General features: G+C 42.9%; 1 protein-coding gene across 1 annotated transcript; it reads left to right on the top strand.

The window, feature by feature from the left end:
- Positions 1 to 48,569: 48,569 nt before the first annotated feature.
- On the top strand, positions 48,570 to 120,473 carry TRPC6 (transient receptor potential cation channel subfamily C member 6). Its single transcript, XM_081001907.1, has 12 exons — positions 48,570 to 49,381; positions 94,939 to 95,713; positions 96,753 to 96,932; positions 98,140 to 98,304; positions 105,430 to 105,643; positions 109,035 to 109,262; positions 111,820 to 112,084; positions 113,638 to 113,833; positions 114,462 to 114,665; positions 117,916 to 117,999; positions 118,535 to 118,610; positions 119,025 to 120,473. Exons 1-12 carry the CDS (start codon positions 49,236 to 49,238, stop codon positions 119,177 to 119,179), a joined length of 2,688 nt encoding a protein of 895 aa, XP_080858033.1. The 5' UTR covers positions 48,570 to 49,235; the 3' UTR covers positions 119,180 to 120,473.
- Positions 120,474 to 144,179: the final 23,706 nt, after the last annotated feature.

Here is a 144,179-nt window from a genome sequence, read left to right as displayed (position 1 = left end):
CGGTGTGGACAATACTGAGTTGGATGAACCAACTGTCTGACTCAATATGAAGTGAAGTGTATGACTAAAGAAACACAAATTTTTGTATGCAATTTTGTTTAATATACACATTTTGCAAACAATTTCTCCTAATATGTGCATCTTTGTATGACATTCTCACTAAGAACTCTCATTTGTTTTGTTTTGTTGCTTTTTTCACATTTTGTCCCAGAATATTCATTTTGGGGCACATTTTTTTTGTTTGTTTGTTAGAGAACCACATTGCAAAATTCAGCGAAGGGCGAACTTCTAGGGATAGCTGCACTTTGCTTTGTTTTGGGAAGTCTGAATTGCATAGGCTCGTGTTAAAATGTGAGCTAAACTGAACTTCTCCTCCCATCCCTCGCCTTGTAACCTTGTAGATTAGACATTAACGGCAGCAAATAGATATTGTTCCGTAAGGAACTTCAAAAAGCTGTCATGGTTATGTGATAAGCTGGCGGATTTTCACTCCCATCAGAAATCATGCTGCTGTATTCTGTATTCTGCTATGTTGTGTGGGCTGTGGAAAATTCAACGTCAGATAAAACAGCCTGCTTAGTTCTAGTTAATGCATGAAGGGGTCTTTTCCCTAGACTTAGCTAGGTCACATTCCCTCACCTCCTGTGACAAATTGTAAGGAAAGTTCTTTATTTGCTTTCCCCCCACTGTTTGTCCTCTTCCACCATGTGAATCCGACCAGAGAGTTGTTCACGTGTGAGCTGTTCAGGCCGCGTGGTTAGAAATGTTTTTACCAAGTTCTGTAACTTAAGTTTTTCTGCCTGCATTTTTCTTGCTGCTGCATGGAAAAGCACATGAATCTGGCCTTCAAAAGGTTGTAAGGAAACCATTTTCATAACTGTGTGTTCTTTTCTATGCTAAAGGGAGAGAAAGGGGAAGCTCTTAAAGCAACTTATAAAGGGGATCTTTTAAAGCTCTCACGGCCTACATCCCCACACTTTATTTTGCTGCATGCATTGTGGTTTTTAAATCTCTGCTGGGGTTCTCTTACCAGGAAAGTACTGGCCCACATCTGAATCTAGAGATCCAGGGAAATTCTTCTTTTACTAACCAAAACCACTCATATTGAAACCAACATGGAGGTCTCAAATTTAAGCCTGTCCCCTGCTTTAAGAGTCACTATATATTTTCAGTTGGTCAAGCAGGCTGATTTCCCCCTCCCCCCATTCTACCCCCCCCCCACAACTAGTTCCATATATTTCAGAGGTGCACCAATTTTTGTCTAACTCTTTGTGTTTTTTAATAATGTTATCTTTTAATTTACAAGCATCTATACTCCTGTGTGATTATGGATTTGTATTAAACAGAATTGAGCCACAAAAGAAGAAGAAGAAGAGTTTGGATTTGATATCCCGCTTTATCACTACCCGAAGGAGTCTCAAAGCGGCTAACATTCTCCTTTTCCCTTCCTCCCCCACAACAAACACTCTGTGAGGTGAGTGGGGCTGAGAGACTTCAAAGAAGTGTGACTGGCCCAAGGTCACCCAGCAGCTGCATGTGGAGGAGCGGGGAAGCGAACCCAGTTCCCCAGATTACGAGACTACCGCTCTGAACCACTACACCACACTGGCTCTCCTGTCTTCTTAATGTTCTCAAACATCTAGAAAATGATTTTTTTTTAAATTTAAAAAATCCTTCCTAAAGTGGAGAACTGGTAATAGCTTTATTCTTTTTCTTCTTCTTGATCAAACAGCACCATATGCTCTACATCATTTTTATCGATGGCAAGGAATAAGTCACTGGAGCCGCATCTGTATTCCATTATGATTAGTGTTAGAGAGTTGATTAAAGACATCATGTTCCAGATTAGCCATAAAGATTCTGGCACATTGTAACAGACACTCTCCTAGCATCTTTGACTAGCACACACAGACTTTGCACAGATAAATGAGCAAAGAACTGGTGCACAGGAAATGTTTGAGAAATTTCAGTTGGTCCGCATAATTTCAGCAGTCAGTTGTGCAAGGAGAAAAATCCTTGCATACAGCCCAGTGCTCTTATTTTAAACAGCCAGAAATGCCATTTCAACATGTTTTTCACTTCCAGTGGAGAAGGAGTGCAGAGCATATGTAGCAAAGCCAGGAAATCACAGCTCAAACTATAAAGCAAGTTAATTGTTTTAAAGAGAAATTGGGGGATATTAAACAGGAAGGACAAGAGTTATCATGCTGTGGAGGGCAGGCAAGGGAAACAATTAGTACTTTAAAAAAATATATGTAATAGATAAATGCTTAATTTTATTTGTATGTAGCCTTTCCATAGTTCAAACCATGCTCAAGGTCGCTTACAACATGAAAAAGTCCATAATTACAACATAACCAAAGTAGTCAGATACTGTACAAACTCATGCTGGTAGCTTTGAGAACACTGTCCAACCATCTTGTCCTCTGTCGTCCCCTTCTCCTTGTGCCCTCCATCTTTCCCAACATCACGGTCTTTTCCAGGGAGTCTTCTCTTCTCATGAGGTGGCCAAAGTATTGGAGCCTCAGCTTCACGATCTGTCCTTCCAGTGAGCGCTCAGGGCTGATTTCCTTCAGAATGGAGAGGTTTGATCTTCTTGCAATCCATGGGACTCTCAAGAGTCTCCTCCAGCACCATAATTCAAAAGCATCAATTCTTCGGCGATCAGCCTTCTTTATGGTCCAGCTCTCACTTCCATACTGGGAAAGCCATAGCTTGAACTATATGGACCTTTGTGGGTAAGGTGATGTCTCTGCTTTTTAAGATGGTGTCTAGGTTTGTCATTGCTTTTCTCCCAAGAAGCAGGCGTCTTTTAATTTCGTGGCTGCTGTCACCATCTGCAGTGATCATGGAGCCCAGGAAAGTAAAATCTCTCACTGCCTCCATTTCTTCCCCTTCTATTTGCCAGGAGGTGATGGGCCCAGTGGCCATGATCTTAGTTTTTTTGATGTTGAGCTTCAGACCATATTTTGCACTCTCCTCTTTCACCCTCATTAAGAGGTTCTTTAATTCCTCCTCACTTTCTGCCATCAAGGTTGTGTCTTAAAAGGTGGTTCTCACTTAAAGGGAGAATACCACTGGAGGTTTGTCTTGTCCCTTTACGAACTGATTCAACCAGAAGTTGTCAGGAATTATTTCATCCACTGAATTTCATTAAGCTCATCGTTCCCTTGTGTACCTTGGAGAAGTTCTCTGGTCATTTGCAATCGGTGCCAACTACTTTGCTTATTGTCAAGTTTCATCCGTAGGACGACAAAGCAGTCACTTTGTTAAATTCGTCCTGCAAATATATGGCAAGCGTTTTCTTAAGCTTTAATATTCCGGCGCTCGCAGGTACCATTTGAATTCCCTTTCCTGCGCTACAGCACCACTCTTCCTTTCCCATTTAATAGGCTTCAGAGTGAATCATTTTGCCGGACATGTGATTTCTCCTCTTTCAATTGCTTTGAGAGGGAAGTTGTGCATTTTCAGGGCTGCTTCTGCTCAGCTAACAGGCTTGGAAGACGTATCTTGTCTTAACTGCTGGGCCCTTAGCGCCATTAATTCATCTTGTATACCATTCTTAGTTATAAAGTGGCATAGAGATAAGAGCTCAGAAGACAGTGAGTTGAATTTATAGCAGCGTCTGGTTTCAACCCAGAACTAATAGGAGATATATGCGCATATCTCGTTGGGAGAAACTGGATGAATAGTTCTTTTTTAAAAAAATAATATTTATTATTTTTCCAAAAACACTAAAAGAAAGAAGAGGGAAAAAAAAGAAAAAAAGGAAAAGAAAAACAATGCAATACAACACATCAAATTAACACAACAAGACTAAGACAATAAAATAAATCAACCAATTTCATTATCCCATCTTTCATTCACTTATTTCCACGACCTCCTCACACCTCCCTTTTTGTATTCCACTTCTGTTAATTATTTCAGCAATTCCTTTCCATCCTCCTCTGTTTTCTATCCTATAATTATCTTAACTCATTCTAACCTTATTTTTTTCCTTTAATACTCTATTAACCTATCTGTACTTAATTCCTTATAATATTTCTACTAAAGCCAAATAACTTCGTTTCAACTTTTTTCTAACATTCATTAATTTTACAATATTTCTGTAGATAATCTTTAAACTTTTTCCAGTCTTCTTCCACCAACTCCTCTCCCTGGTCTCGGATTCTGCCAGTCATTTCCGCCAGTTCCATGTAGTCCATCAACTTCATCTGCCATTCTTCCCGGGTGGGCAAATCTTCTGTCTTCCAATACTTCGCGATAAGTATTCTTGCTGCTGTTGTTGCGTACATAAAAAAGGTTCTATCCTTCTTTGGCACCATTTGGCCGACCATGCCTGGGAGAAAGGCCCCTGGTTTCTTCAAGAAGGTATATTTAAATACCTTTTTCATTTCATTATAAATCATCTCCCAGAATGTCTTAATCCTTGGGCACGTCCACCAAAGGTGAAAGAATGTGCCTTCAGTCTCATTACATTTCCAACATTTATTGTCAGGCATATGGTAAATTTTTGCAAGCTTGACTGGTGTCATGTACCACCTATAAATCATTTTCAGACTTCCGGGGGCGGCGCGAACGGCAATGGCGGTCCTCTTCTAATTGTGAGGAGGAGGCTCCGCAGAAACTGGGTCGTCCGCTACGGCGAAGCGGAGACCCATTCCGGAAACCCACAGGCGGCAAGAGCCTGTGGTCTCGAGGCTCGGTGGGCGCCAGAAGCGACCTCCCAAACGTCAAAGGAACCCCGTAAGGGGCTCCGGAGCGTGGAGGGGGGTGGCGGCGCTGTGAGCCGTTTCGCAATCTGCGGAGCGAAGCCGCACTGCTGCTGCCGGTGAGCGCTGATCCCTTTTCCTGCAAATTCTGGATCCGGAACCAAAATCAACCTATTCGTGAGTAAAGACTGAAACACTTTAAATTTGAGACTAAAAGCTGAATTAAAAGATTTGAACTTGGCTGAGAGCGGAGAGACGTGGAAACAGGAAGTCCGTCTTCCGCTGCCATTGAACTTTAAAAAGCAAAGAGCTGGAGGAGTGGAGGCTGAAAAAAGAACTTTTAACTTTATTGATCTAAGCACCCACTGAACCTGCAATTTAAAGTAAAGACTTTAAGTTTATGACTTGGAATTATTATTTGCATTTGACTTATCCTTCTTACATTGGATTACAATTAAAAGGTGAAACCCAGGGTCCGGAACTGCCTGAGCTCTGAGAGACTGAGCTGTCAGTATTGCAGATTTGGCTACTGTGTATTGGAACTTGCAACAATCTGAGGGTACTTAGACCTCCTAATTTGAAACATCTTTTGGAGACCAGTAAGCACTGTTTGAAACAAAGTGACTATTAATATCAACTCTGCCAAATATTTGTATTTGAAGGTTCTTGGACATTAAATTAGACTCTGAAAGACATTTTAAGCTCCCTCTAGAGGATTGGAGATTTAAAACAGTGACTTTACATTTACTTTCGATTCCCCGGCTGCTTGCTTTCTCTGGGCCTCTCTATTCCCATGGGAATAACTCAGTGTGACCTTGACTGATAGATAACGTTGGAATGAGTGGCACAAGAAGAAGAGGAAGAGTTAGACAAACAACTTTGACAACTCTAACCTCAGCCTCACAGACACGTAGATCATCTGTACCTACTCTGCCCTCAGAAGTAGAAGAAGTTGCCTTGTCACAGGCAAAAGAGGGAGAAATAGAGCAGTTACAATTGGAAGATATGGCCTCAGGAGCATCTGCTTCTATTTTAGAGAAAATTTTTGAAAAATTGGAAGCTTTGGACAAGAAAGCAGATGAGCAAACAGCTAAGATTGACCAAAATACAGAATGCCTAAATAAATTAACTGGACAAGTGACACAGAACACACAGGCAATTGGACAGTTGACGGAGGCCACAGCAGAAAATCGGAAATTGGCTGAGGATACCAGACAAAAATTAGAAAATTTAGAACAAGAGGTAAGACCACTCACTAAACAAGTAGGGGAACATCAGATTTATCTTTCTATGATAGAACTGCGAAATCGTGAGAATAATTTGAGGATTAGGTCGCTACAAGAAGCAGAAGAAGGAAACATAGCTGAGTTTTTAACCAAAGAATTCTCCAAGTTTTGGAATTTAGAGGAAAAGGATTTTAAAATTGTGTCAGCTTTCAGGCTTGGAAGATTTATAAAAAAGGAGAGGCCCAGAGACTGCCTGATAACATTGAGATCAAAGGAGGAAAGGGACAAGATTTTGGGCCTACACTACGGAAAGTCACTGGACATTTTGGACAGAAGAATTGAAATTTACAAAGATATTCCTAGACAACTGTTGGACCTTAGAGCCGCCTATTCTGAACTTGCCAAATTACTAAGGAGCAACGCAATTGCCTTTAGGTGGGAATTCCCCCAAGGAATATCCTTTACCTTTAGAGGGAAAAAGGTCAAAATTAGAACACCGGAAGAGAGAGACAAATTTCTGTCTACACACGGAGAGGACCTTCAAAAAGGAATTGAACTACCTCCTGGGCCTGGAGCAACGGCAGTACCAGCACCTGTGGAACCTGAAGATCCTGTGAACAAGATACCACCCCTTGAAAAATAATCAGATTAATTCAGGATGTCTCTGCAACTGTTGAGCTGGAATATAAATGGTTGTAACATTCCGGAAAAAAGGAAGAAAATATTTCATATATTAAAAAAAGAACAATTGGACATTATTTGCCTACAGGAAACACATGTGACAAGGCTCCATAGAAAAGTGTTAATAAATAAAAGATTGGGCCAGGAATTTATATCTTCGGACAAAGTGAAGAAGAGAGGTGTGGTGATATATGCGAAAGAGAGCCTGTCACCCAAATTCTTATTTAAAGATGAACATGGAAGAATTTTGGCAATTGAGATACAACACCAAGGAGAGAAACTTTTGATATTAGGAATTTATGCACCTAACGAAGGGAAATCGGAATTTTACAAGAAGCTGCATGAGACTATGCTGGATTATCTGGACTACAACAACATCATAATGATGGGAGATATGAATGGGGTCGTATCAACTAACATGGACAAGTCACAAAGTCAAAATGTCACAAAAGACGGCAGACTACCTAAAACTTTTTTTGAAATGACAGACAATATGGACTTGATTGACATTTGGAGGACAAAGAACCCACTAGGAAGAGAGGGAACATTCTTTTCTGAAGCCCAACTGACCTGGACAAGAATCGACCAAATATGGATATCTAGAGGCCTGGCACCTAAGGCCAGAAAAGTGGAAATCTGCCCAAAGACCTGTTCCGACCATAATGCAGTAAAGATGGATATGATACTACTACCAACCGGCTCTTTTAGATGGAAGATGAATGACAATTTGTTCAGAGATCAGGAAATTACCAAGAAGGCCCAAAAAGTTTTGAAGGACTATTTTGAGATAAACATGAATACTACGGTGGAAAAAAGAATCGTCTGGGATGCAAGTAAAGCTGTAATGAGGGGATTCTTGATACAACAGAATGCCGTAAAGAAAAGGACACAAAATGAGAAAAAAGACAAGATCCTGGATAAAATAAAAGAATTAGAGAAGAAGTTAAGATTAAACCCGAAGTCACAGCCAACTCTGAGAGAAATTAAACTTTATCAAACACAATATTCTAAATTGATAAATCAGGAAATAGAATGGAAGGTCAAATTAATGAAACAAAAAACGTTTGAGTCGGCGAATAAATGTGGAAAACTGCTAGCTTGGCAGTTGAAGAGAAGACAAAGATTAAATACGGTTACAAATTTAGAGATTGAAGGAAAAAACATTCAGAATCCTGTGGACATTAGAAAGTGTTTCCAGAGATACTTTAAAAAACTATACACCCAAGGGCCGCAAGACGAGGCCGAGATTAAACAATTTTTGGCAAAAAATGGACTATCAAAATTGTCACAAGAAAATAGGACAATCCTGAATTGCAAAATAACACGACAAGAGATTGAACAAGCCATTCAGAACATGCAATTGGGCAAATCTCCAGGACCAGATGGGCTGACCTCCAAGTACTATAAGACATTAAAAGACTACTTGATACAACCTTTGATGGAGGTCAGCAATGAAATTTTGGAGGGGAAGAGGGCACCGGAGTCGTGGAAGGAAGCGTTTATCACATTAATACCAAAGACGGAAGCTGAAAAGACACAACTTAAGAACTATCGTCCCATCTCTCTTTTAAACGTGGATTACAAAATATTTGCAGACATTTTGGCAAGTAGACTTAAAAAAGTTTTAAATGAAGTAATCCATAAGGACCAGGCAGGCTTTCTCCCAGGTAGACATTTGTTTGCTAATACAAGGAACATTATTGACATTTTGGAACTTTTGCAAACAGATATAAACACAAAAGCAGTTTTAATTTTTATAGATGCGGAGAAGGCCTTTGACAACATCTCCTGGAAATTTATGATGGGAAACTTAAAAGAAATGGGAGTGGGACGGGGTTTTGAGAATGGGATTGAGGCGATATATTCAGAGCAGAAAGCTAAACTGATAGTTAACAATGTGGTTACAGAGGAGTTTAAAATTGAAAAAGGAACACGACAAGGTTGCCCTATTTCCCCTTTGTTATTTATCTCGGTTCTGGAAGTGCTATTGAATATGATCAGAGGGGACCGGTTGGTGGAAGGAATCCAGGTCGGACAGAAACAATACAAATTAAAAGCTTTTGCAGATGACCTGGTTTTGACCTTGCAGGAGCCAGAGTCTAGTACGAAAAGAGTACTACAATTGATTAATGATTTTGGTCGGGTGGCTGGATTTAAATTGAATAAACAGAAAACTAAAGTTTTGGGGAAAAACTTAACAGATACAGAGTCAGAACGGTTTCAGAAAGAGACAGAACTTAATGTGGTTAAAAAAGTAAAATACCTAGGGGTAAACATAACATCAAAAAACCTAAGTCTATTTAAGGATAACTATGAAAAATGCTGGGCAGAAATTAAGAGAGACTTAGATAGTTGGTCAAAATTGAAACTTTCTTTGCTAGGCCGAATTGCTGCTATTAAGATGAATGTATTGCCAAAGATGTTGTTTTTGTTTCAAACACTTCAGGTTCTGGACAAGACGGAGTGCTTTCAGAAGTGGCAAAGAGATATTTCTAAGTTTGTCTGGCAGGGCAAAAAGCCCAGAATTAAGTTTAAGATATTAACCGATGCGAAAGAAAGAGGGGGCTTTGCCCTGCCAGATCTAAAGTTGTATTATGAGGCCGCAGCGTTCTGCTGGCTAAAAGACTGGCTACTTCTTGAAGACACTGACGTGTTGGATTTGGAAGGGTTTAACAATGCTTTTGGATGGCATGCATACTTATGGTATGACAAGGTTAAAGCAAATAAGGCCTTTAAGAACCATATTGTCAGAAAATCACTGTTTAATGTCTGGACAAAATATAAAGACTTGCTGGAAAATAAAACTCCAAGGTGGCTTTCACCTTTGGAAGCTAAGGCCCGAAAAAGACCCAATATGGAGGCTAAATGGCCTAAATATTGGGAAATATTAGAAAAAGATGGAGACAATTGGAAATTGCAGAGTTTGGAGAAAATGAAGGATAAAGTGCGAGACTGGTTACACTACGCTCAGATTAAAGAAGTTTTTAAAAATGACAAGAAACTAGGGTTCCAGGTGGAGAAATCAAAACTAGAAACAGAATTGTTAGAACCAAAGACTAAGGTACTTTCAAGGATGTATAACTTGCTGTTAAAATGGAATACACAAGATGAAATGGTTAAATCGGCTATGATAAGGTGGGCACAGGACATTGGGTATAATATCATGTTTGAGGACTGGGAAAGGTTGTGGAGTACTGGGTTGAACTTTACTGCATGTAATGCTTTGAAAGAAAATGTTATGAAAATGATATATAGATGGTATATGACCCCAGTCAAACTTGCAAAAATTTACCACCTGTCTGATAATAAGTGTTGGAAATGTAAAGAGAGTGAAGGAACATTCTTCCACCTCTGGTGGACCTGCCCTAGAGTGAAGGCGTTCTGGGAAATGATTTATAATGAATTGAAAAAGGTATTTAAGTATACCTTCACAAAGAAACCAGAGGCCTTTCTTTTGGGTATTGTCGGCCAAGGGGTGGTAAAGAAGGATCGGACATTTTTTATGTATGCAACAACAGCAGCAAGGATACTACTTGCAAAGTACTGGAAAGCTCAAGATCTACCCACACTGGAAGAATGGCAGATGCAACTGATAGACTACATGGAACTGGCTGAGATGACCGGCAGAATTCGTGACCTGGGAGAAGAGAAGATGGAGGAGGATTGGAAGAAATTTAAGAATTATTTACAAAAATATTGCAATTTGAGTGAACGCTAAGCAGGATGCTAGATCATAAATAATTGAGCACCACTAACTTAGATGATTTAAGATAATAAGTGAGATTGAGAAAATATAACTCTTTCTGAGAATTGTAAGATTATAAATATATAGATGGGATACAAGAATGTAAACAAGATAATAAATTGCTGGTAAAAAGTTATAACGATGAAAGTGGGAGCGGGAGATGTGAGGAAGTCCAAAAAAAAAATGTGAAAGTATGTTAAGATATTTGTTATACTGTCTGTTACATTTATTCTTATTGTAAACTCCAATAAATTAAAAAAAATAAAATAAATAAATCATTTTCATTAAGTTTTCTCTTAAGGCATTACATGCTGTAAATTTCATATCTGTGGTCCATAACTGTTCCCAGTCAGCCGTCATTATATTATGTCCAACATCTTGTGCCCATTTAATCATAGCTGATTTCACCGTTTCATCCTGAGTGTTCCAATTCAACAGCAAGTTATACATTTTTGACAAATTCTTGATTTTGGAATCTAACAATTCTGTTTCCAATTTTGATTTTTCCACCTGGAAACCAACTTTTTTGTCCAAATTATATGCCTCCATTATTTGGTAATAATGGAGCCAATCTCGCACTTTATTCTTCAATTTTTCAAAGCTCTGCAATTTTAGTCTGTCTCCCTCTTGTTCCAGAATTTTCCAATATTTCGGCCATTTGGCCTCCATATTGAGTTTTTTCTGTGCCTTCGCTTCCATTGGTGACAACCATCTTGGGGTTTTCTTTTCTAACAAATCTTTATATCTTATCCATACATTAAACAATGCTTTTCTGACAATATGATTTTTAAACGCTTTATGTACTTTTACCTTATCGTACCACAAATATGCATGCCAACTGTCAGGGAACTGCCATCAGAGCCAGGGGGAGAGGGAGGGCTCCAGAGGGATTCCGGAGAGCGTCCCGGGAGGGAGAGAAGCAGCACATCTTCTGGGAAAGGAAATCAGCCTAGCACCAGTGGAGAAGGGGGGCAGATGGGGGAATCGGCGAGGTGGCTCCATGACTCTTCGCCGGGGACCAGCGGGGAGATCACGGGTCCTCCGCTGCCCACACCCTCCCTGCGCAGAAGGCTTCCGCACAGGGAGACTAGGCGGAGACTAGGTGTCAAAGAACTTCTTTGCTGGAAGAAGTTCAAGAAATGCCCACTGACGGATTCTGCCAGCGATTGAGACAGCCACGAGCGAGTGGCTGTCCGGACAGAAAAGGTTCACTCAGGCAACCTAGCCAGGTGTGCCCTAGCACAAGCAACCCCTAGAACCATTACACCAACCAAATACATTATTAAAACCTTCTAGGTCCAACACATCAGTGTTTTCAAGTAGCAGCCATTCTCTCAGCCAACAAAAAGCAGCTGATTCATAATAGAGTTTTAGGTCTGGCAGGGCAAATCCACCTCTTTCTTTAGCATCAGTTAATATATTAAATTTTATTCGAGGCTTCTTGCCCTGCCAAACAAATCTGGAAATATCTTTCCGCCACTTCTTGAAACAATCCATCTTATCCAAAATTTGTAATGTTTGAAACAAGAACAACATCCTTGGCAGCACATTCATTTTTATCACAGCAATTCGGCCTAACAATGATAACTTCAAATTTGACCATATTTCTAAATCTTTTTTCACTTCAATCCAACATTTTTCATAATTATCCTTAAATAAATTTACATTTTTAGCAGTCATATTAACCCCTAAATATTTCACTTTCTTAACCAGTGTTAGTCCTGTCTCTTCCTGAAATTTCTCTCTCTCATTTACAGTTAAATTTTTCTCTAAAACCTTAGTTTTCATCTTATTCAGCTTAAAACCTGCTACTTGCCCAAATTCTTGAATCAGTTCCAATACCCTTTTTGTACTAGATTCTGGTTCCTGTAGGGTCAATACTAGATCATCAGCAAATGCTTTCAATTTATACTGTTTAACTCCCACTTGTATACCTTTGATCTCTTGGTCCTTTCTTATCATGTTTAACAAAACCTCAAGGACCGATATAAAAAGCAGTGGAGAAATTGGGCAACCTTGTCGTGTCCCTTTCTCAATCTTAAACTCTTCTGTCACTACATTATTCACAATTAATTTTGCCTTTTGTTCTGAATAAATTGCACCTACACCATTTTCAAAACCTTGGCCTACCCCCATCCCCTGTAGATTCTTCTTCATAAAACTCCAAGAAATGTTGTCAAAGGCTTTCTCCGAGTCCACAAATATCAAGACAGCCTTAGTATTAATATTCACTTGAAGTTTTTCTAAGATATTAATTATATTCCTCATATTGTCAGACAAATGTCTGCCCGGGAGAAAGCCCGGCCCGCTTGATCTTTATGAATTTCTTCTACTAACACCTTTTTAAATCTTTTGGCCAAAATGTCTGCAAAAAAATTATAATCCACATTTAGCAGCGATATGAGGCGGTAGTTTTTGAGCTGTGTCTTTTCAGTCTCTGTTTTCGGTATAAGTGTAATGTAAGCTTCCTTCCATGACTCTGGTGCCTTTCTTCCTTCCAATATTTCATTACAGACTTCCTTCAATGGTTGTATTAACCAATCTTTCAAAGATCTGTAATATCTTGAAGTCAAACCATCTGGTCCTGGAGATTTACCTAATTGCATGTTCTGGATAGACCCTTCCACCTCCTGGTCTGTTATTTTGTAGTTCAACATTAGTTGTTTTTCCTGTGAAATTTTATGTAGTCCATTTATTTTCAAGAATAGATCAATATCCATTTCTTTCTGCTTCTCCTGTGTATAGAGTTGTTTGAAATACCTCTGGAAACACTTCCTAATTTCCACTGGGTTCTGTATATTTTTTCCTTCCACTTCCAAATTCGTGATAGTATTAAGTTTTTGTCTTTTTTTAATTTGCCAGGCCAACAATTTCCCACATTTATTTGCCGATTCAAATGTCTTTTGCCTCATCTGTTTAATCTTCTATTCTATTTCCTGATTCAGCAGCTTCACATATTGTACCTGGTATAACTTTATCTCTTTCAAAATCTCCTGTGACTTTGGTTTTGCTCTCAGTTTCTTCTCTCCTTCCCCTATCTTTCCCAGGATTTTATCCTTTTTTTCATTCTGAGTTCTCTTCTTATTGCATTCTGTTGTATTAGGAATCCTCTCATAACCGCTTTGCTTGCATCCCAAATTACTCTTTTCCCACTGTAGTGTTCATGTTTATCTCAAAATAATCTCTTAGAGTTTTTTGGGCCTTCTTGGTCACCTCTTCATTCCTAAACAAGGTGTCATTCATCCTCCATCTGAAGGAGCCACTTGGCATTAATTTCATTTCCATCTTTACCGCATTATGGTCCAAACAAGTTTTGGGGCAGATCTCCACTTTGCTAGTCTTTGGAGCCAGTCCCCTGGTTACCCAGATTTGGTCAATTCTTATCCATGTCATTTTAGCCTCAGAGAAGAAAGTTCCCTCTCTTCCCAGAGGGTTCTTCATTCTCCAAATATCAACTAAATCCATATTTTCAGTCATGTCAAAAAAGGTTTTTGGTAGTCTACCATCTTTGGTGACTACCTGTCTCTGTGCCTTATCCATATTTGTAGACACCACTCCATTCATATCTCCCATCAAAATCATATTATAATCCATATAGTCCATCAGGATCTCATGTAACTTCTTAAAGAATTCTGATTTTCCTTCATTTGGTGCATATATACCTAAAATCAAAAATTTCTCTCCTTGTGATTGAATTTCAATTGCTACAAATCTTCCTTGGTCGTCTTTAAATAAGAATTTCGGTGATAGGCTCTCCTTTGCATAGAGGACTACTCTTTTTTTAACTTTGTCTGATGAAATGAATTCTTGGCCCAGTCTTTTATTGCTCAATATTTTCCTGTGTAGCCTTATCACATGTGTTTCTTGTAAACAAATTAAGTCCAAATGTTCTTTTTTCAATAAATGAAAGCTTTTCCGTCTCTTTTCAGGGGAATTTAGTCCATTTACATTCCAGCTCAAAACCTTCAATGCCATCATGTAATTACGCTAATGTTCCTCCAACTGCACTGGATGAATAGTTCTCTGTCATGGGTATCATTTTAAAATTTATCATCTGTTATTATATGTCTTATTTCCAACTGTCTTTCAACTTTTTTTTTACTGCATCTTGTACATTGCCTTGAGACATACGGTATGTGTGGAATGTGAAAATGATGATGATGATGATGATATCAATTATATCCTGCCTTTCCTCTTTTGCCCAGGGTGGCAAAAACATCCACATTTTTTTAAAAAAAGCATTCTAGATGCAGTTTCAATTGAAAACGTCTAAAAACAGTTTCAGTTAAAAACATTCTAAAAACAATTATATTTCTCCAGATGCCCCCATGGTAAACAAGTCATGATGGTGCCAAACAGCAAATCATATTCACCTATGTGCTGACATAGGGCAAACATAGCCAGTTCAGAGCAAGGGCAACAGGCTAATAAAACACTTTTGCAGCAACCAGATAAAAATCAACAAAGGGAGTCATCTTTCAACACTGCTGTAAATATTCACCAGTCAGTGCTTCTTACCCAAACTGCAATAACAAGCATTCTCCTTCAGATATACATAGAAGGAAGGAACCAATCTGTTTTAAACACAATATGACAACATCGGTAGCCTTGCCCAAACTGTGAAGTAAACTGTCTCACACATCATGACATGAGAACATTTCAGCCCCTTTGACATTCCGGGCTGTCAGCAGTTGTTACATACAGGAACTCAGTAATAACACAGTGTATTTTGCTCAGCCTGGCTTGGCTCCCTAGTTATGCAAAGTTGAGTCAAGGCTGAGAAATAACACCCTTGCGGAGTTTTTCTGGGTAACCTGGAGGATATATGAAACGGGACTAAACACACATCGTAAATAAGCTGTAAACTTGGACCAGCTCTCCCAGATTGCAGAGGATCACTTACTAGAAATGTCACAAAGGGTCGATATGATCACATCTGGAATCAGGAGAGTGAGTAGAAGTAGTTAGCAGATTTAAACAATACAAGCCCCATGAGCTTTCAGTGAAATCTATATGTCTGTACTGTTATTTTCATTATTGCGTAGGAATGCATCACACTTTATCATCCCTGGCACCCCATATTGATTCTGTTCTACACCTGTGCAAGCCAGTTTGGCCCTAGATGAACATTCAGTTGGGTAGGAGTGCACAGCAACCACAAGAATAGGATCAGACCTGCCTCATCCTAAAGCCCTTGGTGGCTTGCCTGATTTGGCTTGAGTCTGATTCATTTATCTTCCCGTCTGCACTTTTGTAAAATTAAGCAGCAGCAGCAGCAGCAACAACAGCAGCAGCAGCAGCTGTAATTCCCCTCCTTGATGGAAAAGGATGGAGTCAGGCTTCTAGAATTTATCTCTTGATCTCCCTACATTGCAGGGGGTTCAACTTGATGACCCTCAGAGTCCCTCCCAAATCTACAATTCTATGGTTCTATGAAATGGCTGGAACAAAGCAACTCTTTCACCTTTAAACTGCACTGGACTTCTTTGTCATAGAGCTTTCTTTGGGCTGCGTCTGCACATTCAGGTTCATTCACGGGTTTGAACTTTTGTGTCTAGAGTTGCAGATCCTCTCTCTCTCTCTCTGGCAAGCAATTTCTCTTCTTCCCTATTCTGTATTTAGAGCTGCTATTGCAACCATTATGTTCCCACTTTTCATTCCTTAGATTACTGCTTGTGAATTATTGTTATGTTGAAAAAGTACTTCAAATAGGCAAAATGGGATTTTGCACATCTTATTTGAAATTCTGATTTTTGAACTGGTTTAAAATCGTACTTTGCAAAAAGAAAGAAAAAGTTCTATGCCTTGAGTGTGAGCATCCTGAATTTATGTAATTTGGCTATACGGAAAAATATATAATAGCTCAGATCCAGGGAACTGGGAGTGAGGCAGGAATAATCATTCCCTTTGCTGAATATTGTAGACTCTTCCTCCCTTCCCCTTTACTTCCAAAGCCATGGCAGTGCAGAGGACAGCATGTCAGACGTCCCCAAGAAATATATGGGTTCCCATCCCTGGTCAAGCCATGAAGTCCATCAGGTCACTGGTCTTCAACTGGTGGGTGAGGACCCAGTACAGGGTTGCAGCCTGGTCCAAGATGGGTCACAACAGGAACATTACCACTGGGAAGATATATGGTGAAAGATTAAGAAATCAGTCCCCAAATGCATGTCTGGGTTAAAAGTATGCCCTGTGTCTGAAAGATTGAAGATGCATCCATTAGGTGACCTCCTGCAAGTCAGTATGATGTGGTTTGTACATGGCTTCCAATTTTGGTTAGGAGACAAAATACAGTTTGTCCAAAGCGAACACAAAGCGAACATTGCCCGTTGAAGATTCAATGGCAAACTATGCTTTGATTAACCAGGAAGGGAGGGAACTGGATTCTGCAAGAGAGGGGAAGGGGAGTGAATGGGAGCCTGATGCCTGGCTGAAAATGGCCAAACAATAGTTTGCAGCATGGCCATCTGTCATCGATGCTTTAGCTGAGATTCCTGCATTGCAAGAGGTTGTTCCTTGGCTCCCTTCCAACTCTGAGATTCTATGATTCTATATGAGACAAGTGTGGTCCTCAGCCTAAATTGCCCTTATAGCTGCACTGTAGTGAGAATAAAATGCAGAGGTGAAAGCCAGGCCTGCCATCAGGAGACGGAAGAAAGGACATCCTGAGGGATGTTACTGAGGATGTGGCTCTCATCTAGCCAGTTTCCCTACACCCTATTGATTGCAACAACTCATTCCTTAGCACCGCATTATTATTTTTTAAAAAGTAAGGGTGGTACAGTAACTCTATTTGGGGACTTGCTAGAGCCTTTGTATTAAGGAACCTGGACTTGTAACTGGTGAAATAACAAAAAATTGTGCTAAGATCATTCTCTTAGCAACCTGTTTTTCAAAAAGTCTGAATCCCCCCAAATAGTTTCTTTACGTTTACAGAATTGAAAGACCTTAAAGGAACCCTCCTGTTAAACATTGCTGCTACGTTTGTTAATGACTCTGTAATACTGAGGAAACAGCTAGTTTTACAAGGGAAATTATAACGAAGGGAAAAAGCAATCTGTTCAGAGACAGCTCTTCATAAGAAACACCAAAGGAACCAGTATTGAGCTTGTAAGAATTCTAGTTGAAGAGTCACAGCACAATCACACACACACACACACACACACACACACACTCTGTAATCACACTTGCACCAATACAGAACAGCAAAGGAGAACCTGTGACTTCCCAGATTTGGGCTACATCTGCCATCTTCCCTGACCGTTGCCCATGCTGGCAAGGACTGATGGGAGTTGGAGTCCAGCAATACCTGAAGGGTCATGGGGGTATAGAGCAGGGGTAGGCAACCTAAGACCCATGGGCCGGATGCGGCCCAATCACCTTCTCAATCCGGCCCATGGACGGTCTGGGAATCAATGTGTTTTTACATGAGTAAAATGTGTCCTTTTATTTAAAATGCATCTCTGGGTTATTTGTGGGGCCTGTCTGGTGTTTTTACATGAGTAGAATGTGCACCTTTATTTAAAATGCATCTCTGGGTTATTTGTGGGGCATAGGAATTCGTTCATTCCCCCCCCCCAAAAAAAATATATAATCTGGCACACCACATGGTCTGAGGGACTGTGGACTGGCCCACGGCTGAAAAAGTTTGCTGACCCCTGATATAGAGATTACTCCCAGGTATGTCTGTATAGGGTTGCAGCATTAAGAATGAATGTTCTGATGGCGCAGAGGGGAGAAAGACTTTCTCCTCTTTCTGCCCCTCTCCTCTGCGAATGGCAGCAGCAGCAACAGAATTTTAGGATTGAGGTAAGCTGTGAGCAGATGGGGGAGTTTGGGGCAAACTGTGGGTCTTGATGACAGTAAAAGGGGGGCACATGAAGACCTGCTGGGGCCACCCATATGGTTGCCTGCTCGCTTGTTCGATCGAACCACCACCCACCCACCCAGGTGAACATGCAGTGCAGCCCTAATAAAACTGCTTCACATATTCCCCTACAGTGAACATGCTTAATAATGCACTCTCTTGTGGACCTTTGGATCACTGACTTTCTCAAAGCCAGAGGGGAGGTGTACAGCTGTCCTGTAAAGTTTCAAGTCAGTATAAATGAGCGGTATGTCATTACCATCCCTTAAAAATCAAACACACACACACACTTTCTATGAGCAAGCAAAGGTCCCTCTTGATCAATAAGAAAATATCCCAGACCAGAAAGAGAGTAGAATCATAGGGTCATCCAGTCCAGTCTCCTGCAATGCCGGAATCTCAACATGCAGTCCCCCATCCAATTTGAAACCATACCGGACCCTGCTTAGCTTTGCAAATGTGCAAATATGCTAGCACTTTTTTTTTTTAATTGCCACACCAAATTCTGGGAAGCAGCTACTTGTGCATTTTATGGCATTTGCAAGAGATGGTAAACAACAATCTTCCCACCCTCTTCTCACATACAAATTGGATGCCAAGGAATGGGATGAGCTTATAAGCTGTCAGAAAAACAACAACAACAACTGAAGGTCAAGGAAACAAAAGACCAAACTATCCAGAGGTAGGAGAACGCATCAGCATGCATCAAAGTCAGTCGATGTTTGGAATCAGGTCAGTGGGACTTGTTGGCATTGCACGCTTCAGCTGCTCAAAGCTGCAGGTTTCCTTATGGGGGACCCCGCCCCCAACAACTTGAAGAAAGGGATCTTTTTAGACAGCAGCTTAGCTTATTGACTTGAGGAAGAGGTACTCTCTTTGTAGGAAGCAAATGCTTAATGGAGAAAAACCCACATTAAAGTTTGATGTGTGGAGGTTTATTTCTCTACTCCAAGCTGTGATTACATTAGATTTCCACTTCACTGCTGTATGAGTTCTCAACCTCTGCGGTTTCTTACTAGGAAGTCAATTGTTGCCTTTATTTTTAATGTTGAATCTGAAGAAGCATAAGCACTGGAACATACAATAATAGAATCACATACCAATAATACAGCCAGGACCAGCTCTGTCATTAGGCAGAGTGAGGCAACCGCCTACTGTTCCTCCTGAGTCCTCACACCCTCTGGGTAGATCTTTCCCATAACTACCCTGCTGCTCCTCTCAGGTAACTAGCTGCTGCTAGTTGTGAAATAACTGCCAGTCCAGCTCCCTTTGGAAAGGAGGAGGGATACCATTTTGTCCTTCACCTCAGGCAGCTGAATGCCTTAAGTCAAGTCCTAAATATAGAATGCCATTATCTTCATTCTGATTATATGATGGCCCAAGCCACACCCCACACCCCATTCAATAGGTTCAGACCTTTCACTTCAAGTAAAGGTAAAGGTAAAGGGACCCCTGACAGTTATGTCCAGTCGCAGACGACTCTGGGGTTGCGGCGCTCATCTCGCTTTACTGGCTGAGGGAGCCGGCGTTTGTCTGCAGACAGTTTTTCTGGGTCATGTGGCCAGCATGACGAAGCTGCTTCTGTTAACCACAGCAGTGCAAGGAAACGCTGTTTACCCTTCCGTCAGAGCGGTACCTATTTATCTACTTGCACTTTTTTGGCATGCTTTTTAACTGCTAGGTTGGCAGGAGCTGGGACTGAGCAATGGGAGCTCACCCCGTTGTGGGGATTCGAACCGCTGACCTTCTGATCGGCAAGCCCAAGAGGCTCTGTGGTTTAGACCACAGCGCCACCCGTGTCCCTCACTTCAAGTACCAGACCTCTAAACAACATTTCTTATTTTGTCATTTCATGGATTGGATTGGGCAAAGTGTCCATGTGACAGACGCCTAGAGAAGTTACCGTAAGGGGAGAAAGCCAGCGTTAAAACGGAGCTCATTCTGATAATGATGTCATAATTTTTTCTGACCTTTTGTAAACCCATGCCAGCTGGTGTTTGTGTACAACCTCAATGCAGTGTGAATGTGCAAACCACAGTATAATCTCTGCTTGAGTTTGACAGGAGAAGATTCCTTTCCCATCTCTAGTTATAACCAGAAAAGAACTGAATGTATCCAGAAGGCACCAGGTGTAGATCTACACACGGGGCCTATAAAAAGGCGGAAATTAAATTGGTTATAACAAAAGGGGGGGAAATGCTATGGAAAACCACATAGAATTTTTTTTTTGTTCTCCAGCGCCATCTGGTGTTGCATATTTATAATACATTCAAAACACTGTTTTTTTTTTGACTAATGTAGCTGAGTCCCAGGTTGGGGAAGCCTGGCATAGGTGTGTGTGAGGTCATGGCATTGGTGCAAAATGAATGTATAGGTTTGGAATACTGTTGATGTAGGTTGTGAGACGATAGTTGTCATGGGCATGGGATCTTGCTTTGAAATAGATCCACACACATTGCAGGCTGTGCAAATTCACATTGCGAGCCAGAAATTATTGAACTTTACAGCATCACTATTCTTATACTTATTTCTCTTCCCGCTCACGGCTAGATGAAAGCAAAATAGCTTTCTTTTTGCTGTGATTCATCAGCTAGTGCTTGGGGACTGGACAAGCTTTCTGTAAAATAAAAGCTAATTGTTGTGGTCTGTGGTTATCTGTTGCACTGGCAACGCGAAGGTCTGGTAATTCTACTTATTGGCAGAATGCATTTCTTTTTTGTGCTGTTTGCAAGACCTTGAAGTGTTGATTTACTGTCTCAGACAAATCTCGTCTGGTGGCAGAATTCTTTGGAACTGGACGCTTAAATCAGAGAAATAACTTGGTGAGGTGCATTTTGCAAGGCAGTCGGCTATGATGAACATTGCCACAGGGATGAGAAATGACCGCAAGACTGTAAATGTAAGAAACCATAATGTCAAGAGCTGCTCCTGGCAGGGAGGCAGGGAGAATATTATACTGCCCTGGATTATGGATGACCTTAATTTAAAGTTCTTTGTAGGTAATCTAGAACACTGGTTCCCAATCTTATTGGCATGGAAAACCCCCAAGGCCAAAGTTACATGGTATGGTGACTAGGGCTGCCATATGTCCAGAGATTCCTGGGCGTATCCTGGATTCTGCCCTTAAAAATGGCGTCCGGGGGAAATTTTTGGAATTGGCAAAACGTCTGGGAAAAACAGGACATATGGCAAAGGGGGCAGAATACATTGCTGGCACCTGTGGCAGCCCCCACAGCGATGCTGAGGCTGAGGCTGGCCGCATGCTGTCACCCAGAGGCCTGGGCATCCGCCTGAGGACCAAGGTGCCCCCCCCATGGACTGGTAAGCCTGCGTTAAGGAAGTGAAAAGGTGGTGGTGGCAGTTTGTGGGCAAGAGCGGGGTGGGCATGGAAAACACAGGCTCTCTCTCACAAACTAGGCCCAAAGCCGCTTCATGAGGTGGGAGGAAGCAGGGGACAGGCCGGGTAGCCTGGAGGGAGAGAGGGAGGGTACAGGGAAGGTTTTGTGAGGTGGGCAGGTGAGGTGGAGGAACGGCAGAGGCAACGAGGGCAAACACAGCGAGGGAACAAGCAGGTTTCAGAGGAGGGAAGCACCCTACTCTTCTGCAGCCCCAAGCAGAAGCAGGCTGCATCTTGATGCTGGAGGTGGAGCAAGCAAGCGGCAGCTGTTTCCGGATCGCTTGTGGAAGAAGAAGAAGAGTTTGGATTTGATATCCTGCTTTATCACTACCCGAAGGAGTCTCAAAGTGGCTAAGATTCTTCTTTCCCTTCCTCCCTCAGTGAGGCTGAGAGAGTTCAGAGAAATGTGATTAGCCTAAGGTCACCCAGAAGCTGCATGTGGAGGAACGGGGTAGCGAACCCAGTTCACCAGATTACGAGTCCACCGCTCTTAACCACTACACCACACTGGCTCTCCCACCGTCTTTTCGCTCTCTTCCTTCCCCATCATCGAGAGTCGTCCTTTCCTCCCTCCTGGGTCCTTGGCTTGCCTCTCCATCCCTGGCTTCCCTCCTCCCATGTGTGTACCAAAAAACAAAACACACACACAAACAAACAAAAAGCACAACAACTCTATCCAGATTTTCATTTTTGGAAATATGGCAACCTTAATGGTGACCATTGATTTATTGTCACAGCATCATAATAATATGCCAACAAAAACAAAATGTATCGGTTGTTCCAGCTAAGGAATTACAAGCAATAATTATTTTGGGTTTGCATATAAAGCCAATGATCTATTGGCATAGGTTTTGTGACCTACTTGCAGGTTGTGTCCTGCAGCTTGGGAAGCTTCTGATCTAGAAGATGGAATTAGGGTGCAATCCTGATACTAGCCACCGCCTTACAGAGCTTAAGAGAGCAGTGTATGCTAGCCAGCCAGGGCTAAAGGTGGCTAGGCAGATCACTGCAGCAGCCTGGAGCTGGGGTTGTTCTGAGAGCTGGGTTGGATCCAGCGCCATTATGGGGCTGTTAAGAAAGCCACGGGTCCACTAAGAACCCTAGATCCTTTTCACATATACTGCTTGTACCCCATCTGATATTTGAAGAAATCACCATCAAATAATTGCATGAGATACTGCAGTTAGCCGACTCCTTGAGTGAATAAATGTAAATGAATATAGATTCATTTTCTCTTGGAAGACGTAACAGTTTGGAAACGAAAAGAACGCCTGCTTTGTTTTTCAGTGAAACGTGTGTTTGTGTCACAGCAGGCATAATTTCAGAAGAGGCTTCTGCGTGAAAGAAAAGTAGAGCGGGCGACACATACTTCTTCAAGATGGCATTTGCCATCTGCTGGTTTTATAAGTAATTGTGCTAAATATAGTTTTTACAAACATGGTGACCAGGTTTAGTGGGGAAGATGTTTATAGTCAGTCAAGAGGGGTTGTATATGATTAATCCACCTGGCTAACTGATTGAGTCTTTTAGCACTGCATATTAGGATATATGACACCATGTTTTAGAGGACCCAGGGGCAAAATACCCTCTAAGATCTCCCCGACTTCAGTGAGTCTGCCTGTGCTACTCCCATCCGACATTCACAGACAGAGGCTCTTACCTGTGTGTAACAAAGAGATTTTATTTAGGCAAATAGTGGTACAGTGGTATCTCGGGTTACATACGCTTCAGGTTACAGACTCCACTAACCCAGAAATAGTACCTCGGGTTAAGAACTGTGCTTCAGGATGAGAACAGAAATCGTGCTCTGGCAGTGCGGTAGCAGCGGGAGGCCCCATTAGCTAAAGTGGTGCTTCAGGTTAAGAATGGTTTCAGGTTAAGAACAGACCTCCGGAACGAATTAAGTACTTAACCCGAGGTACCACTGTATGAGCTTGGCATAGTACCGCTTAGGAGCTCAAGCACAGAGCTCAGGAGACATGATCCAGGAGCTCAGGAACAAGGTGGGTGCCACTACTGAGAAGGCCCTCTGCCTGGTTCCTTGTAATCTCACTTCTCACAGAATTACAATGAGAAGTAGCAATTGTTGTAGAAGTATGCACACTAGTCATTTAACAGAAAACTTATGCCATAATCCATTTGCTAGTCTTTAAATTGCCACAAGTCTCTTTGCTGTTTCACCTGAAGCTGAATAACAGGATGATTCCTCTGGAATTTTATTTCTATATAACTCAACACAAACACACCCCTACAGCAATGGGCATTTGTCCAATAAATGCGGTGACCTTCCTCATTTTGTTTTTCTAGTTCTCTGAGACTCTCGTGACAAGGGCTATTTATATCAAAACATAAAATCTAGCACTCCCCCAAGGTATCTCATGAGAAGAGTTTTCAGCATCCCGCATTATGTTTAGTAATTTTGTGAACCTGGAGAAATACTGATATTTTTCACATAGGAGTGCAGTCTACGACAGTCATGAGCCCTATTCATGTGTTCAGGTAAATGGATGTGGGTTCAAAGTAGGGAGGGTGTGAGCTGAGCATGCAAGCCTATCCCATAATGTCCAAGCGCATGCCAGCTCCAATGCAGACGTCACTGAGTTCAATGTGGAAGTCTGAAGGGAGATTTCAAGTGCATTAGAGCAAACTTGAAGCGATGTGAGTTATTATCATATTATTATATATTTATTAAAAGGGATGCGGGTGGCGCTGTGGGTTAAACCACAGAGCCTAGGACTTGCCAATCAGAAGGTTGGCGGTTTGAATCTCCGCGACGGGGTGAGCTCCCGTTGCTCGGTCCCTGCTCCTGCCAACCTAGCAGTTTGAAAGCACGTCAAAGTGCAAGTAGATAAATAGGCACGTCAAAGTGCAAGTAGATAAATAGGTACCACTCCGGCGGGAAGGTAAACGGGGTTTCCGTGTGCTGCTCTGGTTTGCCAGAAGAGGCTTAGTCATGCTGGCCACATGACCCGGAAGCTGTACTCCGGCTCCCTTGGCCAATAAAGCGAAATGAGCGCAGCAACCCCAGAGTTGGCCACGACTGGACCTAATGGTCAGGGGTCCCTTTACCTTTTATATATTTATTTATAACCCACCTTTTCCCCTGACAGGGACTCAAGGAAGCTTACAGATAAAACAGGAACAGCTAAAACATTAAAAAAAACAATTATTTGTTAATAGAATTAAATCTCCCTCTCTTTCTGATCTGTTAAAAACATAAAGATAATTACATTAAAAACGGCACAGCAGCAGCCCTTCCATTAAAAGTAGTCAGTTCCTGTAAGCCTGTTAGAATAAGGAAGTCTTCACCTGCCCGTGGAAAGATAACAAGGAGGGAGCCAGTCTAACTTCCCTAGGAAAGGAGTTCCAAAGTCTGGGAGCAACCACCAAGAAGGCCCTCTCCTGCAGGTGAGGAATGAGAGAAGGGCCTCCCTTGAAGATCTCAAAACTTGGGCAGGTTTGTATGAGGGAATACAGTCTTTCAGATAGCCTGGACCTAAGCTGCACGGGGCTTTCTAGGACTTTATAAGTGCTTTATAGTACTTTGAATTGTGCCTGGAAATAGACCGGTAGCTAGTGGAGCTGCTTTAACAAGAGGGTCATATTCTTTCTATAACCAGCCCTGGTCAACAGTCTGGCTGCAGCTCTTTGAGACACTTGATGTTTCTGAGCACTTTTCAACACAAAACTTTGCCAGAACAGCCTCAGAGTGCCATTGGCTCAGCTGTTAAGACAGGGGTCCCAGAAAGCCAGTGGTTGTAAGGTAAAGGTAAAGGGACCCCTGACCATTAGGTCCAGTCGTGGCTGACTCTGGGGTTGTGGCGCTCATCTTCCTTTACTGGCAGAGGGAGCCAACGTACAGCTTCCGGGTCATGTGGCCAGCATGACTAAGCCGCTTCTGGCAAACCAGAGCAGCGCACGGAAACACCATTTACCTTCCCGCCGGAGCGGTACCTATTTATCTACTTGCACTTTGACATGATTGATGTCTTGGGGCCAAATAGAAAACCTTGTATCTGTCGTGTAATTATGAAGACACATTATCCCAAGCTGGGAAAGGGGCAGGGGGCTATTATTATTTCTTATTATTTCCTTTCCTTCATGTTTACTTCCATGACTCACCTCTGCCAAGGGATGGTTGAATCCATTGATTTTGGTTTAAGAAAAAACAGACAGAAGTTTAAGTAAATAACATTCGAGAAACTTGAAGAAACATATAAAAAGATAGCACATCTGAGATCTCTGTTTTTATTATGAGTTTCACCTAGGATAGTGATTGGGTCCAACTTATGGCTGTTGGGCATTACAGTGAACATTTAATAAGAAGTTTAAAGTTTTGCTCTTTTTACAGAAAGTTGTTAAGGGCTTCTGGCAGCGCTGACAAATCCTGCAAAAAGCTTTTCGAAGTTGCGTTTGAGCAAGCTGTTGAAAAGTAGCTCAAGGCAGACTGAACACCTCCAGTTCTTGGGTCGATGTGGGAAGCAGTATACTGAGATACGCCTTATAAACTATCATGGCGCATAAAGCAAAGTTCTGCAGTGAAACCTGTGAAGACAGTTTTGCTTACGGGTTGCGAGAGCCTTCATAAACATCTCTGAGCCATTTAGCAGATGCATTAAAAATTGCCTTCATTTCACGCAGCTGATGTGACGAGACATGTTCTTTAGAAAGAAGAAAGGAAAAAAGTACATGCGTGGCAGTAAACGGATAGTATAAGAAAGGGGATTTAATGTTTTGAAACTGCAATGCCAGGACACTACAAATCCAGACTATGAGTCATAACCAAAAGCAAAACACTACTAAACCTTAGGTTACGTAAATACAATCCTAGTAACAACACACACAACGTAAAAGGCCGTTTTTGACTATGTAACTTCTATTTCGAAGTTACATAGACCAACACATCATGCCACACCTTCAATTTTTCCATCTGATCCGATATCTTCATACAAGGAACATTAGAATCCTCAATCAGCGACACGTGGAACACCACAAGATAAGCATACCATATTGTGGTTATTGCCAATATGCCAATTTAGGAACTGAATGGATTTTATCTCCTGACCATCCATTGGACTTTAATTTCTCAGGATATGTTCTGTTTACATGATGTGTTGGTCTATGGAATTACACTATATGTTGAATTGTGTTCGAAATACAAGTTACATAGTCAAAAACAGCCTGTTACGTTGTGTGTGTTGTTACTATGTTTTTTTTTGTTTTTTTTTAAGATATTTATTAAAAGTTTAACAATTACAAAAAAAGAGAAAAAAAAGAAAACAGTTAAAAATTACAATACATTACATCAAAAGAAAATAAAAACCAAATTAAAAAGGAAACAATGCAGCACAACAATAAAAACAAAAAAGCAAAAACATTTTAAAACAAAAAACATTCAAAAACACATCCAATATTCCTTATCTTTACCTTTCATTTACCTGTTTCATCGACCTCCTCACACCTCCCTTTTTGTATTCTAGTTCAGTTAACTATTTCAGCAAATTCTTTCCATCTTTCTCAATTTTTGTTCTATAATTTATCTTAGCAGTCTAACCTTTAATTTTTCCATTTTTACCCATTATCAATCAACTTTTACTTAACTCTTTATTAGATTTCTGTTAAAACCATATAGCTTCATTCCAACATCTTTCTAACATTCATTAATTTTGCAATGTTTTTGTAAATATACTTTAAATTTTTTCCAATCTTCTTCCACCAACTCTTCTCCCTGGTCTCGGATTCTGCCAGTCATTTCCGCCAGTTCCATGTAGTCCATCAGCTTCATCTGCCATTCTTCCCTGGTAGGTAGATCTTGTGTCTTCCAGTGCTTTGCAATGAGTATTCTTGCTGCTGTTGTGGCATACATAAAGAAAGTTCTATCCTTCTTTGACACCAATTGGCCGACCATGCCCAGGAGAAAGGCCTCTGGTTTCTTCAGGAAGGTATATTTAAATACCTTTTTAATTTCATTATAGATCATCTCCCAGAATGCCTTAATCTTTGGGCATGTCCACCTAAGGTGAAAGAATGTACCTTCAGTTTCATTACATTTCCAACATTTGTTATCGGGCAAATGATAATTTTTTGCAAGCTTGACTGGTGTTATGTACCACCTATAAATCATTTTCATTAAATTCTCTTTTAAGGCATTACATGCCGTAAACTTCATGCCAGTGGTCCATAACTGTTCCCAGGAAGCCATCATGATATTATGTCCAACATCTTGTGCCCATTTAATCATAGCAGATTTCACCATTTCATCTTGTGTATTCCATTTCAACAGCAAGTTATACATTCTTGACAAATTCTTAACTTTAGGGTCTAACAATTCTGTTTCCAGTTTTGATTTTTCCACCTGGAAGCCTAATTTTTTATCCAAATTATATGCCTCCATTATTTGATAATAGTGGAGCCAGTCTCGTACTCTATTTTTTAGTTTTTCAAAACTCTGCAATTTTAATCTGTCTCCCTCTTGTTCCAGGATTTCCCAATACTTCGGCCATTTGGCCTCCATATTAAGTTTTTTCTGTGCCTTTGCTTCCATTGGTGACAACCATCTTGGGGTTTTATTTTCTAACAAATCCTTGTATCTTATCCAGACATTAAACAATGCTTTTCTGACAATATGGTTTTTAAACGCTTTGTGTGCTTTAACCTTATCATACCACAGGTATGCATGCCAACCAAATACATTGTTGAAACCTTCCAAGTACAGCACATCCGTGTTTTCAAGAAGCATCCATTCTCTCAGCCAGCAAAATGCGGCTGATTCATAATAAAGTTCAAGGTCTGGCAGGGCAAATCCACATCTTTCTTTGACATCTGTTAATATCTTAAATTTTATTCGAGGTTTCTTGCCCTGCCAGATAAATCTAGAGATATCTCTCTGCCACTTCTTGAAACAGTCCATTTTATCCAAAATTTGCAAAGTTTGAAACAAAAACAGCATTCTTGGCAATACGTTCATTTTTATCGCAGCAATTCGGCCTAACAATGATAACTTCAAATTTGACCATATTTCTAGATCCTTTTTCACTTCAACCCAGCATTTTTCATAATTATCCTTAAATAAATTCACATTCTTAGCAGTCATGTTAACCCCTAGGTATTTTACTTTCTTTACCAGTGTTAATCCTGTCTCTTTCTGAAACTTATCTCTCTCCATTTCAGTTAAGTTTTTCTCTAAAACTTTAGTTTTCATCTTGTTCAACTTAAATCCTGCTACCTGACCAAATTCTTGAATCAGTTCTAATACTCTTTTAGTACTTGATTCTGGTTCCTGTAAAGTCAATACCAAGTCATCAGCAAATGCTTTCAATTTGTACTGTTTGGCTCCCACTTGTATACCTTTTACCAGTTGGTCCCTTCTAATCATGTTTAGCAAAACCTCCAGGACCGAGATAAAAAGCAATGGAGAGATTGGGCAACCTTGTCGTGTTCCTTTCTCAATCTTAAATTCTTCCGTCACTACGTTGTTCACAATTAATTTAGCCTTTTGTTCTGAATAAATTGCACCTATACCGTTTCCAAAACCTTGACCAACCCCCATCCCCAGTAAATTCTTTTTCATATCAAACTGCTTTAGTATTGATCTTCACTTGTAATTTTTCTAGGATATTAATTATATTCCTCATATTATCAGACAAGTGTCTGCCCGGGAGAAAGCCCGCTTGATCTTTATGAATTACTTCTGTTAGCACCTTTTTTAATCTTTTAGCCAAAATGTCTGCAAAGATTTTATAATCCACATTAAGCAATGATATGGGGCGGTAGTTCTTAAGCTGCATCTTTTCATTCTCTGTTTTCGGTATAAGTGTGATGTACGCTTCCTTCCACGACTCTGGTGCCCTTTTCCCTTCCAATATTTCATTACAGACTTCCTTTAAAGGTTGTATTAACCATTCTTTCAAAGATCTATAATATCTAGAAGTCAGTCCATCCGGTCCTGGAGATTTACCCAATTGCATATTCTGAATGGCCCCTTCTACTTCCTGTTCTGTTATTTTATAATTCAACATTAATTTATTTTCTAGGGAAATTTTTTGTAGTCCATTGATTTTCAGAAATTTTTCAATGTCCATTTCTTTCTGCTTCTCCTGTGTATAAAGTTGTTTAAAATACCTCTGGAAGCACTTTCTTATTTCCACTGGGTTCTGCACATTCTTTCCTTCCACTTCCATTAAGTTTTTGTCTTTTTTTCATTTGCCAAGCCAACAATTTTCCACACTTATTTGCTGATTCAAATGTCTTTTGTCTCATCTGTTTAATCTTCCATTCTATTTCCTGGTTCATCATTTTCATGTATTGTACTTGATATAACTTTATCTCTTTCAAGATCTCCTGAGACTTTGGTTTCACCCTCAATTTCTTCTCTCCTTCCTTTATTTTTTCCAGGATTTTATCTTTTTTCTCATTTTGCATTCTCTTCTTAATTGCATTCTGTTGTATCAGAAATCCTCTCATAACAGCTTTACTTGCATCCCAGATTACTCTTTTTTTCCACAGTAGTATTCATATTTATCTCAAAATAGTCTCTCAAAGTTTTTTGGGCCTTCTTAATAAATTCTTCATTCCTAAACAAAGAGTCATAACCAACATTTATTTATTAAATTTATATCCCGACCTTCCTCGCAAAGGAGCCCAGGGCAGCAAACTCAAATGATAGAATAGTTTAAACATCATTAAAAACGTCTTTAATACAATTCCGATGCAAATGCAGAATGAGAAAGATCTCAACTTGAAAGACTTGTTGGGAGAGGAAGATCTTCAGCAGGCAAAAAAAGACAAGAGAAACAGTCCTGCACAGGGAAGTTTATAATGTTTGATGTTTGATTGTGTTTTTGGATGTGCTGGAAGCTGCCCAGAGTGGCTGCTGAAACCCAGCTAGATGGGCAGGGTATAAATAAAATAATAATAATAATAATAATAATAATAATAATAATAATAATAATAAATCAAGGGAATTCCAAAGAGTAGGTGCCACAACGCCTAAAACCCAGTCTCTATATTTTCTTGGGACAAAAGCAATGACAAACCTAGACAGCATCTTAAAAAGCAGAGACATCACCTTGCCGACAAAGGTCCGTATAGTTAAAGCTATGGTTTTCCCAATAGTGATGTATGAAAGTGAGAGCTGGACCATAAAGAAGGCTGATCGCTGAAGAATTGATGCTTTTGAATTATGGTGCTGGAGGAGACTCTTGAGAGTCCCATGGGTTGCAGGAAGATCAAACCTATCTTCTGAAGGAAATCAGCCCTGAGTGCTCACTGGAAGGACAGATCGTGAAGCTGAGGCTCCAATACTTTGGCCACCTCATGAGAAGAGAAGACTCCCTGGAAAAGACCCTGATGTTGGGAAAGATGGAGGGCACAAGGAGAAGGGGACGACAGAGGACGAGATGGTTGGACAGTGTTCTCGAAGCTAACAGCATGAATTTGACCAAACTGCGGGAGGCAGTGGCAGACGGAGTGCTTGGCGTGCTCTGGTCCATGGGGTCACAAAGAGTCGGACACGACTAAACAACAAACAATAAGATGGTAATTGTAGGAATTTGTTGAGAGGCCAGCAACACCTTGAGGGTCACTGGCTTCCCACCCTTTCAAGATTCAGAAGGTGGCTACATACTGTCTCAGACTTATCATCAAATTGGAAACCTACAGACAGCAAACTGCAGCTTTTGCAGGAATTTTTCATAATGGCATCTCCACACATCGAAAAAACACCTCTTTTTTTTTCAGAGACAAAGTTACAGAGTTCTGTACTTACACCCCATAGTCTTGATATCTATTTGCACTGAGGTCATTTTGTAGCACTATAGATTAGGTGTTAGTTACATTTACACTCCCTAAAAATTGCCTTTGCTGCAGCGTTGAAAACAGGATGGGAGAGGGAACTTCATTTTGACGTTTTTGGTTGTTTTTTTTAAAAAACCAACAAATTATTCAGCTTGGCAATATTCATAATGCCACAGAATAACAGCTTGCAATGTTAGGTGATGTTGCACTGGTAACAAACAAAATTGGAATGAACAGTTCATGGGGGGCGGGTTCTTTTTCCCACAAAAGAAAAGAAGTTTGAGATATTCATCCATGAGATAGAAAAGAAAAGTATTTAAAAAGTCCACTTGTAAGAAAAGAGAATATTTAGGAATAGCTCACCAATATCACATTGCTTCCTGTCACATGGTTTCATTAGCATGTGTTGTTGTTGATTGTATTGTTGTGGTGGTAGAAATAGAATATAATAGCCACATTATATAAGGGTTGTTGTTGTTGTTAATTTATTCATCATCTATACAATTCTATCAGAGCAATCTACAATTAAAAAAAGGTTTAAAAGGTTAGAAACATACAAGGGTAACGGTAAAAGGTAAAGGACCCCTGGATGGTTAAGTCCAGTCAAAGGCGACTATGGGGTTGTGGCGCTCATCTCGCTTTCAGGCCAAGGGAGCCGGCGTTTGTCCAGACAGCTTTCCGGGTCACGTGGCCAGCATGACTAAACCGCTTCTGGCACAACGGAACACGGTGATGGAAGCCAGAGCGCATGGAAACGCTGTTTACCTTCCTGCCACAGTGGTACCTATTTATCTACTTGCACTGACCTGCTTTTGAACTGCTAGGTTGGCAGGAGCTGGGACTGAGCAACGGGAGCTCACCCCGTCGCAGGGATTTGAACCGCCAACCTTCTGATTGGCAAGTCTAAGAGGCTCAGTGGTTTAGATCACAGTGCCACCCACGTCCCTAGAAACATACAGAACCTCCTCCTGCCACCCCTGCCGCCCAGAAATGGCCATTTATGAGAGGTTATGAATCAACACATTGGAAAAAACCAATGCTAAGACTTTGACCATCAACCTTTGGGTAAAAATCATACAGTCCACCTCATCCCACTCATTCCTGTCTTGTCTTAGGGCAGGAGTCCAAAATGGCCTTCTGGTCTCTCTGTCTGGCTTAGATTATGGACTAGTTAGAAAGCCCCAGGGAACTTGGTACAACCAGATAAACAGGCCAGAGAGCCAAGATGCTTGATAATGTGGGGGAGCATAATATTTTGTGGGTAGGTGCTGACAAGAGGTCGATGATTATTTTTTGAAGAGCATTATTTGTTTTAAGATACCCAAACCTGTTCCAGAATCCCAGCAAAGATAGCAAACAATGCCAGAAAGGGCATTTCAATTGTAATGCACGCAGTGTGGAACTCTGCTCATAGACAAAAGTCAGGTCACATCAGTGTCAATCTTACATTGACAGATGCTTTTTTTTTTTAAAAAAAAATAAATCTAAATGCTTATCCCTTTTTGTGATATCCTGTACTCTTTCAGTGACCTTTTAAAACATTGGTGCTTATTTCAATGCTTGTACTTTTCAATGTATGCACAATTATATACAGCTGTGAGTCAGAGGCATTTGCTATAGTGGGATTCCTGAATAAACATTCAAGGGCTCAGACCGCATGGCTTTTGCAGTTTTATTTCCTGTGTCTCGGAGTGTGGCCTGACAGTTGTGTGCTGCAAAACATTTGCTAAATAGGCCGGGACCTGGTCTGCATTTTGGACGGGAGACGATTTGGAAACCCTGTGTTTGGAAGGGTGGTGCAATGTAACTATAATAAGCAAAAATGATATTCTGTTGTGTACACTGGGAAGCCTCGCTGAGTATTCCCATAGAGAGGCAGCTCAGAAATGCACGCAAGCATAAATAAAACATATTAGAAAGCAATATAAAATGTTTTCAAATATAAATGTTAAAAACTCAGTGAACATTGCCCACAGGGTCTAATATTTCTGCAAAAGTGGTAACCTTTTCATAGTTATTGCAGTATTTTCCCTGCACAGGAATTCTAAATTATATATTATCATTCAGCTCTTAATTCCTCACGCTTAAAATGGATATCCATCTTATTTCCAAATTCCATATCCTTCAGAAATGTTTTATCTGATTCACTTCGACACTTGTTATTAAAATAGCCCTATTTGGATTGAGTGAAAGGGAATGGAAGAAAGGAGGAAGCAAGGCAGAATTTAGATAAGAAAACAACTCGGTGGGGGGTGGTGCAGTATCAATATTTATAAATCCTCATCTTTGGTTGAAATCTCTAGGTGAATTCATGCCGTCAAAATGTTACGAATAACTTTTAAAATGTTTTCGCCACCGTATGCAGCAGTGCTCTTACACAATGGCCTGCAGCTGACTTATTGCGTATGAAGAAACCCAGGAGCTACCCCATAAATAATTACACAGAATTTAGTTTTAGGTTATTGGAATAATTTTGGCCGCAACTTTATTGATTACAGATAGTGAGTGGTTTGTTTAGGCATTGGTTCCTGACTAGCTGCACCTGACCTCAGCAGGACAGCACTGACGACTGGGCCCCACCATATCGTCAGTACAGTGGTACCTCGGGTTACATACGCTTCAGGTTACATACGCTTCAGGTTACAGACTCCGCTAACCCAGAAATAGTGCTTCAGGTTAAGAACTTTGCTTCAGGATGAGAACAGAAATTGTGCTCCGGCGGCGCGGCGGCAGCATGAGGCCCCATTAGCTAAAGTGGTGCTTCAGGTTAAGAACAGTCTCAGGTTAAGTACGGACCTCCAGAACGAATTAAGTACTTAACCCGAGGTACCACTGTACAAGTAAACACGGTGGGGGAGCATTGGTACGGTCACGTGACTCAAGCTCACCCCAAAATGCTCCCAGGGACTCTTGTGTGGTCCTACCCCCCGAAAGGGGTCGACAAAAGCATGTCAAGTCCCTGGATTCCTTTAACGGAATACCTTTTGCCATTGGAGGGGCCAGATTCTTCAACCTCCCCTCCACATCACCATTTAACCAATGCCTAACCGCCGAACCTTACAAAGTTGTGACAATTTGCTGCCCCAACAGCAGATGACCCACGTCGGCATAGCAAGGTCATAGCAAGACCCTAAATATAGGGAGGGTGGGAGGGGAATCGGTGCACAAAGTGAAAAGAGGAAGCTCTACGCAACGTGCTGCGGTATATAAAGATCCCTCAGTTAATACACAAAATTCCCTTGGCTAGATTTGCCCAACAACCGAGGGACCTCCAATCGAGTTGTTGTGGCTATCCAATCTCTCCCACCCACACAACAATGAGGTCAATCCCAATGATCTCACCGCAACACGTGCCCTCTGTGAGGAGGACCCGATTTAGCAAAAACCTGCCAGTGGAAAATAGCACATGGAGACACTATTTTTCATCCAGTCCTTATACTCACCCAAGAAGGTGTTGATCTGATAGACAGCTAGGTCTTCTATACCTAGGACTATTTCCAGTACAGTGGTACCTCGGGTTAAGTACTTAATTCGTTCCGGAGGTCCGTTCTTAACCTGAAACTGTTCTTAACCTGAAGCACCACTTTAGCTAATGGGGCCTCCTGCTGCAGCTGCGCCGCCGGAGCACGATTTCTGTTCTCATCCTGAAGCAAAGTTCTTAACCTGAAGCACCATATCTGGGTTAGCGGAGTCTGTAACCTGAAGCATATGTAACCTGAAGCGTATGTAACCCGAGGTACCACTGTATGCTAGTGCTACTCAGAGTAGACCCACTGAAAGTGCAATGGGTAACATACTTTTTGGTGGATGGATGGCAGTGGAATGAAAACAGTGGTGTACACGAACAATGAGCAATTATGCCTTCTTACACCCCTAGCCTCGAGTTCAGGAGAAGCAGTGTCTTTTCCCCCCCAGCAAGAGCATGCCAGAGTGCAGTTTCAGCACCTTGTTTTGTTTTTTTCTAGAAAGAAAGCGCTGGTTAAAAGCGTGGCACTTACTGTAACAACTTCGTGGTGAGTTCTGGCACCTTTTTTTCTAGATAAAAAGCACTGAGAAGTAACCTTGCATAAGCATCTTCAGTGTGCTCCACATCTCAGGCCCTCAATAGTCCCCCCCCCACCTTTCAGCCCATGGTACCCCACTCTCAGGCTCTTAGACATGCCAAGACATGAGCACACACCACACTGAACAATTTGTGTTTCATCCAGGAGGGATGAACTGTTTGATAAAGATCTTCTTCAGTGACCCAAGGACGCAGATCAAAAAATCAAAGATAAAAAATGCTTGGATTTTTATATGGATTATTCTGAGTAATAATAGTAATAGTATTATTTATATGTCATCCACCTGACTGGATTGACCCAGCCACTCTGGGCAGCTAAAAAAAGGTAAAGGACCCCTGACAGTTAAGTCCAGTCGCAAACGACTCTGGGGTTGCGGTGCTCATCTTGCTTTACAAGCCGAAGGAGCCAACGTTTGTCTGCAGACAGTTTTTCCAGGTCATGCGGCCAGCATGACTAAGCCGCTTCTGGTGAAACCAGAGAAGCGCACGGAAATGCCATTTACCTTCACGCCGGAGTGGTACCTATTTATCTACTTGCACTTTGACATGCTTTCGAACTGCTAGGTTGGCAGGAGCAGGGACCGAGCAACGGGAGCTCACCCCGTCGCGGGGATTCGAACTGCCGACCTTCTGATTGGCAAGCCCACGAGGCTCAGTGGTTTAGACCACAGCACTACCCGCGTCCCAACAGCTACGAGCAAATTAATAAAACCCAATATTTCCTACTAGAAATTAATACTTAGTTGTGGCTTCAGTTGTCACAGAAATGTTTTTTTAAAGTACATTTCTATATGCAGTATATGTGTTTTTCTCCTTCCATATATTGTTTGTCACCCCTAATAGGAAACGTCCGTATCATGCTACTGTCAGACTTTCATACAGAGTGAAAATGTTATTGTTCATCTCTTAATGGCATATAAACAGAGATTTTTCAATCTTCCTGGAAACGATTTAAGCTATACGACAGATGATGGAATGATGCGGGATTAAAACCACACTTTATATATCTACATATGTATATCATCAGGTCCTATAATATTATCCATATCACTGAGTGCAAAAAAAGATGTCATATTCAGTACGTAAGTAAACAGCTGACCTGTGCACACATTTTAGAAACTACAAATCTTCAATTTTGACCAAAAACGTGGAGCTACCAGTTGCGAAATATTTCAGGTTCTGAGAAACACTGTCTGCGAGACTTATCAATCATATTTCCTGAGATCCAGCAATGATAACTGGATACACTCTCCGTTGAACACAAGCTTGTTTTGTGTGATAAAAGGCCGGGTGTCCTCACAAGCACATCCTTTGCTCAACTGGCAGCTACAATTGGATGAGTCGACAATAGAGATCACATTATAAAGTGCTTTTAAAGAAATGGCGTAAGCATTGTGTTTATATTTTCTTGAAGATTCCTGTATCTTGCCAGCTTGAAATGAACAGGTGACTCATATACGATTGATGATACATCCTACATCTTGTGAATAAGTAAATGTGTGTTTATATGTGTGCATGAGTGTGTATGCGCATATATATATATATATATATATATATATATATATATACAGGTGTAGCATGAGGGGGCGATGGCCCCGGGCACATTTTTTTAGAGGGTGGGGAGGGGTGGTAGGCTGTCTGCCTGAGCCCCTTCCTGGATCCAGTTAGCCAGGCTAGCTTCCTGGTAATTGCTCTCTTAAGTATGGGCCATTAAGGTAACAAAGGAAATAATTCTGCGCCAGATGAAAAAGGTATGGGCCTCCTACCCTCAACTTGCTGGTAGTTAGAAAGACAAAGGCCAAAGTGGAGAGTTGCGTCTGCAAGCTAGAAGCAAGGCTGGGGGTGAGCAGCTGGGAGAGGGAACCATGCCTGATTTCTGATGGAATCCAAGGCTGCAGCTATGGAAGAAGCAAGACCCCCTTGGGGTGTTAATGGTGTTGGTCTCTCCACATAGTCTCAGGTTCTATATAGATGTAAACAAACCACATATCCAAACACACCACAGCCTCTGCTGTCCCTCATTCCGAGGATACCGAACCCTGGATAAGCTTGGAACCCCTGGAATCTTGCACCACTCAGAGGTTGAGGTGGTGTATAACAATAGAAACACATTGTTTGAGGAGCTATTCCCCATTGAAGTGTTAAATGTGTATATTTCTATTCTCTTTGTGCGCAGTAAACATCTCTGTGTGCGTGTGAAATACATGTCTATTGAAGATGCTCACTGGAAAAGTTCCTAAGCCTTTTAAGCACCCAGGGAAAAATATGTGGGATGGGTAAACGCATGAGAGAATGTTTTCCATTCCAGTGCCAATCCCATCATCACGAACAATCTCTTTTTAAAAAAGAGTTCTGTGCACAAAGATGGAAATCGGACCTCAGTTTGCTTTCAACTTGTATGTAAAGGTAAAGGGACCCCTGACCATTCGGTCCGGTCGCGGACGATTCTGGGGTTGCGGCGCTCATCTCGCTTTATTGGCCAAGGGAGCCGACGTACAGCTTCCAGGTCATGTGGCCAGCATGACTAAGCCGCTTCTGGTGAACCAGAGCAGCGCACGGAAACGCCGTTTACCTTCCCGCCGGAGCGGTACCTATTTATCTACTTGCACTTTGATGTGCTTTTGAACTGCTAGGTTGGCAGGAGCAGGGACTGAGCAACGGGAGCTCACCCCGTCGCGGGGATTTGAACCACCAACCTTCTGATCGGCAAGTTCTAGGCTCTGTGGTTTATCGACAAGTTAATTTTCATGATGGCATTTTTTTTTTTTTTTTTGCAGCTGCCAGCTTTTAAAACTGCTTTTAATGATGCAGTTTAAACTGTTGAAACCCACCCTAGTTACAAGAACATTATTATTGTTATTGTTACTAATGCTTTATGTCTCACCCGGCAAGATGTGTACCTCTGTAGGTGCCCAGTGATCTTGCCTCTCCCTCTCCCTCTCTCTCTCACACAGCACTTTAGGCCACAATCCTAACACTACTTACCTGGGAGCAAACATCATTCAACTTCTCCCTGAGTAGACACAGTTAGAATTTCAGCCTAAATCTCGATACTCCAGGAATGGGGAAATGGTTTGCCCCCAAAAGTTGTCGAACTACAACTCCCATCACCCCAACCATTGGCTATGGGGCTGATGGGAGTTGTAGTCCAGCAGCATTTGGATGACCGCAGGTCCCCCACTCTTATGACTTGTTCCTAAAGTACGAGGAGGCTTTCTTACTCACCCCAAAATCCCCTGTAAAACTTGAGCCATTAAGTTAGCCGTTGTCAGAATTTACAGCAGTTGCTCAGTTGCCATTTCACAGTTGTGAGATGCCGCAAAAACATAAATCTGCTACGAGGGAAAACATGCTGTTGATTAAACCTTCTCAATTTATTGGAGCCATAAAAACGTTGGCTACAGAGAATTAAGTGTTCCTTCCCACTTCCTCCAAGCTTTGATTTTTTTTTTTGAGATGTTGAGAGTTCCCACACCCTGTCTCTGCTCTGCTGGTCATCTTGAACCTTTTCAGTTCCTTGGCCACTTAGGACTTGGGGCTACATCCATTTGGCTGGTCTTGTCTTTGTCCTGCCATTCCCCCTGCAGCGAAGCAGCACCACTGTCTCAAAACACGGCTCAGATTTACCCAGGCAATCCTAGGAACACTCGGTGACTCCCTTAAACCACTCTGATATCCCCCTTTCCATGGTGTTTTCTACCCTTTCTCTTCTCTTTTATTCCAGGTGAGTTTTCGCTTCTCCTCCGTTTCACTGAAAGGGCATGCGCCACTTTAATGCGATTCTGTCTCTTTCTAGATGCTTCACTCTGTCAGTTGCTCTTCCTAAGGGCTTGCTTCTGCAGTGTGACCACCCATACGATTGCAATCACGACTGAAAGCTGAAACCTTCATCATACAGTTCCCAGCATTACGTAGTTTCTTTATCTTGGCCTTTGGCATCTGAGATACACATCATCAGGTCCCACTCTATCCCTGTTACTGCGATTTGTTTTATTATGACTATTTTGTGTGCGTGTGTGTTGCATCCGATTGTTATAAGGTGTGTGATCTTTGTCATTTCTTCAACTTATGTATAGTAATATAGAAAGGCAGTATGCAAATTAAAAGTGAAATGGAAAAAAAAGAAGAAATGAAAATGTCAGGGGGCGATCCTGCAAGGGATGGGTGATTCCCTGGATCCCTACCTCCACTCAACAGCTGTGGATCAGGGGGCGCGATCCTGCAAAGTACAGGTGATGCTCTGCTAGCAGCTTTACTTTAGGAAACCCTCAGGATTGCCCCTCTGTTCAACAGGAGGGAGGAGAAGGATACACGAGAGTACCCTCTCCTGACTGTGTGTTTAAAACACTAATTAACCCCTGGTCCATCCCTGAACATATGCATACCGTACAAGTGTCTCATTTTGAGCAGGATATCCCAGATTGACAGAAGCTGCCTCGGCTTCTGGTCCCAATCCTGGGTGTCCTGCTTTGGCTCCTGTGCTCTGGCCGGTTTTTGTCCCACCCTGTGGCCCAAGTCAGTTGGCTCATGCCAAAGTGCAGGACCAAAAAATGGAAGTAAAACTTACTTTGTTCCCGCGTGCCACCACCCTCCTTCCTCCTTCTCCTGCCAGCTTCTGGAAGTACGGTATGTCTGTTGTGTTGTTGGAGAAGGAGGCGGCGGCTGTGGCGAAGTTGCGAAGGAGTGGGTGGGTGACAGCAGTGGTGAGTGAGTGGGCAGGGTGTGTATCCAGATTTTCCCTCCTGAAATGTGGAAGGGTATGCTTAGGTGGGAAAAGATCTGCTACTGGGCAGGGTTCCACCTTCTACCTTCAAACAACCCTTCCAATGCTGCAGTAGGGAAGGAAATCCCTTCCACTCTAAAAGCAGTGGAAATGCTCACTGGGAGTAATGGAGGAAGGGAAGAGCTTTGCAAACAAAAATGGACATGGCTCCTTTTTAATCCCACTGACCTGCAGACAGTGGTGGAGGAAGCCGCTTGGGAGCCTGGGGTGGCACCCCATGGATGGGGCGAGCCGCGAGCTGGGGGGAGGCAGCGGGTGGACCATTTGTGAGCCAGTGTGGTGTAGTGGTTAAGAGCGGTAGTCTCGTAATCTGGTGAACCAGGTTCGCTTCCCCGCTCTTCCACATGCAGCTGCTGGGTGAGCTTGGGCTAGTCACACTTCTCTGAAGTCTCTCAGCCCCACTCACCTCACAGAGTGTTTATTGTGGGGGAGGAAGGGAAAGGAGAATGTTAGCCGCTTTGAGACTCCTTCGGGTAGTGATAAAGTGGGATATCAAATCCAAACTCTTCTTCTGCGTGCGCCCAAGCCCCCACGTCTCTCCCAGGAGAGACGTGGGGCTCGGGCGTGCTGCAGGCCCCACGGTGAGTGCTGCCCGGCATTTTGTCACCCCCCTCAGTGGTGACACCCGGGGCGGCCTGCACCCACCGCACCCCCCTTCCTGCGCCCCTGCCTGCAGCCAAATGAATTGACATTCGGCATTTTCATGCATTCATCTAGCTGAGTTTTGAAACCAAAGAGATTGCCTTCGCAGCTCATGCAGAGGTAAGGCCCTCTCATTTCAGTGGGATTTATATTCCCAAGCAAATGAGCGTAGGGTTGTGGCCTTATAGGGACATCCTTAAATGCCAGTGCTGTCATGTTTAGAGATCTTAAGTTGATTTTATATGGCTAGATAAACAAGACATCTGAATGTTATTTGTCTCTTACCGTGCAAACTGCCCCAGCCGTTTCTTCCAGGCTTCAGATGACCCCTGTCAGATTATTGTTGCAGTCATTGTGTGTGTGTGCGCGCTATGGCAATATGAATCCAATCTTATCCTGGATTCCAGCCTGAATTTATTAATTGATGTTTTGCATACTTTTGGACTTATGCAAGCCTCTCTCTCCTTTTACATAAATAGATCTCCTCACTTTATTGTAGTATAGTACCATCAAGGCATTGCAATAGCAGCATGCATGGGTAGCTGCAAACATTGGGGTTCCTCCAACTCTGCCAGTGCCAATCCCTTGCACATGGTCCATGCTGTTTCAGCCCCATAGGGCTGTCACTCAGAGAATGAATTAACTGTTAGTACATAGGAGGAGGGTTGTAAAATATTTTCTTCTAGGCATGTTGTGAAACAGTTAATGCTTCTCACTTTGACACAGGTCTGGCTCCAGTTCGCTATTCCAGGCATGCCCCATGGCTTTTGGCTTAGAACAGGAGTTAAGAAATTAATGCATCCTCGATTTCAAAGGAGGGTTGTCATATTGCGCAGGGGCTGCAATTTGAGAATCACAAACTTGCTTGTGTACAGAAGTAGTTATACAGTTATTTGAATCCTGAACTTACTAATCCCATAGAATCATCGAATTGTAGTGTTGGAAGGGACCCAAAGGGAGATCTAGTTCAACCCCCTGCAATGCAGGGATCCATTTACAGCAGGGGTCAGCAAACTTTTTCAGCAGGGGGCCAGTCCACTGTCCCTCAGACCATGTGGGGGGCTGGACTATATTTTGGGGGGGTTACGAATTCCTGTGCCCCACAAATAACCCAGAGATGCATTTTAAATAAAAGCACACATTCTACTCATGTAAAAACACCAGGCAGGCCCCACAAATAACCCAGAGATGCATTTTAAATAAAAGCACACATTCTACTCATGTAAAAACACGCTGATTCCCAGGCTGTCCGCAGGACGAATTTAGAAGGCGATTTGGCCAGATCCAGCCCCTGGGCCTTAGTTTGCCTACCCATGATTTACAGGGTATATATGGATGGCAAGCAAGTTGTTCTCCAGATCCTGATGGACTCCATCTCCCACCAGCCCCAGCTAACAGCCATAGCTAACAGTTAGGGGTGATGGGACCTAAGAAGAGAGCTTCTGGATCAGACCAAAGGTCTGTGTCACCTGGCATTTTGTTCTCACAGTGGCCAGCCAGATACTCGTGGGAAGCAGGATTATGAGCATGATAGCACACACTTGCTCACAATACTCTAGGTCTTAGCCCAAAGGCTGAGAAGAGATGCCAGACTCCTCGCCCTTGCTATGTAACCAGCGACAAAAATATCAGATGGAGAAAAGCCCTTATAGCTTCATGACTCCAGTGCATGCACTCTGCCATCGTTGAAGGATGCTATCGCTGGAACCCCTATGAAGAGAAAGTTTGCCCAATGAGGTGATAAGTAATATGCCTAAAGATTTAGCCCACTACTTATTGGTTTGTTGAATCTATGAAGACTTTATGGAATCGTAGAGTTGGAAGGGACCACAACGGCCATCTAGTTCAACTGCCTGCAATGCAGGCATCTCAACATGCAGTCCAGTGTCTTCTCCCCCTATCTCCCCTTCACCATCCCCCTTCACTTGGCCAAGGAATGTGAGCTCCAAGTTTCTCATTCCTTGACCTAGTAAAGGAGGGGAAGGATTACAGCTTCCCATTATGCATACCAGACAGATGTGTGGATGTATCATGGAGTGGGGAGGACAGAACACCAGAGATGTGTCATATAAAAGCTTGAAGGGTCCCTCCCCCCTTTTAAGTGTCAATAAATAGTGTTTTGAAATGCTGGCTGGGGGAAAAGGCAACACAATCTCCTCCTCGAAACATTGCACTTCATATTCTGCTGCCATTGTATCTCAAAACCTAATTCTACATTTTCTGATTCCTGCAAGACGTTATAAAGATTCATTAACAGGCTTCTGGTTTCCTTCAAACCACAGAGTAATATCTCACATGTAGTCAAATTCTGGGGAATATTATGACCTTTTACACAATGTCTGATATGAAATAAACCTTATACAACAAAATTCTCAGAGCTTTCGTTTTCATACAAATCTAATTGTATTTATCATGGTTCCATTAAAAGAGAAACCCATCATTTTAATAAAACCACAGTCCTCCCATAAGACAAAGCTTCCAAGTATATTTACCTTATTAGATCTTCCATTATGAAATATGAGTGCTAATGGAGAAACTTTTAGCATTCAAACTGGGTAAATTATGAGACCACTAAGAGTTCCTTTTTTAGCAGCCCCTGGCCTTTATATTTCATTATAAAATTTAAAATCTTAGTGGATCCCAGGATTTTAGCATGCTGCCACAGGGAGCAACCCTATTTACAGAAAGTTGGCATAAAGCAAACCAGTGTGAATTAAGCTGGTGTAAAGTTACACATTAAATCTGAATCCCCTCATCTATTCCAGATTTGGCGACACCTTGACATCTTTCTTAACATTCTGATTACAAGCTGCCTAAATTTCTCAAATACCGTAGTTTGAAAATGAAAAATAATAATAATCATGGTCTGTGTCAGTTTAAAATAATGGTTTTACTTACAAACGTCAAAGGCCAGATTCATGTGCTTTCCCATGCAGCAGCAAGAAAAACACAGTTATAGAACTTGGTAAGAACATTTCTAAGCACATGGTTAGGACTTGGACTGATCAGCTCATGCATCCTGCCTGGTTGGATTCACATGGTTGAAGAGGGGAGTTAACAAAGAGATTTCTTGACCCTTCATCTTTTTTGCTAAATTTGGCTGCGGTGACTTTGATGTATGGTATCACATATACAGTATAACACAAGGAAAGCTTGCTGGAGCATGTCAGTGGTCCATCTCCTTCCTCTTCTCAGTTGACTAAGCCTATATGCTGAACATAAAGAGGGCAGGGCTCATATAGCATTAACATTCCAACAGATCTTACTCCCCACTTAGATTTCTATGGGAGTTCCCAAAGTCATCACATTGGGTTCCAGCATAGTCAAGTCAAGTCTCTGGGTCTTCCCAGCTTCAGATTAAACTAGCTCTAATTAGTCCCTGGTCTAATATTCTTCTACTCCTAGGACAGTGGTTTTCAACCAGTGTACCATGGCACCCTGGGGTGCCTTGAATGATGGGGTGCCGCGGGCAACCCTGTCCCTCTTTCCTTTCCTCCCTCCTCTGATGCCCTCTCGCGTCTCTGCTTCCAAAAGGCTTGTGCAGCTGTTTATTGCAGAAGCCGTAGCTATTAAGAGATGGGAGGCTGAGCAAAAAAGGCTGAGGGAACACTCCACAAAAGAGGGTGTTCAAAAAAGGGTGAGAGGCTGCCAGCTCTGCAGGCCAGGGGTGACATAACTGGGCTCCTGAGTCCCACAGGGGTGCCGCAGAAAGAATGTAGTTGGTTAAGGGAGCCATCTCTAGGATGGTGTGGCATTCAGCCAGGTTGGGGGTGGAGAATGCCTTGTCCTTCTGGAAGCATCACTTTGTGGTGGCAACATGGTCAACTCTTTAGTCATGTTGAAAAGGATTCTTTAACAGCCGTTCAGCAGTTCCTTTATTCTAGAATACTGTTTTACAGTATTTAAAGCCACAGATTTAGATTGGACCCAATGATATTCATACCATACTAATTTTATTGTTTGCTATTATTATTATTGTTATTGTTATTATTATTGTTTAATATTTAATAAAAATTATTATATTTAACAAAATGTGTATGCCTCTTAAATTTAAATAAAACCTCCAAATGGTTTGCAAAGGATATACAATATATATTAACACTGTAAATAAAAATCAAGGTTAAAAACAAGTTTATAAAAAACAAAGTGAGTAAACTTAATAGTTAAAAGTATACTGTACATTCAAAGCGAAAATTATTTTATATTTGGTATTTAATTTTGTTAGGACACTTTGAGCTTTTATTGTACAAAATGACTAACCAAATTCATAATTAATATTACAGATTAATAATTTTACCACAACTGAGCCTGGGTTACAATGTCATTTTGCAACAGAAACCAAATGCGCTTCTTTCGTTCCTCCATTCTCTTCAATGAGTTGTTTATAAATTTTGGAGGGCAACGAAGCAGCAAAAATCTGCTGAAGCTTGTTTATAAGTACTGTGTCAGTAGGCTGAATAATATTTTGATTACCCCTTTCTTTAAGCAATAAAGGGACAACCACAATGTTTTGAATTGTGGGGAGAATTAAAAATAATCATCACACACAAAACTGTGATCAGTCCATAGCAGCATTTTCAACATGTTCAATAGCTATAATTCAGGGAGAAGCAATTACAGGGTATTTCAGTTGGGTTTTTTAATCCTATGTTTCTGTCTTTCTTGAGCACCAAAGCAAGTAAACACAACCACTAAGTACTCCTAGCCTTTGATATTCAGCACAATATCCTTAACTCGGTGCACTGATATCAGCTAGTAAAAGAAACTGAAATCCCTACAAAATTGAGCATACTTGCCTAAAAATCTTATGAAAGGTGGGAATTTTACAATAAGGAATGCAAGCCTAAATGGAATAAATTCAATCCAATTAGTATTTCTTTGCAATAGCGAGTGAATTTGGAAAATGTTGTATCGTTTTCAAGTATGATTGCAATTACTTGTGAACCTTAAATGTGGTGTCTAATGAACTGGACGTGACGTAGAGATAACTTTTCCCTTTTCACCCATGTCACGTTACAGCAGTGAGTTAAAGCTAGTGTGGTGGTTGTTGTTGTTTAGTTGTTTAGCCGTGTCCAACTCTTCGTGACCCCATGGACCAGAGCACGCCAGGCACTCCTGTCTTCCACTGCCTCCCATAGTTTGGTCAGACTCATGCTGGTGGCTTCGAGAACACTGTCCAACCATCTCGTCCTCTGTCGTCCCCTTCTCCTTGTGCCCTCCATCTTTCCCAGCATCAGGGTCTTTTCCAGGGAGTCTTCTCTTCTCATGAGGTGGCCAGAGTATTGGAGCCTCAGCTTCAGGATCTGTCCTTCCAGTGAGCACTCAGGGCTGATTTTCTTAAGAATCCATGGGACTCTCAAGAGTCTCCTCCAGCACCATAATTCAAAAGCATCAATTCTTCGGCGATCAGCCTTCTTTATGGTCCAGCTCTGACTTTTCCCTTTTCCTCAATGTTATGTTACAGCAGTGAGTTAAAGCTAGTGTGGTAGATGTGTGATTTGAGTTTCTTTGCTTTGTTTTCTTCCTCCTAGCTTTTCGGGCACTGAAGCTCTCCTCCCTTTACCCTTTTAACTCTGCACTCAGCAGAGCTGTATTGCTTCCAATAACCATTCAGCCAGAACCTTCTTGTGCCTTGCCTTGCCTGCTTCCCACAGGCATCTGGGTGGCAGCTATGGGAGCTGGATACTGGACTGGGCCACTGGCCTGATCCAGCAGGCTCTTCTGCTGCCCTTATGCGAAATTGGTGAATTAGATATTTGTCCAGAATAGACAACCAGATGCCTAATTGCAAGGCATGCACCATGCCAAGTATGAAGATGGATGCATCTGTGTCAGAATAACACAATTTCCAGTCAGCCGCCTATCATGGGGCTAAAATACATTTTGGTAATGCAAGCCATCCATTTTATTTACATGAAAGTCATCCTGTAACAAGCCCTTGTTATCCTTTATGCCTCTTCCCTCCCGCTTAAAAAAGAAAAAGAAAAAAAGACTACAGGCCATTGTGGATTATTATTATTTGTTTTTTTAAAAGAAATAATAAAAATAAAAGATGAGTAGAACATATTTATCAAATGTATTTCCTGAAAAGACAGATTAATGGCCAGCTGTTGTGCCAAAGTGAAGAAGAGATGGATGGCACACTTATAAAGTGTGTCGAAACTTTCCTAAGCGCTGTGCAGATATTAAAAGGATAAGGCAGTCTCTGCCACAGGCTCATTATCTAACAATCGTGATACTGGATTTTTAAAAAAAGCAATGAGAGGGTAAGAGGAAGGCAAACACTGGAGCAGCTGCACCTTCTTTGGCCGAGGGTATCATAGAATCATTGGGATGCGGGTGGCGCTGTGGTCTAAACCACTGATCAGAAGGCTTGCTGATCAGGTCAGCGGTTCGAATCCCCGTGAGTTCCTGTTGTTCGGTCCCAGCTCCTGCCCACCTAGCAGTTCGAAAGCACGCAGTGCAAGTAGATAAATAGGTACCGCTCTGGCGGGAAGGTAAACAGCGTTTCCGTGTGCTGCTCTGGTTCACCAGAAGCAGCTTAGTCATGCTGGCCACATGACCCGGAAGCTGTCTGTGGACAAGCGCCGGCTCCCTCGGCCTATAGAGCGAGATGAGTGCCGCAACCCCAGAGTCGTCCGTGTACTTTTACCTTTACCTATCATAGAATCATAGTGTTGGAACTTAGAAGGAACCTTAAGGATCATCTAGTCCCATGGTTCCCAACGTGGGGCACACGCCCTACAGGGAGGCAATTTGATTTTTAAGGGGGGCAATTCGAGAATGAGTTATTAACAGTGAATGACATGTGAGTAGTTCACTTTTTGAATAATAAGAATTATATTGGGGTGTGTGTGGGGGGGGAAACCATCAGGATTTTAGAGATGCTTAGGTGGGACATGGCCAAAAAAAAAAAAAAAACAGTTTGGGAACCACTGATCTAGTCCAACCTACTGCAGCACAGGAATCTCTTTGCCCAACGTGGGGCGTGAACCAAGGACCCCGAGATTAACAGCCTCGTGCTCTACTGACGGAACTACACCTTTCCACGATGCTTGGCGATGGAGAGAGGTGACGAGTCTAAACCAGGAGCACGATCATCCTAGCTCTTGGGCCTCCTCGATGACTTTGCATACGGTCGTGCGCAAGAGGAGGCGGAGACCCACCGGGAGAGCTGCTCCCTCGGGAGGCAGCTTGTAAACAGGATGCTTCCTTCTGATGCGCTACTACAGGGGTGGCCAACTCCGAAGTGACTGCGATCTACTCAGAGAGTTACAAACTGGCAGTGATCTACCCCCTTTTGGGGGGTTCAGGTCAAAGTTCTTGAGCTTTTTTTTAGGAACGAAAGCCGTTTTTGGGGTTTCAGGTGAAAGAGTTGTTGAGCTCTTTTTTTAGGGAGGAGGAAAGCCCCATTTTTGGGGGGTGCAGGGAGAAAATGATGAGCTTTTTTTTAGGCGAGCCAAAGTTGTTGAGCTTCTATGGGGGGAGCCGGTGATCTACCAGTGATCTACCACAGACGTCCAGTGATCTAGCGGTAGATCACGATCTACCTGTTGGACGTGCCTGCGCTACAAGGGGGAAAGCAAGGGAACGTCGAGGGGGCGGGCAGCAACCGTGGGGCGTGGCTGCCGAGGATGGTGCGCCTCGCATCTCGGCCGGGCGCGCCAGAACTTTTCCTCCTGCGCCATGTGATTTCCTCTCCCTCTCTCTCTCCTCCACCCCTTTCCCCCTTCTTTCTTCCTCGACAGCGGGAGCCGCGCAAACTTTTAAAGCCCCCTCCTTTTTTTGGCAAAGGCTGCGGGCAGTGACGACTTTCGGAGGGGTGGCGGCGGCGGATCTCGCTGGTTGACATAGTAACTCCTCTCTCTGCTCGCCTCAGTCGGTGTCTGAGGGGCTGCTCGGTTGCTGCCGCCGCCGCCACCGCTACCTTCATGGACTGCAGCGAGCGACCCCGGCAGCAAAGCGAAGGCGAAGGGCTGCTCGGGGCTTCGCTGCCTCCGCTGGAGCTCCGGCGACCCCGGCTCCTCCTTCGCCATGGGGACACCGCGCTGCCCGTAGCTGCGAGCGGCGGGCGCGCCAAGCAGCCCAGTCTCCTCCTCGGCGGCGGGAACCCCGGGGCCACTTTTTCTCCTTATTTCTGAAGGAAAGGCAGCAGCCCCGAGTGCGAGGAGCGCCCCACTCTCCCCCCCTTTGTGTGTGTCAGGTTATATTTTTTTTTTGGGGGGGTCATCCTTTAAATAATAATTCGAGGAGAAGGAAACGAGGGGCTTTCTCAGGGACGACGACCCCATCCAAGAGCGGGGTGAAGAAGCAGCAGCAGCGCCATGAGCCAAATTGGCCAGCCGCCCTTCGGGCCTCACGGCTCTCCGGCGGCGAGCGGGGCGCGGAGGAACGACAGCCGCGACTACCTGCTGATGGACTCGGAGGCGTGTGAGGAGAACTGCACGGCGCCCTACGCTTACTACCCCGCGTGAGTGGCTTTTTCCCGCCAAAGTGAGGGGGTGGGCGCCGCTTTTGGGAGAGGGGTGGAAAGTCAGGCGCGTCTCCCTCACGCGCTGCCCAAACGGCGACGACGACGACGGTGTGGGAATAGGGCAGAGAGAAGCCAGCTGCGCTCTCTCTCTCTCTCTCTCTCTCTCTCTCTCATTTTCGAAACAGAAGAGTTCAAAGGGGGTCGTGTGAAACAGTAGCGGGGTTGCTATGAGGTCGGGCTGACTCGCTTCCCGGATCCAGAGAGCTTCCTTCAGGGAGCTCCTCTTGGCGCTCGGAGCTTTTCCCTTCGCGGAGCTGCACCTGTGGCTTCCAGCCTCCCCCGCTGGGAAAGGGGAAAAGCGCGGGAAGATGTGGGAGGGCTGGAGGGGGGGGGGCGATCCTTATCTAGGGAGCCTTTCCGCCGTGGGGTTTGAAGGAAGCGGAGGAGCCAACTTCTAGGGGGCGAGGCCCCCTTCGTCCCCCACAATAAAATATCCGAGGCCCCCCCAAAGTTGATGAGCATTGCCATTCGAATGGTGTGCCATGTCATGTGATCATGCGGGGCGGGGCTTACCTGCGCCACCCCCGCCCTCAATATCTTATTCAAATCGGCACCCGTGGAGGGAAGATAGGGAATAGGTGGCAGGCGCTGTTGGTTTCTCTCGTGTAAGAGTGCAATGGAGTCTGTGTGTTTTTCTCTTCCAGAGAGGCACCCCCATGGGTGCAGCCAGGATTTTTGCTGGGGGTGGGTGCAGAATCTCAGATTTGTATTGATGTTGATTGATTGGGGCAGGCAGCCCCTCTTTCCATCACAGGGTGGTGTGTGAGATTGAGGGTGGTGTTAGCTACAGCTAAGAATTAAAGATGTGGGCTGCTTGCTGCCCAGCTCTCTAGGTGTGGGAACTGAGAGAATGATGGGATGTAGAAGATAGCCAATGCCGTGCCCAAGGGGCAGAGGCAGCCAACCTGTTGTCCACTAGCAGCGGAGAATTTGGGGCACCCCACGCATAAGAATGGAGGCCCCTGTGGGCTGGATGTGGCACGGGAAGGGCTCCTGCCTGCCTGGCACCCCAGAACTGTTAGCTGCTGCTTGCTTCCCAGCCCGGTTGAATGAACAGGCAAAGGGAAAACCCACACCAACACACTTACAAGATTAGGAAGCTCCTTATCCTGCATCCGATCATGGGTTCCACCTGGCTCACTATTGCCTACACTGGCTGGCAGCAGTTGTCTGGGATTTCAGGCCGGGGGCTTTCCCAGCCCTGCGCAGAGATGACGGGGAGCTTTCCCCTGCAAAGCATACGCACTCCCACAGCTCTTCTTTAACATGTTAAGATTTGAGGTTCTGAGCGCTGCTGCTGCTTCCGTCGAGGTTGGTAACCATTTGAGCATGCGCCTTCCTGCCCAGGTTTAGGGATGTATGTCTGCGGGGAGTATTTTGGTGAGGGCTGTAAGTGAGCAGCGTATTTGTGTGGGAAGTGGAATGTGATGAAGAGAATGTATATAAAGTGTATGTCGAAGGGGGGAGGTGACACACAGGGATGCAGGTGCTTTCTCTCTTGTGATGAGGAAGCCTGTAGGGCCCTCTAGGTGTTGGCGGACTCCAACTCCCACCAGGCTCTGCCAGCATGGGCAATGGTCAGGGAGGGTGAGGTTTCTGGTTCAGAAACATCTGGAGAGCCACGGGTTCCCCCATCCCTGCTCTTAACAAGGCAGGGTGCATAAAGAAGACAGTTCTTACACAGGATTGGCTGTGAGCTTTTTGTTACAGTTACAGGTGTGTTTGGAAGAGGGGGAATAAGGTGAATGTGGGGAACTCCTATGGCAGGATGTTTGTCAGGGGCTGCTGTCAGAGGGAGTGTGTAGCTACTCTAGAGATCCTACGGTGCAGTTCCATTACAGTGGTACTTCGGGTTACAGACGCTTCAGGTTACAGACTCCGCTAACCCAGAAATAGTACCTCAGGTTAAGAACTTTGCTTCAGGATGAGAACAGAAATTGTGCGGCGGCAGCGGGAGACCCCATTAGCTAAAGTGGTACCTTAGGTTAAGAATAGTTACAGGTTAAGAACGGACCTTCAGAACGAATTAAGTTCTTAACCCGAGGTAGCACTGTACTAGCGTTAAACATCCTGAGGTCCTTTGTAGGCTAGAAAAGATTCCAGTGGAATGAAATGAATAACAGTTTCCTTCTAACTAGGGCAGTTACAAATAAGGGAGGGTGTGTGGGGGTGGGACAGATTTCTCTCTCTCTCTCCCAGTTCATTTTCACATGGAGCGAGACTCCTAATGTCCACAAATGATTGCGAGTACAAACTAAGGGAACAGGATTCAAAGATGTGAGCTGATCTACTTGCTGCATGCTGGAGGAAGGCACCAGGAGTGTGTGATTGGGTTGCTTTTTTGCCAGCAGTATGAAGAATTAATGGCTCACAGAGGGGTGGTAAGAAAAGAGACCATCGCTGCTTCGTGGTGACCTGGGGGAAGCCTGCACTCTGGCCAAGGGAAGCTGGAAGAGAGATCTCTCAGCTGGCATTGTGGTCACCCAGATGCCTCTCTGAAACCTCAAACTATCTGCTTCCCCTCCTCCCACCCCATTATGTCTGCTGGTAATGATGCAGAGACCTCTTTCCCCCCCAGGTTGACACTCAGTGGTTTCTTCCAAAGGGAAAAAGGGGGGGGGGACACCACCAGGAAGGTGAAAAAGAAAGGGAGGGTGCCCAGAAGTACCTTTATTGAGAACTCTGTATTTTCAGTTACAGTGGTACCTAGGGTTAAGTACTTAATTCGTTCCGGAGGTCCGTTCTTAACCTGAAACTGTTCTTAACCTGAAGCACCACTTTAGCTAATGGGGCCTTGATTTCTGTTCTCATCCTGAAGCAAAGTTCTTAACCCGAGGTACTATTTCTGGGTTAGCAGAGTCTGTAACGTGAAGCGTATGTAACCCGAGGTACCACTGTACTGTATTCTTGAGAGGCACTTTTAGGCACAGCCAACCTGAGTCTTTGGCCTCCCACTCTACTGCAGCACACATACTTGAAAAAGATTTGAAGAACTGACAAATTCTCTCCAGATGCAATGAGTAATGCTATCTCCTGCCTACAGCCCAGTGCAGGAAGTGGAGAGGAAAAAGGAAATGATAGATGCAAAAGGGGAAAAAAGAGGCATCTCTTTTCAAGTGTCAGAACTAGGAGTTGCTGCGTAACGCTAGTCCATCTTGGACTCGACATACGTGTAGGAAGGCGTTGTGTGTGTAAATGGAGCAGAAATGTGTATTTTGGGGGGAATGGGGGTGGGGAAGAGAAGGGAACCAAAAGCATCTGTCAGGTAAGTGAATTATGCTTCAGGGAATGTTAATAAGGGTCTGCTGAGAAGGAGAGATGAGCGCTCTCTGGCATGGAATATCTGTGTAGGTCCTTGCCAGAGAGTTCTCATTTCAGCAGACCATTATTAACATCCCCTGAAGCATAATCCAGTTATGCGACAGATGTTTTTGCTCCTTTCCCCTTCCCAACCAACATGTCAACTCTTTCCCCCCGTAGGAGTAGGGGGTAACATCAGGAGTCCATGCCACACATGAATGGGTCACAACCAGTTGTGCATGCCTTGTGAATATAAGGGAAAGTTGGCCACGAACCACTGCCATCTGCAACAGTAATTTTATTTTGCTAATCTACATGGCATATTCCCTCACCCTAGTGTGATGATTTTAGTTGGCTATCCATCCTAACAACACTCTAGTTAGCAAGACATACACACTGGTATTTCCAAACAGAATAATCTCTGCAGAGGTTAAAGACTGCTGACATCAAGCTGTTGCAGACTGCAGCTCAATATGCAAAATTCCTTGGAAATGTTGACACTTAGTTTGGGATTTAGGTCACATCTTCTCACAAATTTTTGTGTGAAAGAAACCGAACACAGCACCTCACTTTTCCACGCCTCCTGAGCTGCCAAACCTGGTACATTCTGGGTTAGCCAGGAAAATCAGATTTCATCAATTTTGCCTCTGGATGAGTAAATCTGAAAGCACCTTTCAGTGTAGCCAAATTAGAAATAAATTAATGAAGCTATCTTGAATGGTGCATTTGTGTTTGGTTACCTTTTTAAAAAAAAAAATCCAGAATATATACATTCAAAATAATGCATAGAAATGTATACAGATGTTTAAAGGAATAGAGTTTCTGAGAAATTACATGAACTTTACATGCTGTGCTTCCTGTTTTTCTGTTTCTTGATTTGATGATGACAACTTTAACTTGTTAATGCGTTTGAGAGGTACAGTCATTCCTCCGTGCAGAATAAGAACTGATTACACTATGTAACATGACAAGAATCTGAAACATTCAGTGATGGCTGTAAGAGGCATAGTTTCTTCCTCGCTAATGCTTTCCCTTTGTATCTTAACTACTTAACATGAGTCATTTTGTTATCCACCTCCTCTGATTTATACCATTTAAACTTGCCAAAACCTATTAACACAGCCTGGCACAGAATAGGACTGTTGGTAGGAGGCAGCAGTAATAGGAAAGGATTAAGATTAAGGAGTTCAGTGGCTATAAGTCTATATATTTTTATCACTATTATTCATTTCATTTCTATACTACTTTATATTTTTAAGGGGGGGAAAGTTTGCAGCCTACATAAAAAAAAATTCAATAAAACATTTCTGAATAAAGTTAAATATGAAGTATACATTCAAAACAACATAGGTAACAGGGAACTAAAATATTATCTTGAAGATTTCAAAATAAAACTTTGCAAAGGAGGTCAAGTACAGAATACACATTTAACATGGCTAGCATTTTTTTTTTAACTTAAGCATTTCAAAAGAAAACATGGCTAAAGGAAGTCAAATACAAAATGCACATTTAAAGCAGCATAATTAGCAAGAGGATGAAATATTATAAACACTGAACGTATCTGCTGCTGCCGCTGCCAGTCCTACCAATGGTGGTTCGTGGCGGCTGGTGGCTGTGGAAGCTCAGGCTCAATGATCTGGGTCTTCACTAAGAGACAGCCAAGATGGTCATACATACATACAGTACTTAGCATAAAAGAAACTTGACGAATATGAAAACAATCTCTTAACAAAAAAATTGGTGCGACTAACAATAAAGACACCAACAATAAAAACAGAATCATAGATTTTCTTCTTCTGTGGCAATCACTCGTAGCCGAGTAAGATTGTCTTCCACAAACATGGTTTTAACAACGAGTCTGTAAGTGACTGTGGAGGCTAATTCTGGATACACACATCCTTCCACAGTGGGGACATAGGTTTCCGGGTGGGAGTTGATCACGGTGTGGATTTGCCAAGCATGCCTTCCTCCTAGCACGTTTCTCCCTTGCTTCCAGAGTTCGAGTGTCCTCAAAGCCCATGACACCTTTGGTAAAGGCTGTACTCCAACTGGAGCGCTCGCAGGCCAGTGTTTCCCAGTTGTCAGTGTTTATACTACATTTTTAAAGATTTGCCTTGAGACAGTCTTTAAACCTCTTTTGTTGACCACCAGCATTACGCTTTCCATTTTTAAGTTCGGAATAGAGTTGTTGCTTTGGAAGACGACCATCAGGCATCCGCACAACATGACCAGTCCAACGAAGTTGATGTTGAAGAATCATTGCTTCAACACTGGTGATCTTTTGTTCTTCCAGTACACTGATATTAGTTCGCCTGTCTTCCCAAGTGATGTGTAAAATTTTTCAGAGACACCGTTGATGGAATCTTTCGAGGAGTTGGAGATGGCGTTTATAAGTGGTCCATGTTTCACAAGCATATAGTAAGGTTGGTAGTACAATAGCTTTGTAAACAAACATTTTGGTTTCTCTGCAAATGTCCCGGTCCTCAAACACTCTGCACTTCAGTTGGGAGAAAGCCGCACTCACAGAGCTCAGGCGATGTTCGATTTTGGCATCAGTGTTGGCCCTTGTGGAAAGATAACTGCCTAGGTAGGAGAAGTGATCGGCATTTTCCAATGTTACACCATTGAGTTGGATTTGTGGCGCTGCAGAGGGGTTATTTTGTACTTGTTGGTGCAGCACTTTGGTTTTTTGGATATTAAGTGATAGGCCAAGCTATTCGTAAGCTTCTGCAAAGATATTTAGGATGGTTTGGAGGTCATCCTCTGAGTGTACACACACTACGTTGTCATCAGCATACTGAAGCTCTATGACGGAAGTTACGGTAACCCCACTCTTTGCTTTCAGCCTGCTCAGACTGAAGAGCTTTCCATCTGTTCGATATATGATTTCTACTCCGGTGAAGAGTTTCCCTTCGACAAAGTGTAGGATCATGGAAATGAAAATAATGAATAGAGTTGGGACAATAACACAACCCTGTTTAACACCTAATCCCACTGTGAATGGTTCACTTTCAGAGACATTGTTATCTGCGATTGTTGCATCATATCATGGAGGAGCCGAATGATGTCTACAAATTTATCTGAGCAGCCAATTTTCAGAAGGACAGTCCCCAGGGCATTACGATTTACAGTGTTGAAAGCCTTAGTCAGGTCAATAAACGCCATATACAGGGATTGGTTTTGCTCTCTGCACTTTTCTTGAAGCTGCTGAGTGGTGAAAATCATGTCCACTGTCCCCCTAGAAGGCAGAAAAGCATTTTGGGATTCAGGAAGGGTCACCTCGGATATTGTTAAGAGACGATTTGCTAAGATCATGGCGATCTTTAGCATGGACAATAACATAGTCTAAGAGGTGATATGAGTTTGACCAATCTGCGGGAGGCAGTGGAAGACAGGAGTGCCTGGTGTGCTCTGGTTCATGGGGTCACGAAGAGTTGGACATGACTAAACGACTAAACAACAACAAGAGGTGACAGTGGTTTGACCAAGGATGCCTTCATGAAGTTTTAAATTTATTTTTCTGTCAAAAGAGTGTGTTGGTAATAACAAAACTGCACATATCATCAAAAGTAAGATTACGTTCTGGTTGCTGTTGCCAACTCCTTCTTTCCGAATAGTCCCAGGCCACAGATCGAAATCTCGCCCAACTCTTGCATTAAAATCACCCTGGAGTATTATTTTATCTTCCTTAGGCGTCTCAGATAGGACAGTATCCAGCTGAGAGTAAATTTTTCTTTAATGTCTTCATCGGCATCCAGTGTTGGTGCATAAGCGCTTATAATAGTAGCCTGTTGGTTTTTGGTGAGCTTTATTGTTGGAAGGGACCACAAGAGTCTTCTAGACTAACCCCCTGCAATGCAGGAATTTTTTTGCCCAATGTGGGGCTCGAACCCACAAACCTGAGATTATTGCGGAGGGTGGTATATAAATCTAATAAATAAAATAAAATAGGCACAGGTAGATGATTTTGCAGGAATAAAAAAGGGTTGGGTTTTTTTTTTGCACTTACTGGAAACAATAAGGTGTAGGCACTTGTCTATCAGACACATGTCCCACAGTTTGGGAATTGTAGGCAACTGCTGTGAAATAAATGGCCTTCAGTAGCCAATAAATTAATTCACCGCAAGGATGTGACTTGAACTCAACAAAATCAACTCTCGGGTCACAAGATCACTGTGATTTGCAACACACCTTCTTAGATTGTAAAACTGAGCAAAAGTTGACGGAACACATTTTTTACCAGAGTCTCTAGGTGAGCGCCATTGATCATTGTCTATTGCTAACAGGAGGTTGCTGTGTGTGCTTGCTTAGAGAAAACCTGAGTCAAAATGACCTGCCTCACTTCATATCCTTTCTTTTTTCCTAATCTGGGAGAACAGCCTTCAAGAGGGAAAAGATCCATCCATCCTAGGGCCTGGTTCTCAGAGGCAATATACCTTTAACGTGTAGTGAAATTAATATGCTTGTTTTGAAATAATAATAGTAATAATAATAATAATAATAATAATAATAATAATAATATGTTATTTTCAGAGTGAGATGAAAATAAATTTAGGTTTGACCCAAATGCTCATCATTTCTCAGACGCAGAATCTTAACGACTTCTCACCAAAGTTGTTGGAATAATAAAAGTTTGTGGGTGTCGAATGATTAGCACTTTAAATGTGTAAAGCAACCAAGTTAATCAGAAGTAAAAGATTACTGGGTCATTCCTCCACCCCAATTTATCACATGGCATACAAATGTACATTTTCTCTCTTCTGCAGACTTCCTACATAACCATATGTTTCCACATAAATCCATTATAGTTTTCTTATTAAGTCTAAAATAACTGCTTATAAGTTTGTGCACACGTCTCAGGCAGAGATGTGGTTGGGCTCCAACTCCAATCACCCCAGACTCACTGGCCATACTGAAAAGTTGCCTCATTCCTTACAGACCACATGTGGCCCTCAAGGTCTTTTTTAGCGGCCCTCTGCAACATCTGAGGCCCTACCCCCAGCTCTCACTCTGCTGGGGAAGCAAGGCACTGGACTTTGGGAAGGAATGCATGTGTTCCTAGAGTTCCCTTCCCTTCTTCCCAAAGCCTAGTTAGCACATTCCCAGCTTTGGGGAAAAGGCTGGAGGGTTTGAGGACCCTGCCAGAGTCTTGCATCTCCTTCCCAAAGCCCAAATCCTCGCTTAGATGGATATTGACTACCAAATGACCCTAAAATAATATTACTTAAGCATAGAACATATCAGCTCCTGTTGCTGCCGATCCTGTCAATGGGACAATTATTTAGTTACACAACCCTTTGGAGGGATCAAGGGAAAACCTTTATCACCTGTACATTCATTTACCATTGGCGCTTCTATTAAGCTGTCTTAAGACTTCCCTAATTAACACCAGAAAGTCACATTTTATTATGCTCTGCACCAGTAAGCAATCTGCGTGAATGTGGAAGGTATGTTTATTTCTATAGGTACAGACATGTGTCCCAGTAAATATACAGTAGCCTGCAGTTCTGCAAGACAAAAATGTTTCTGGCTGCCACACACCACACACAAACGCTTGTTTGCACAATCCAAGGATTGTCAAAGTGTGCAAAGATGGAATCCCCATGCAAGTGCAGCTTTTCCCATTTTCAGACTTAAGTTCCTGGCTACATTCACCTTTACAGACACTTCTACACTGGAGCTTCATTCTGCAACGAATGATAAACAGGGTGCTGTTTGCCTGCAAAACATACTTCCAGTGCCCCAGGCACTGGGGAGGAAGGATGAAAGGATTTGAGGGTGAAGTAGTAATTAGAGGAGGGCAAATCCCGAGGCTTTCTTATACAAATGTGTTTCCTTTATATCTTGTTAAACTAAGATTAAATTCCTTTTTATTTAAGAGCCCAGAGAGCCAGCTGGCCTTTGTATTTAATTACGCCCACCAAGCATACAATTTTACCTGTGTTTGCAGACTGCAATTCTATGCTTTATTAAGGCCAAACATATATAATCCCTTGATGGCAACCTGGTGAATGGTAGTACTTTTTAATACTGCATGAAGCAAGAAAGTGAAGAAATTCAAATTCATACAAATGGAACAGTCCCTGAAGAGGAATAACAGCTAGGAGGCATAGGTAGCAAATGAGTTGGGCCAAATGTCCCGGTTGTACTAAATGTGCCATTTTTTCTAACTTCTCCGGCATGATACCATGAAACCTAGATTACGCTTGCAATGCCAAACACAGGTAAAGGTAAAGGGACCCCTGACCATTAGGTCCAGTTGTGGCTGACTCTGGGGTTGCGGCGCTCATCTCGCTTCTGGCGAACCAGAGCAGCGCATGAAAATGCCGTTTACCTTCCCACCGGAGCGGTACCTGTTTATCTACTTGCACTTTTTGGCGTGCTTTCGAACTGCTAGGTTGGCAGGAGCTGGGACTGAGCAACAGGAGCTCACCCCGTTGCGGGGATTTGAACTGCCGACCTTCTGCTTGGCAAGCCCAAGAGGCTCAGTGGTTTAGACCACTGCGCCACCGGTTCTTTAAATCCAGGACAGTGTTATAGCCAGCCTCCACATTACAGAGGCCTGCTTACGATTATGGAGAGCATCATGTGCGGAAAGCAGCTCTGTAGAGATTGCTGCATGGCAAGAGGTTATGTGCTTGCCTTTTTGGGAAGGATGAAATGTTGCTTTGGTGCTTGAAAAAAATTGGTTGTGTGGAACTGAACAGAGTCATTTCCAGGGAAGGGAAGGGCCATAGCCCACTGGGAGAGCATATGCTATGCATCCTCACCCCCAAAAACAACTGGACAGGAAGGTGCACATTCTTAAATCTTAAGTGCCAATCGTAATTGTTGGGGAAGACCTCATACACAGAAGTTCCCAGGTTCACTTCCCAAGATCACCAGATAGTAGGAGAGACCTTCTGTCTGGAACCCCGGAGAGCCACTGCATAAGATTCTTAATCTCAGGGTGATGGTGGTTTGAGCCCCACCTTGGGCAAAAGATTCCTGCATTGCAAGGGGTTGCATTAGATGACCTTTGTGGTCTCTTCCAAATCTACAGTTCTGTAATTCTGTGTTGTGTACAGAATTAGACAGTGCTGAGCTAGATGAGCCAATGGTTCCCATGAGTCCTTCTCCGGCTGCTTTTTAGAAGACCGTATTGCTGAATGAGCTGCACATTGCAGCAATTCAGATCCAGTGAAGCTAGGAAATACAGCAAAGGCGTTGTGCCTGATTGAGCAAACAAACCCACGTAGAAAACACACCCTTCCAAAAAACTTTATGAAAGAAAATGAAGCTACCCAAGTGACAGGGGTGCAAATGGAGCAGATTGGCTCCATTTGTGATGCCATATAGAGCTATCCAGGGGTTGCCAGAGACATCTGCACTTCCATAATGAGAGAGAAAAATAGTGATTGTACCCTAATCAGCTGTTTGGAGTCAGGGAGGTTGTTTGCAGCCACACCCACATGCCAGCAGGTGATCAGAGCTGTTAGCGTTTGCAGCTTCGCCATCTGTTTAATGCTGAGGCTCAGCTTTAATCTTGGTGTTTTGGTTTTCTTTCAAAAAGAAAAGAAAAAAATAGAATGGATGCTGTAATTTATGGTAACAGCACAGATGAGTGCATTCTGCAATCACATTCAGCCACAACATAAAATTTGTTGGGGGGAAAAAGCTTCCCATTAACTCTGCCATTCTTACAGCTAATTCAAAATAAGCCATGCTAAAAGGTGGGATCCATGAATGCTACAGTCGCTGCATTCAAAGATACTGAAATCTTTCATTCCGAGAAATAAATTTTCATTTGCTGTTGGGATTTGTTTTCAGCATACAGAGGCTAAATTCTCATGTCAATAAACCATACTTTAGCATAGCTTTGCTCAACCACTCAGTTTTGGACTGAACGGACGGGACCAATGGTGGATCCAGCGGTCAAGAAGGCAGTTTCTGCACATGCTGTGTAGAGGGTGTCCGAGATTCCATACGACCGAGCTGAAATGGCTCTCCCCCACGACGTACGTCGGAATCCATCGAGGCTCTCTTCCAACGGTGATTAACAACCTAAGCCTTTAACGAGGCTTCAGGCACGTTCCCTCATTACGCAGAGTATCCAAACAGCAGCAGAAGAGCGAGAAATATATGCTAGGTTTATTTCTATCTATGCAGGACAGAAAAGAATAGACATCTGCTCTCAGAGTCAGTGAAGAACTGGGAGAAAGAAACAGGAAACCAGAAACATCAACATCCGTCTCCTGTCTCCTGTGAGAGTTCCAACAGTCTGGAATGTAAACAGAGTCTTGTGACTCCAAAAACTGCACAGTGGCATAACAGAAATCTAACAGAGGGAAGTGAAGGGCAGATAGGGCCTGTCAACCTGGGAAGATAGCCCATCTAGGAGAAGGAAAACTCTGACCCTAAACCTCCTCTGCTTTGTGAGATATCTTAGGGAGAAGAAAAAGCTCAGGAGTAAACCCTACACAAATCTGGGGTGGAATCCCTAAGATGGTTGGATGCCTGCATGCCTCCTTCTGGCAACTCCTGCAGCCAAGCTGGTGCCAAACATGTTGCTCTGCTTTCCTTTGGACCACATCAGTGAGGCCAAGAGGGAGGTTTTGTTGTCTGGGCAGTTCAGGACCTCCAAACAAACTGCCCAGGCTTGCGCCCAGCGGTGGGGGTGTGTCACTTTGGTGCTGCTAACGCAGCGGTTTGACTTCACCCTTGGAAGCATACTCCATTGTCTCTCAAGACAGATGGATGCCAGCAACAACAATTCCCATCATTCACTGTTGTCTGCTATGACAATTTAAAGAACTAGCCTAGTTTGCAATACAAAACAATCAGAGTACAGGCCTTCAAACAGGAACCATCTTTATGCTGCAATCGTATATTCATTCATTCATTCATTCATTCAATGTCCATCAGTCTCAATGTTTAACTTTGGCTGGATCATGATATGTCAGCATTAGCCCTCTATTAATTGCAATTAACAAATCAGGAGAGAGAAGTGACACCGCTGCCTTTCTTTAAATAATTCCATAAATTGTCTTTATTTTCTTATTCCATTTCTTTTTCATTTTATTGTCAAACAGAAGCTTCAATTCATATAGGAAAATAAGTAAAGGTCCCAGCTGAGGTTGGTTTAACATTTTTTATTAAACACTTTGGTTTCTACAGTAGTACAGCTGGGGTTTCAAATGAATGCTTGGAGCCAAGGTGATACAAAAATTAGAAGAAAAATGTAAACAGAAAGATGTAAACAATCCAGTACTTATTTTGATGATGAAAACTGCCTGCCATACAATCCCAGTATCCTCTCTCAGTTCATCATTTCACTAAATTGCATAAATTTCCAAGGACTAGAAAAACCTGTAAGTGACTTCCTGGCCAACAGCTGTATTATATTATCTTCCAGTACTGAAATTACACTATAGCCTCAGTTGGGAATGAAATAAATCTCTCTCTCTATCTCTGTACGTAATGGGGCAATTCCATAGGATAATGATTGCTAACATATATAATGGATATGTGTGCATATAATCCCAAACTAATGGGTAGGACGTTGCCATGGAACAGATGCTCAAAAACTCCACAATAATGCCACACCTTCTGCCATTGGCTGATTGCAGATTTTTGCAGCACTAAGCACTATATGCTCTTATGAGTATATTCCCCCATCCTGTTCTAGGTTATGGTATAGTTCGAGAACAGTTTTACCATGTGCTGGAAGTCGTTTGTCCAGAGAGCCTTTCAAGTGAGGCTTTGAACCGAGATCTCAGCAGTCCAACCTCCCACACTGCAGGTATCACCCCTCAATAGCCGTTGGTCTGCCTAGAGCAGAAATAGCCAAAATGGTGTCCTGCAGATGTTGTTAGACTATGACTCCCATCATCTGTTGTCCATGTAAGATGAGGTTGATGGGAGTTGTAGTCCCAACAATATCTGGAGGGCACAGAAAACCTCGTCAGGAGGATCTCTCAACAAACTGAGTGGCCTTGGGCATCTAGCTGCTTCTCCACCTGACATAACTCACACAAAGGTTGCTGTGAGAAAGGTTGCTGGTACCTATCAGCATCAACAATACTAGGCTAAGTGGCCAATGGTCCTCATAAAAGTCATCTTTTTAGGTTCATCGACAACTCCAGAAGTCCCATCCCTCCATAGAGCTGCACCTTCATTACCTGTGCTAGTAGTATGCCTATCCAAGTGCTGTCAAGAAAGAGGCAGAAGGCTTAGTGCTCCCTGAAGATCCTCAGTTATGTATGGATCCAGTGTCAGGAATGGATCCAGCTATTAATCCGAAACTCTGCTAAGGGCCACCTTACAGATTCATGTTATTCTTAACATGGAAACTACCTGAAACCTGCTTGTGAATACCTAAGAGAGTGAGAAAACGGCCAAGATTGGAGTATTTAGCTATATGGGATAGCTTTTTCTAACTCTTTGTCTTCTTTACCTATAAAACAAGCCCTCAATTGTACAATATAAGGACGAGATCGATAGTTAATAAAAAAAATGCTGCAATACTTTGAATCTCAGATATTTCGAAAGCGTGGCGCTAATTGCAGTTACATTCTCTGAATAGTGCCCTGCTAAACTCTGTGGAACATTAATGCACAAATGGTTTATAGGACAACTTGAAAAACTTGTCTGGAGCAACAGTAATTTGTAGTCATATTTCTGCATGGCTGACTTTCATTTCCTCATAAATGCTAAAATAATGAATCAACTTTGAGCAGAAAATGTAATTAGCTTGTTCAGAAAATATGGCCAGTGTTACTTTTCAGTTATCATACGGTGGCCTCCGTCTCTGTATATTTTGCTTGACATTTTCACTCAAGCCTGCAATACTTGAATCTTGCACAGACCCCATTCATTTCGAAAGGGTTTGGTGCAGGAGACCTTATTGAAAGAGCATGCCTGAGATAATAATTCTTCAGGGAGCTGGGTGCTGATGTTGGCTTTCGGTGTTGCAAGTTGTTTGTGTGACCACCCACCCTAATAGAATTTAATAAATCTGGCAAGGCCATTATGGCAAATTTAGCAAGCCTGTTAGAGGAGTTTTTAATAGTTTTACACAGTAATTGTAATGAACGATGAAATGATACGTTACAATAAACCCTGCTTATTGTAATGCATATCCATAGTTCTCATTACTGTATTTCATGTCTGGCTAAGGGGAATGGGTGCAAAGAAGAAATAGAAGAGTAATACTGCTGCTTTCCAGTAGTGCCAGGCAGAGGCTGTTGGTTGCCTTCAGTGTCTATTGTGCAGAGTTATGCTTCCTCTTGTACTTTTCAAACTCTTCTGCAGACAAGAGGATTTGGGCAACTGAATGTTCTCATACAGGTGAGAACCAGCGCAGTGTTGTGAGGGTTTTGGACTAGGACTCAGCTACATTAGTAAAAAAACCCCAGCGTTTTAAATGCGTTATACACTTGCAACACCAGATGGCACTGTAGAGCACAAAACTTTTCTATGCGATTTCACATACCGTTCCCCCCCCCTTTTGCTATAACGATTGAATTTATGACTTATTTATAGCACTCCCCCCCTGTGTAGATCCACCGTAGGATCTGGGAGACCAGGGTTCAAATATACACAGGATGGTTAGAGCTTGGTACTGATAAAATCAAGGTCGCAGGTACGATCCCCGTATGGGGCAGCTGCGTATTCCTGCATTGCAGATGGTTGAACTAGATGATCTTCAGGGTCCCTTCCAACTTGACAGTTCTACCATTCTATGCATAACACTTACTGGGTGACCTTAGACTGGCTTGCCACTTTCTCTAAGCCCAACCTCCCTCACAGGGTTGTCAAGATGAAATGGTAGCTGTGAAGAACCATGTACACTACCTTGATCTCCTTGGAGGAAGAGTGAGATCTAAAAAATTACTAAATATCAACATTTGCTAAAATCCTGCACTGCTGTTAAAGGCACACTCCCATTGTGATTGGCTCTCAACCTCCTGCCCTTTACATTTCAGTACCTTTTCCTCCCTCTCTGCTCTTGTGGATGCACTTTATAAGCTGCCAAGCCTTGCAGTTAGCTTCCCCCGATCTGCAAATGCTTGCATGCTGTTTTCTCAGTGAGGTTCCTGCTGCTGAGCATCTGCTTGCTATTAATGCCACAGCACTGATCGCTTGTTCCATCACTAGTGGAAGCAGTGATGGAGAGCACTTTCCACTGTGTTATTCTAGATTGTTGACTGAGGCATTCTGTTCTTTCCCCAGTGCAGTATATGCATTTCTTGAGTTTTCTGAACTAGTTTTAATAGCGTTGCTTTCCCCACCCCCTTACCCCTAAGTGTTTTTAATTGTTCTTTCATCTCTTTCAAACAGCATTCTAAAACTAGTTTGGGGGGAAATGTGTTCACAGGGTAAAAACATTTCCAGAAACCTTCCAGTCCGTGGAACAAGTCTTTAGAGACCTCATCAGAAAACTGTGGCATTGTTAAAATGAACAGTTTCAGTTGTGAAGAAGGAAAACATGGATTTTAGGGGGGGGAAACCCTGTTACAACAAAATATTATGAGCAGTGATCCATATACCCTTCTTGCAATATTCAGTGCTGGATAAGAATCCCGTGCACTTAATCATTGAAAGTCTAGGATTTGGCAGCCTTTCTGAAGCTAAGCAGACTCGAGACTCTGAAGTTCCCGAATAGAAAACAATGCACACGGCCTTTCCTTCCTTGAAAGAAACCTGTCTCGCTGCCAAAGGATAAATTTACAAAGAGCAGGTTCATAAAGGAGAAGATGGTCCCTTGTTTGGAGCTTTACAGGTTAAAACCAATGTTTTCGGTTGTGATGATACTTCATCTAGTGATGATCTTTTAACACTGGGGCTTGGAAATATGACTTAACAAGGGTGAGTAGTGATTAACAGCCAAGCACTTGTGCTTGGAACTTACTGCAGCCTTCAAAGAGTCTTTGCAAGTATCACCACATAAAGTACATTCTAGTAATCTCACCATGACGCCACCAAGCTGTGGGATATCCAGCTTCATATAACCAACATGCTTAAGTCTAATTAGTGCATGAAGGGGTTAATGCCATAGAGTATGCTGGCCTGCTAGGCTTAGCTAGGCTACTCCCCCTCACCTTGGGAGGAAGGCAATCAAGGCCTTTGTTCACCTCAGTCTACCAGAGAAGCTCAGCGTGCGAAGAGGCTAAGCTGCTTGCTGCAGTTTAGCCACATGGCTCTAACAAGCCTTTCTTCTGTTCCTATACCAATAATTTAGGAACTTTCATCACTGTAACTAAGCCAGGTTTCACTGCCTGTGTGCTCTGATGGCTATATGGAAAGTTACTTATTTCTTATTTGTTAAATTTGTATGGTGCCCTTCATCCATAGATTTCACAAGGTAAAAATGCAAAACAAAAAAACAAAAAATACATAATAAAAACAAAAACAAAACAGTGACTCCCCCCCAGGAAATGCACATGAACTGGACCCTTGAAGAGTTTGTAAGTAAAGCTATTTTTAACTTACCAAATATGTGTCTTTTTCTATGCTAAGGGAAGTGGGGAACCTTGGAAGGAACTTAGAAGAGCATATTTTAAAGGTCTAACAGCCTATATTTCCATGCTTTGCTGCATGTTTGTGATTTTGTGACTCTCACCAAAGAGTACTTGCCCCAAACTTGAATTCTGGCATCCAGGAATTCATCTTTTATATATCTATTTTTTTCCTTGCCACCAACATGCCATAGACAGCTATATCAAGGTTAAAGTTGCAAATATGGACGTGGTAGCCACATCATAGGATCGTTTCTTGCTACTTAGATCTCCCAATGCTTTTAGAGCAGAACAGGTCTGGCATAAACTGCAAGTGTTCTTCCACTGCTTTTGTATCAGAAAGGTCCACATAAAACTTTAGAAACCACATTTTACAGTGTAGTCCTGCCATCACAATGAACTGGAAGGGTTTTTATTTATTTGTTTTAATTGCTCGTAAAATCAGTTTCCACTGTCCCTGCAGAAAACACTGCTTCGGTCATTTCGAAAATAAGTCATGCCTTGTAATGCAGTGTGCACATTAGAACAGTATTACTTAAACCAATAAAGTTCATTTTTGTTCCTACTTATGCAAACTTTGGCATTTTGAGTATGATAATTGCATTAGTCTGGCGACAGGGAAGCAAGAAACAGGGGCTAATGACTCCTGAGGAGCTTCATTTTTTCCCCTTTCCAGGCAAGTCCACAACCTATTGGTCCCTGAGCTCTTGGTTCTTATGGGTATGTGATCTGATTCATATCGAATTGATTATAGTTAATGGTTTGGAAATTGTGGGATGTGGGTTTTGACTTGTTGCTTATATTTCTGCACTCCAGGAACAGTGCCATCCTAATCTTGATTTATTCTTGTTGAACAGGGATAGGATTGCACGTAAACTCCCCTTGCCCCATCAGAGTTCAAAGGTAAACCAGGCATAGAGAACCCATGGTGGTAGCAGATTCCATAGTTTAACTGTGTGATGTATGAGTAAGTACTTCCTTTTGTCCGTTCTGGATAGTCCATCGTTCAGGTTCATTGGTTGCTCTTGAGTTCTAGTATTATGAGAGACACAGGTGGCGCTGTGGTCTAAACCACTGAGCCTCTTGGGCTTGCCAATCGGAAGGTCGGTGGTTTGAATCAGTGTGATGGGGTGAGCTCCCGTTGCTCTGTACCAGCTTTTGCCAGCCTATCAGTTCGAAAGCATGGCAGTGTGAGTAGATAAATAGGTACTGCTGTGGCAGGAAGGTAAACAGTGTTTCTGTGCACTCTGGTTTCCGTCACGGTGTCCCGTTGCACCAAAAGTGGTTTAGTCATACTGGCCACATGACCCGGAAAACTGTCTGTGGACAACCGCTGGCTCCCTCGGCCTGAAAGTGAGATGAGCGCCACACCCCATAGTTGTCTTTGACTGGGCTTAACCATCCAGGGGTCCTTTACCTTACCTTTTACCTTAATATTATGAGAAGGATTTCTCTTTCTTCAGTTTCTCCACACTAGGCATATGACAAGTCCTGTGTTCTCTTTGAGGTTGTTCTTGCCCCTGGTGGGTTGGAAGACATTATTTAAATATTTTAAAAATAATTTTATAAGTTGTGTGTCCTTGTTTTCACAACTGGATCCTTTTACATGGTTTTTTTTGGTATTTCATGCACTGTGAATTTCCGTTATTTTTATTGATTATTGTTTAGCAATTATTTATTGTAATTGTTAAGTGTAAACTGCTTAGTTATTATTTGATTATATTTAATTTTACTGTTTACTAATATATTCTAATGGGTTATTGAATATTCTTTATTTGAAATAAGCTGTTTATTTTAAAGATATGTTTTTCTTATGACTTTTTTTTGTATTGGATCTGATTGTTATTAGGTGTGTGATCCTTGTGGTCTGTTTTGTTGTTTTTTCAGCTTGCAAACCACCTTGTATAAAGGCAGTATACAAAATAAAAGTGAAATGAAATGAAGACACATTTGTGTCAGTCCCAGCTACATGGACTTCTTAGATTTCTCCATGGATTTATATGGACATTCTCAATTCCATCCCTGGAGACATTTAGAAATAGTGAACCAGGAAGTGACCTAGCCAGACCATGGTCCTTTCTAACATGCATGCATACAAAGTTATGGCTTTATGACTGTTTCTGCGCCTTCCTCTTCCAGCCACTCCAGCCTAATCCCACCCAGTTATCATTCCTCTCTGCAAGTTTTTCAGTATTCTGTGCGTTGAGTTCTTATCAAGATGTTTTTGGGGGCTATTGCCCATTGCATTATTTATTGCAGGTTTTTTTTGCACTTGTGGTGTACTTTGCAGATCTCTCTCTCTCTGTCTGCCTCTATCTCTGTCTCTCCCCCTCTCTCTGTCTCTCTCGTGTGTGTGTGTGTGTGTGTGTGTGTGTGTGTGGTAGCTTTGGCACTAACACATGAAGATTCAAAGTGGTATTATACACCCACCCACCAAAACCTGTGCCCCCCCAAAAATTAAATAAGAGATTACTTGTTCCTGATGCAAATAGAGATAATGAATGTTCAAGCTCCTTGCCTTATGCTAAGACATTTCTACAAGATAAGGTAGCATGTTCTCCAAGACAGCTTCATTTGTAGCATTCTTCCTGTCCAGACTCCAGCAAAAGGCAAGCCCGATTTGGCATCATATGTCCTGCTCACCTGTTTTGGACCTTTGCTTGTCCTGTTAAATCTCCACCACTCCCTGTCGTCTTTCGCCTACTCAAGCAATTCTTCCGCCACAAAAGCTGTGTGTATACCTAAGCGCATTCACTTCAGGCTTGCTACAATCTGACCTTCTTCCCATAGCAAAAATTTCCTTCTATGGCTATTGGTTGCTCAACTGGGTGTTTGCCAGTTTTCAAGCTGGCTACACTGTTCGGACCTCTCAGTTACACTTCACCGCAGCTCATTTTGCCTGCTCTTAAATGTGAGAAAAAATTGAAAATCAAACAATTTTATCAAGTTGATGTATAGATAGGTAGATATGAAGAAGGATAGAAAACTCAATTTCTTGTGGTTTTCTGGAATAAGCTTAAGCATTTCTGGGGTGAGAACATGCCACGACATTTCCCCGCCCTTTGGATCCCTGCTGCATGGAGTTAAGAAGCCTGCAGCCAAATATTTTGGCTGGTTATTTGAAAACTATATGTGAACTTCAGCTTTTCTCACATCTGCGGTTCCAACTGCACCTCTCTGTGTCCATTTTCGCTCTCAGTTTTCCTTCCCCTCTTAGGGACAAAGTACACGTTATGTGAGAAGTGATAATATACATTTAGCAAAAAGCGGGTGGGAGTTGGCTTCTGTTCCCACATATTTTCCCCAACGGCTTTGCCCTCAATGTATGTTTTTCCTCTTTCCTCTTTCCCTGTGGTGAAAGGGTTAAAACAAGGATAGGGAACCTCAAGATCTGGCTGGACTCCAGCTTCCATCAGCCCCAGTCATCATAGCCAATGGCTATGGAAAATGGTGTACAACTGGAGGAACAAAGATTCTCCACTCCTGGGTCTCACTCCCCATCCAAGTCCAGCACTAGTAGTCTATGTGATTGGGCACCTGCTAAGACCAGCCTTGGCAGGTCACCTACTGTCAGTCAGAGCTTCCTGAGTCATTTTGGAGGCACGTGGAAGCAAGGAGGCTCCCCAAAGCACACACCTTATCAGGGACAACTCCTTGCCCTTCTCTCAGGCTCTAGGTCCTGAGTCCAGGCTCTAGGTCCAAAGCCTAGCATGTAAGGGATGAAGTCCTGTACTTCTCTAAAGCTTAGGAAAATATCACTGTGCTTCTTTCTGATATTAGAGGCACACGGAAGCCCAACTGGGTAGTCTCCTGTCCTGGGTTGCATAGCAAGCACAGAGCATTGTTTGCCAGTTCAGACAAGACAGCAAACACCATGGTCTGGTGAATGAGCAGTGAGGAGCCTCAACATGTAGATTCACCTCTCTCCTTGTATGCAGTCGGTGGCTCCTCACAGTTTGTTCCTGACATATGATATATGAAACATCTCACAATTCTCTCTCCAGGGTCAAGTCCTGGGAAACCCAAGCCTTCCAGTTTTCAGCAGAAGCTGAAAGATGGGAAATGCAGGGCAGAAGTCCTCCTTCACTCAGCACATAATTAAACTGGAATTTGCTGCTACGGGATATGGCAATGACCAATAACACAGATGCTTTTAAAAGGGAGTTGGGCAAATTCTATTTTGTTTTATTTATTGAAATATGTTTAACCCGCACTTTCAATAAAAGTATATTAAGGCAGTATACAACATGCAACATTATGAGTGAAAACACCTGTAGAAACATCAGTAAAACCTCTGTAAATATTCGCTAGTTCAGTTTCTAGCAGGCTAGTCTATTTTCCATCTGAAGATGGTGTGTGAACACTGAGGAAACACAGCAAGCTGTCGATGCAGGAAGAGACAAATCTTGCTCCCTTGCCAGCTTGGCACTGTAACTCAGTGAGGTTTCTTCATGTAGGTGCTTCATGTAGATCATGTGGGAAAGATAGTAGAGGTGGGAGGTTGAAGCCTCCTCTTCTCACAATCTCCTGCCTCATCTGATCCATGGGAAACAGCTGGGAGGCAGGGGAAATGGGTGACGGCAGGAATGCCTGGAGGTTCCACATCTATGTTCTGCACAATTGTACCGTAAGATTAAAGCTCATCACAAACGTGAACAAAGGTGGCAAACAAGACAGTAATGTGGTGGGTAAAATCAATTCTGACAAAGGTTGAAGACAGTCTTTGAGGCATGGCAAGCTCATAACTGCGTAAGCAGGCTGTTCAGCTTATAAACAGCAACTTGCAGAACAGACAAATGTTAGTTGAAGCTATGAGGATCAGTGCGATAGACATTTGACTTGCGGTAAGCTGCAACTGTTGATAAATTTATGGTGTAAATGTCAGCAACCCAGGGCTTCGAGAAATTTGGGCAGCCTGATCATTAAGAAAAGTAAAAGGCCTCTCCTCCTTTTTATTGGCGCTTGTGTCAGATTCAGATGATCAAAGGCTACACAGATCACTGCAGAATGTGTAATGCACGGCTACAGACACCAAATAATTCAACACTAATGACGAAAACAGCATCCTAGCTACACAGGGGAGAGTTTCAGTGATTGAGATACAGGAGACTGCAGAACTGCTCAGAACCGGGGAAAGGCATGGACTGCATTCACTACTTGTTTATATATTAGATATAAAAGAAATAAACTCCTCGACAGTGGCCTTGTTCACATATTACACTTTTCATGGAAATTGGCACCCCCTGTGATTTAGCTCTACCTTGCAACCATAATACCAGCATAACTCAATGTGTTATTTGCTGACATCAAAAGTTTCCTTGTCCCCACCAGTGACTGCCAATGACTCAGTGGCTTGCTTTGTTTGTTTTTCTCAGAGGGTTGTATCCATCTTCATTTTCACCCTTCTACCTTTCTCCTTACCTAATATAGATAATTCCTTTTGTTGTGGAGAGGTTGGAAGCAAGGCAGCAGCAAAACACTTGAATATACATAACTGGGCAGAAACATAGATCGATATATTTAATATTGACCGTAATAGTTTCTCTTTGGAGACTGTGATGACTTCCGTCATTTTCTTTATTCAGTCACATTCAGTCACTTTCTTTATTCATGCACTGTAATATAAGTCTTAACGGCTAATAAAATGTTCACCATCCCTAATTTAATCCAAGGCAATACCTGCAACTTTTCATGGGCCAGCAAGAGATTTTACGTTAAACCCTAGATACTATTACAGCAACTTTATTTATTTTATTTATTTATCTTTCTTTCTTGATTTAATCTCTCCTCTTAAGCAGGAATCAGCAAACTTTTAAAGCAGGCGGCTGGTTCGCTGTCCCTCAGACCTTGTGGGGGGCAAGACTATATGGGGGGGGGGGAATGAACGAATTCCTATTCCCCACAAATAACCCAGAGATGCATTTTAAATAAAAGGACACATTCTACTCATGTAAAAACACGCTGATTCCCGAACTGTCTGCAGGCTGGATTTAGAAGGCGATTGGGATAAGGATGAAATGTGCATCTATCTTATATAGCATTCTTTTACTTCGGAGGTTGAGTTTACAGTCGGTGGTGTTGTTGCGAATGGGCTTCAGGGCAGAAGTCCAGGACCTTACAGATGAAGGGGCTCCCAGAGTGAATGATGGCAAATAATGAGGACATTGGCAGTAGGCCTCAGAGCAAAGCAGAAGTGGCAGTCGATGTGCCTCCAGCCAGCCATCATCCTCTCTTGCATGGAATGCCTTTGAGCCATGAGGCTCAGAGACATTGTGAGCAAACGAAGATGACAGGGAGCTGGAGGAGCATCTGCCGGTAGGAAACTCCTTGCAGTGAGCTCTTTGTGACCCAGCCTCCCCATCTAAACTCTTTCCTGCTTGTTAAGCATATAGGGGAAGGACCCTTTAAAAGCCATCCTTTCCCATCTAGTAAGCTTATTAGGAGAGCAGAACAAGGGGATGGCAGGCAAAGAGAGAGCAAAGCAGCCAATCCAGGACTATGTAAAATCATATAATCATAGAACTGTTAGAGTTGGAAAGGACCCCAGGCGCCGTGTATTCCAGCCCCTGCAGTGCAGGAATCTCAACTAAAGCATCCATGACAGATGGCCATCCAACTACTGCTTATATGGGTGGGGACAGATCAGCAGAGAGTGAGGTGATGCAGTCCCCACCTTGCAAAAAGGCACCCTGCCCAAGCCTGACAGCGCTCCTGATCTACAGTATATATTACAATGTGCAAAGTCATTTAGGTTCCCTCTGATACTTTTCTAAGGATTGAAGCTTGCAGAGCATCCTAGGCGGTATAAATTATGAACATTTTCCATACGACTAATAAAACGTGTCCTGCTTGAGCAAACACCTTAGGCTTTGTTTCCTGTGAATTGAATAGTGCTTTAAGCAGAGCATGACTTGTATTTTTCCTGCCAACAAAGTGGGATCATTTCTATTAGCACTTTACTAGGTTTATATTGAATGGGCACAGCGTAATAAAACAGGGTGGCTTCTGAATTAATCAGGTGTCCCTTAGCTAAGCACTGGCAGAAAGCTACCCGGCCTTCCAATATTCCCTTCCTTTCCTTGTACATAGTGCTAGTTTGCAGTCAAGGATGCCTTTGCCTGCTCGTCAGATCAAAGAATTATGGAGTTGGAAGGAGGGACCTCAAGGATCATCTAGTGGTCCAACCCGCTGCAATGCAGGAATCTCAACTAAAGCATCTATGGCAGATGACCATCCTACCTCTGCTTAAAAACCTCTAACGGAGAGCCCACCACCTCCTGAAGGAGTCTGTTCCATTGTTGAACAGCTCTTACTCTCAGAAAGTTCTTCCTGATGTTTAGTTGGAATCTCCTTTCTTGTAACTTGAAGTCATTGGTTTGAGTTCTATGCTCCAGAACAGGAAAAAACAAGCTCGCTCCTTCTTCCATGTAGCAGTCCTTTAGAGCACACAGGAAGAAGGGAGCATACATCTCTAAATGGGTTTTGCCAGACTTTGTTTGTTTAACTCTTTTGCTGCCCATTGTTGGGCCAAAGTCATGGAAGCATCCCTCAGGTTGGTACCAACTCACCCAGCTTTTGAAGGTGTGCCTGCCCAGACAAGGTGATATGAAGTTATTCCTGAGATGTGAAGTGCCCTTTGTAATTACACTTTCACACTGTCTAATTCATGCCTTGATGTTGCAGTTATCCAAGTGATAATAGTAGTACATGTGAGAATTTGGGTCTGCTTCTCATGCTGGTTCATCCAGCAACGTTGGGTTAGTGCACGTACGATGCCCAATTCTGTTGAGGCAGAGCCCATAGAAGGGTTGGGAAAAGCGAGGTTCAGCAAGTTATCTTGAGCCGATGTCAGTGGGTTGTTGATACACAGGGGTCTGAATGTCCTGTGCGAGGTTGGGAATCACGGAGCAGAGAGCAAAGGTGGTCAGGGGCAGCAGGTCTTTCCGCACCCTGGACAGATCACAAAGAGATGATTTGTTCCTTAGTTCTAATTGGGCCTGAATTCCTTTCTGCAAACCTGCATCACTGGCTACCGCAACCTTTTACTCTGCATCTCTGTTTAGTTTACTGCTTATAACTAGGGTCACTCAGGACACTCATCTTGGTGCTTAAATCATGACACGTATCTTTGCTGACATCCATGCACATGATGCCTTTCATGGTTTATTTTCTACTATCCACCTCAAAAGAAAAATGGAAGGATTGTGGGAAATTGTGGCTAAATAGCACATATAACCTCCCGACTTTTCTCCAGGTTCTTTATTATTATCAGCTGAAAGTGTTATCGAGGCTGAAACATGCAAGCAGATATGCTCAGGGAAGCTCACTTTACACCCCACAGTGTGTTTAGTGGCAGATCCATAGTTTTCCCTCATTGGGATTTACTAATGTCTTCAAGATAAAGTTAATAACATAAAGGCTTTTAGCATAGATCCTCTCCACATCCAATTCCGTCATATTTCTACCATGAAAACAATTTGTGTGCCAGTGATAATGCTGTCTCAAGTCTTAAATGGAAAGCCTTAATGCCCATTTGTCTCTGTGGATGTCTGTCACTAGGGAACTAGTTAAGAGATGTCTTGGGTTAACACCGGTGTGCTTGCTAATGGTCATAGGGCAGCACTAAATTTATTTGTTTCTTGCACGGATAGCTTTCTTTTTCACCAAGGAGATCAGAGAAGCATGTTTAGCCACATAATAACTGTCATTTAGGTTAGACCAGTGTTTCCCAGTTATTTTGGAGCTACAATTCCCATCATCCATAGCTGGTCAGGGATGATGGAATTGTAGCCCCAAAACAGTTGGAGACCAAAGTTTGGGTTAGACCAAAGCCATACAACTTGCAACCCACAAATTTGAACCAGGGGCAAAGAAAGCAGGAAGCGATTCACAAAGAAGACATGATTTTGGGTTTATTCTAGATTGGATTGCAAAATGTAGTGGACTTTTGAGACCACTTGCTGCTTTTGCTTTTTATGCTTCATAATCATAGATATAGGGGGTTCCTGAGGCATGAAGTGCAGAGTGGATTGGGACGCCCCTGAAACACTAAACAGAACCTCCCCCTCCAGATGCAAAGCTGAAATACTCTGTTGATCTACTATATTTCTTTCACTTTTCACCCTAATTTCAATGGGTGTACTCTGAGTAGCGTTATAGGTGCTTGTTGAAGAGTAAGGAACTTGATTATACAAATGGGGCTGGCTGACAAACTTCTTGGAGTTTGTGCCTTACCTCACATCAATTAACATATTCTGACAAACATTGTTGGAGATTAACACCACTTACCCGTTTAAATGCACTTCAGAAGAAAAGAAAAGAAAAATGTAAATATTGATTTTTTGAGTCAATGTGATCATGGGAACACAATGAGCATTTAAGCATAAGATTTTACAAATCCTCACTAAGACTGCAGTCCTGTACTCACTTAGCTGGCATGAATTCCCATTGAACTCAAGGGGGTTTGTTGCTAATTAGATATTATGTGGCCTTATGGATTCAACCTTAATCTACCAGCATCAGTCTTTGATGTAATTCTAGGAATGGATTTTTCTTCCCCATGAAACTTGCCTGATAGAAACAAAAAACCAAAATCATTGATCCAAATGCCTTTCTGCTTCAGTTGTTGGTGGTAACTGGCTGCAGCAATGTATTGGTGGCAATTGAGATTTTACTGTAGTGTGGGTTTTTTGGGTTTTGATACTGATGTGTTAAGTTACATGCCAGGGTAGCCAATGTGGTTCCCTCCAGATGTTTAGCAGTGTGTGTGTGTGTGTGTGTGTGTGTGTATATACACACACACACACTGCTGTATCATAAAAATATATTGCAGCAGTTTACAACAATACAAAAAAGTAAAACCAGGCAATAAAAGCACAAAAAGTTAAAAAGAAATTACAAGCAAACATTAACAAACCATTGTAGGGGATATACTCTGGTGGAATAGAAAAGTTTACAGGAGGTATTTAAAAGCTGGCACAGAAGGTGCCTGTTGAATCTCTATTGGCAGGGTGTTGCACAGGACTGGCTGATGTCAGGGACTGGCTGGATGAAGAAGAGTGGTAGGAGGCACCAGAAGGGAAACCCCCCAAGGGAAACCCCAAAGGAGGAAGGCTCAGAGCCAGGAGATTGGTGGCGGGACTCTGAGGAGAGGTCAGATGGAGAAGAGTGGGGAGGAGGTACCAGATGCTGAAGGGGCAACAGGGTTTAGTGAGCAGGAAGAGTCTGTGACAGGGAATAGTTCAGACTCGGAGGCTGAAGCAGAGGAGGGGAGTCAAGAGGCTGCAGAAGAATCCAGGGAGTCTCCCTCTCCTTCTGCAACAAGCTCCTCTCCACCCTGGTCTCCAAGAACATGCAGAATTATGAGGAGAGCAGAACGGAGGCCAGAGGTGTGCAGATGCAGTTTGAGACTGGTTGGGAAACATTCAGGGGAGGAGGAACCTTAGAAAGGGTGGATAGCAGACCTTCAGTCCTGGCAACTGCTCCATAGGGGCAAGACCTACTGGAAAGTGTGCTTAGACCACTAGTCCGAGTTGTATGTTTGTTTCCTTGAATAGAGAGTTAAATTCACCGACAACGGAGATCTGCTTCTTTCCTTGCTGACATGTGTCTGACTCCAGCCCCGACAGCCGATGACACTAATGGCTTGGTTTGTCATTGTTGTCAAACAAACCCTCACCAATTCTGGAAGAATCAACAGGGTCACACTTCCTGTCTGTTGTCCAGCAGAGGTCATCACACAGAGCAACCAAAGGAGTTTCCATGCCAAAACCAGCTCGAAACCCTGATTGAAATGAATCTAGAAAATCTGTCTCATTCAAGAGAATCTGGAACTCTCTTAGGAATGTTTGCATCCATTGTAAGATGCTTCTTTTTATATAAAAACATGAGAGAAGCAGATTGTTTTAGTATTTTGGTTCCAAATAATCATTTCTGAGCCTTAGGAGTAGGAAAATATATCAAAATGAGGTCTTCTGCTTCTGGACTTCAATGTCTTCTTGGAAAAATAATTCCAAATGCCACTGTGGGAGTCTTTGCAATTAAAAGTCCTTCATGGCAGTGATTTTTTTATGCTTCTGTGCCTTCTTGAGTTCTCTGCTGTGTTCTGATTTATAGTGGATGATGCAGTGTTTGGAGTAAACACGAAGCTGCTGCTAATGAAATTTTAATAGTTCTATTTTCAGGCTCAGATATTGGTGCAGTTGAAGTAAGTGACAGCATACTCTAGACCAGCATTTCCCAACCTTGGGCCTCCAGCTGTTTTTGGACTACAACTCCCATAATCCTCAGCTAGCAAGACCAGTGGTTAGGGATGATGGGAATTGTAGTTCGAAAACAGCTGGAGGCCCAAGGTTGGGAAACACTGCTCTAGACAACGGTCCCATTCCTTCTTGAGGATTGTCCATAAAATTTCAGATTCAGTATTTTGTCAATAACAACACTAGCAGGGCAATTCTGTGCATGTAACCTCAGAGGTAAGCCCTCTGAATTCAATGGAACTGCCTGGGTAAATCCTGGGTTACAACCCAAATCAATACTGGGCCAATACCTTTATTAGGGACGTGGGTGGTGCTGTGGGTTAAACTACAGAGCCTAGGACTTGCCGATCAGAAGGTCGGTGGTTCGAATACCCATGACAGGGTGAGCTCCCATTGCTCGATCCCTGCTCCTGCCTACCTAGCAGTTCGAAAGCATGTCAAAGTGCAAGTAGATAAATAGGTAGCGCTCCGGCGGGAAGGTAAACGGCGTTTCCGTGTGCTGCTCTGGTTCGCCAGAAGCGGCTTAGTCATGCTGGCCACATGACCCGGAAGCTGTACACTGGCTCCCTCGGCCAATAAAGCGAGATGAGCACCGCAACCCCAGAGTCGGTCACGACTGGACCTAATGGTCAGGGGTCCCTTTACCTTTACCTATAAATGCATACATATTGTTTGAAAACTCCAGTAGTAAGCATGCTAATATTTCAGATATTGCAATATTTGCTCTGTGGGACAAAACATCAAAACATCTGCTGTTACCCTGACTTTTGTTAGCTCAAAATTCACATCTCCATTTCTATCAGCGATGACTTCAGTGCCAACCATCCTTTGCTATATCAGTTGCTTGCTTCTCTTATTTTCAGGTTTCTACCTCCCTACTTCTTTGAGCTCTCTGCATTTCCATCCCTCTCTCTGCCTTCCCTGCCCTTCTGTCACATCAGTCAGAGGCATCATGAACACTACCATAGCCACAAAATCCCTCAATGCATTGCAATATAAATTGCTGCAGCAATGGTTTCTTTCTGGCAGCGGGTTAATTGCTCTATCTTGTCTGAAAGACAAATGAAATAGATGAGTGCTTCGGTTTTGTTTTTATGGCGAGTTTACCCCTGATATCCGGAGCCAGCATTGGATTTTTTCTTCTTCTCTTCCTTCTGAGTACAAACAGCAATCAACATCAGGCCTCTAAATAATTCTAAGCTAAACACATCCTATCAGATAAATATTTATTAGAAATGCCCAATTAGGCAGAAATAATAGCTAATTTTCCTTGCTACCATTAAAAATGTCGGCCATTTTCTGCTTCAAGAAGCAGAGATGTGAGTTGGGAAACGTAAAACAAAATATTGCATCATAAAACAGGACAAGGGCAAGCACATTTCTGTTACATTTTATTTATTTACTTACTTGTTAATTAAATTTGTATACCACCCTCTATCTGAAGATCACAGGGCAGTTCACAACATAGAAATACAAAATGAGAACACAAAATACATAATCATCATAAAAAGCAAACCAATAGCCCCAACACATTTTAAATGCCTTACAATGTTTAATTACATCAATCTAATTACATGGATTGGTTTTACCTAAATTATGTGTTTTGAACTCTGCCACGCCACTCCTGGCTCCTGGTTGGATACAAACGAAGGCTGCAAACATATAAATTGCCTGGGATGTATGCTTCATTCAAGTCAATGAGATACAGATAAGAGTTGCGCTGCAAGTTAGTTGAACTTCAGTCTCATTGAAATCCATTGGATAATTTATTAATGACTTAAGTCCCCATTGATTTAAATAGCAACTAAGTTCAACTAATGTAGACCTGCTCCAACCATCCATACTTTGTCTATGCCCCACTGAATCCTTAGTAGAGCCAGGAGAAAATGGTATTCATTGTCCTTTCTGTATTTTTTATATGGTAGCTATATTGGAGCTTTTCTTTCTTTCTTTCTTTCTTTCTTTCTTTCTTTCTTTCTTTCTTTCTTTCTTTCTTTCTTTCTCCCTCCCTCTCTCTCTCTCTCTCTCTCTCCATTATCTTTATGAGGACTTTAAAATGGGTGCTACTCAACAAAGTAGATCTGCTAGCACAATACGTAGGGCTGCATAATGGAACTTTCCTTCCTTCTCATTTCTCTGTGCACCTCTTGAATCTGTTCCAGGGTTCCCCCAAACGCCTCAGAGAAGATTTGGGGAGGGCAAGGAGATGCATAGGAAGAGGGTAGGAAGGGAAAGTTCCATCGCGCAAGTGGAAGTATTTCGTCAGATACTGCCTAATGTAATTATTCTTTCTAACTGGGTGAGAAAGCTATGGTAGTGTCCATTATATAATTTCACATAAAGCAAAGGGAATGAGTGTTTAATGTTTTAGCTGGAATGTGTCAAGCTTCCTCCTTACCGCATTGTGTGGAAACACATCCAGTTAAAGGGAATCTCAAGCTGTTGGATCCATTTACTTTGGCTGCTCAAAGCAGAGCACCCAATTTATTCCACCCAGAAGTTAAATTGCATTGCTGACATTTCAAATGGAGATGGATGGTTTCATTTCATACTACCTTGGCATGTTTTGCTGCGCAGCATCAGAGTTGCACTGTTTCAGCAAGAGTGAAAGGAATAGGAAAATGAGACAAGAGATTTGGTGCACAACTAGCTCTGTTTGTAATGGAGCATACATTCTGCATATACTAACAAATGTTATTTACAATTAAGCAGTATATATAAATGTTGTTAAATAAAAATTGTGGAAAGGGATGACTCATTTTCTTTAATTGATTTCATACAATGCAAACTAGTTAAGCGTAGAGTCAGACCAATGCTAGCCTATTAAGCTCAACTCCTAAAAACAAATTCATTTTATTAATATAATGTAAGACTGTATTGCTTAGAAGGCAAAAACAAATTGATGGCTGGGACCCAAAAACCCAACCCATCAGTTCCACATACCCCAAGGACTTGCTTGCATTCCTTGAGCTGAAAGTTCACCACACCACATAGCAAATTTGCTTTGAAACACGGGGGACATTCAAAAGCAGGTTGTGTTGTAGTGACATGGGGTGTGTATGTCTGATGTTCAAAGTAAGCAAGCCAAAGAAATCTTAACAGGCACACTCAAGTCCCGGGGGACCTAAAGTAGCTCTTTGGATCTTGGCCCATGACTGCCCTGAATTTAGTAAATTGGCTGTGGGTGAGTTACGGGACATGGATCAGGTGGCTTTGATGTCCAGATCCTACCTTTGTTCCCTACACCACATTTTTATGGCCTTAAAAACAATCCAACACCTGGATGAAGTAGCTTGGACTTCCAAAGAAGTGTAGCTTCTCAAGAACCAAGTGATTTGGTCTCTTATTACAACTCTGCTACTTCATTCATTGGGAGCCATTGTGGTGTTATAGTTAAGAGCGGCGAACTTGTAATCTGGTGAACCGGATTCGCATCCCCACTCCTCCACATGCAGCTGCTGGGTGACTTTGGACTAGTCACACTTCTCTGAAGTCTCTCAGCCTCACTCACCTCACAGAGTGTTGGTTGTGGGGGAGGAAGGGAAAGGAGGGAAAGGAGATTGTTAGCTGCTCTGAGACACCTTAGGGTAGTGATAAAGCGGGATATCAAATCCAAACTCCTCCTCCTCCTCCTCTTCTTCATTCTCTAATGTAGTCTTTGCCAACCTGGTGCTTTCTGGGAGATTTGGATTATGATTTCCATCTTCCCCGGCAAGCATGGTATCTGGGCCTGATGGAAGTTGTAGCCCAAAGCATTCAAAGGGCACCTGGCTGCTGAAGGATGCATGAATAGTAATAATCTCTTAATGTTGGTCCCATTGCAAGGCCAGACTGTGCATGTGGCAGAAAGTTGTGTTAAACCTAAACATGATGAGCCTAGATCCAGGAACTAAGCTGTTCCTACTTATTGCATTTATTGCCTAGAAACTTGGAAGAATAATTAAAACATCCCCCCCCCCCTTTTCTTCCTCTCTTTATATAAAAACTAATTCTGGTATTCCATCTTGACTGTATGGGACACTTTAAAAGCCTTTTAGCAGGAGGTGGTTGTTAAGAAAAGCAGTCACTAAGAGGAAAAACAGATTAAGAACTGATATTCTGAAAGATGCTGAAAGTCTGGGAGCTCAACATAAAAGCTCGAATTCCAACAGAGTCTACCAAAGATTAATAGCTGCTGCCAGAAGCAAGTTTAAAATCTGGGAAACTTCTAAAGCAGAAGCAGCTCTCATCCACTTTTCAAGCATGTTCATTACACAAGAAACAAAAAAACCACACAGATTCCTTGCAGTTTAATAGACTAGTATTCCTATTTCTTATATTGATCTGGGGTGGTGATTGGTTTTGAATCTCACTCCCCCCCTTTGCAGCCACAAATGCAGTTCTCTCTATATGGTTCTTTCAAATAACATTATTAACAGTTATGTTTAGAAAAGTAGGCTTATGCAATATAAAATAAAGCACTGTTCATCATCTTTAGGCAGGGTCAGTAATTGTTTTATATTAAAAAATGTCTTGTCACATGTCTGCAACCTGTACTATACCAACTCCCAGTAAAGTTTCAGGCCCTGTTGATTTAAAACACAAAGATTTTTCAATTTCATTGTTCTGTATGGGACAATGACAATAAAGATATTAGAGGGGAAAAAGATATTTGTCTTTGTTAGCTCATTTGTTGTTTAGTCATGTCCGACTCTTCGTGACCCCATGGACCAGAGCACGCCAGGCATTCCTGTCTTCCACTGCTCCCCACAGTTTGGTCACATTGGTAGCTTCGAGAACACTGTCCAACCATCTCATCCTCTGCCGTCCCCTTCTCCTTGTGCCCTCAATCTTTCCCAACATCAGGGTCTTTTCCAGGGAGTCTTCTCTTCTCATGAGGTGGCCAAAGTATTGCAGCATAAGCTTTAGGATCTGTCCTTCCAGTGAGCACTCAGGGTTGATTTCCTTCAGAATTGATAGGTTTGACCTTCTTGCTTTGATCTCAAGAGTCTCCTCCAGCACCATAATTCAAAAGCATTCAGCAACCAGCCTTCTTTATGGTCCAGCTCTCACTTCCATATATCTTTTGGGAAAACCATAACTTTAACTATACAGACCTTTGTTGGCAAGGTGATGCCTCTGCTTTTTAAGATGCTGTCTAGGTTTGTCATTGCTTTTCTCCCAAGAAGCCAGGTGTCTTTTAATTTCGTGACTGCTGTCACCATCTGCAGTGATCATGGAGCCCAAGAAAGTAAAATCTCTCACTGCCTCCATTTCATCCCATTCTATTTGCCAGGAGGTGATGGGATCAGTGGCCATGATCTTAGTTTTTTTGATGCTCTCCTCCTTTAATGTTAGCTCATAGAAACGAACTAATCTGGTTTCATACCTGGCCTGAAAATCCTTGAAGGCTGCTCATTAACAGCTCCTGGATGCTAAGAAGTAATGGCAATATTAAACGGTCACAACTGCTAGGATCCAGTGTGCAGCAGCTGTGAAACAGGCGAATTCCATGCTGGGGATCATTAGGAAAAGAACTGAAAATAAAACCGTGAATATCACCCTGCCGTTAGACAAATTCATGGTGCTACTGCACTTGAAATACAGTGTACAGTTCTGGTCGCCTCAGGATATTGTAGTCTTGGAGAAGGTTCAGAAAATGATCAAAAGGGTGGAGCAACTTACCTATGAGGAAAGGCTGCAATGTTTGGAACTGTTTTGAATTTAGAGAAAAGATGAGTAAAGGTGACGTGATGGAAGTTTGCAAAATCATGCATGTCTTGGAAAAAGCGGATAGAGAAATGTCCCCACCCCCCTCTCATAACACTAGAAGTCATGGACATGGAAGATTCACGACAGATGAAAGAAAGCATTTCATGCACTGCATAGTTAAACTATGGCACTCATTTCCACAAAAGGCAGTGAAGCCCAATACATGCATTAGCATCTGTTCAGGATTAGGAACCACACTCAAAAGCAGTCACAGCCATTAATGGTGCCTTATCAACCATTAAGGCTAGGGAACAACACACACAAACTCCGTTTTCTGTTCACCACTCGCTGCAGGAAAAAAATCCTAAGGCACAACCTGAGCAGCTCTTATGTCCTGGTACCTGGGGCCTCCAGATTTACAGCAGGCTGCTTGAGAAAGGGTCTTCTTCTTCTTCCCCATTCCTTGATGTGGGTAATATCCATGCTCTGTCCTTTCTTCCCTCTCCAGTTTCCTTTCTTGACTCTAACTCTGCAAGCAAGCTATGCAGCCCACTTCAAGTGGTGTGTTTATATTTGATTCCCTTCACAGTTTGGTTTGCGCCTTGTCTTATGAAGCTCCATCTCTGTGTCTCAGCCCTCTCTGCTTCCTACCCTCTCCGTAGACTTAACCAAATAATAGTTAGTCTAATCTGAACACTATCTATATGCTTAATATGCCTATTTTGGTAATAAACTGCATAACTGAGTAGAGTGGTACCTCTGCTTACGAACTTAATTTGTTCCGGAGGTCCGTTCTTAACCTGAAACCATTCTTAACCTGAGGTACCACTTTAGCTAATGGGGCCTCCCACTGCTGCCGTGCCACCGCCACACGATTTCTGTTCTCATCCTGAGGTAAAGTTCTCAACCCGAGGTACTACTTCCGCGTTAGTGGAGTCTGTAACCCGAAGTGTTTGTAACCCGAGGTACCACTGTACTCAAAACTCTTCCTTTCCCCTACCACTCAGAAAACCCAGCTTGTGCTGTGGCATATTGCATGTTTTGGTTAAAGACCCTGATGTGTTTTCCTTGTGTGTAGGTGTATGCTCATGTAGACAAGGACACATGGCAACAGGGTGTACACTTACAAGAATTGAAGCTTTTATATACTAAATTAGAAGCAGCTGTCATTGTGAATAGTATGGATGTAGCCTACACGGTGTCTTGATAAGTGGCAGAGGAATGTCTCGTTTTCTACCACTTGCAGTGTTGCTTGAACTCTTTCTGAAAAACACTTTAGACAAAACGCTGACACACACACAACTAGAAACAATGTCTTGGATCCCTGCATTCCCAGGAGCAGAAGTCTACTCATAGGAGTCTCCCACTGGTGGAAGCAGGGAGAGGAAGAAGATTGCTTTTGTCAATTCCCTCTTCCTTCTGCACACCCTAATAGAAGAGTTTGGATTTGGATTTGATATCCCGCTTTATCACTACCCTAAGGAGTCTCAAAGTGGCCAACAATATCCTTTCCTTTCCTCCCCCACAACAAACACTCTGTGAGGTGAGTGGGGCTGAGAGACTTCAGAGAAGTGTGACTTGCCCAAGGTCACCCAGCAGCTGCATGTGGAGGAGCGGGAAAGCGAACCCGGTTCACCAGATTACGAGTCCACCGCTCTTAACCACTACACCACACTGGCCTGGGGGCAGGAGGAGCATTGAGGTAGTTCTGGGGACTGTAGAGGGAGGTGGAATAGATCGAAATCACCTTCTTTCAACCAGCAGGAGTACTTTAATAATAAAATGACACAGGTGGAACAGCTTTGCCATCCCAATTGGATTTAAATACCACCACCACCCTGGCTACCATTAAACTTTTTTAAAGCACCTATATTGAGCCACCTTCTGAGTCCCTTCTCCCAATGCCACATCCCTTCAGAGACCAAGGTAGACGTCAACAAGGGGGAACGTTTTTTTGGCTGTGGTATCCACATACAGTGGTACCTTGGGTTAAGAACTTAATTCATTCCGGAGGTCCGTTCTTAACCTGAAACTGTTCTTAACCTGAAGCACCACTTTAGCTAATGGGGCCTCCCGCTGCTGCCGCACCGCCGGAACAGATTTCTGTTCTCATCCTGAAGCAAAGTTCTTAACCCGAGGTACTATTTCTGGGTTAGTGGAGTCTGTAACCTGAAGCGTCTGTCACCTGAAGCGTATGTAACCCAAGGTACCATTGTACTGTGTTTTGGAGTTTTTTAAAAAATCATTTTATGCAGTTGTTCACTTTATTTGAACTGTACTTTTAGAATTGTGATCTTCTAAGCAGCTCCATAAATCAGTTCCGGTGAAGGGTGGCCTATAAATATTTAACATTAAATAATTACATCAATAACCAGCACCTAAGAGATCTGAACAAGACCCTCCCACCATCATATCTTGTTACTCCTTTGTGCCTTGCTATACAATGAGCATTTAATGGAATAAATGTCTATCTGTTCCCTAAATTATGGTGTACAAGTTTCTAGCTTTATTCAAAGACAGCCCTGCTGCTGCTGGGATATCACTAATGGAACAACTGATTTAGAACTACTTTAGATGCATGCTGTAGTCTGGTCAGGAGGGCTCTGTCTAATCCCCCTTCAAGATTGCACACCTTGCTATGTTTCCCATGTTTTTTCAGCTCTTAGTATGGATGATGCTTAAATAAGGTCATACCCAGACTCTTTGAGCATACCTCTGCCTCTCTAACAACCATATTTGGACTGGGTGGTGATTCCTTAGGTATGCCAAATAATTTCTTTCCCCTGTACGCCAAACTCCTTTACTTATTCTAAAACTGGTTTTGTGGAGACCCTCCTTCTTTAGAAAAGCAAAACTGTACATAATTCTTTGCTTCTTTGGCGATACCTTTTTCCTGCATGACAGCCTGTCTTTAGCAATATGGTGAACAATTACATTTCCAATCTCTTCATTAATTCCATATAGTTATTAGATTTTTAGAGCTTAAATCTGGATTGATAACTACAGGAAGATGGTGTCAGTTCTTGTTAGCAACAGAGATGAGTTCCCTCTTTCGTTTTTCTGTCCTTAGAGAAGAGCGAAATAATGCTGTTTGGACACTTTTAATGGCGCCGTGGAAGGCCTCATGTCTGAAGAAAGACGTGTGCCCTGGCAGCAAATGAGCCTTATAGGAAATAAGAAGCAGGAAGAAAGGTGGTGATGTTTCAGAAGGGAACTGCACCTGTGTTTCTTTCCATTTCCCCACACTGCTTGCCTTTTCCCAGCAATACTGTATTTGTCGTCTGTTTCTCCCTATGCCACTTACCTGCAAAACTGTGCCCAGAGTGGCTTACAGCCTATCAAATTAGCAATAGCAATAAGAAAGTATTAGAAGCGTCACATCCCAGATGATGCACTTGTCTGGATAATTTGGATCTGGGGCTCAATCTGCAAACATCCTGGGACTCCACCCTGCCACTCAGCTGGAGTAATGCAAACACTCCCATCCTGGCTTGCAACTGGAAGGGCTTTCTTTATAGCCACTATTAGGGTGAGGCGATTGAACAATCTAACATGTGCAAGGGATTTGTGGGTTTTGAGTGCAATAGAGAGATTCTTGTGAAAGCAAGCTGCTCACTTGGAGCTGTCTGTGGTCCTGTACCTTCTGACCTGCCTGACCACCTTGAAGATCAGTGGGATTTGGCATCAGACCTGAGCACGATGGATGTCTTTCTTTCAAATAGTCTGCTTCCGGCATCAGCCAGAAGCGATTAAATTTGAGGATCGTTACAGAACACAGCAGGAAAGTGATGAAATGACTCTCTCCTTTCCTAGCTTTTTTTTTTTTTTTTAAAATATTTTTAAAACAATTGCCAAGCAGAAAGTTTTGCCCTCCAAGACAAATACATGCACAGGTGTTAAGTCCTGTATGCAGTCATCCACATGGCATCAAAACAAACTTGGAAAATCTTTTACATTGCAGATTAAGATCACATCTACAGTGTATACTTATGAATCAAATCAATAATAATATTTTGTTGTCCTTGTTTCAACTATTTACTTGTGTTTTTACTTTGTAGTTTTAGTGTTGAGACAAAAAGTAAAAACACAAGTAGCCCTGAGATCTTGTGAGGAAAGGCGGTATATAAATCTAATTAATAATAATAATAATAATAATAATATACTTCAGTCTGAAGTATTAAGATTATTTTTCCATAGTGGCTGCTGTGACTCAGTATGCTACTTTGATTGTGGTGTGTTGCTGTAACATAGAGTGAAAAATAGAATATTAAAATGATATTTATTATTAATGACAGCTATTATTTATTAAAGCTATATGTTGCCTCACACTTCCTTTAGGCATCTATATTGAGGATTTGACAGTATGCAGATTTATTTAAATTTAAACCATTAATAGGCGGATGATTAATCTTTCCCAATTTTGTAATTGCTTGACAACCCTAATTAAACCCTTGATACTGCAAGACTGAGATGTCTGAAATATGGGAATAGATTTGGACTTGTAACATATTTATTTCACAGGAAATCTAACTGAAATTATCAAATGACTTGACTCTTTATCAGTAAAATTTATTTCCGCTTTTAAAATATCAAACCCTTGTTTATGTTCCTGAGGATGTGGAACTTTGTGAAAAATACTCGGTTTCGTTTTTATGGGCAAATCTTAGAAGAAACCATTTTATGGTTTGTAAATAAACGTGAGCATGGGATCACTGGACTGTGCCAGAAAGAGAAAAAGCTCAGCATAACTGCAGTGTAGTGAAGCATCGCAGACTCCAAAGCTGGTTTGATTTGATATTATTTCAGGGTTCTTAGCTGTTGCTGCTTTTTCTACTGGTTCAGCAGCCTTAATTTTGTTGTTTTACTGCTTTTTTGGAGTTGCTTTTTGGTGTTTCTGTGTTGAAACTCTTGGATGCTGAATTGGCATTCCTGTTCAAGAATGAAAATAAATCGAATGCGGTGCCCCCTATCATTTGGTTGAGGTCCTTTTATTCTTCAGTCATCGCTAATCTATACACCCCAGGTTTGTCCCTTATTTCCTTAGGAGATTTGGACAACAGATAGTGAATTCTATCAGATTTTATCCAGGGTGTGCATGTGTGTGTTTGTGTGTGTGTGTATTTGGTGGTGTTGGGTGTTGGTGTCTTTATTGTTGAAAAGCCTTTGCAATCTCTCTGAAGGTCTTTCAGGGTTTTTCTTTAAAAGCAAGCAGCATTGTTCGGTTTAATGGCTTTCCTTCTACCGAGGATTTTCTGCAGAGTGCTCTGGCAGGAAAGTGTTTTGAAAGGCTGTCTTGCAAGTATACTTTACGCTGCATACATTGCGGTATTAGAAAGATTCGGGGAGTGATAGTAGGTGAAGTAGCACCCTTCGTGACCCGAGTGTGCTGAGTCATGAGAGAAATCGATGGTTCTCACCATGTGAAAAGAGGCCTCTCATGCAAACAGATGTTAAGATAAGCACATGTGTCCTTCCCAGTCCTGGGGGAAGCATAAGGGCATCCTTGGGGAGTTGGTGGAGACCCAGTGGGGCCAACCACTGGTGCCTGTCATGGGGACCCCCAAATCAATTGAAGATATCGCAGAATGCAGCTAGAGGGGAGCCAGCAAAGGGCACATGGCTACATGCCCCGTGCTCAGTCAGAATCTGTTCCTGCTTCTTAGCCTGCCAGGGTCATTTTGGCACAGTATGACCCCCTCCTTTGGTAATCCTCACAGAACTCTAGCCCAATGGTTGCCTTAATTTGATTTTGAATTGATTTTAAAATGAATTGATTTTAGAATGCTGTGTTACTTTTATTTTTGTTAGCCACTCTGAACCTGGCTTCGGCTGGGGAGGGTGGGATATAAATAAAATTATTATTATTATTATTATTATTATTATTATTATTATTATTATATTGAGAGCATCAAAAGCAAGTCCTTTCAAATTTACTCAGGTGATCCACAGAATTGACTTCTTCTTCTTCTTCTTCTTCTTCTTCTTCTTCTTCTTCTTCTTCTTCTTCGCTTCCTCTTTTCTGCTGGGTTATTGGGAAGGAAGAAGTTTTATGATTTCATGCATCTAATTTTAGTTCCCATTTTATAAACTGTGCTGCTTTGAAGTCTAAGTATATATCCAAAGATAGCAGGGCTAAGGCAGAATTTGGAGAAAGGGCTTGACCTGTAACTGCAGATTATAATGGAGAATACATGATTCTCCAGAAGTTTTTAACGTTCCCACCAAACATGAATAAATGAACCAATGAATCCAAGAACTGTTTTTTTTTAAAAAAACAACAACAATATTTTTTATTGGTTTATAAATAAATACAAATACAATAACCATTAAGCACTTATCCAGCAGTACAGCCAATGGTCTTGGATTGAATTCTCTGCTAGTGAGTTTTGTAAGGAGCCGCTCTGGAATCTGCTCACTGCCACTTGTTGGTAAACGTTTTAACTGTGTGTTTTCATCTGATGTGGAGAGGTCTTGCTCAGTTTGAAAACTGGTTGATGGCTGAGGTCAACTATGCCTCTGCAACTAGAAAAGTCCTAAGCCTAAAAAAGAAAAACAGAATAATAATATGAAGTGTTTAATAGGTATTATCAGCTGGGCATGGAACTAAGTTTTGGAACAGTTTCCTGTGAGTGCCCAGTGAGGGTGGTTCATAGATAGCACAGACAAAAGTCTCAGAAGCCTCTCATAGGTGACCTGGCTTGGTTATTGTCATAGGCTGGACCCAACCTCTAGCTGTGGTTCTGCTTCTTTCCCATTTTATGAACTGTCATGCTTTTATTAGCCTTACATAAGCTTCTCTGGGGAGCTTTTTTTTGGCTGAGGAGAAGGATGAAAAAAGCTTCACATAAACAAATCTTAGCATTATCTCAACATTTGACCCAAGACAGGCGAGTCATTGAGGGTAAAGTGAAACAGGATAATTTAGATGTTGCATGGATTCCACTTATAGTGGAGCCAGTGTGGTGTAGTGGTTAAGAGCGGTAGTCTCGTAATCTGGGGAACCGGGTTCGCGTCTCCGCTCCTCCACATGCAGCTGCTGGGTGACCTTGGGCTAGTCACACTTCTCTGAAGTCTCTCAGCCCCACTCACCTCACAGAGTGTTTGTTGTGGGGGAGGAAGGGAAAGGAGAATGTTAGCTGCTTTGAGACTCCTTAAGGGGAGTGAAAGGCGGGATATCAAATCCAAACTCTTCTTCTTCTTCTTATATCAATAAATGTCATGGACCACCAGCATACCAAACAGCACTCCAGTAATGAGGATAATAACAATACAGTAGTACCTCGGGTTACAGACGCTTCAGGTTACAGACGCTTCAGGTACAGACTCTGCTAACCCAGAAATAGTACCTCAGGTGAAGAACTTTGCTTCAGGATGAGAACAGAAATCGCACGGCCGCAGCGGGAGGCCCCATTAGCTAAAGTGGTACCTCAGGTTAAGAACAGTTTCAGGTTAAGAACGGACCTCCAGAACGAATTAACTTCTTAACCCGATGTACCACTGTAGAACTCTTTTTATGTTTATTGACAAGTTATTTCATTCAGCAGACATGTTGCTCTTTTCATACATTTTTTGTTTGTTTGTGGTTTTTTATGCACATTTGTTTTGTGGAATCTTCTAATGTACTTCTACAAAAAAGATCAACAAAATTCTCTTTAAAAAACAAAAGCCAATTTCAGCTATTGTTTCAGATGATCAAGTTGTTATGAGTTTTGCCAAATGCAATGCAAAGGATACATATGATTTGCTTGTAATTTGTGATGACTTATGCAAAGGAGAGAGAAGGGGAGCAAGTGAAGCTATATGGATTTGGTCTTAATTCAGATTGGGGATGAGGACGGAAGAGCAGGTGTAAGTCGAGATTAGCTACTGTTATGCTGCTGGGATAAAGGTAAGGCCAGTGGAAACGTTTCTGACAGATTATAGCTTACCGTGGTGCAAGTAACTTTTCAAATGCCACCGGCCCTGCTCTTCCGCATTGGAATTTCCTTCCTTAAACGTTTCTGAGGATCTGGAAGTGAAAGTGCTGCTGAGAGAGGTTCTTTGAGAATAAACAGAGAACAAGCAGAGGGTGAGAAGACAGCCGATTTTCTTACAGATTTCCCGTTTTCTCTGAGCTGGATGAAATCATGAGGTGGGTGGGGTGACGTTGGCCTGTGTCTACTCACAAAGCAGGGTGTACCCATTTCTTTCTTTTTTAAAAATGATATTTATTGAAAATTTTTTAGAATTACAAAAGAAAACAAAGTAGAAAAAGAGAAAGAAAAAACAAAGAAAAAACAAACCACATCAAACAATACAAATCAACAAAAATCAAAATCAAAAAATAGCACAACACGATCAAAAGACAAAAATATACCACAAACATTCAAAAACAAATCCAATATTCTCAAATCCTTAACTGTCATTACCTTCTTTCTTTGACCTCCTCCTCCTCCCTTTTTTTGTATACTAGTTGTTAATTGTCGCAGCAAATCCTTTCCATATTTCATAATATTCTGTCATTACATTACCTTAATCTATTTTAATCTTATCTTAGTATAAAAAACCTTAAAGCTTATAAACATTTTTGCTAAGGCCAAATAATTTCGTTCCAACATTTTTCTAACATTCATCAATTTTATAAAACAATCCTAATAAAAAATAAAATAAAAAAACAATCCAATCTTCATCCAGCGTCTCTTCCTCCTGGTCCCGGGTTTTGTCAGTCCTTTTTATCCCATCAATCTAGCGCATTAACCTGGTAATCTTATATCCGAGGCCCTTAAGTCCCTTCCATGTCCCTTCCGCGGCTCTTCTTCATATTTATAGCTGTATTTTCCTTTGTCTCCTGCTCCTTTCACTCGTGGGAACTCCAGCTTAACAATGTTTTTGACCCTTCTCAACAAATCAGCCCCTTTTCCATAGTCCACACTAAACTCCATGTGGTATTTAAGAACATGTTTCAAAGTCCCTCCAAAATTAAGAGCCCCCACAACCCCAAACATCTCACAGCCCATTGCCAGACTTGAAAAGTCCAAACATCCCTGCATAGGGGGGTCTATCCAACCCCCCATTTCCAAACCAAACCAAACTTTATCTTTCCAAATCTGGCTTTTTCCAAGTTCATTTGTCAAATCCAAGAGCTCATGTTCCTGCTGGGCCACAGCTCCCTCCATCTCTGGCGCCCAAGATTCAGCAACATCCTCTTCCCTCATCTGTTCTGTCAGGACACACTCCTGATTTAATTCCTGGGTGGGCTCCATATAATTTCCCACTGCCTGTTCAAAATTTCTGATCGCATCAGTCATCAAGTCCGTCTTCTCATGTAGCTGTTCCAGTAGGGCACTTGTTTTACAGAGAGCGCACAGCAGAGCTTCTGAATACATTGTCCTGCAAGGTCAGAAGTCTATTCCCACGATCGTAATCTGTAGCAGCTGCAAGCTCCCCGATTCAGAATTGGTTACAGTTTCACAGGCTCCCTCTAGGGGAAAAACTTCTATTTGTTCTTTTCTTTTAAAGACAGATCTAACAACAAAGTTTCCTTTTTCAGATATTTTTTCAATATTTGTTCCTTTAAAATGCGAAGGGGAACAATGGAATCACTATGTTTCTCTTCTTTTAGCTATCTGTCAAAAACGTTTGTCTCTGGTCAGTGAGCTTCAAAAAACGTCAGTCCTGACACCCCGCTCCAGGATCAAGACGGTGGAAAGCTACTTTGCTTTACACTCATTTCTGCAGGTTTAAACAGTCCGGAAAAAATCCCCCCTGCTTCCGAAGGGGGTTCAACAATTTTAAATGATGAAAGTTAATCCTTTACAAGCGATTTTCTGAGCTCTAGTTTGCCATGTCTTTGCTTTAATCTATCTACAAAGAAAAGGAAGGCTGACTTCCTGTTTAGACCTTCCCGTTTCAGTGCCAAATTGAAATAAACTTTTAAGTCCAATTTTCCTTTCTACTCGCAAGTCCTTATTTAGAGTCCAATTGTCCGAAATTTAAGTACTCATGGGTGATTGTTTTAAAAGCCAAATTGTCCCAGGAAAAAGGCAGCGCTCTCCGGCAACGGCTGTGCGGCTTCGCTCCACGGAAGAAGCAGTTGACTCTCAGCACCGCGCCACTTCCCCCTCTTCGCTCCGGAGCCCGTTGGTGGGTTCCTTTGTGGGTTGGGGGGGCGCTAAAGGTGCCCGCCGAGTCCCATGGTCACAGGCTTCATCCGCCTGTGATTTTTAAAAGGGTCCCCGCTTCGCCGTAGCGGAAAATACCTGTTTCCCGTGGAGCTGGTCCCTCCAGATCAGAGGGAGTCTGCCATTACCGATGGCGCCACCCCGGAAGTCTTCTATCATTTGGAGAGCAGGTTGTTTAAATTATAGTACCCAAAATGCATATGATTAACCTACACTGCAGTAGTGAGATGTCGAAGCTTCTTCATGCGGTTAACTGCAGCAGCAACCACGTTGGGGTTGTTATAATGGAGTGGTATACAGGGAATCACTTGTTGCACAGTTATATTTTGTGCATTGGCACCCGAACACAGCGATGAGCAACCCAACAAAACAATACGGGTGTTATGTAATGATCAATCTGCTGGTTGCTGGGACCTATCCTCTGCAACCAGGACAGCTCTGTAACATTGGCACTTAAGTTGGGAAGGTTAGCGTAGAGATGGTGCCTTGTTGCACAAAGGGGAAGCAGGGAAGGAGAAGGGCCCATAGCTTAGAGGTAGAGCATCTGCTTTGCATGCAGAAGGTCCCAGTTTCAATCCCTGGCATCTCCAGGTAGGACTGGGAGGTTCTGTCCGGAACCCTATCACTACACTGCCAATCACAGCCAGATAGACCCCAATGGTCTGATTGACTATAACGCGGCTTTCTGTGAGTTCCTATGAATGTGCCATGCCACTTAGCTGTCCATTGTACCCATTTTTGCTATTTTATTATAGTTGTTAGCCATACTGAGTGCTGCTTTCACCTGTTCTTTCCACAGTTTGTTTTTAATGTTAAGTTAATTTGGTTCTGTCGGTCTATAACTGGAGGTAAGGCTCAAAGCAGGGGTGGGGAAGCCACAGATGGCAAGCCTGCTCATTTGGCTTGTGAAGCCATTTTCATAACCTCCACCATTCCTCTGATGAAAATCAGGGCATGTGTGTTTTGGAGCCACGCTCTTGTTGGAGCCAGCTGACACACATGAAAGCACAGCACCACTCTAAGTGCCAGCTGCAAGTGTTGGCTTATCTTCTTCCCCGAGCACAGTGTTAGTGGAGGGGGAAAATGGGACATTCTGGTATCCAATCAGAAGCCAGGACGGCTTCTGCAATTCCAGGATTGTCCTGGGAAAATCGGGACACTTGAATTCTATGCATTTTGTCCAAGCTGCACCCACCTACCCCACACCTGATGCCAGGTAAAGCTGGGGCTTGGATGAAAGGGTCTTTGCAGAAACCACTGACCAGCTTTTTAGTAGTGCCTGTAAAGCCCCTTGCACACAGATTCTGAAGCACTGACAGTCAGCTGATAATTGGTGCTTGGGAAGCATTGTGCAAAGGGGCTTTGCAAGTGCTTTGCTGATTTCAACCTGCACAGGCAAAAATAGGTCACTTGGCATCACTTGGGTTGTCCCCATCTGTCTATCAAATTCAGCCCATGGATGTGAGTGGAGATAAGGATTCCTCAGCCTTGGCTCAAAGAACCTTCCCTCACACAGGTCTAAGAAATGCGTTAAAAAGAAAGCAAAGCGAAGCTGAAGACTTAATTATTTCTCTCTTTCCCTACAGTAGAGGCGCTGAGAACAGACATGCCCTCCGACAGCAGACTATTGTCCGAGAGAAAGGCAGGAGGCTTGCCAATCGTGGACCGGCATATATGTTTAATGACCACTCAACCAGCCTTTCTCTTGAAGAAGAGCGTTTTTTGGAAGCGGCAGAATATGGCAACATTCCTGTGGTCCGCAAGATGCTGGAGGAATGTACCTCGCTCAATGTGAACTGCGTGGACTACATGGGGCAGAATGCTCTGCAGCTCGCCGTTGCGAACGAACACCTGGAAATCACTGAGCTCTTGCTTAATAAGGAGAACCTGTCACGGGTTGGGGACGCCCTGCTCCTGGCCATTAGCAAAGGTTATGTCCGGATAGTAGAAGCCATCTTGGGTCACCCTGCGTTCGCCGAAGGCAAGAGGCTGGCCACAAGCCCCAGCCAATCGGAGGTGCAGCACGATGACTTTTATGCCTACGACGAGGATGGCACCCGCTTCTCTCACGACGTGACCCCCATCATCCTAGCTGCTCACTGCCACGAGTACGAAATCGTGCACACCTTGCTGAGGAAAGGCGCTCGCATCGAGAGGCCTCACGACTACTTCTGCAAATGCAGCGAATGCAACGAGAAGCAAAAGCACGATTCCTTCAGCCATTCCAGGTCCAGGATCAATGCCTACAAAGGTTTGGCCAGCCCTGCTTACCTTTCCTTGTCTAGCGAGGACCCCGTAATGATTGCCTTAGAACTAAGCAATGAGCTGGCTGTGCTTGCTAACATTGAAAAAGAATTCAAGGTAAGTTGTTTTGGGGTTTTTTTCTCCTGGGGTTAGGGGTTAGTTTTATAACAGGAGGCCACTGCTGGATCAAGCCAAAGAGCCATCTACTTTAGCCTCCTGTTTCCATTGGTTAATGTAAAAACATAAGAAGATCCTGATGGTTCTGGGCAATGCCCCATCTGGTCAACCACCGTGGGGAACCTGCAAGTAGGACCCAAACACAAGAACACTCTTCCCTTCTGCCAGGATTTTTTTTTTTTTTGAGGGGGTATGTGGCTGCTGCCATCTCTGCTGCCACTCCCACCCCGCCAGAGGCATTCTGGTGCCACCCGCCAAAGCTGGTCTACTACAAAGTGCTTATTTTTTCCTCCTTTCAATGACACATGGGCCACTCTAGCCATGTGACTTTGTGGTAGAGAAGGACTTTCCGCTATAGCCGTATCCTCCAAATGTCTCTAGGAAGTCCACAAATATGGATGGAAGTTTTGTCTCCCCAGTGTCTGGCATTCTGTCCCCCAGAGCATGTGTGTGTGGGGGGTCAATTTAGTTATGAAAATGTGGAGCTGTCATTGGCCACAGGCTAAGAAGCCAAGCACAGCTAAGGATGTTATTGATTACTCAGCCTACAGTGGAAAAAATATATATTGTCATGCCAGTTTAAGGGGAATCTAATGAACCACCTTTAGATCACTTTCACATTGCCAAAGATGAGGACAAAAGAGGGTGCCAGTTTGCACAAAACATGTGCATGCTAATTTGTATGTACAGGTGCAAATTTATAAGTAATTACTTTAAATTTAACCATGCATCTCACCATAGTGGGGGAGACTGCAGCCTGGTGACCTATGTGACTGCTTGGTTTGCCGCTGTGCAGGTGATCACTGCTGATTGGGAAAATGCAAGCCCCACCTCCCTCTCCTCCTCCTAAAATGGACTTGGAGCAGACAGGACTTGTGCCAGTCACCTTTGAATAAAGCTAGATGGGTCACTAGTTAATGTTATGCTTGTTGCTTATTTAAAAAAATGGCCGATTTCTGTGGCTTCTTTTCCTTCACAGAATGATTACAAAAAATTGTCTATGCAGTGCAAAGACTTTGTGGTTGGACTTCTTGATTTATGCAGAAACACAGAAGAAGTAGAAGCTATTCTAAACGGAGATGTTGAGCTGCACCATGGGGAACACGGACGCCCTAGCCTTAGCCGCCTAAAACTTGCCATAAAGTATGAAGTCAAAAAGGTAAGCTCTGGTTTAAGCAGCTGATTGGGTCAGAGATGTTTCCATTAATTTCCTTCCCATTTATCTTCCTATCCAAGTACCAAGTATCCAAATAACACACAGAGTTTCATGAACATTTGTCCTTGTCCCAATGGATCAGCATGTGAAGATAAACTTTCCTGAACTTTCTGGATAATTTGGAAGTGCTTTTGACATTCAATTTAGCATTTATATATCCTGCAGTACATAAGTGGAAACCTACAGGACATACAGCCCACATGCAGTACATGTTTCAGGGCTATAGCTAAGTGGTAGAGCACATGTTTTACACCCAGCAAATCCCAGGTTCAATCCCTGATATCTCCAGGTAGGACTGGGAAAAGTCCCTTTCTGAAACTTTGGAGAGCCACTTCCAGTCCGACGGAGCAGTGTTGTGACTTGGTGCAAGGCGGCTTAAAGGCAAATATCAATAATTGGGACTAGTCCTAGATTCTAACAGACTGCCACTGAAGTCCTTTCAAAATTGGCATGTTCTGCATAAACCTGGGCCACACCAATCAAAATTATAATATAGCCCAATTGCATTACAGTCCCTCCCCCCCCCCAAAAACCCAATTTCAATGAAATGGAAGCCTTTGAAGGTGTGGAGAGGTCCATGTGAGTATCAACTACATGGGTATCAACTACATGGGTATCAACTACTTTGGAGAAAGTTGCTCTATAGCTTCCATGAGGTGCCTGCTGTGCAGATTTTATTTAAATGTAGCTAAAGTGCCCTTCACATTTTCAGAGGCACAAGGCCTCTCCTACAAAATGCTGTGATCCAAGAAAAGGGGATGGATGCTACCACCCTGCCTAGATTGAAAAAATTCCCAGAGGCATCTTTCAAGCCATGTCTGAACACAATTTACACCATCTGCTTGACCCAACCTGGCAGTTTTTATTTGCAGTAAGAATCTTCTAGGGAAACCTGGAGGGGAAAAAAAATTTAAAGGATGAAATTGCAGAAAACGTAAAACCCAGTGTGTTGTCTTGACAAGGAAACTTACTGCCTTATATAGGCATGTATTGCACACAGAAGCTTCTTTCATCCACACCGCTGCTCTTCCCTTTGTGATAATCACATGAAGATTACCTGCATTGTTTCTGTTTTAATACCTTCGCTAGCGGCTAATTATGAAATGAGTGGTGGTAATGTTCTCTTGTACTCCTTTCCTTTGTTGTTTAGTTTGTAGCACATCCAAACTGCCAGCAGCAGCTCCTCTCTATCTGGTATGAGAATCTGTCAGGTTTACGACAACAGACGATGGCGGTGAAGTTTTTAGTGGTTCTTGCTGTTGCTGTTGGGCTGCCATTCCTGTCGATGGCTTATTGGATTGCTCCATGCAGTAAGGTACTAGTTGGTGCAAGGTTGCATCAGCCTTTTAAAACAGTTTCTGTACTTCGTTTGCATGCAGATTTGAAAGTGGGCTAGAGTGAAGCATGCACAATAAACAAAAGAGGCACTTAGCAATGCTTTAGTAGCAAGTTATTTATTGTAATGGTGTGAAGGCAGGATCACACACCTTGTTCTCAATAAAAAGCAGCGAAAGCATTATGTTCAACTTAATTTGCTTTTCATTTGTGAAGGTGGCAGGAATGGGGGAGAAAACAGTGGCTGAAAGGCATCATTTATGTCTTTTGTGTTTGTGCCTGTGCTGTTTGTTAGCAACACACATACATATAATCTCTCTTTCTCTCTCTCTGTGTGTGTATTTTATCATTTGAAGCCTTAAGCCTTTTAAATTAGTGTACTGGTACTGAAAACGGGACAGCTTGAAGCTAACGAAAAATCTGATTGCATAATGAAATACCAACATCCAATATCAACATTACATTATGAAATATCAACAGCAATGACAGCATCAACACAAAACAAGACGCCATGCTGGTGCTGCAGTCCAGTTACATGAACAGAGTAGCTAAATGTTTACATTGCTATGCAAATGCCTTTAAATTGAAGACCCAGGGGAGCAGGCCCAGGGCAGTAAGAAGATAAAGAGATTTGTGACATGCTTTTCAATGGCCCAGTACACATGTAACACTAAGCCAAACTATGGCTGAGCACAAATGAGCAAGTGCCCACAGACTGAAAAACATGGCTACTTTGCTGCTGGCTGGAGCTAAGTCATGGGTTGGCTTAGTGTTATGTCCAAACCCAGGCTCCCTAAGACAAACCATGAGTGCCAAACCAAACCTTGTGGTTTGTCTAGAATAAAACAAGCCACTAGCCTGGGTTCAGAAGCAATGCTGAACCAAATCATGGCTTAGCGCTGTGCAGCATGGCAGCAGCAGTGCTGGGTGGAGCTAAACGGCTGTGATTTTTACTCCATTCACTTGCCCGTTTATGTCACGGCTTGGCTTAGCATTGCATGTGGACCAGGCCATTGTGGCATAAATGTTCCCAGGCAACTGAAACTCTGGAGAGCCACTGCCAGCCATACTGGATTTTTTTTTACTGCTGCTTATTACGTCCCACATCTGTCTTCTGCCCGCTCTGACCCGCTTTCCTGGCACCTTCAAGTGACGCTGTTTCCCAGCCTCATCCTCACTTGTGAATGCAGGCAGGTAATCAATTTGAAAGGACACTGCCAAGGTATTTTATTTATCATTTACAAAGTGTGTTTTAATCATTGCTGTCTTTAACCATCCCCTTGGAAGCTTTAAAAAGGAGCTTGTCAGTATAAACAACAAGCTTTATTAGGGGGAGGGAATAGTCATTTAGCCTCTGAGGGGACTGACAGAGTGTTTTGCAAAAGAAAAACAAAACTATTTTTAGACTGCCGCCCTAAACAAACTTACTGGAGCATTAGTCTCAATGAATTAGACTTGCTTCTGAGTTAAAGTGCGTGTTGCTACTTATTTATTTGGTTGGAGGATGAGGGTGGAATGAAGATTTCCTAAAGAATTTAGCAGACTAGTGTGCCTAGCATTTGGCTTTACCAACCTTTATTAATATTAGATTCAGCCATACTTAATGTTTTGTAAACGGTTTATTTATCTTTGGCCATTTTCCACTGGCCTTTCACTCCCTCCTAGCTTAAACATGCTTAAGAAAAGAAAGAAAGTAGCTTGAGACTCTTCCTAATGGTGCCTATTAAATAGTTGCTGGAAAAATAAAAAATTGGGAGTATTTGTGGTTGACTCTGTTTTGAAAAATGAAAACCATTTAACCTCCCTTTACATATACAGGGGTACCTCAGGTTAAGTACTTAATTCGTTCCGGAGGTCCGTTCTTAACCTGAAACTGTTCTTAACCTGAAGCACCACTTTAGCTAATGGGGCCTCCTGCTGCCACCCCGCCGCCGGAGCCCAATTTCTGTTCTTATCCTGAAGCAAAGTTCTTAACCTGAAGCACTATTTCTGGGTTAGCGTAGTGTGTAACCTGAAGTGTATGTAACCTGAAGCGTATGTAACCTGAAGCGTATGTAACCTGAGGTACCACTGTAAACCACAGTTATTGCAAATACAGTTTCCCTCATTCAGTGAGCTACTATGTTTGCTTCCTTCTCTTCCCAAACCTTTTCCCATGAGCTGTGAGCAGCCAACTCACCACATCCTGGAAAGTTTCTCCGCACACATCCTGCCTGACGCTTTTGACGTCTTGTGTTCCAACATGGCATGCACCCCTTTCCCCGTGTAAACTGACCAGAGCCTGCATGCCTCTCAAATTAATCTGGCTTTGGTGTGATGACTATGATAGTATTTTAAAACCTATGGGAAATTCCAATGCCTACTATTTCTAACAGTCTCTAATTTCAATCTAATGGTTATATTTATTCGCTTTCTAAAAGATAATTTGCTACCCTCCTATAGAACTGAGCAAACAGGGTGGTTCACGTTTTCCATAGGCTTTACACAGAATCCTGGATCTTCCCCATCTTTCCCACATTTTTTGGTGGCTAGGGAAACAATTTCTAAACCTGCAATCCTATGGACACTTACTTGGGATTTGCTTCCATTGAATAGGTTTGGCAAGAGGAGGGAGACAGTCACAGATGCACTCAGAATACTGAGTTGACCCTCTAATCCTTGGGTGAGAAGTCTTCTTCAGGCTGAAGGCCGCATTACCCAGTAGAAAGCTGGCAGGAGCCATATTTGAATAGTGGGCAGGGCCACATTCAACCGCACACCTGACCGACACACCCTTAACATACAGGGACAGACACCATCATACAGTCAAGTATACGTACAAAACTGTTTCCCATAGAAAGAGGCATAGATTTAATTCCTAGTAATTCCACTTAAATTTCATCATGCATTTTCCCTGTAGACTTCGCAAAAAAAGTTTGTAAGCTAATAGCCATTGATATAGCCTTATTGTCCATAAATTTGTCTAATCCCATTCTTTTTTTCTTTTTACATTTTCCAAATTTATTATACACATCTTACAGGGTTTTTTTTTGCTATTTCCAGCTTTTGTTTTTTAAAAAATAATTTTATTTTGACAAAGTAATAATAAAAAATAAATAATTTGAATAAAAATGTGCACCCCACGCAAGTGACTATTCCATTGTAACTATCCAACCTCCCAGAATTTCAAAACCTCTTGCGATGGTTTGACCCCTTTCCGTTTTAACAGTACAAATTCTACAAACACCTTCCATATCTCCTCAAAATAATTTCTCCTGCATACCCCATCTTACCTTAATAGCACATGTTAATTTATCATCTAATCCCATTCTAAAGCTGTCCAAGTTTCTGGTCATTGCTGTATCTTATAGAAGTGAATGCCACAGTTTAAATATGAACTGTGTTAAGAAATATTGCTTTTTGTCTGTCCTGAAGCTTCTAGCATTCAGCTTTATGAATGACCCTGGGTTCTAGTATCATGAAAAAGGGAGAAAAACATCTCTCTATCTGCTTCCATGCACAATTTTTATACATCTCTATCTTGTTCCCTTTTACTTGCTTTCTCCCCCAAACTAAAAAGCCCCTAGCCCCAAACGTTTTAACCTGTACTCACAGAGATGTTGTTGTAGCCCATTGAATAATTTTGCTGCCCTTTTATGAGCCTTTCCCTGCTATACCATATCCTTTCTAAGGTGAGGCAAAATCTCCGGAATTCCAAGTGTGGCCTCGCCATAGATTCATAAAACAGCTTTATGTTTTGGTAGTTTTGTTTACAATCCCTTTCATTACAAACCTAGCGTGGAGTTTGACCTTTCCACTGCTGACGCACACCGGCTCGACATTTTCGCTCGGCTATCCATCCCGACCCTAAGTCTCTGTCACTTCAGACTCCATTAGCATACATTTGGAGTTAGGACCTTTTTGCTGTTCTGTGAATCACTTCACACACATTGATCTGCATTTGTCATTTTTAAGCCATGCCCTGACACCCTTCTTACCCAAGAAGCTGTCTGCCTTCAGTTCCCCAGAGCCTGGTGGGGAGCTGTAATCCCAGAAAAGGTTCAGAAAAGACTGGGATGTATAGATCTTCTCAGGCAGCTTTTCCCCCTTCCTGAACATCTGCCACATCCCAATGGGCGTCAGGTCCTTCTCTGGCTCCTCCTGAGTACAGCCCAGGAAGTGAAGGCCTCTGATTGCCAGCCAAGTACATCTGTGCCAGCTCTGGACTTCTTGCCAGGCCAGCAATGACATCTCTGTTCCTGGGAGGGCTGCAGGCAAAGGAAGGTAGTCAGGGGTCCAGGTGGGGGTCTGGTGTGTGTGGCATCATCAGGGGCAGACAGCGTTTTTAGGGGGCTGGGTGTTTTTGGTGCTGAAGGTCTATGCAGGGTTCCACTCCACTTCTTTGGCTGAGGTCCTCCTGGAGTTATTGTTGGTCAAGACCAGTGTTTCTCAACCTTGGGTCCCCAGATGTTGTTGGACTACAACTCCCATCATCCCTGAGCTCTGGCCTTGCTAGCTAGGGATGATGGGAGTTGTAGTTCAACAACATCTGGGGACCCAAGGTTGAGAAAGGCTGGTCTGGACTCTGTCTGAGGCAGAGGGTAAGGGAAGCAGTTTTCCCATGATGCAAACCTGTCACACACAAGTGCCACAGCCTGGCACTCTCCTGGGTTGTTGTGTGTATATAAAAAATAAATTTTGATGATATGCAAAGTAACAGAGTAGCTTGCAGCTAGGAAGCTAAATAACTCTTCTAGGTGATTGATAGCTTCTTTATAAAGACAATGTCCAGTTCAAAAGAACTTTACTTTCATAAACATATAACTGAGAATATATTTACAATCACATGCTTAGTCAAACATGGGTATGTTCTCACTTGAATTGTAGATGGAAGTCTTTGACGTTTCTTATGAAAGGTTTTTACTTTCACCTCAACAGTATTCTCTTTGTTGCTTACAGAGAGCTCCTGCACGGGTTTCTCCCCATTAATGTTTAGGGATCTTCCTCTGTTTGTTTCACTTCAGATATATCTCAGAGACACACACTATCCACAGCAGATTCCTGAGAAGTTTATCTCAGCAGCCATTCTCCCTCACACACAGAGAGAAAACAGAGAGAGCAGTTAAAAACAACAGTTACTTGAATAACAGTCACAACAGAATAGAATGCCTCTCTCATGTGACTCACAGTTAGCCAATCACTTGAGAGCTACTGCCAAAGGAAATTTCCCCCATGTTAAAAAAGTACACAGTAATTTAACATAAGTAAACATTCCCTTTCCAGGAATTTAAACCATTATCCTGTAAGTGGACCACAGCCTGACCACGCTGTGGTCATTGAAACATAGGAAACTGTAGGTGGCTGTCACCGATGGAAGCAAAAGCACAGAAAAAGCTCAATATGGAGGCCAAATGGCCGAAATATTGGGAAATTCTGGAACAAGAGGGAGATAGACTGAAATTGCAGAGTTTTGAGAAACTAAAAAACAAAGTGCGAGATTGGCTTCATTATTATCAGATAATAGAGGCATATAATTCGGACAAGAAAATTGGCTTCCAGGTGGAAAAATCAAAATTAGAAACAGAACTGTTAGAACCCAAAACTAAGATTTTGTCAAAGATGTATAACTTGCTGATGAAATGGAATACTCAGGATGAAACGGTGAAATCTGCTATGATTAAATGGGCACAAGATGTTGGACATAATATAATGATGGCTGACTGGGAACAGTTATGGACCACAGGTATGAAGTTTACGGCATGTAATGCCTTAAGAGAGAATATTATGAAAATGGTATACAGGTGGTACATGACTCCAGTCAAGCTTGCAAAAATCTATCATTTGCCCGATAATAAATGTTGGAAATGTAAAGAAACTGAAGGTACATTCTTTCACCTTTGGTGGACGTGCCCAAGGATTAAGGCTTTCTGGGAGATGATCTATAATGAATTGAAAAAAGTATTTAAATATACCTTCTTGAAGAAACCAGAGGCCTTTCTCCTGGGCATAGTCGGCCAATTGGTGCCAAAGAAGGATAGAACTTTTTTTATGTATGCCACAACAGCAGCAAGAATACTCATTGCAAAGTATTGGAAGACACAAGATCTACCCACTCTGGAAGAATGGCAGATGAAGGTGATTGACTATATGGAACTGGCGGAAATGACTGGCAGAATCCGAGACCAGGGAGAAGAGTCGGTGGAAGAAGATTGAAAGAAATTTAAAGACTATTTACAGAAATATTGTAAAATTAATGAATGTTAGAATGATGTTGGATAGAAATTAAGTGGTTTTTAGCTGCAATACTATAAGGGAATATGAAAAATGGATTACTAACAGGTAAAAATTTAATGTTACAATATTTTAAGATTAAAGATTAGGATAAACAAAGAGGGGAAGGATTTGCTGAACCAACAAACCGAACTGGAATACAAAAAAGGGAGGTGTGAGGAGGTCCGGGAAACAAGCTAATGAAAAATAATTAATGGAAAGATTGAGTTGTTTTTAACTATTTTTATTTTGTATTTTTCTTTTTTCTATTTTTATTTTGTAATATCTTGAAAATCTTAATAAATATCTTAAATATAAAAAAAGAAACATAGGAAACTGCTATTATACCAAGTCAAAACTCTGGCTCATCTAAACCAGTATTGTCCATTGGTTGGCAGCAGGTCTCCATGCTTACAGACAGAAGTCTTTGCCAGCCATCCCTGAAGATGCCAGAGATTGCACTTAGGGACTCTCGCACGGGACTCATGTGCTTTACCTCTCAGTTATGCCCCTTCCCCAGCTGTGTTTCTTCAATCTGTGGTTCCCACCTCGAAGGTGGCAGCAACCATTGTGCCATAGCATCTGGCATTTCTACTCCTCTGTCCCCTGCACTGCTGTAATCCTGAAGTCCCTGGGCAATTTGAGCAACATACAGGGTATATGGAAGTACAGAAAACTGCAAAAGGCTAATTAGAAATAGCATTAAGGGGTAATTATTTTATGCAAAGCATTCTCTCTTGTTTCTTCACTATGTCTGGCTGTTGTTTCTTTTCGATAGCAGCCTTCTCAAGATAAATTTATTTTGGTGGGGGAGTGATGCAATCTTTAAAATCTCTCTCTTTTTAAATTTTTGCAGTTGGGTAAAATAATGCGCGGACCCTTTATGAAATTTGTGGCACATGCAGCCTCTTTCACCATTTTCCTTGGTTTGCTGGTCATGAATGCGGCAGACAGGTTTGATGGCACCAAACTGAAGCCCAATGAAAGCAGAACGGATGGAAAACAGCTGTTCAGGATGAAAACTTCATGTTTCTCGTGGATGGAGTTGCTGATTATCTCATGGGTAATAGGTAAAAAAATATCACAAATCTGTGTCTTGCAACCCTAGCAGAGGACTGTGTGTCTGTTAAGACTCTTTTCTCTTATAGTGGTGAAGTACGAGACACAAAGTGAAGGGTCTTGTTGAATTCCACATTCATTCATGTGTATCGCTTGCATAGGTTGCGGGTGGAAAATGCCACAGCGTTCTTCCTTTCTTTCCTTTCTTTGGTGCTTTTCACGAAACACATGCATTTATGTGTTAGCACACCAAACAAGGAACATTTGCGGTGCATTTTCAGAATGCTCTGATTATATCAGATGATCTACTTATTCATACAAGCAAACACATTCTGAATCAGATCTGTTAAGTCTCTGCCAATTAACCTGGTTCCAAAACCCAGCTCCTACTTTCTTGGTTATAGAGAAGACAGTTCACCCCAGAAAACACAGTTGATTGTCACATCTTAAAGCACCCAGCACCGTACAGATGACATGTTGTTATTAATTCATTTAAAATTTACATTTCAGAAGCCTAGAAAAAGGGGTGCAAGTTTCAATGTGTACACATGTTACTCTTGTTATAGCTAAAAGAAAGAAAGAAAACGAATACACCTTCTGTTTCCTTCTTCTAAGCCTTATGCAGAAAAAAAAAGAGGTGGCATGTTACTTTGAAAGTGCCGAAAATTCAGGGAAGTGCTGTATAGAAGTGACAGCATGTTACATCAAATGAAACCAATCATTTCTGGCTGCATTATCTAAAATAAGAATTAAATCTTTTAAAGCCAATTTTTAAAAAGAAAGTCGATAGTTAACAGGCAAGACAGAAACTTGATGCTAATGAGTGTATTCAGATATTGTCAGTGAGCACTGGAGATTACTAACATGCAACATCAGAGAAATCCAAATTGGTAGGAGATAGCATTTCTGGTTGATTAGGTGCTATGCATTAGAAGCTACTATAAAATGTAATAAAAAGTTAATGAACCGAGAACTGTGAGAGACATGAAGGAGCAAGTAGATATCTGAAAGCTGTATAAATTGTGAAGGAGAAACGCACACAATCACAAACAAAGGATAATAATTATAACACACATTCATTCGTTTGAAACGCCATCTAAAACTCATAGCGAGCTGAAGATCTGTGCAGCACTTTTACACTTCCAGCTGCAGGAGAAGGCGGATGCAGCTCGTCCAAAATCTTTTCCAACTTTGGTTAAGATATCTTCCTCTTTTGCTGTCTGCTAACAGCAGGGGGTGCTTTTAGGGTGCAGTTGCTCAAGGTGGCCCAGTCTTGAGTTAAAAATTCAAAAGGGATCCCAGCTGCATGAAACATGCACTATTCTTTTTTTTTTTTTAAGTAATATTTATTAAAGTTTCAAAAGAAGAAAAATCACATTAATAAAAAAATTAACAATAAAAAGGAAAAATACAAAGTAGAAAAAAGAAAAAACAATTAAAAGCAGTTCCATCTTTTCTTCACTTCTTTTACGTTTACTTGTTTCTCGGACCTCCTCATACCTCCCTCTTTTGTATTCCAATTCAATTTGTTAATCCAACAATTCCTTTCTCTCCTTTTTAGTCCTAATCTTTAATCTTGATATAATAACATTAAGAAACATGCACTATTCTTAAGTAGTGTAGGGTGGTAGAAGAATGAGAAGCTCATTGTTCAGAGGCTGGCCTCTATGCTCAATTCTCTCTCTCTCTCTCTCTCTCTCTCTCTCTCTCTCTCTCTCTCTCCCCCCCCTCCCTCCCTCCCTCCCTCCCTCTCCACACACTAGCTCTCAGCTCATATCAGCTTCTGCTTCTGCAGCAAAGCTCTGCTCCCAAGTCACAACAGTCAGAAATGGCTGGTCAGTTGCTAGGCTCTAAACGTCGCTTCTTTACGAATTCACTACACTAGAAACCTTATCTGAATGATCATCCCTGGGGAGGCACAGCTCACCTTGGCAAATCTAGCAGGGAGGGAGGTTGTGACATGCTCTGCCATGCCAGGATTGCTAGCAAACTGGCCTCTCTCACCAGTGTTTGCTATAGAAGGGGTGCTGATAAAAGCTGTTGGTGTATGAAAACCCACAGCCGCCACATACATCTCCTGCTGCGCTGGTAAATTCAAAGCTAGAGTGCCAATATCCACCTTGCAATTCGACAACTCTCCACAAAGCCAATGGCCACCCCACCATTTTTACATAATGAATAGGGAATTTGAATAGAATTTGTTGGTATCCGTCTTGAGAGACAATGGAACAAACCTCCGGGGGGTGAAGTCAAAGAGCTGTAGGATCACAGCGCCTGCTGTGGCTGCAGCAACCGGGAACTCATAACTGCCGCCTCTCGCATTGTTTTTACTGCATTAGCAGCACTGAACTGACCTCCCTGCGCAGAAGCCTAGGCAATTCTGGGCTGCATCAATAGGAGTATAGCATCTAGATATAGGAGTATAGCATCTAGATCAAGGGAAGTAATAGTGCCACTGTATTCTGCTCTGGTCAGACCTCACCTGGAGTACTGTGTCCAGTTCTGGGCACCACAGTTCAAGAAGGACACTGACAAACTGGAACGTGTCCAGAGGAGGGCAACCAAAATGGTCAAAGGCCTGGAAACGATGCCTTATGAGGAACGGCTAAGGGAGCTGGGCATGTTTAGCCTGGAGAAGAGGAGGTTAAGGGGTGATATGATAGCCATGTTCAAATATATAAAAGGATGTCACATAGAGGAGGGAGAAAGGTTGTTTTCTGCTGCTCCAGAGAAGCGGACACAGAGCAATGGATCCAAACTACAAGAAAGAAGATTCCACCTAAACATTAGGAAGAACTTCCTGACAGTAAGAGCTGTTCGACAGTGGAATTTGCTGCCAAGGAGTGTGGTGGAGTCTCCTTCTTTGGAGGTCTTTAAGCAGAGGCTTGACAACCATATGTCAGGAGTGCTCTGATGGTGTTTCCTGCTTGGCAGGGGGTTGGACTCGATGGCCCTTGTGGTCTCTTCCAGCTCTATGATTCTATGATTCTATGATTCTATGATTCTAAGTGTGTATGGAAGTCCTGGGCTGCCCAGATGACAACACCCCACTCTTCAGCCTTGCTAATGTGGTCCAAAGGAAAGCAGAGCAATATGTTTGGTACCAGCTTAGCTGCAGGAGTTGCCTGAAGCAGGCATACAAGGCACCATCCAACCATCTTAGGGACTCCACTCCAGATTTGCGTAGGGTTTACTCCTTAGGCTTTTCTTCTCCCGGTGATGTCCCACAAAGCAATGGGTGGAATATTTCTTGTATAAATAAAATAAGAACTTGGCTTTCATTTTTCAAAGCAGGTATCTCTACTTCTCAAGACACGGAACTCAAACAGATATATTTGACGTTTTTCTATGACATTTTGTGGAAAGCTAATGCTGTGTGTGCTCTCTTCTTTCCTCCTCTAGGTATGATATGGTCCGAGTGTAAAGAGATTTGGTCCCAAGGTCCCAAGGAATACCTGTTTGAGTTGTGGAATATGCTGGATTTTGGGATGCTAGCTATTTTTGCAGCTTCATTCATTGCGAGGTTCATGGCATTTTGGCATGCTTCCAGAGCCCAGAGCATGGTCGATGCAGATGTGAAGGACTTGAAAACGGTGACATTGCCTCCCAGTATAAAATACTACACTTTGGGTGAGTTTATGAACCATTGAGATTTGTGTTGGCTGAGCAAAGGAGAACTGTTCCAGTTTGGGTTCTACCCTCCCCATCAGGAGAAAACTGGCTTGCTCCATCTTCCATGTGACAGGCCTTGAGATATTTGAAGATGGCTGCCATATCTCCTCTCATGTCTCCTCTTATCCAGGCAACCCCCTCAACCATTCCTCATAAGGCTTGGGTTCAGACCCTTGACCGTCTTGGTCACCCTCTTCTGCACACATTCCAACTCGTCAATATCCTTCTGAAATCGTGGCACCCAGAACTGGACACAGAACTCTAGGTGTTATCTGATCAGGGCAGAATAGAGTGGTACTATTACTTCCCTTTATTACTTCCCTAGACTTCTGTTGTTGCAGCCAAGAATAGCATTACCTCTTTTTGCTACTGCATCACACCGTTGACTCATGTTAAGTTTGTGGTCTACTCAGACCCCATGATCCTTTTCACATGTAAGGCCATTGTGGGATAAAATGTTTTCATCTAGAGCTTATAAGGAACTCATTACTACTGAGCTGCATATCCTCTTCTTTTCACAACCCATGCAAGTGGTGGAGATTTTCAGTGACTTTCAGTGAGCTTACAATTCCTGCCTGGCAAGGCAGCAGCAGGTTTCATATTCATTTTCTTTCCTAAAATATCCTATAAAAATAATTTTCTTCTGCTTGAAGAAAATGCCCCAATGGGAATGACACTATCCTTTGGATGGCTTTATGGACTGATGTAGTTGTAATGTTATATAGATATACATAAACACATCAGTTTTTTATGTTTACAGCATCAACATCATTATTTTTATTAAAAAAATATTTTTAAAATTATTTAGCTTATTTTTTATCCTTAAACCATTTGCTTTCCTTATATTGCGAACCCCTTTGGGAACATAACTATGTAGAAAGAGTGCTGTAAGTTGCCCTGGGCTTATAGAGCAGGTTGTAATTCAAACGAAGAAATGGGAATCTTCATTTTTAGCTGCAGTTTATACACTCCCCCCTTACTCTCTAACTAGTTTCTTCACGTAAAATCGAGAGGTTATGAGCAATCAGGAATTGTTACAGTGAGATAAAGTGATGTGTGCTGGACAGAAAAGCAGTAGCCAGCGCAGTCCTCTGCATGTCTACTCAGAAGTAAGCCTCACAGAGTTCAGCAGGACTTTCTCTCAGATAAGCGTGTATAGGATTGCAGGCTGCACCACCAGTTTCTAGGGAGCAATGGCAATTTATAACGGGAGGATCTGCTCTTCACTTCCTAAACAACATAATTCTGAACCCACTGCAGTTGCAATGGTTGAGTTTGAGAGCTGTTAGGTTTTTAGTTTCACTGGAGTTTTGTAAGCAGAGGTTGGATGGCCACCTGTCATGGATTCTTCAGTTGAGATTGCTGCACTGCAGGGGGTTGGACTAGATGACCCTCGGGGTCCCTCCCTATTCTACAGTTCTATGATTCTATCTTTCACAATGCAGTTTGTACGTTGTTGTTTTGTAATAGAGGTGACTCTCAACCTACACAGGGGTTACATTCTAGGGGTAGCACATAAGCCAAATTTGCATATAGTCAAAACGCATTGGGTTCAATTATGAGTGGGATCCCCAAAGTCTTGTTTCCTAGATGACCACCCCCTTTCCACTCCCTTTTTATTTATTTATTCTTATTTTGCCAAGTTACCTGTATTTCAAAATGAAGAAAGAATGATTAATAAAAAGATAACTGTGAACAGAATTGTTCATTTGTTTATTTCATCTCTCTCCTTTTTTAAAATATTAATCTTAATATAAAGCCAGGTCATATGTAAAGCATAGTCATAAAATTAAATGAAACACCACTTTTTAAAAAATAATAAGAACAACGAGACACTGAAATGTCAAAAACCAGAGGTATGCAAAACCATTAGTAGGAGTGGGCTGGGCAATGGTGTATCAATACATTGCCCAGGACCGGTTTGAAGGCTAGAGCGTGATGGCACCTTCTCCCGAGTCTTGTTTTTCCCTCGGTGCGCCAGGCACTGACAGCAGAGGGACTCCCTCCAGCACCCAGCGCATGGAGGAACAAGCTGGCGTTCACCCTGGCCAGGGTGAATCCACTGCCACTCCCACTGAGGGAGCTGAGGCGATTTCACCCCGGTGCCTCACAGGACCAGGCCCGATGCAGCTTGTTCCTCCCTCCACTTTTCAACATTGCGATGTATCACTATATTGCGATGTTTGACTGGTGATACATTGCAATGTTGAAAAGCTGATATTTCCCAGCCCTAAATAGGGGCTGCAGTTCATACATGAATAGCCACAGAAACCTCATGTGGGTAATATCACAAATTTGCCTGAAAAGAAGCAGCCATTTTGTTGTTGTCTCTGTGTGTTGACATCCCTCTGAAAGGTGCTTCTCTCTCTTGTTCACAAGCGCTTTACTTCTGATAGCAAGGGGATGCACAGCAAGATCTCCAGACATTGGCTCAACGTTTGGGCAGCTAAATATGGAACATATATCAAAACATTAAACAGATGTTCTTGTGGGTTTTCTTTTGTTTTTTTTACAGCAAGAATAGACTGGGATCCATCCGACCCTCAAATCATATCTGAAGGCCTGTATGCAATCGCTGTGGTCTTAAGCTTCTCACGAATCGCCTATATTCTGCCAGCCAATGAAAGCTTCGGACCTCTACAGATATCGCTTGGCAGAACTGTGAAAGACATATTCAAGTTCATGGTCATATTTATCATGGTTTTTGTGGCCTTCATGATAGGAATGTTTAATCTCTACTCTTACTACCTGGGGGCAAAACAAAATGAAGCCTTCACTACGTAAGTAAATGTTGAAATCTGCTTTTGCTGTAGTAAGTGTAGATGATTTTGTTGGAAGGCAATCAGTCGGATTTAAGCGCATTCGCTGTTGTAATGTTAAGTATCCAAACTATGGCCATGGTTAGCTATGGTCTGCAATTCTTAAATATTGATTTACCAACCATCTTTCCTAAGCTAGCAGTAGTGATGCATCTAAATGCCAAGCACATTTACTATAAAGTAATTCTAAAGGCACTTCCATGTTAATGGATTCATGGTGATTGGCGCATTCAATGAAAGTGCTGGTTATCCCTTTGGGGCAATCCTTTGATTTCTACTAGTCCAGACGGACTACCAGGATCAGTTCAGATGTCACTCCCAAAAGCAGCGGCTATGGTAGCTCTGAACAGCCGCAACAACCAGCAAATAGAAGCAACTGCTTTGAATTATAGATTAGGTCCTCTTTTATATTATTTAGTTTGCATAAATACATAATGCACTCCTCCTATGCGAGATGTATTAGGACAAGGTCTGTTTGTGCATAACAAGAGTGTGATGTAGACATCTTTAGTCAGTGCTGCATAGTTTAGTTGCTAGTGTCCATATATGTCACTAGGTCCATTAAAATTTAAATTATGCTTGTGCATGCTAAAGTATATATCGACTGCAGCTACTTCCATTGCATGTTCTCCCTGATGGTTTTTGTGCAAAGCAGAGGTTGATCATGCCCTGTTTGAACATTTAAAATGTGGACATTTTTAACATTATCATGACATGCCTGATTTTCCTGCGCCATTAACATGTGCAGAGGAGGGCAACCAAGATGATCAAGGGTCTAGTAACCAAGCCTAACAAGGAACGGTTGATGGAGCTGGTGTGTTTAGCCAGGAAAAGAGGAGAGTGAGAGGAGATATGATAGCCATCTTCAAGGGCTGTCACATGGATGTTGGAGCAAACTTCTTTTCACTTGCTCTGGAGGGTAGGATCCATACCAATGGATTCAAGTTACAAGAAAGGAGATTCCAACTAAACATCAGAAAGAATTTTCTGACAGTAAGAGCTGTTTGACAGTGGAACAGTCTCCCTCGGGAGGTTGTGGACTCTCCTTCCTTGGAGGCTTTTAAGCAGAGCCATCTGCCATGGATTCTTTAGCTGAGATTCCTGCATTGCAAGGGGTTGGACTAGATGACCCTTGAGGGTCCTTGCAACTTTGATTCTATGATCATGAATTGGAGGCAAGTTGGTGCCAACATAGGGCTTGTCCCATGCCTAGAAAGCATGGGTCTGAGGTTTTCCGCTTCTCTTGCGCTTTCTAGGCATGGGTCTGAGTGGTTTTGCCCTTGCCCTGCCACTTTCTCCAGGAAAACCCAGTCTTAAGCGATATATCAGAGCAAACAGCAATCTGGAGAAAACCCGATTGATGTTTGCTCTGATTCAGTGGTAATAGTCAGGTTTCCCGGGGGGGGGGGGGAGTGGGGCAAGGGCTAGCCTGAATGGTCCCATACTCAGCTTTTACAGATATTTTACTCCACTGTTATGTTCATGTTTCTGGGATTTATTTTTCTTTCTTTCAGAGTGGAAGAAAGCTTCAAGACTTTGTTCTGGGCAATATTTGGACTCTCAGAAGTGAAATCAGTTGTCATAAACTATAGGCACAAATTTATTGAGAACATTGGTTATGTCCTTTATGGGGTTTATAACGTCACCATGGTTATTGTTCTGCTGAACATGCTTATCGCCATGATCAACAGCTCATTCCAAGAGATTGAGGTAATAATGCTCTTTTGAACTACCTTTAGCTTACTCAGTCATCATTGAGTAATGATGTGGTTGGGCTCCCAGCTCCCCTCAGCCCCAGCCAGGATGGGCAGCGGTCAAAGTATATTAGGAACTATAGTCCAGTGGCATCTGGAGGGCCACAGGTATTCCATCCCTGCTTTATTAAAACAGTACAATTTTTCAGAACAAATATAAATTCATGATCAAAAAACAAACTCTTAGTAGGACTAGCACTGGTTACAACCCCGAGTTGCTTAAAAGTGGCATTATTTCAACAGGACTTGAGCTAAGTCAGTATTAATTTGTCCTACAGATTTCAATGGAATCTAAGTTCAACTGCATTAGACTGCGTCCAAGTCAAATTCCTTAGAATCATGACCTGCCAGTGAGCTTCTTCCAACCACCCAGCTGATCACAGTCAGAAATGGGCTGAACACAAGTAGAACCTCAATCCACCCGTTATCTGATCCAGGCGAGCTCTTCCTATGAAGTAGCGTTACTGTTATTTCCTGCAGTTTAGTTCAGCACTGGAGTCTAGCTGGAGTCTGAGCATCCAGCAAAACAACTTTTGCGTATCATTTCAAATGACCACTGCTTAACTCTTTTCTCTGCCTTCCAGGATGATGCTGATGTGGAATGGAAGTTTGCAAGAGCAAAACTGTGGTTCTCCTATTTTGAGGAGGGCAGAACGCTCCCGGTGCCGTTCAACCTAGTGCCTAGCCCCAAATCTCTGATTTACTTCTCGCTCAGAATAAAGAAGTGGATTTTTAAGTTGTTGTTTTGCAATAGAAAAGGTTTCCAGGAAGACGCTGAGATGAATAAGGTAACTTCGCAATGGAGTAAACCTGCTGCATTCTGGAATTGTAAACAACTTTATGCAATGCATGACTCCATTGGAGGAGGCCAATTCGTGCCAGACCTGCACCACTAAATAAAATGGTTGTTTTTTTTCAAGGGTTTCTGGTAGAAATTCCCTAACCTACAACGTTAATTTGATGGCTGCAATTTTAGAAACGGGCAGAGCAATCCAAATTCTCGATCTGCTATGCTGGAGGGAGTGTGGAGGTGTCCAAACGCCTAGCCCAGCCTGGCTCTGCTGGCCGCAGGGTTTCTAAATGCAGTCTTGAGTTTGCAAATGCTGCCGGGGGGGTTCTTGGTAGAGAGAAAAGCATCCTTCGTTTCTCTTGATTACAGTTTTGAAGTCTGGAGGGTGAATTGCCTCTGATTCAGTGTCCATTGTGGTGGAAATGTGGAACCTAAACCAATGGTCATATGCAGGAAGGAATGTCTGTGGGCTTAGCTTTGAACACACAAACAGATATCCCAGAGAACAGCACTGCCTGCTGACTACTTTTACTAGTTATGGATTGGAATGTGCATATTACCTAAGAGTAAGGTAAAGGTAAAGGACCCCTGGATGGTTAAGTCCAGTCAAAGGTGACTATGGGGTTGCGGCGCTCGACTCCCTTTTAGGCCGAGGGAGCCGGCGTTTGTCCACAGGCAGCTTTCCAGGTCATGTGGCCAGCATGACTAAACTGCTACTGGCGCATGGAGGACCATGACGAGTGCCAGAGTGCATGGGAACGCCATTTACCTTCCCGCCGCTGCGGTACCTATTTATCTACTTGCATTGGCATGCTTTTGAACTGCTAGGTTGGCAGGAGCCTGGGACAGAGCAACGGGAGCTCACCCCGTCGCAGGGATTTCAAACCACCGACCTTCCGATCGGCAAGCCCAAGGGGCTCAGTGGTTTAGACCACAGTATTGCAGGGCTGACAGGAGATCTGCTCTTGACAACATGCATTCATATCTGTATGGATATACGCATTTAACCTCTAGATCCCTCCCCCCAACTAACTTGAAGAGGAGTTTATCTGTGCAACTTTCCATCATTTCTGCCGCTAAGTGGAAAGTAAAATTATGTACAATACTGAAGGTTCAGGGTTACTGTCCACATCAGCAGGATAGCAATTTCTGCTAAGAAAATCTTAGATCAAGTGACAAGGGCATCCTTTTTGCCCATGTTAACATATATCTATTTCATACCTGCAACTTATACAATTGGGAGGAGACTCCTAATTAGGTAGGGTGGTCATGTATGCATCACCAAAAACACAGAAATCAGAAGGTGGTATCAGTTTGCGTAAAATTTGCGTTTGCTAATTTATGTATATACATGCAATTTTGGAAATAATGACTATAAGGGAAATAGAATGCAATTTCAAGGGCCTTGCTTTGCCTTCTGATGGTTCTTCATCTTTGAAACAGAACTGAGGTGGACAGCCCTTCAATTAGATGACTGCCCCCTGACAGCTCTTCCAAAAGAGGACTCTGTAATGTTGGGACACACACCTACCCTATAAATAGGCGTAGTAAAAGGACATTCCGTAAGCAGGAAAATCTTTGGGCAGTGTATCCCTGTCAAACTCCATAGTCTATAGTCGAATTTGACTGGACTTAACCATCCAGGGGGCTTAGCGTTGAATCCCCCTAAGTCATTGCATGAGCAGAAAAACGCCTGCAAACTTATGCAAGTGCAGTGGAACTTCTCCTACCACCACCACCAGCACTTGCCTCAAATGTGCTCCAGAGACTTAGGGGAACTCTCGTAGCAGATTTGCAGGTTGCACAGGAGGAAGAGATGGAGAAGAAGTTCTGTTGCGCTCATGAAAGTCATTCTGCTCATGCATACAACCCAAAGTAATAGAGAAGGGCAGGGGATGAGAACCAGAGGAAGATAAGCTCCATAAAAACTCTTACTCTCTGCTGTCTGATTCCCGCCCCCCTCACCTTTTCAGGAAAAAAGGCTAAAGTCAATAGTTAGGATGTGTAGATGTTCTAATAAGAGCTCAGCCTGAGCGTTTCTGCATCTTCACAGAGAATGTTTATCAGCTCCCCAAATCCGATGATTCATTCCTGCGGGTAAAATGAATGGCTATTACTTACCCATCCAATTCTGCTGATATAAACCTTCACGGCATCCTTCCAGCTCCTGTGAGAGAATAAAAGGCTTCTTTAGAAGCCGAGCATCGCTTGCCACCAAGTGATCACATTCTGAAATGCAACATAACGTTATCTTGGTATGGCTTGCGTACACAACTGAAATCCAGGAATCGGTCCAGACATTGCTGTAACAAGTCTTAACTGGTCCAAGCAAATGTTTTGTGAGAACTGTCAGCTCATGTTAGTAGTGTAATTAAAAAGAAGATTTTCCAGAATTAGAAGAAAGGAATTCTTGCATATGGCCCCACAGGCACTTGGTTTCCTGAAAGCTGCATTGCAAAAATCTCAAGGCAGCCTTGTAAATAAACCCACAAAAGTTGCTAGCCCTCAAAAAACATTTTACTAGGTAACTTTGCTCCAAGGGATCTGTGCTTCTGGGATGCTGTGGAAGAAAGGATGCCCCAGCCCTCTATGACCTGCATGATTCCATCTTCATTGTAGGCTACTTATAAAATTTAAAAGCTTTCTTCCAGTGAATTGGTGGTGGAGGGGTTGAGCAATCCTTTCCCTTCCCCCTTAACCAGTCCTTTGGATTTCCATGTTGGTCTTGGAGCAATGGGATTTCTGTAATTTCTGCTGTTGAAGCACGCAGTTGGGCCCCATTCACACCACACATTTAAATAACTATGACGCCACTCAGGGCTTCCTCCAAAGAATTATGGGGGCTGTAGTTCCCTGTGGAGACGGATTGGCTGTTTAAACCACTCTGGAATTCGTAGCTCTGTGAGGAAAACAACTCTCAGCACCTTTAACAAACCATAGCTCCCAGAATTCTTTGGGGCAAGCCATGATTGTTTATAGTGTCTCAAGAAGATGGTGTGAATGTGGCCTTAAACATTCATTGAAGACATTCATTTCTTCAGCAAACATTTACATTTCATTTTCTCCCCAGCAGTTTCCCCCATTAAGAGTTATTTTATCCAAAATATCTCCAAATCCTCTCTCTTGTGCATAGGAGCAATGCTTAAGGAGTACAGTATTCTAATGAAATATGTGGTAAGAAGGGAAAGGGGGAAGAAGAGATTTATTAAGCAATCCTCACTTAGTACTTTTTTCTTTCTGTTTTTCAGCTAGGTCAAAGTAAGGAATCAAGTATAAGAAGCTCAGATGACCTCAACTTAAACAGCTTAAGGAACCCTCAAAGGAAGTATCAGGTAGGATCTAGATGTTAATAGAGTACAGTAACTGTAAAGAACTTGACAGCCAAACAGAGAAGGATTATCCACAGCCCTCCTCTTCCTCTCTCTCTCACTCAAGCCTGTTGCTTGTTCAGCATCCAACCATTCTGCTCCCTCCTTTCATCCTCTGACCTGTCTCCTGTCTCTCACCATCACTCCCCTGGCTCTGAGTCTTCCTCTTCTGAGACTTCCCTAGAGGATTCTCTAGCTGTGCTGCCTCCCCTGTTCTGCCCTCATCTGGGTAAGCTGCCTCAGTGCCAGCGACAAGGCTGCCATATGTCCTCTTTTTCCAGGACATGCCCTCTTTTTCATGGGTATGTAAAATGAGAGTCGTCCTAGAGATGCCCCACAGAAGTCAGCAAATGTGTCCTCTTCTTTGCTTTTCAAAATACGGCAACATTATGGGTCTACGTCAGACACAACTGTGCCTCACCCCATGTGCCGCTACTGCTGTCTAGGATCAGGATGCGCAAGCCAATACCTGAAAGGCTTTTCTGTTTCTCTTTCCCAGAAAATTATGAAACGTCTTATCAAGCGATACGTACTGAAAGCTCAGGTGGACAAAGAAAGTGACGAAGTCAATGAAGGTAGGCTTCCGAAATGAATAGAATATCGGATAGCAGAATTAAAAGGCTAGCCAAAGTTGTTGGGTTTGCCCACCCCATACTTAAATGGCACCTTTAATGGCACCTTTAACAATGCTTCTGTTTTGATATGCGGCATAACAGCTGCCGTGGCTTCTGGGTTATAACTCTCCCAAGAACAAATATATATATAACCATTGGCGTGCTGAGGGGGAGCTAGAGGTAATGGTGGCAGAACCCTGTTTGAGGCCTGCCTGTTCCCTATGCTCCAGGGGGTTGTAAGGTTTTATTTGCCGGACCAAATGAGCCTTTGGGTCTGATTCATCAGGGCTCTTCGTAATGCTGTCCCCCTCCCCATCCCCAGCTTCTCCTTTTTCTTCTAGTAAGCCCTTGATCTTCCCTCTCCCTCTCTTATAGGTGAGCTGAAAGAAATTAAACAGGACATCTCAAGCCTCCGTTACGAGCTCCTTGAAGAAAAATCACAGAACACAGAAGACCTGGCAGAACTCATCCGGAAACTTGGGGAGAAACTGTGTATTGAGCCAAAACAGGAACAAAGGACCTCTCTCTGAAATAGAAAGTGTGGGGGGGGGGCACACTCCTCCTCCAAGCTGGCAGTCCAGTGAAAGCCATATCAGTTCTATCTACACCCCCTCCCCCTGCAATTCTTCTTCAATCATAATTGACACTTTTGCAGCAGCTACAAAAGTAGATACATCTTGACAATTCTTTTTCTTTTTGGTTAACTGGGGAAAACCGGCATTTTGAGCAGATGTTATTTAACCCCATCAACGGAGGCCAACTCAACCATTGAAAGGAAAAGAGGTAAAATATGGTTTGAGAAGCCGCACAATTAAAGACTTTAATTACTGGTTCTACTGGTGCCAGGGAGCTCTCTTGTTCTCTCACTCTCTTTCACACTCCCACTAACGTGCACACATATTTTGACACTTCAGACGTATGCACACTTAGAAGTAAATTCCACTGAGATGAATGAGGTTTACAAATTAAACATTTAGGAATAAGGTTCTGATCACTTTCTTTTTAAAAAAAATAATGAACTGGTCTTTCTTTAAATAAACAACAACAAAAATACAATTACATTGCTTTAATTAAAGTGAAAAGAAATAATTTCTGTTCCGTTAACTAAGCGCTTGGGATGGACAAGAGGAAGGCTCAATAGAACACATCCGAAAGCCATGATGTTACCGTGACATTACAGTGTTTTCTTCAAATCACTCCATTGCAAGAAGGCTTTCTGGTACATTTCTTTGGCAGTGCATCTACAATACGAACCCATATTGGCTTTGGGTTTCTCCAAAGAATCCTAGGTGAGGGTGCTAAGATCAGTAGTCCTCTTCCTCTTCAGAGAACTACAATCCCCAGCAATCATTGGGGAGAAATGTTAAAATGCTTTAAGTCTCTATTGCAGTTATGTCCAAGGACCAAGGTGCCAGGAGTCTTGATAATCCATCCCACGAAAGGCGTTACACTGCGAAGCAGCAATTCCTGCGATCTGCCTTGTCAACGTTTAGAATTTTTCCTTGGCGAATGTTTATATGTTGAGATATACAATATGAGTCGCATCGGACTAAGTCATAGAGTTGATACACCACAATCAGTGGGCATTTATTTCAGTGGGTCTACTCTGAAAAAAAATCAGTCCATTTGTTTCATTGGGTTTACTCTGAGAATAATGCAATGGGATGCAACCCAATATATTTAAAGCTCTTGTGTCTAGGAGCAAATGACTGGAACCATAAGTGTTCTTAGGGAGGTACGCTGTATGCCTGGTCTATGACTGCCTTACTCCCTTCTTGGCCCTGATCCGTTGTGCAGCCCTATGATAAATAACTGAAACCAAAAGCCAGCCCTACCTTGTCTCATTTCACATGTTTGTATTGCTACCACCTTTCATCTAGTAACCTCAGCACCACTGAAAGAACCACCCACAACCAAACCTTCCATTAGTCACAGCCAGGTATTTGATGGTGGTTGCACTTCGTGTCTACACAAGTTGGATACAGATAACCCTTTTGCCCAGTGTGGCCCTTCGAGATGTTGTTGGGTTCTAACTCCCATCAACCTCAGCTAGCATGTCCAAAGGTCAGGAATGATGGGAGTTGTACTCTAGCAATACCTGGAGGACCTTGCCCTATACCTGCACCCAAAGTATGTGCAAAATTCCTGTTGTTTTTGTTTAGTCATTTAGTCGTGTCCAACTCTTTGTGACCCCATGGACCAGAGCACGCCAGACACTCTTTGTCCATGGAGTTTTCTTGGCAGGGATACTGGAGTGGCTTGGTTCCTGCTCCAGGTGGATCACGTTTGGTCAAAACTCTCCACTATGACCTGTCCATCTTGGGTGGCCCTGAATGGCATAGCTCATAGCTTCTCTGAGTTATTCAATTCCCTTTGACATGGCAAGGCAGTGATCCATGAAGGAGGCAAAATTCCTACTTGGCAGATTTATCTTGGGGTTGTTTGATCATTTTAACTGGCATCCAAGCTTTGAAGGCAGGACCTCAGGCAATACCACCCACTCCTGTATCCCTGTTCTTTTATATCTGCCTAATCTGCAGATTAGTATGGGTTGACCTAATGATGCAAGTGCCCATGTAAGTCTCCTTTTAAACCAGGCACCACAAATAAAAAAACCTGCTTTGCAGCTAGTGGTATGTGGGCCAAACGGATAACAAGCACTGTCATGGATGCTTTAGCTGAGATTCCTGCATTGCAGGGGGTTGGACTAAATGAATCTCTGGTCCCTTCCATGATTCTATGAACTTTCCCTCCTTTCCCCACGGGACCAGGTAGATGATTCTTCCCAGGAAACCCTATTCAGTCTGCTATGGAGCAAAAAAAACCCCGCTTATGTCTCCCAAGGGCATCCAGGGGTATTCTCTGATGACACAATCATCCATCCATCAGTGTAGAATCGCAGCAGTTTAATGCTGACCTGAGTCAATTAGCAGAAGGTGGGAATTATGGAAACGATAGACAGCAGAGAGTAGGTCTGTGGCTGCGTTTGTAGTTTTGAGTAAAGGCCATAAGTCTTGGCCACTTCTTTCCCTATTCCCCCAGATCAGCCCAGCCCCACAAAAAGAGAAGGCACACCCAAAACTTGCTTTTCCAAGGGATCCAGATCAAAGCTGGTTTGTGTATAATTAATCTGAGCCTTGAAAAGGGCATAGAGCTGAAAGAGGAAGTGGGAAAGACTGTCACTTTTCCAACTTCCCCTCAAGGGGGCAATGGGGGGTGGGTGCTCAGAGGCTTTGTAGCAGCCGGGGGAAGCCCTCAAGGGTGCTACTGCAGCCGTGAATGCCGTGTTCGCAATCCCTGATACAAACATTTACATAAGAAGTCCAAAACATTCCCCTTTTGCTTCCAGGATGCAATGGGGAAGATGAAGAATGTTTACCTTTTTCCTTAGCGATCATGCATTTGTACAATCATCCCACTCCCATCTTCTATGAATAACCACCAACAAACAGAGTTTTAAGAAAGCAGCAGTTCTTTGCAGAAATGAAGCATTCGGTTGAACCTTCCTTGACCAGTTCCCTTCTCTGTTTAGAATACATTGTACCCACAGTATACAGGTACTGCTTCCATTTCTCTGATTTGATACTGGAGGTTTAAACAAAGGCCATTAATGAAGTGCTGCGTTTTTTATACATATCCATGCATATGACCTAATGCATACCAGGAAGCTATTAACATCAACACGACCATTTTATTAACTTGGTCAAGTCCTAGTTCAAGCTGCAAGTCGATGTACTTGGGATTTTACTGCTTTTTGCGGTTTAAGAATAAGCAGCATACTCGGAGAAGCTTACCTTGTATAAACAGCTTGCATAAACCAAGGCTTGAGCTGGGCTTTTAAAAAAAAACGATTAAAAGCCGCTCTAGTGGCCTTTAAGCTGTAAAATAAACAGAACCAAGATAGACACGACATTAAATGCATCTTCACGATTGATGCACATTTTAAAAACGCACATAAAAGCCATTGGAGTGTGGCAGACAATTATCAGGATCTCAAGGAGGTGCAGAGGGAGAATTTTGCCCTTTTCTCCCCTGCAACTGTCTCCATGAAAATTACTCTTTCGAAGGCGCCATTACCCTTGAAAGTTGCATTGGCACCAGTGGGAGTTTCCCTCCAATGCAAATAGCAGCTTCAGAGGAGTTGGGGGTTTTTTGGTCACAACTGTAGCAGAGGAAGAAAGAGTTAAATTGTCTTTGCCTCCTGCTGTGCCTGGGACTTTGGGGTGAAGGACGGGTAATAAATAACTAAATAACTAATTATCAGCCCCCACCCTGCCTCCAATGGCTGCACTTTTTAAAAATGTGCACATTAAATGCAAAGACAAATTTAGGATCCTGTCTAGTTTGGCCCACTGGCTAAAGGACAATTTTCCTGGTGAAGAGCCGGTTGCTTTTCTGAACATGTTTTTAACAAGCAGTGCATAGTTTTAATATGTGGTAAGGCTACATTTGGTCTCTCTGCCCCACTTGCGATAATATAAACATCATAGAGGTCACAGTGTTTTGGAGCTAGTCGTCTTGTGGATTCTCAAGTCAAGAAGCATTCTGTACTTAAATGCATTCGCCTCACCTCCTCAGTCAATTAATAGGAGAAATGGACTCATCTACTGTGAGCCTTAAGATCACTGTACTCAGGGTGTATAGAAGCTTTAAAGGCCTCTCTAAGGCAGAGGAAGCCCACAGAATATATAGCTTATTTTGTAAAATATATGAAAGGACAGTTGTAAAACTTGCAAAATTGATCCTAAATAAAATAAAAAAACTTGCCTTACATCAGTTGTTCCTTTATCTGGGGGCAACAGAGCAGTTGGAAGAGCACACTTCTCTTGTGCTCTTGATTAGAATCTCTGATGAAATTTTCCATTAAGCAAAAAGCAAAAAACCTGCAAGGAAGAAATTTTTCAACCAATAATCAGATGGAGCCTACTGCAAAGGGAACATAGGGCATGAGGCTTAAGCCTAAGAGAACTCTGTGTGCAGCCCGTAATAGTGAAGGAGGAGAGGTTGGATTCAGTTGGCATTTAAATCTGCACTTTCCCGAGCAACACACAAAGCAAAGCATCCTTCAAAATGAGCACTTCTCCAAATTCTTTGCAGTGCAGCTCTCTAGCCAAGCAGTGTCTGCAAAAATGCATACACCAGGCTAAAGCGTGCACTAAACTGCATATAAATGTACATACAAAAATGCATTAGGGAAAACAGCTTTGCAAAAAGTGTGTGTATAAGGCAAAACTGCATACAAAAAAATGTGTATAAGGATAAATTTGCACTAAAATACTGGTGAATTTTTATGAGGCCTTTTTGAATAAAATAAAATTGCAAACTGTTGTGGAAATGTGAGGAACTGAATTGAAGACTGGAAAAACCGAAGAAACAGAGAAATCTCATGGCAGATGCTGTTCAGGTTTTCTTTTTCTTATTCAGCAAAGAAGTCAGTCTGGAAAGTGTTCCCTAGTGATAGAAAGTTTGGTAGCCACGGCCTTAGATCCTTTTTGTCAGCAAATCATTGGGCAAAAGAAATTGCACCCCTATAAGCATTGCTTGATGCCACAAGCATTCTCTGCAGCCCTACAGCTCACTGGCTAGAAATGGCATTCCCGAATGTCACCTCACACCAGGGATAATGGGGCATGTAGTTCAGTATCAAAAGCCCCAGCAAGAAAATCTGTGGTGTGTCTTTTTCCTGTGCCTATCACCAGTGGCAGCTCCTGCTGGGAGCATGTTTCTGCTTCTGTCTCTTGACCCTGCCCATCACTGCCATGTGGTTCCTGGAAGGCTGAACAGAAGAGAATGTGGCCCCTGGGCTCAACCCTAGACTGATTCCCAAGGACTGTTGGGCCCTTGGGGGAAGGGAAAGGACTCCCTTTGGGGTTTAACCAGTGCACACGCCTAAAGCCGTGGGACTTGGGGAGGCAGCAGGGCTGTCTTAAGCATATGCGGCGCCGGGGTGCCCGGTTGCCCAGTCCCAGGTGCGCAGGAGGGTGGAGCTGGCCGGCTGCCTCAGGGACTCGCTGGCTTGGTCGCCCCCAAACTTGCAGCGCAGAGCCGCCAGCAGCAGGAAAGACTGCCACGGCACTCCGACCGACAGGCGGGCTCTTCCCTGGACTCAACTCTTGGGCCCTGGACTCTCGGTCTGGCGCCCCTGAGAGCCCGGTGTCCAGGTGCCCTGCACCCCTAGCACCTATGGGTAAGACGGCCCTGGGAGGCAGTGAGTTGGAAGAGCCTCCTTCCCTGCTCATAAAGGCCTTGGCTTTGGAAGGAGGCAAGTAACATACCACCCAAAGCCCAGGGCAGGATAGGTTCCGCCTTTCAAATAGACATAAGCAGCTCCAGCAATTCTGACACAACTAGAGTACTGCAGATCTCCTTTTGTATGTTCAAATAAAGTTACGGTCCTAGCTACCCAACTACCAGTGCCTTGCTTCTTTCTTCCAGGTATGGGAACAAGGGGTGCATATTCTGTGTACGGGCACAGAGACCGTTTGCTTTTCCTGCTTAGTCCTTCTTTACACCAGCCCAGCCTCTTCGTTTTATGTTCATGTCACCTTTCCCGCCTTTTTAAATGCAGCCGCCTGTGTGCTATGCCACACCCCCATGGCAGCCATTTTTGTGACTGGCACCCACAAGCACCTCAAAATTATACCTGTGCCTTCTGGCCTCTGCGAAGGTTGGTGACCGACAGAGCTGCACGATCGTTGGCCTCTGGGGACACCGCTAGCCGAATGAAGACTATATCTTGTATATAATATATATCATGATAGATAGATGATAGATAGATAGATGATATTGATACAGCCATACCTCGGGTTAAAGTCGCTTTGGGTTAAATCTTTTCAGGTTGTGTCCCATGGCGACCCGGAAGTAATGGAACGGGTTACTTCTGGGTTTCACTGCTCGCGCATGCGCAGATGCTCAGAATGACATCACATGCATGCACAGATGAGGCGAATCGCGACCCGTGCAGATGTGCAGACACGGGTTGCGTTCTGCTCATGATGCGAACAGGGCTCTGGAACGGATCCCGTTCACATCCAAAGGTACCACTGTAGATAGATAGATAGATGATAGAGAGATAGCTAGAGTGGTACCTCAGGTTAAGTACTTAATTCGTTCTAGAGGTCCGTTCTTAACCTGAAACTGTTCTTAACCTGAAGCACCACTTTAGCTAATGGGGCCTCCTGCTGCTGTTGCTGACGCGCCGCCGGAGCATGATTTCTGTTCTCATCCTGAAGCAAAGTTCTTAACCTGAGGTACTATTTCTGGGTTAGCGGAGTCTGTAACCTGAAGCGTATGTAACCTGAAGCGTATGTAACCCGAGGTACCACTGTAGATGGATATAGATAGAGGTTTGTAGGTGCTAGAATTTAATTAAGGCTTAGCGTAGTAAAACCAGGAAATAGCCAGACTCATGTGTACTCAGGATAGACCCAATGCATATTTGAACTGTGTGCTAGACCTTGCTAAGCCAAGTGACAAAAGCCAACAAAATCAGGACTAGCCTCCCACATGAGCGAGACAGAGGATGAAAGGGCAAATCTTGTTTGCCCATGGGTGAGTTTCATCCCTCCCTCAACCGGGAGTTTAGTTCAAAAAGGCAACGCCAAAGTTTTAGGAAAGGTTAGAGCTCAGAACAGCAGTTAAGAGGAAGCTGGGATGTGCCTTGAGGGAGCAAGGGGAGCTGCAATGCAAGGATGCTATTCTGGCTCTGGGGGAAGCAGAGGAATGCTGTTGGTCCGAACCCCTCCATGGCAGGTTCAAGTTGTATATATTTGTAAATAAACCATATATCATAGAGACACCATGTATCATAGAGACATATATACTGTGTCTGGAACTCCCTGGAATCTCACACTGCTGCGGAGCTTGGGAGGTGGCGTATAACAACCTCCTTGTCTGGAGATACCTCAGTTGTGGGTGTCAGGTTGCAGTTAAAGGCCTAGCAACTGGCCGAGCGAAAACAGGTAGTAACCGTAGCAGCCGATAACCATCTGATTCAAGAGCCCAGGCCTTCTCATAAACTTTTCATCTGCACCAGCAGCTGTTTTTCTCCCTGGATGAATCATTCTCTGGTGACTCACACCCAGAGTAAGCACTGGGCAGATTATTCAGCCGTGTATTTTAAGTTTTGACCTTTCGAAAAGAGATTTCCCTGCTCTGTACTTGAATGCATTTAACCCCGTGACGTAGCTGCAAAAAAAGAGAGCAGTTATGCAGACAGAGAAACACACGGGTTTGAATACAAATTTGGATACGTATTTCAGGTATTTGTTCACCTGTGCAATCCCTCCCTATCCTGGAGACACTGCAATTATTTTTATAGGCAGTGCTTAATCACAGTTGCCACCGCCTGTCTGGTCAAAAGATATACCAATAACAAACTCAGTGTTTATATATGCAGTCGTTTTTATACAGTATCTGTTTGCATTGTGAAACCACTTCAAGATGCTACACGGGAAGTGATTCATAAATGAAACAAAATGATAATAATTATCCAAGTCTTTTTTAAAAAAATTATCTTTTCCTTGTTGTGTTATAACTTTTAAAAATGCTTCCCCCCCTTTAATAAAAAGGAAATACAGTGGTACCTCAGGTTACATATGCTTCAGGTTACATACGCTTCAGGTTACAGACTCCGCTAACCCAGAAATAGTGCTTCAGGTTAAGAACTTTGCTTCAGGATAAAAACAGAAATTGTGCTCTGGCGGTGCGGCGGCAGCGGGAGGCCCCATTAGCTACAGTGGTGCTTCAGGTTAAGAACAGTTTCAGGTTAAGTAAGGACCTCCGGAATGAATTAAGTACTTAACCTGAGGTACCAATGTAAATACCACAATTCTTCAAGTGCTATATGTAGTCATAGGAGAGAAGTATCAGCAGATTTGGGGGGAAACCTGAGATTTGACGATGTGCAAAGGTCTTCTGGGCAGGGTGGGGACTCTTAAGAGATAAAACTCCTCTAAGACATCCCAGTGCTCAGTGACCACATCATGTTGACTGACTATAGGGAAGGGAGGAGCACGTTATGCTACAACCTTTTGTTGCAGGTACCACTTGTTTCTTCTAAAACTGCAGTGCCCAACCGAGTCACGACTTCTGCCAGGTGTGACTGAGCCACGGACATCAGGTTTTGTTTTTTTGTTTTTTATAAGATGTTTATTAAGATTTTCAATGTTTTACAAAACACACCAAAAAAACCCAAGAAAAACAAGAAAAAATACAAAGTAAAAATATTTAAAAACAATTCTTTCCTTCCATTACTTGACCGTCATTTGCTTATTTCCAGGACCTCCTCACACCTTCCTTTTTTGTATTCCAGTTCAGTTATTTTGTTCAGCAAATCCCTCCCCTCTTTTAGTATCCTAATCATTAGTCATAAAAATATTGTAATTTTAGATTTTTACATATTACATAATAAACCCTTTTTTCTTTTTCCCTTGTAACCTTTCAGCTAAAGACCACTTAGTTTCTATCCAACATCATTCTAACATTCATTAATTTTACAATGTTTCTGTAGATAATCTTTAAACTTTTTCCAATCTTCCTCCATCGACTCTTCTCCCTGGTCTCGGATTCTGCCAGTCATTTCCGCCAATTCCATATAGTCCATCACCTTCATCTGCCATTCTTCCACGGTGGGTAGATCTTGTGTCTTCCAATACTTTGCAATAAGAATTCTTGCTGCTGTTGTGGCATACATGAAGAAAGTTCTGTCCCTCTTTGGCATCAATTGGCCGACTATGCCCAGGAGAAAGGCCTCTGGTTTCTTCAAGAAGGTATATTTAAATACCTTTTTCAATTCATTATATATCATTTCCCAGAAAGCCTTAATCTTTGGGCACGTCCACCAAAGGTGAAAGAAAGTACCTTCATTTTCCTTACATTTCCAACATTTATTATCGGGCACATGGTAAATTTTTGCAAGCTTGACTGGTGTCATGTACCACCTGTATATCATTTTCATAATATTCTCTCTTAGGGCATTACATGCCGTAAATTTCATACCTGTGGTCCACAACTGCTCCCAGTCAGCAAACACGATATTATGTCCTAAATCTTGTGCCCATTTAATCATAGCAGATTTCACAGTTTCATCCTGAGTATTCCATTTCAACAACAAGTTATACATTCTTGACAAAATCTTAGTGTTGGGTTCTAACAATTCTGTTTCCAATTTTGATATTTCCACCTGGAAGCCAATTTTCTTATCCAAATTATATGCCTCCATTATCTGATAGTAATGAAGCCAGTCTCGCACTTTATCTTTTAATTTTTCAAAGCTCTGCAATTTCAATTTGTCTCCTTCTTGTTCCAAAATTTCCCAATATTTCGGCCATTTGGCCTCCATATTGAGCCTTTTCTGAGCCTTTGCTTCCATCGGTGACAACCACCTAGGAGTTTTATTTTCCAATAAGTCCTTGTATCTTATCCAGACATTTAACAATGCTTTTCTGACAATATGGTTTTTAAATGCTTTATGTGCTTTAACCTTGTCATACCACAAGTATGCATGCCACCCAAAAACATTGTTGAAACCTTCTAAATCCAAAATGTCTGTGTTTTCAAGAAGCAGCCATTCTTTCAACCAGCAGAATGCTGCTGATTCATAATAGAGTTTAAGGTCTGGCAGGGCAAATCCACCTCTATCCTTTGCATCAGTTAGTATTTTAAATTTTATTCTAGGCTTTTTGCCCTGCCAGACAAATTTTGAAATATCTCTCTGCCACTTCTTGAAACAGTCCATTTTGTCCACACGGACATCAGGTTTTGGAGCTCCCTTCAAACTCCTTATTCTCTTGAGCCTGCAAGCAGGTCTTAACATCCCTGCAAGGAAAAGTCCTTGTTCAATGTCGGTCCCTCTTGCTTGCACTTTTGTTTTGCATTTTTCTTATGTTACTGCAGTTTGCGTGTTCAGACCCTGAAACCTCCCCCCAAAATAAATCCACACATGACTCAAAATTGTGGTTTGGTTTTTGACAGAATTTAGGCCACAACCTTGCATAGGCTCTGGTTGGACTAGCTCCCTGCCATTGCAGGTAGCATTGACCCAGAGTTCCAGCATAGGTCAGCCAAGGGTGAACACCTGGATAAACGGAAAGCTGGGAACGGGCTATCTCCGCCACCCAAATGTCCCCCTGGACTCAGGCATGGGCACAACCTCCTCTCAGGGGTTGACCAAACCATCGAGTCCCTGGATTCCTTTAATGGAATACCCTTCACATAGGGATGGCGAGAGCGTTCTCCCATCCCTATCACCTGAACCAGAGCCTATCCGCAACCTTACAAGTTGTGATGATTTGCTACATGGCAGGCAAAACCCAAATGGCAACAGCCAATCAGCCAAGTGGGGAAAATTCCTGCCGTGCCCCAGTCCCAAAGACAGACGACACATGATGGCACAGCAAGGTCAAGCACAAAGCCCTAAAAGTAGGGAGAGGCGGGCAGGTGTTCCGAATGCACTCGCCGAAAGAGAAAGCTCTGGGTCACGTGCATGGGCATAAATAGGTCCCTCGAACCTTTTGGCCTGCGTCCCATTGGCCAGATTGTACCCAGCTTTGAGGGACCTACCAATTGGGTGCTGTGGCTGACCAATCGTACCCACCCACAACACAGGGTGTCGGTTTGCTGGGTCTCACCACAATACACGCCCTCTTTAAGGGAGAACCCGATTTGCCAATTGTTTGGCGTTCCTTTCTCAGTCAGCAGAGTCACCCAGAAAGTCTTAAGGAATTTCCTTTCTCAGTTCAGCTCATCTGTTGGGGAGCTCCCATGTGGTAATAAACACCTCACCCCTTTCATTTCTTCTTAAAGTATTTATTGTAGAATTGACACTACAGCTTTTATAACTACTGGTCAAATGAAAATAAAGTAGAACTGTATACAGAGAATCATTCTGTCTCATGACTCTTCAGCCATCAGGCCAGAGTGACAGCCTTCACGCAACACAACATGCAAGCCTCTCCTCCAGAACCTGCCTTATAAAGAAGCCTGTTGCTAAGGGAAACCTTGTTGCTAGGGGATACCTATTGCTAGGGGCAAACTTGTTGCCAGGGGCAAATCTTTTCAAGGGTCGTTTCAAGTCATTATTTAGACGGCACTAAAACCTCAGCTAGCAATTTCTAGTCCTTTCCTCTGCATGAGGAACAAGGAAAGATGTTATATTAATGACTGACGGAGTCATCCAAACCAGAGATCCACTGGGATGAGTGAGATTGGATCTAGCAGATCTCCAGATCAAATGCATGATTCCCAGCGCATGCAGCTTATGCTGGCATAACCCCCTCATTCAGTGCTACTTTCATAGAAAATGATGTGCCAGAACTCACCATGAACCAGGAGTGCCAACTTGAATAAAATATTGGGGGGGGGGGTAATCCTCACCCGACATAATTGATCACATGATGCGGTGCACGCACATCATTTGAATGGCAATGCACATCAACTTGGGAGGGGGCAACCCCCTCAAATATTTTATTGGGGGGCGAAGGGATCTCGGCCCCTCAGAATTGGCTGCTATGCCATGAACATCTCCCTCATTCTCTTAGAATGGCAATGGCACCCATCTGAGAGGTGTTAGAACTGAGTTCTGGCCAGCTCCGGCTGAAGCAAAACCCTTTTCTCATTGTAGCTGAACCAATTGGCTGAGCCAGCACCAGCAGCTCTTGCGCCAGCATAAGCCCTGAAAAATGGGCTTTCTAGAGGATTGGTGGGAGAGTAAAGGGAACAGTCTAACAGCCAATCCTTCTTCGCAGGGAACTCTGGGAATTGTCACTCTCCTAATAATTCTCAGCACCTTAACAAACTTCAGCGGTTCCCAAGATGCATTGGGGGAAGCCGTGTCTGCTTCAGATTATATGATGCCTTTAACTGTCCAGTGCACCTGAGCATCTGTGAAATGGGATGATTACTCTGTCAACAGCCAGTTTTGAAATTGTGCAGTTAGAGGTAGCTTGTCATGAAGGGCTGCTAAAAAAGCGAAAGCTTTATCTTCTGCATCACCCTTGCATTTGTATTGTATTCATACCGCCATCTTGTAAAACATCAGGGTGGGGTGTGACAGATTGTATACAATAAAAAAATGGACAACTATTAAAAGTGGTACAAAGTAGTCATTAAAATGACTGGCTAATTTTTTTTAAAATGTTTTGAGCAGCTGCATAAGCCTGTCACCATAAAAAGGTCTTCAGGAGTCAACCCAAAGTCAACGGCAAGGGTGCCTGATGAATCTGCTGGAGGACATCGCTGCAGAGCGTGAGACTGGCAACAGGAAATAGCCAACTTCTGGTTTGAGGCCAGTCAGGTGTCTGTAACATGGGAGACAACTAACAGTATTCCTCCAGATAATCTCACTGATCAAGCTGGGATATAAGGGCTCAGAAAGTATCCATGTTGCTCAGAAGACTTGAACCCAGCCTAGCTGCATATAGGCAGCTGGTACAGCTGTTTTAGCAGAGCTATCACATGCTGCTGGTTACCGACACCCAAGGGACGCAGGTGGCACTGTGGTCTAAACCACTGAGCCTCTTGGGCTTGCTGATCAGAAGGTTGGCGGATTGGATCCCCGCGACAGGGTGAGCTCCAGTTTGAAAGCATGCCAGTGCAAGTAGATAAATAGGTACCACTGCGGCGGGGTGGTAAATGAGGTTTCTGTGCGCTCTGGTTTACGTCACAGTGTTCTGTTGCTCCAGAAGCAGTTTAGTCATGCTGGCCACATGACCCGGAAAGCTGTCTGTGGACAAACGCCGGCTCCCTTGGGCTGAAAGCGAGATGAGCGCCACAACCTCATAGTTGCCTTTGACTGGACTTAACCATCCAGGGGTCCTTCACCTTTTTTACCTTTTACCTCAGTTCCTAAGAGAGGGGAGGGGAGGCCATATAGGCCTGGTTGGTCCTCTGCAGGGCCCAAGTCCTCTAGAACACTTCCCAGAATCCTTTGCAATGCAGAGCAGTTCTGTTGCAAGGGCAGTGGATCTTCTCAGCAGGCGAGTTAGTGCGGAAAGCATTTACTGAAGCTGGAAAGCATGGAAACCACAGACTTGGAAAAACTTCCTAGTAGAAACATAAAATGCCACAATCCATAGAAGAACTAATGTGGTATTTATTTGCATATTAGCAATTTGTTGGTCTGGTCAGGACCTGAACACTTCTTACATGGAAGAGACCTATAGGTTTGCTGTTTGTTTTGACTAATGCTTTCTTTGTAATGGGGACATTTCCTAGGCGGATCTGTAAAATTACCATGCAGGCTCTATGTGTGTGGAGAAGGGACAATGTGACATATTACAGCTAGACATTGCCAGAACAAACATTTGGCCAAGCCTATCGAGATGGGCAGGTATGAAAATAAACAAGAGTGTGCTGACCCTCTCTCTATTAGATAGCCTTCCTGGAAATTCTGAGCTACAGAAAAGGCCCGTGTGTTTCTGGGAATGAAGATGCATCCTCCAGTGGAAAATTGCTCAGAGCTAAGGATGGAGAACAAATATGATTTGTTTCTCATTTAAAGATGGATCTACCTCATTTGCAATTCCTAAAACAGTGTGCAAACTGAAACACAGCCATCTTTTGACATTCACACTTCTCCAAATTTTGCAATGCAGCTTTCTAACCATATAATGTGTACCGTCCAGGGGTCCTTTACCTTTTTACCTTTTATACCCGAGGGCAGCCCCACACAGAGAGCACACTGCCATAATCCGGCCTCAAGGTGACCAGTGCATGGACTACACTGGTGGTGTGTCAGGCAAAGCTGGTAAAAGATACTACTAGCCACTTGACCCTCTAATGGCAAAGATGTCTTCAGGAGTGTCCTCAAGCTACACACTTGCTCCCTTTTAGCCTATTTTCTAGATATAGGAACCACCTATTCAGAGAGCTTCCACCTTCCCAGGATTCAAACTCAAGTTTCTTGGCCCTTTTCCAGTCCACCACTGCAATCAGGCACAGATCCAGAGCTTTTGCAGCCTCTTCAGATTCAGAAATGTTATGCAGAAATAAAGCTTCATGTTATCAGCATGCTGTAACCAGTATAATCCAGGGACTCTTGAAGTTTTTCCTGCTACTACTCTCCCTACTACCTCTCCCCCACCCCCCAAAAAGAGGGGTACTGGTGGCTAGCAAATAGTTATTCACAGTGCTTTTTTCTGGGGGTACGCATGGGTGCTCATACCCCTAAACATTTTGTGAATCTAAGTTTGGCCTCGTTGAGGGGCAGTATTTCAATACGAAGAGGAAAACAAGAGTATCCTAAACATTTTTTAAAAAGAAAAAAAGCCCTGGTTATTCACCTTTAGGTCCATGGTTGGCTTTTTAAGGAGGAATTGCCTGAGACAGCAAAGTCCAGTGCCATTTTTCTACACAAAGAGGTGCCGGAACTCAGACTGCCATTTGTCCAGACATTACCAGGATTTCAAAGGCAGCCAGAATTGATGGGGGGGCGGGCGCAAAAAGTGTCCTGGATCTTAGGCAAATCAATCATAAAATCATGTTTCTTTGGTGTTTTTGTAAAAACAACAACAACAACAACAGCTCAACCATTTTGGGGTCTTTCTAATAAAAGCTCAACAACTTTCGGGGTGTCCTTCCTGGTTTTTACTTTTTGAAATATGGCAACCCTACCAGAACTCACTATGAACACAGCCAGTGTGGTATAGTGGTTAAGAGCGGTAGACTCGTAATCTGGGGAACCGGGTTCGCGTCTCTGCTCCTCCACATGCAGCTGCTGGGTGACCTTGGGCTAGTCACCCTTCTCTGAAGTCTCTCAGCCCCACTCACCTCACAGAGTGTTTGTTGTGGGGGAGGAAGGGAAAGGAGAACGTTAGCCGCTTTGAGACTCCTTCGGGTAGTGATAAAGCGGGATATCAAATCCAAACTCTTCTTCCTCTTCTCTTAGAATGGCTATGGTGCTCACCAGAGAGGTGCCGGAACTGAGTTCTGCCGAGTTATGGCTGAAAAAAAATCCCTGGTGAAGTCATTACCAAGTTGGGTGATTTTATCCTCAAAATGTACATATTGCAACCTCTCACAGAGGTTGCTACAGGGGCACCCCCCCCTTGAATCTGAGGTAGGAAGCCTCCAGACCACATGGAACAGCTCTGTTTCCTGACTCCTCGAGGATGTGATAGAAACAGAGAAGTAATGCATTTAATAAACACAATACTTAATTCTTGGCGCCTGATACAACAGCAGGACTGTGTGACAGGTAATGGTTGTGCCTGTCTCTTTAGGCCAGGGCTGAGATTTTGCACGGCTGTGTAACACTGGCATGCTAAATAACAGACCACAACGGCTTGCATAGTAAGGAACAATTTGGACTCTGGACCAGATTTCCAGTGGACGTCTGGAAAGATAATTTGGGTACGTCTGATTTGGCTTCCGGATTGCAACTAGTGAGGCTCATCCATCATCACAGAGACAAAATATTTCAAATTTCAGCAGTAAGAGTTTTCTTGTTCATTTGGAAACATTCTCATAAGGCCTCTTATCCCCTGGAACTTTAACAAGTCAAGGAATTGAACGCACCACACGGGGGCAGTCGTGCCTCACTTTCCTTTCCAATAGCAGCCAAAAGCCCTGGTCCTCAAAGGATTTCCTGGCTTAGAATCTTTTAATATAGTTTTCTGGACCCCAGATCCCGTGCCTCTTGGATGCATAACTGTATGCAGATCACAGCTGCTGCCTTGTAATATACATAAATAATTAGGTATGTGGGTTTTTTTAATTGCTTGTTTTTCACGTTTGCTTTTATCTTTTTTTTAAATGAATATTTAAATTCTTTCTTTGGAAACTGCTTACAGGTCTTCTGTCAAGTCAGTGGCATATGAATGTTATTAAATAAATAAGTAAAACGCAACATGTGTGACTCATGGGAACAATGGCAAAGAGCTTCTGCATCTTGCAAATGTGTACTAGATAAAAATGGAAGGCGCCAACATGGACTCTCACCTGGTTGGAGTCTTCTTACTTAAGGATCTGAAATGTAGCATTTAGAAAGCAAAACTGCCTTATGGGTGAGCTGATTCCCCCAAATATCTATGCATAAGTGCAGCTTTGATAATAAAATCATATGGTGGTATTCAACTATGTTTTACTAAGAGTAGACCTATTGACGTTAATGGACCTAATTTAGGCCACATCTGCATTATACATTTAAAGCAGTATGATACCACTTTAGACAGTCATGGCTATGGCTTCCCCCAAAGGATTCTGGGAAGTGTAGTTAGTTAAGGGAACTGAGAGCTGTTAGGAGATCCCTTTGCCCCTCACACAGCTACAATTCCCAGAGTTCCCTGGGAAGAGTGATTGGTTCCTAAACCACTCAGAGAATTACAGCTGTGTGAGGGGAATTGAGGCCTCATAAAAACTCTCAGTACCAGGGCTTTTTTCCAACCAGAATTCGCCAGAAAGTTCTGGCACCACTTAGGAAGGATGCCACTGCCATTTTAAGAGAACAAGGGAGGTGTTCGTGGTGAGTTCTGGCACCTCTTTTTCTATAAAAATAGCACTGCACAGCAACCTTAACAAATCCAGGATGATGATGATGATGATGATGATGATGATTACTACTACTATGGGGGTATGTGTGTGCGTGGAGCCAAGACTGCTTAAAGTGAAATGATCATGCTTTATATAATAAAGGAAAAGGGACCCCTGACCATTAGGTCCAGTCGTGACCAACTCTGGGCTTGCGGCGCTCATCTCGCTTTATTGGCCGAGGGAGCCGACGTACAGCTTCTGGGTCATGTGGCCAGCATGACTAAGCCGCTTCTGGCGAACCAGAGCAGCGCATGGAAACGCCGTTTACCTTCCCACCGGAGCGGTACCTATTAATCTACTTGCACTTTGATGTGCTTTCGAACTGCTAGGTTGGCAGGAGCAGGGACCGAGCAACGGGAGCTCACCCCGTTGCGGGGATTCAAAACATGTTTTATATGCATAGTGCAAATGGGCCCATAGTCATGCTCATTAATTTCACTGGGTCAACCGTGAGTAAAACCTACTTCCCAAAGAGTTGGAAGGGACCTCAGAAGTCATGTAGTCCAACCCCAGTTAGAGCAGGAAACAATAATGTCCACACCGTTTTTGAAAGCTCTTTCTGTGGTATTCTATAATGATTTACTAAACTGCTCTAGCAGTAATTTCCCAGAGTCTATTTTTTGTGAGGCGTGTGAGGGAGGTCAGGAAATTCTTAACACCATTGCTAAACCACAGTTCCCAGAATTATCAGGAAGCAGCTATTTCTGTCAAACTGGTCACTGGTTTAATAATAATAATAATAATAATAATAATAATAATAATAATAATAATTTATTATTTATACCCCACCCATCTGGCTGGGTTTCCCCAACCACTCTGGGTGGCTCCCAACAGAATATTAAAAATAAGATAAAACCTCAAACATTAAAAACTTCCCTAAACAGGGCTGCCTTCAGATGTCTTCTAAAGGTCAGGTTGTTTTTTATTTCCTTGACATCTGATGGGAGGGCGTTCCACAGGGCAGGCGCCACTACTGAGAAGGCCCTCTGCCTTGTGAATATGCACCATCAAAGCTGCAGGCTTTGCACACTTGCAGCTTACTTCTGGGTAAGCATGTTTAGGACAGGAGTACAAAAAGGATTCTCCCTCTGACATTTACATCCTTCTAGCACTTACTGTGAATGTAACAACAACAACAACAACAACAACAATAATAATAATAATAATTTATTATTTATTATTTATATCCTGCCCATCTGGCTGGGTTTGCCCAGCCACTCTGGGAGGCTTTCAACAGAATATTAAAATACAATGGTCTATTAAACATTAAAAGCTTCCCAAAACAGGGCTGCCTTCAAATGTCTTCTAAAAGTCTGGTAGTTGTTTTTCTCTTTGACATCTGGTGGGAGGGCATTCCACAGGGCGGGTGCCACCACCGAGAAGGCCCTCTGCCTGGTTCCCTGTAACTTGGCTTCTTGCAGGGAGGGAACCGCCAGAAGGCCCTTGGAGCTGGATCTCAGTGTCCGGGCAGAACGATGGGGGTGGAGACACTCCTTCAGGTATACTGGACCGAGGCCGTTTAGGGCTTTAAAGGTCAGCACCAACACTTTGGACTGCGCTCGGAAATATACTGGGAGCCAATGTAGGTCTTTCAAGACTGGTGTTATGTGGTCTCGGCAGCTGCTCCCAGTCACCAGTCTAGCTGCTGCATTCTGGATTAGTTGTAGTTTCCGGGCCACATTGCAGTAGTCTAAGCGGGAGATAACTAGAGCATGCACCACTATAGCGAGACAGTCCATGGACAGGTAGGGTCTCAGCCTGCGTACCAGATGGAGCTGGTAAACAGCTGCCCTGGACACAGAATTGACCTGCACCTCCATGGACAGCTGTGAGTCCAAAATGGCTCCTAGGCTGCACACCTAGTCCTTCAGGGGCACAGTTACCCCATTCAGGACCAGGGAGTCCTCCACACCTGCCCATCTCTTGTCCTCCAAAAATACTACTTCTGTCTTGTCAGGATCCAACCTCAATCTGTTAGCTGCCATCCAGACAGTTATACATCAGTCTCCCAGTGCCTTCCAGATGTTCTGAACTAAAATTCCCACTTTCTCTGACCACTGGCCATGGGCTGATGGGAGTTGGAGTCCAGCAACCTCTGGAGGGCTACAGATTCCCCACCTCTGGTGTAAATGATGTTGGTTGCTTGGTGTGCAAATAGGCCTGAGGTGCAAGTGGCAATTTGAGATTTGATTACTGATGTCACAAGTGTATTGATTCAATTCCTTAAGCAGGGGAAAGCAACATGTCATGAAGGTAGGGGAAAGTTGTCATCCAAAACATCTTGAGGGCATCGGGTTCGGAAAGGCTGTTATATATACTTATGGTGCAATCTTGCCAACTAAGCATTGTAAAGCCTCTTATATTCTGGCAGGATAATTTTATTACAACATTGCTTAAGTTCCTCACATTGAAACCATAGTTCTTTTGGAGGGATATTGAGGAAGAACTTGTAAACAAACCAAAGTGAGCTTCAAATCTATATGAAACAGCCAGCGGACAGATTTCAAGTCATGAGTAACCGGATCCTGCTGACCCCGCTCTAGGCAGAGAACAGCTGGCGTATTACAGTGGGTGTCTTTGTGCAGCAGAATCTAGAAACAGCTCTAAAATCATAATATACAATAACGTGTTCTTCCTTTGGATTATTTATTCAGCTAACATTGAGAGGCGCAAAAAGCAAACAGTTACCTGCTTAACACCAGATCCAGGTTTTTTAAAAATATGTGATATTATTAACCTTGTGTACTGGGCTTTTTTCCCTTCTTCATTTCTTGTCCACGTTGAAGTCAGAACTATGAAACTGTAAACTCTGAAGGAACAGTGCTGCAGATTTTATTAGAAGCCTTTTTGGTTTCTTTGGTTTCTCATTAGAAGTCTTTTTGGTGTCTGGTTTCTTTCCTGACCTTCCTGGGAGGAAATTCAATTGAGATTCACCCCCCATTTCCTCTCAGCGGAACCAAGGAATATGTCCTCCAGCTGTTGTGCACTACAGCTTCCACCAAACCTGGTTTTTGTCCATGCTGGTCAATCCGTCAGGTATGTGTCAGTTTGGGTTTCTCTCCATTTTCATTTACTATCTTTCTGTGCTGTTTTCCCCTCCATGAGTCACAAAGCGGCTTACATAAATAAATAATAGCATGGTCAATCATCACAATTGCAACGTAAGTTGTATAAAATAATTGATCAAATTAAACAACCGCCTTCTATAAAACACTATTAACTAAACAAAAATCGATTAAACCGCACAACTACAAAAAAAGTCATATGATAAAGTTCACAAAGCATTCCAGCACTCATAAACCACAAAACATTATTAACAAACTAACAAGCAAAAAACAAACTAAGCACTGCTGAATTCACATACACACTCCACCCACTCTCATGACTCATAGTCAGTTTATTAAAAAAAAAGTCACATTTTCAAAATCTTAAGTATGGTTTTGCATGGGCTCACAGTGTTTTATTTCCTAAATATTTTTATTAAGTTTTGCTGATAAAATTTCCATTAAAACATATTCACCATTACATATAGGATTCTCTGAACCCATTGACTTCCCACCACCTTCTTCCAGTTTCCATTGTCACTCCTTTTTTCATTCTGCTTATGCAATTTTTCTAATTTGTTAGTAATGTTGTTACCTTTTCCTTTATATTTTTTATATTACAAGTATTACTCTAATCCATAGCTGTCAACTTTTCCCTTTTTTAAAGGGAAATTCCCTTATTCTGAATAGGATTCTTCACAAGAAAAGGGAAAAGTTGACAGCTATGCTCTAATCCTGCCAAAGTTTTTAATTATTTACAGTGTTCTCTTAAACAGCTTACAAATTTTTCCCAATCTTTCTTAAACTTCTTCTCATCCTGGTCCCTGAGTCTCCCAGTTAGCTTTGCCATTTTGGCATAGTCCATCATCTTTATCCGCCACTCCTCTCTAGTTGTGAACCTTGTCTTCTTTCCATCTCTGGGCGAATAGTACTCTCGCTGCTGTTGTCACGTACATAAAAAGTCTTTTCTGCTCTTTCGGAATTTCTGTACCTAAAGTGCCTAACAAAAAAGCCTCTGGTTTTTTTCACAAGGGCTCGCAGTGTTTTAAACGGCCCAAATCCATATGAACAAAATGGGGGCACACCTTCCTTATTATAGATGCATCTTGCATACATTTCTGGGTTGGGCAACTGCAACGCAAAATTCAGAGGTGCAAATTTCAAAGAATAGGTTGTGTCAGTCAACCTGTTGGTTTGGGAAGTGCAGATTATGTAGGCTTGCATTAAAAAGGTGAAGCAAACAAACTGCTTTCCCGTCCCCAGCTGGGGCTGATGCGAGTTAGAGTCCAACAGCATCTGGAGGGCACCAGGTTGGTGGGCCCTGGCTTACCCCAATTGTGCTGGGGAAAGTGGCCAGGTGTTCTGCAGCTTTGTCAAAGAAACCATCAAATTACCTATGAGAATGTGATGTTAATGTAATGCAGGGATTATATATCCAGATTACTCCAGCGCAGTATAGAATCATAGAATCATAGAGTTGGAAGAGACCACAAGGGCCATCGAGTCCAACCCCCTGCCAAGCAGGAAACACCATCAAAGCACTCCTGACATATGGTTGTCAAGCCTCTGCTTAAAGACCTCCAAAGAAGGAGACTCCACCACACTCCTTGGCAGCAAATTCCACTGTCGAACAGCTCTTACTGTCAGGAAGTTCTTCCTAATGTTTAGGTGGAATCATCTTTCTTGTAGTTTGGATCCATTGCTCCATGTCCGCTTTTCTGGAGCAGCAGAAAACAACCTTTTCCCCTCCTCTATGTGACATCCTTTTATATATTTGAACATGGCTATCATATCACCCCTTAACCTCCTCTTCTCCAGGCTAAACATGCCCAGCTCCCTTAGCTGTTCCTCATAAGGCATCGTTTCCAGGCCTTTGACCATTTTGGTTGCCCTCCTCTGGACACGTTCCAGTTTGTCAGTGTCCTTCTTGAACTGTGGTGCCCAGAACTGGACACAGTACTCCAGGTGAGGTCTGACCAGAGCAGAATACAGTGGCACTATTACTTCCCTTGATCTAGATGCTATACTCCTATTGATGCAGCCCAGAATTGCATTGGCCTTTTTAGCTGCCGCGTCACACTGTTGGCTCATGTCAAGTTTGTGGTCAACCAAGACTCCTAGATCCTTTTCACATGTACTGCTCTCAAGCCAGGTGTCACCCATCTTGTATTTGTGCCTCTCATTTTTTTTGCCCAAGTGCAATACTTTACATTTCTCCCTGTTAAAATTCATCTTGTTTGTTTTGGCCCAGTTCTCTAATCTGTCAAGGTTGTTTTAAAGTGTGATCCTGTCCTCTGGGGTGTTAGCCACCCATCCAAGTTTGGTGTCATCTGCAAATTTGATCAGGATGCCCTTGCGTCCATCATCCAAGTCGTTGATAAAGATGTTGAATAAGACCAGGCCCAAGACAGAACCCTGTGGAACCCCACTAGTCACTCTTCTCCAGGATGAAGAGGAACCATTGATGAGCACCCTTTGGGTTCGGTCAGTCAGCCAGTTACAAATCCACTGAGTGGTAGCATAGTCAAGACCGCATTTTACCAGCTTCTTTACAAGAATATCATGGGGCACCTTGTCAAATGCCTTGCTGAAATCAAGGTAGGCTACATCCACTGCATTCCCTTCATCTACCAGGCTTGTAATTCTGTCAAAAAATGAGATCAGGTTAGTCTGACATGACTTATTTTTCAGAAATCCATGCTGACTATTGGTGATCACAGTATTCCTTTCTAGGTGCTCACAGACTGTTTGCTTAATGATCTGCTCCAGAATCTTCCCTGGTATTGATGTCAGACTGACTGGGCGGTAATTATTTGGGTCCTCTCTTTTCCCCTTTTTGAAAATAGGGACAACATTTGCCCTCCTCCAGTCTGCCGGGACTTCGCCTGTTCTCCAGGAATTCTCAAAGATGACTGCCAGTGGTTCTGAGATCACACCTGCCAGTTCTTTTAATACTCTTGGATGCAGTTCATCTGGCTCTGGAGACTTGAATACATCTAGACTAGCCAAGTATTCTTGTACTATCTCCTTAGTTATTCTGGGCTGTGGTTCCTCTGCTGAATCATTTGCTCCAAATTCTTCAGGTCGGGCATTGTTTTCTTTATCGGAGAAGAATGAGGCAAAGAAGGCATTGAGGAGTTCAGCCCTTTCTGTGTCCCCTGTTTGCATTTCACCATCTTCTCTTCTGAGTGACCCCACTGTTTCTTTGTTCTTCCTTTTGCTACGAACATACCCATAAAAGCCTTTTTTATTGCTTTTAACCTCTCTAGCAAGCCTGAGTTCATTCTGTGCTTTAGCTTTTCTGACTTTGTGTCTACACGTGCTGGCTATTTGTTTGAATTCCTCTTTGGTGGTTTCCCCCCTTTTCCATTTTTTGTACACATCCTTTTTTAATCTTAACTCAGTTAAAAGTTCTTTAGATAGCCACCCTGGCTTCTTTAGGCACCTTCCTTGTTTCCGTCTCATTGGTATTGCCTGAAGTTGTGCTTTTACTATATCCCTCTTAACAAACTCCCAGCCATCATGAACTCCCTTTCCTTTTAGTATTACTGTCCATGGGATCTCACCCAGCACTTCCCTAAGTTTTATGAAGTCGGCTTTCTTAAAGTCAAGAAATTGAGTCCTAGTATGCTTGGCTGCTCCTTTCCGCTGTATAGTAAACTTCAGAAGAGCATGATCACTCGCGCCAATGATCCTTCCACTTCTACCCCACTAACCAGGTCATCAACATTGGTTAGGACCAGATCTAAAATGGCTGTTCCTCTTGTTGCTTCTCCCACTTTCTGGACAATGAAGTTGTCTGCAAGGCCAGTGAGGAATCTGTTTGACCTTATGCTCTTGGCTGAGTTTGACATCCAACAAATATCCGGGTAATTGAAGTCCCCCATTACTACTATCTCCCTTCCTTTTGCATGCTTGGCCATCTGTTCCAGGAAGGCATCATCTATGTCCTCCGTTTGGCTTGGGGATCTATAGTAAACTCCCACAATGAGGACACTGTTATTCTCTTAATTTTGACCCAAATGCTCTCACTTTGGCTTTGAGGTTCTAAATCTTGGATCTCTTCACAGGTATACACATCCCTGACATATAACGCCACTCCTCCTCCTTACTTGTCTGGTCTGTTTCTCTGAAATAGATTGTATCCCTCCATTATTACATTCCAATCGTGGGACTTATCCCACCAGGTTTCAGTGATGCCTATTATGTCATATTTCGTTTGCTGTACCAAGAGCTCAAGCTTATCTTGTTTATTTTCCATGCTTTGCGCATTAGTGTACAGACATTGAAGTCCATTAATCATTCCCCCGTGTCTCTTATTTAAGGATTTTTTCCTCCCACCACTAGGTCTGCGTGCTGTTTGCTCCATTTGGTCTATGACATTTGAATGATCATCTTCATCAATTGATAGACTCCTACCTTCAGGAGGACTGTCTCCCTCCCCCACATTAGTCAGTTTAAAGCCCTCCTGATGAGGTTTCTGAGATTTTTGGCAAAAACATAGTGGTTAAGAGTGGTGGACTTGTAATCTGGTGAACCGGGTTCGCGTCCCCGCTCTTCCACATGCAGATGCTGGGTGACCTTGGGCCAGTCACACTTCTCTGAAGTCTGTCAGCCTCACTCACCTCACAGAGTGTTTATTGTGGGGGGAAGAAGGGAAAGGAGATTGTTGGCCGCTTTGAGACGCCTTCGGGTAGTGATAAAGTGGGATATCAAAATCCAAACTCTTTTCTTCTCTTCTACTCAACTTCTACTGGATTCAACTTGATCCCCTCCCCCTCTTTCCTTTTTCCTTTCTCCATCTCCTGTGATGGAACTCCTATTTGGGGACTTCCCTGGCTTTTTTCTAGCCCACGTAGGACCAGTCTGGATAATTGGCCTTGGTGAAGATTTGACGTTTTCATCCCCAAAAAGTTTTGGATTTGAGTTTCTACTGAAATGAAGCTGCATTTTAATG

The sequence above is a fragment of the Podarcis pityusensis genome, assembly GCF_964106645.2.
Source record: "Podarcis pityusensis genome assembly, chromosome: 4".
NCBI lineage: Eukaryota > Metazoa > Chordata > Lepidosauria > Squamata > Lacertidae > Podarcis > Podarcis pityusensis.
Note: the sequence above shows the minus strand (reverse complement) of the source record. Positions and strands in the feature narration are given on the sequence as shown.

What these genes read in the sequence shown, in the direction of transcription:
- TRPC6 (XM_081001907.1), top strand. Translation starts at nt 49,236, where the DNA reads ATGAGCCAAATTGGCCAGCCGCCCTTCGGGCCTCACGGCTCTCCGGCG. An exon ending in CCCTACGCTTACTACCCCGC is followed by an intron (nt 49,382 to 94,938) that starts GTGAGTGGCTTT and finishes CTTTCCCTACAG; the next exon opens with TAGAGGCGCTGAGAACAGAC. An exon ending in ACATTGAAAAAGAATTCAAG is followed by an intron (nt 95,714 to 96,752) that starts GTAAGTTGTTTT and finishes TTTCCTTCACAG; the next exon opens with AATGATTACAAAAAATTGTC.